General features: G+C 36.6%; 13 protein-coding genes across 20 annotated transcripts in view; 7 read left to right on the top strand and 6 right to left on the bottom strand.

The window, feature by feature from the left end:
* Positions 1–6,902: 6,902 nt before the first annotated feature.
* LOC306850823 (forkhead box protein O3-like) lies at positions 6,903–16,406 on the bottom strand. Its single transcript, XM_079386732.1, has 2 exons — positions 15,153–16,406; positions 6,903–9,059 (listed from the first exon to the last, which is right to left on the bottom strand). Exons 1-2 carry the CDS (start codon positions 15,723–15,725, stop codon positions 7,692–7,694), a joined length of 1,941 nt encoding a protein of 646 aa, XP_079242858.1. The 5' UTR covers positions 15,726–16,406; the 3' UTR covers positions 6,903–7,691.
* Positions 16,407–17,230: 824 nt separating this feature from the next.
* On the bottom strand, positions 17,231–25,176 carry LOC306850824 (AFG1-like ATPase). Its single transcript, XM_079386733.1, has 13 exons — positions 25,053–25,176; positions 24,327–24,544; positions 24,193–24,244; positions 24,000–24,101; positions 23,486–23,616; positions 23,223–23,322; positions 22,647–22,705; positions 21,874–21,956; positions 21,390–21,460; positions 21,063–21,163; positions 20,841–20,981; positions 20,643–20,759; positions 17,231–18,055 (listed from the first exon to the last, which is right to left on the bottom strand). The coding sequence occupies exons 1-13, from the start codon at positions 25,159–25,161 to the stop codon at positions 17,927–17,929; spliced, it is 1,413 nt and encodes a 470-aa protein (XP_079242859.1). The 5' UTR covers positions 25,162–25,176; the 3' UTR covers positions 17,231–17,926.
* An 8,803-nt stretch (positions 25,177–33,979) lies between these two features.
* Positions 33,980–42,698, top strand: LOC306850285 (visinin-like protein 1). 2 transcript variants are annotated; one of them, XM_079385838.1, is made up of 4 exons: positions 33,980–34,225; positions 37,814–37,980; positions 39,280–39,495; positions 41,058–42,698. In XM_079385838.1, the coding sequence occupies exons 2-4, from the start codon at positions 37,819–37,821 to the stop codon at positions 41,253–41,255; spliced, it is 576 nt and encodes a 191-aa protein (XP_079241964.1). In that variant the 5' UTR covers positions 33,980–34,225; positions 37,814–37,818; the 3' UTR covers positions 41,256–42,698. The 2 variants fall into 2 exon arrangements, with proteins under 2 accessions (XP_079241964.1, XP_079241963.1); XM_079385837.1 differs by lacking the exon at positions 33,980–34,225 and having other exon boundaries at positions 37,667–37,980.
* Positions 42,699–42,748: 50 nt separating this feature from the next.
* Positions 42,749–59,583, bottom strand: LOC306850284 (structural maintenance of chromosomes protein 6-like). 2 transcript variants are annotated; one of them, XM_079385836.1, is made up of 27 exons: positions 59,495–59,583; positions 58,997–59,143; positions 58,793–58,910; positions 53,883–53,988; positions 53,656–53,792; positions 53,512–53,573; positions 53,253–53,333; positions 53,071–53,172; positions 52,830–52,949; positions 52,643–52,738; positions 52,035–52,181; positions 51,297–51,385; positions 50,943–51,107; positions 50,160–50,338; positions 49,879–50,080; positions 49,681–49,795; positions 48,511–48,674; positions 48,210–48,345; positions 48,030–48,110; positions 47,773–47,943; positions 46,841–46,978; positions 46,549–46,694; positions 46,158–46,283; positions 45,947–46,052; positions 45,362–45,514; positions 45,170–45,267; positions 42,749–43,899 (listed from the first exon to the last, which is right to left on the bottom strand). In XM_079385836.1, exons 2-27 carry the CDS (start codon positions 59,123–59,125, stop codon positions 43,827–43,829), a joined length of 3,240 nt encoding a protein of 1,079 aa, XP_079241962.1. In that variant the 5' UTR covers positions 59,126–59,143; positions 59,495–59,583; the 3' UTR covers positions 42,749–43,826. The 2 variants fall into 2 exon arrangements, with proteins under 2 accessions (XP_079241962.1, XP_079241961.1); XM_079385835.1 differs by having other exon boundaries at positions 50,943–51,110.
* Positions 59,584–62,044: 2,461 nt separating this feature from the next.
* Positions 62,045–63,226, top strand: LOC306850463 (ankyrin repeat domain-containing protein 66-like; the record flags this gene model as incomplete). The annotated part of the gene is made up of 3 exons (XM_079386115.1): positions 62,045–62,183; positions 62,728–62,956; positions 63,100–63,226. 3 exons carry the CDS (start codon positions 62,045–62,047, stop codon positions 63,224–63,226), a joined length of 495 nt encoding a protein of 164 aa, XP_079242241.1.
* LOC306850319 (adhesion G protein-coupled receptor F5-like) lies at positions 63,214–67,658 on the bottom strand. Its single transcript, XM_079385890.1, has 8 exons — positions 67,535–67,658; positions 66,824–67,008; positions 66,534–66,719; positions 64,590–65,900; positions 64,469–64,510; positions 64,282–64,317; positions 64,093–64,173; positions 63,214–63,995 (listed from the first exon to the last, which is right to left on the bottom strand). The coding sequence occupies exons 1-7, from the start codon at positions 67,653–67,655 to the stop codon at positions 64,111–64,113; spliced, it is 1,944 nt and encodes a 647-aa protein (XP_079242016.1). The 5' UTR covers positions 67,656–67,658; the 3' UTR covers positions 63,214–63,995; positions 64,093–64,110.
* A 9,094-nt stretch (positions 67,659–76,752) lies between these two features.
* On the bottom strand, positions 76,753–90,510 carry slc5a6b (solute carrier family 5 member 6). 3 transcript variants are annotated; one of them, XM_079386679.1, is made up of 17 exons: positions 90,341–90,510; positions 89,405–89,528; positions 87,495–87,935; positions 86,140–86,205; positions 85,993–86,044; positions 85,831–85,898; positions 85,267–85,421; positions 84,345–84,485; positions 84,130–84,259; positions 83,932–84,020; positions 81,433–81,542; positions 81,191–81,261; positions 79,621–79,707; positions 79,373–79,545; positions 79,186–79,292; positions 77,224–77,345; positions 76,753–77,151 (listed from the first exon to the last, which is right to left on the bottom strand). In XM_079386679.1, exons 3-17 carry the CDS (start codon positions 87,840–87,842, stop codon positions 77,032–77,034), a joined length of 1,839 nt encoding a protein of 612 aa, XP_079242805.1. In that variant the 5' UTR covers positions 87,843–87,935; positions 89,405–89,528; positions 90,341–90,510; the 3' UTR covers positions 76,753–77,031. The 3 variants fall into 3 exon arrangements, with proteins under 3 accessions (XP_079242805.1, XP_079242804.1, XP_079242806.1); XM_079386678.1 differs by lacking the exon at positions 90,341–90,510 and having other exon boundaries at positions 89,405–89,793; XM_079386680.1 differs by lacking the exon at positions 90,341–90,510 and having other exon boundaries at positions 76,756–77,151; positions 79,186–79,289; positions 89,405–89,784.
* LOC306850803 (centromere protein O-like) lies at positions 89,813–95,671 on the top strand. Its single transcript, XM_079386681.1, has 6 exons — positions 89,813–89,971; positions 91,512–91,660; positions 91,830–91,968; positions 92,064–92,332; positions 92,760–92,922; positions 93,916–95,671. The coding sequence occupies exons 1-6, from the start codon at positions 89,941–89,943 to the stop codon at positions 94,023–94,025; spliced, it is 861 nt and encodes a 286-aa protein (XP_079242807.1). The 5' UTR covers positions 89,813–89,940; the 3' UTR covers positions 94,026–95,671.
* Positions 95,672–95,762: 91 nt separating this feature from the next.
* LOC306850016 (quinone oxidoreductase PIG3-like) lies at positions 95,763–98,855 on the top strand. 2 transcript variants are annotated; one of them, XM_079385425.1, is made up of 7 exons: positions 95,763–95,859; positions 96,205–96,248; positions 96,448–96,579; positions 96,649–96,916; positions 97,799–98,011; positions 98,104–98,300; positions 98,421–98,855. In XM_079385425.1, exons 2-7 carry the CDS (start codon positions 96,216–96,218, stop codon positions 98,601–98,603), a joined length of 1,026 nt encoding a protein of 341 aa, XP_079241551.1. In that variant the 5' UTR covers positions 95,763–95,859; positions 96,205–96,215; the 3' UTR covers positions 98,604–98,855. The 2 variants fall into 2 exon arrangements, with proteins under 2 accessions (XP_079241551.1, XP_079241552.1); XM_079385426.1 differs by having other exon boundaries at positions 95,783–95,859; positions 96,649–96,760; positions 98,421–98,726.
* Positions 98,856–99,476: 621 nt separating this feature from the next.
* On the top strand, positions 99,477–103,497 carry LOC306850255 (dnaJ homolog subfamily C member 5-like). The gene is made up of 7 exons (XM_079385775.1): positions 99,477–99,605; positions 100,078–100,202; positions 100,485–100,698; positions 101,525–101,681; positions 101,817–101,873; positions 102,262–102,303; positions 102,773–103,497. The coding sequence occupies exons 2-7, from the start codon at positions 100,090–100,092 to the stop codon at positions 102,847–102,849; spliced, it is 660 nt and encodes a 219-aa protein (XP_079241901.1). The 5' UTR covers positions 99,477–99,605; positions 100,078–100,089; the 3' UTR covers positions 102,850–103,497.
* A 5,286-nt stretch (positions 103,498–108,783) lies between these two features.
* LOC306850765 (putative deoxyribonuclease TATDN3) lies at positions 108,784–111,195 on the bottom strand. Of its 3 annotated transcripts, none has more exons than XM_079386619.1 (10): positions 111,034–111,195; positions 110,911–110,943; positions 110,760–110,833; positions 110,604–110,682; positions 110,466–110,528; positions 110,055–110,164; positions 109,918–109,973; positions 109,721–109,833; positions 109,295–109,372; positions 108,784–109,218 (listed from the first exon to the last, which is right to left on the bottom strand). In XM_079386619.1, exons 1-10 carry the CDS (start codon positions 111,085–111,087, stop codon positions 109,075–109,077), a joined length of 804 nt encoding a protein of 267 aa, XP_079242745.1. In that variant the 5' UTR covers positions 111,088–111,195; the 3' UTR covers positions 108,784–109,074. The 3 variants fall into 3 exon arrangements, with proteins under 3 accessions (XP_079242745.1, XP_079242746.1, XP_079242744.1); XM_079386620.1 differs by having other exon boundaries at positions 108,788–109,218; positions 109,295–109,369; XM_079386618.1 differs by having other exon boundaries at positions 108,788–109,218; positions 109,295–109,375.
* A 2,150-nt stretch (positions 111,196–113,345) lies between these two features.
* LOC306850363 (plasma alpha-L-fucosidase-like) lies at positions 113,346–119,635 on the top strand. The gene is made up of 7 exons (XM_079385947.1): positions 113,346–113,826; positions 114,525–114,712; positions 115,387–115,726; positions 116,650–116,860; positions 117,587–117,777; positions 117,925–118,030; positions 118,816–119,635. Exons 1-7 carry the CDS (start codon positions 113,642–113,644, stop codon positions 118,951–118,953), a joined length of 1,359 nt encoding a protein of 452 aa, XP_079242073.1. The 5' UTR covers positions 113,346–113,641; the 3' UTR covers positions 118,954–119,635.
* A 10,833-nt stretch (positions 119,636–130,468) lies between these two features.
* LOC306849929 (transcription factor HIVEP2-like) overlaps positions 130,469–141,435 on the top strand; it is an 11,833-nt gene continuing 866 nt past the window's right edge. Inside the window, exons 1-8 of the mRNA XM_079385313.1 lie at positions 130,469–130,670; positions 132,686–132,777; positions 132,924–137,159; positions 137,267–137,409; positions 137,498–137,673; positions 137,749–137,844; positions 137,998–138,671; positions 139,705–141,435. The exon at positions 139,705–141,435 is cut by the window's right edge and continues 866 nt beyond it. Coding sequence (XP_079241439.1) covers positions 133,203–137,159; positions 137,267–137,409; positions 137,498–137,673; positions 137,749–137,844; positions 137,998–138,671; positions 139,705–140,139 — 5,481 coding nt within the window. The 5' untranslated portion in view covers positions 130,469–130,670; positions 132,686–132,777; positions 132,924–133,202 and the 3' untranslated portion in view covers positions 140,140–141,435. The remainder of the gene's footprint in view (positions 130,671–132,685; positions 132,778–132,923; positions 137,160–137,266; positions 137,410–137,497; positions 137,674–137,748; positions 137,845–137,997; positions 138,672–139,704) is intronic.

The raw sequence follows: 141,435 nt of genomic DNA on the forward strand, positions 1-141,435 counted from the left end.
TAAGACACATCTTTTGGAATATGGACGGAGCTGAAAAGGTTGGCAAAAGGTAGATCATTATAAAAAAAAAAAAATTGTTCACCCAAAAAATTGCTGAAAATTCTCTCATACTCAGGCCATTCAAGACTCAGGCCATTCAGGATGATGACTCTGTTTCTTCATCAGAACAGATTTGTAGAAATTTAGCATCTCGTCACTTGCTCACCAATGGGTCCTCCACAGTGAATGGGTGCCGTCAGAATGAGAGTCCAAACAGCTGATAACAACATCACAACAATCCACACCACTACAGTCCATCAATTAATGTCTTGTGAAGTGAAAGGTTGCGTGTTTGTAAAAAACAAATCCATCACAAAGACATTTTTACTTTAAACCATTATTTCTGGCCAAAAAACAAGTCCATAACTCATAATATATCGCTCTCCAGGGGTCCAGGTTTAAAGTTAAAATGCAGCTTTATGCAATTAAATTGATGGACTGGAGTGGTGTGGATTACTTGTGATGTTTGGACTCATTATGACGGCACCCATTCACTGGAGAGCAAATGATGTAATGCTACATTTCTCCAAATCAGTGAAGTTATGAAGTAAAAAAAAATTTTAATGGCTTAAATGGCCTAAGTGTGAGTGAATTTCCAGCTAATTTAAATTTTTCCTTTAATAATATTCTGGTCTATTGGATACATCAGGAAGGAAAGCACTTAATATATTATAAAAACATCTAAACATTAAAGTCACTAACAAATATACTTGCACATAAAATTCTATTGTGATATACAAATACAAATTAATCAAATTCCATGACGTTTTTAAATATGTAAATGTACATGAACTAATGTTAAGCATTGCATAGGCTAATGCGGTTAACAATGCTGGTTAATGACATTAATGAAAGTTATAATTATCAGATGTCTCACCTATATGGTTTTGAGGATATTTGGTGTAAAATCTCATTGTTCTCAATCTCAATCTTCAGAGCCTGAATCCGAGCAGACAGTTCTTCCTCCAGCTGCTCCACTTCCACTGACGAGCCGAATCTGTATTTCTGTGACATCTTCAATTCATAACCCCAGATTCAGCTCAGAAACAGCTGTGAAACTGGCTTTATTAGTTGTGTGTAGAGCAGTCTACTCGCAGCGCGTTCAAAAGATAGAACTAAATATACGAAAACACAAAAGAACTTTAAAAGTGTCTCTGCTGTATAATCTTTTGCTACAATGTAGCAGTGTTTGCTCAGTTGCTATAGAGACGAAAGACGCGCTTTAAAAATATGGTGGTAAATCACAGCTTCAGATCCAAACACGACGTAAAGTTAATATAAAATTAAGGGCTCAAGATTAGAATTGTCAAAAGAATCAAATGAGAAGTGTGGTGCTATTTAACAGTTGTATTTATGTTTGGATTAGTTTTTAATGATCAGTGGCATTCCTTTAGACACTTATTTTTAGCGCAAAAAATATTATTGTAGTAAAATTTAGTAGTGTAAATATCGCACTGTTATAAAGCAAACTAAATTGAAGGCAAATGAAGGGATTTTAACCTGCAGAGGGCGATGAAAACTCAGTCAAGTGACTCGATTGTATTGTGCTGACACAAAGAGAACAGACCTGTCTCAGAGGTAAACCTTTTTCTTTTTTATATTTCAGATGAAAGAGCTATTATACTAATCTTATAAAATGCAAGACCTCAAACAGCTTAGGTAGTCAAGCCTTTGTGTGAGATGGAAATCAAATAGATTTTTGTAAAGAATGCTTAGATGGTTGTCATTTTAAACATATACAACTTTTCAATCGGGCGATTTTCAATGTAAGAGTCAATAAATCAGATCCATCTTCTCTGGATTTAAATAGCTCAACATTCCAAGTTGACTTGGATACAGAAGCACCGATTGGTTCGTGGCAAAAGCAGCCGATAGCCAATCAGAGATCCTCACCAATGAGTGCACAAGGACACGGGGCACATTTTACAGCTATTGTCACTAGGGGTCTGTTCTCCCTGCAGAGAGCAGTAAAACATTATGATTTTCTTAACACTGATTGTACAGCGCTTATGAATGAGCGCGTGATTGCTACGTGTGCATGAATACACACTAATTTTGGAAAACAATATCAGCAATCAAACACCACAACAGGGGCTCCGTCTGAGTGAACATTTCATACATTTTCATAAGACACGGCTCCTTGGTAACCACAGACAATCTGGACGCCCTTCATAGGGGAGAATTAAGGCCTGGCAAAGGTTTGAACTTTCTTGGAAGCGCTAGGCCGAGACTGTCCAGACAATTACAATCTCTTTGGGTCAGTGGTTAGAAGCCATGTGACAAAACCTAAATCTTTTGTAGAAAATGATGAGATTGAAGTCATTTGATGTAACCCAAACACACCTCAGTCTTATTTTCACTGTCAGTAATGGCAACATCATGCTCTGAGGTTATTTTTAAAAAGTGTCAAAACTGAAGCATAACAGGAAGAAAATAAGGTGAGAAATTTGACATATTTGAAATAGGAGTCTGAAAACCAAAGATAACTTATGGCCTGTTAAACGTGTTTAAAATGGTACCCTTAAGCCACATAAACTGGAGTATTTATAGTTTGAACGCTGTTCTGTTTTTAAAAGTGCATTTTAGATGAAAGCTGTATGGCCTGGAGAGTAAACAGGGTTTTCATTAAATTAAGTCTATGTGCATTCATGAACCACATTTAACTGTGCCACTCAAATCAAATAAATGAGGATGTTTGCCAACTGACTCTTATACCTCATTGCATATTGTTTGCAATTATGCAAATAATGGTTTAAAAGCATTACATTCTCCAATCATGTAAACCGTTTGAATGGACAGGCATTAAAGGAATGGTTCACCAAAAAAATAAAAACTTGCTCACAACGTGTAGTATACTCACTCTCAGGTCATCTAAAATGAGTTTGTTTCTTCATCAGAAAAAGCTTTGTAGAAATCTAGCATTCCATCACTTGCTCACCAATGGATCCTCTGCAGTGAATGGGTGCCGTCAGAATGAGTCCAAACAGCTGATAAAAACATCACAATAATCCACAAGTGATTTACGTTATTCCAGTCCATCAGTTAACATCTTGTGAAGCCAAAAGCTGTGCGCTTGTAAAAACCCATCATTAAGCCATTTTTAACTTCAAACATTTGCTTCCAGCTAAAATAGAAGTCCATAATCCATAACATTGCTCCCTCCAGTGCAAAACTTGTTTCATGTGAGAAACATGCAGAAATCAAGCAACAATTACAAAACCAATACGGTTTTAAACTATTGCTTCACAAGATGTTAATTGCTGAATGGTGTCGATTATTGTAATGTTTTTATCAGCTGTTCAGACACTCGTTCTGACGGCACCCATTCACTGCAGAGGATCCACTGGTGAGAAAGTGATGTAATGCTACATTTCCCCAAATCTGTTCCAATGAAAAACAACCTCAAGTAAATTTGGTAAACTATTCCTTTAACTTGCTTATTTTACAACCAATTAAAATAAAGACTACAGAAACACTTTGTGTTGAACAAGCTTTATTTACATGCACCTTGCACTACCTTGTTTACATTATCAAAAATTTAAATACACCAGTAAAGTCAAGCAAACATTGAGTGGATGCTAACTAACGGCCAGTTGTGGTGTAAGGTGGTACACACGCAGATTACGTTCTCACAATTCATGTTAATTCCCTTAAGATTAGACTTCAAAATAAATAAAGATTGTAGCAGTTCTTTTGAGAAGAACAATGATCCTACCCAAACGAAATTAAAATATCAAAATTAAGAGCAATTAAAAAGCAAATTATGATTACACAATATAAAAAAAAAAAAAAAAAAAAAAAAAAAGGTAAACATCACAATCAACTTTTTAGTCATCTTAAATTCTGTGACTCCAGCTGATTATAAAAAACAGATTATTAAAATCAGTGTTTAAGAAGCTTATGAAAATTCTGGGCGTGAAGCTGACCTACAAATGGGTCCATTCGACTGTAGTTAAAACATTAGGTGTAACTACTGAAACATCTGCAAGTTGTCCCTGAATGGCACTAATATATCAAATGGAATAGCTGCATCATTTCTCATCAGCCTTGAATTTGGTTGTCTGGCATGTTCAAGATCAACAGTGAAATACAGTACAACATAGGTGCTCTCTTACATAGCTTATCCGTACAGGCTGTAATACTACAATGTGGCTGCCTTTCATTTTTAAACTGTTAGGATGCTTAAAACACTGCCATCACAACTGATACACGCTTTGTACTAGCACCAGCCATTGTGCAGATATATACACATAAACGCTAAGAACGTGACATGCCTGCCATATGAACTGACCCAACACAATTTCAGTTAGCACCAAATGCTCTTAGCTTCATTTTATCCCTGCTACAAATACACACACATCTAGTGGTCCTTAATCAGCGTTCCAAAATGTATAACTGTTAATCTACCTTATCTCTAGAACGAATCCAATATTTGTGTGTATAGACACACGCATACATATTCAGTGTACAGCACATATGCACACACACAAGCACTACGGGCCTCATTCCTGAAATACAAGCACAACAGAAGTGTATGGTTTACAGAAAATTGTAAACCCGTTCTTGGGTAAATGGTTGCATGCATGTCAATGTACAGTAAGTGCACACAAACACTAAATGGCATTGAATGCATCAATTTAGGAACGGTTTACAAATGTCTAAACTGCTCATAAAATTTATACAGCAATGACTTCATTAATGAGGTCCTGTGTGTGTGTGTGTGTGTATACACAGTACAAATATATAGCTCAATCTATTCTAAAATGGGTGACTTCGGAAGTGGACCGTTTATTGGCGAGTTCAAGAATTCTGAGCAAGATAAATGCACAGGTTGTGTTAGGAAATCCATGGGAAACACTGACAAACTAGTATCATACAGCAGAACACTAAATATAGCTTATATCAGTTCATTGTTCTGTAAAAGGAGTCAAGGATACATGTTCACTGGTTTCACACAAACACAACCTCTTCCCTTTTTCAGATTCACGAAAAAAAAAAAAAAAGGAGAAAGATGGATTTTCAATGGCCATTTTTTTTGACAACAGAAACATTCTCAAGAGTTTGTGTTGTAAACAGGCCATTTCTGCAGTTGTCCTGAGGACATGTTTGGCAAAAGGCAAGCGTTTGTTTCGAGGACTAGAAATCTATTCATCTCAATCACAGTTACAAGAAACTACAACAACCTAAGGGCACCTACAGACTAGAGTTGACTTGATTTAAATGGGGATAAAGTATCACAACGACGTAGAATAAAATGCAAAGGGTTTGCCAAAGTGACAACCATACATTGACAATATTTTAACTGTCTCTGCAGTGCAATCTGTTGTTAATACCAGCTAACTAATGGAAATTCAAATTCTTGCTTTTTTTTTTTTTTTAAACCGACCCAACTCTTCCCACCCTCCAAAATGCTTTCATAAGATGTTTTCTAGACTGACCAAGGGAGGTTCAGTTGTGACCTTCTCTCTATGATCCGCCATATAGGTACCAGCTGACCAATAAGAACTCAACATTCTCAGATGGTTTTCTGACTGACCGACTCTTTCCAAATACTTTCATGAGAGCTTTCCCTAGTGTGTAGGCACCCTTGTACGCATTGGTGGGTTTTGGAAATGTTTCTATTCTAGACGAACCAAGGAAAGTTCAGTTGTCCATGCCTTCATATATAGACAGCCTTCACTCTACAATCATCCACTTGTCGTAGGTACCAGTTGACCAATGAGAACAAGATTCTTAAAGGGATAGTTCACCCAAAAATGAAAATTAGTCCAAGATTTACTCACCCTCAGGGCATGCTAGGCATGTCTGACATTCCTCCTTCAGATGAACACATTCGGAGTTATAGTCGACATTGTCCTCGGTTACAATCTGTATAATTGCAGTGAATTGTGCCCCCAAAAAGCATGGTGCCCCCAAAAAAAAAAAAGAAAAGAAATATCCATCATAAAACTACTCCACACGGCTTCGGGGTGTTAATAAAGGCCTTCTGAAGAGAAATGATGTGTTAGTTTTAGAAAAATATAGATTCTTAAAACTTTATAAACTGTAATGTGCAGCTTCCAGTCTCTCAAGCAGGCACGTTTACGATAAGGCGGCCAAGCGTATGACGTAGACGTAATGAAATGCCCAACGTAAGATCCGGGAAGAGAGTGATGAACGTGGATGTACAGAGGAGAAAGCAAAACAAAGCACCAGTCACAAACTTTATAAACTAATGTGCAGCTTCCGGTCTCTCAAGCAGGCACGTTTACGATAAGGCAGCCAAGCGCATGACGTAGACGTAATGAAATGCCCAACGTAAGAGCCGGGAAGAGAGTGATGAACGTGGATGTACAGAGGAGAAAGCAAAACAAAACACCAGTCACAAACTTTATAAACTAATGTGCAGCTTCCGGTCTCTCAAGCAGGCACGTTTACGATAAGGCAGCCAAGCGCATGACGTAGACGTAATGAAATGCCCAACTTAAGATCCGGGAAGAGAGTGATTAACGTGGATGCACAGAGGAGAAAGCAAAACAAAACACCAGTCACAAACTTATTTAAACATCCCGGGTATTAACACGAACCCACCATTTTAATCAAAACAGATACAATTTACTTGCCCTTTCATTGTGCTGTACACAAAACTTGGTTCTCGTGAGATTACGGTCTTCTCCCCGGATCTTACATTGCGCCTTTCGTTACGCCTGTGTCACACGCTCGACCACCTTATCGTAAACACACCTGCTTGAGCAACCGGAAGCTGCACATTACGGTTTATAAAGTTTTAAGAATCAACATTTTTCTTAAACTAACAGAAGGCCTTTATTAACACTCCGGAGCCGTGTGGAGTAGTTTTATGATGGGTGGATTTTTTTTTTTTTACAGATTGGAACAGACAGGACAATGCTGAATATAACTCAGAATGTGTTCATCTGAAAGAGCAATGTCAGACATGCCTAGGATGCCCTGAGGGTGAGTAAATCTTGGACTAATTTTCATTTTTGGGTGAACTATCCCTTTAATTGGTTTTCAAACCGACTTCCACACTCACAAATGATTTGAAAAAGCTTTCTCTAGTGTGTAGGTACCCTTGTACGCAATGGTGGGTTTTTGTATTTTAAGTGGACTAAAGGAAGAACAGCTACCCAAACCTTTATATACAGACAACCTTCTCTCCACGGTGCTCCACCCGTCATAGGGACCACTTTACCAATGAGTATTCAAGATTTCTGCTTGGCTTTCAAACGGACTTGTCTCTTTCCACACTCCCAGATGCTTTCGGATTTTGTATTCTAAATGGACTAAGGGAAGTACTGTTGGCCAAGCCTTCATGTAAGTATAAACAACCTACTCTATGGTACTCCACTTAACGTATTCCAGCAGCTGAGTTCAATACCTAGTCATTGGTGTTTAGATTAACCTGCAAGCACTTCAAGGTTAAATGTGTTGAAACTCTTCACAACGTCCGTCAAACCAGCCTCAATCATGACGATACAAAACATACAGCCACAAAACTACAACACCAACTGGGTAAATCATTGACGTTGACAAACTCATTCCAATAGATGTCAAATAGCTTTTCTACAGCATAATGTACAGTTGCTTTACAGTGGACAATTGGCTCAAATGCGGTGTTCTGCCCCTTCCCTACATTCCTGGGCCTGGCTGGATCAACTTGGCACCCAGCTTTGGGAGGAGGTTCGTTTGGTACTAGAGAAGCTCCCTGAAGTCAGGTTAGCATTCTGAGAGGAGATGAGATGCGAATCAAAGCTGAATTCCAGGCCCTCGGCATCCATCAGATCGTTGCGGGTGACGGCGTCCATGTCACAATCGAAACAGCCACTTAACGCCTCGAGATCAAAGTCAGATTGGAATTGGTCCTGAGACACCGACTGAACGGAGGTCACGCTGTCATTGAGACCTGACAACAACGAATCAGAGGGGTTGAGCTGCATAGATGTGCTTCTGAAGGGAGACTGTTGGAGATGTTTCTTCAAGCTTTGGTAGTCTGACTCGCTGCTCGAGAGACAGTTCATCCGCCATCCAGATGGCGACACCTTTTTGAGCCCCACTTGTCCTACAGGCCCAGCCTGGTTGGACATCATAGGGTCATTACGCAGCAACAGGGCACTGTGATGGGCATTCTGGCAGGAAACGGAGGCACTGGCTTGCGACAGAAGTGGATCAGATTGGGTAAGAAGGACATCGCTGCGACTATTGGACTCGGAGCCAAGCAAGTCCTGCAGACTCTGATCGCTAAAGAGGGAACTGCAGGAGAACGTGGCCTGTTTGTTTTCCTGGATCGTTTGCATTGGAGATTGCCTCAGGCCAGTGACGGATGGAGGGCTAAACATGGAGTTGGTGCCATAGCTGCCAGAGGGAATTGCCAGACTGCTCCCAGAGCAGCTGAAGGTAAACACAGGGCTTCCCTGTAGGTTGGCCCCACTCTCGTCTTGGCCTGGAGACTGGGAAGCCGTCAGGCTGATGTTATCTAGAAGGTCGTCCATTAGGTTGTCAGAGAGGCCATCATTGAGGTTCATGGTTCCTGTGAGATCAGCTAGACGGGGTAGCTCGGTCAGTCCAGTGGACGGAGACATACTACTAGGGCTCGAGTACAGCATGGGCGACAGGGGGGAGTCGTCATCGGGAACTTCATCCACCTCAAGGTTGGCCAGAATTGGGGAAAGGCGTCCGCTTAGGGTGCTGGCATTAGAATTAGTACGGGAACGGAAATCCGTCCAAGCGTCTAGCTCGTCGCTACTGCGGGAGGTTGGGCTGCCAGTCCATTTGGACAGGCTGGAGGAACTCTCGGAGCTTCCGTCCTGAGTGGCCTGAAGAGTGGCCTTCTTTTTTGCAGCACGGCCACGGGCGCTCTTGATGAGCTTGTTACTGTTGTCCATTGAAACAGCACGTCTCCGTGGAGCTTTACCCCCTTTTCCGCCATCAGGGTTCACCATCCACCATGAACTCTTTCCTGTTCCTTCATTCTGGACCCGGACAAAGCGACTGTGGAGTGACAGGTTATGTCGTATTGAGTTCTGCAAAAAGAGAAGAGTAGATAATGAGCTGTGCATCATAAGACATGCTTAAAACATTCATATAGGGTACCTATTAAGCTCACGTATCCATTAAGCATAGTTCCATTTTTGAGATCAGATTATAAAAAGAAAAAATAATTATCCTACTTGATGTCTTAACCAATTGATGTGTTTGTTACTATATCTCTCCAATAATTTCAAGTCAATCAGACACTTGCACACTGAGATATAGGTTTCCATGGATTCACACTGTCCATTTTGAAAGCCGTCACCAAAAGAGGAGCCCCGTAAAGGTGTTTTTTAGATGTTTAAGCCTTTTTTGGGGTAAGTTCCACTACTTATTGTAAAATTAAAAGATTAATGTTCAGACTTTTGCATATTATAACCTGGAACTTGGATGGGGGAAATAATTACATTGGATCCAAAAGATAGTTTTAGCAACACAGCGCAGATGCTACAGAACCCATTTAGGTGACTAGCTGTATAAGATTGTGCACTACGCTAGAATATTACTTTACAGGCATTACTGGCTTGTACGTTTACATCCATATTATAAAATTGACAGTTTATTGCTGGTTAAAGCAATAAGCTGGTGAGCTTAAAGGGTGCACTACTATGAAAATCACACAGCTTCAGTGTGACATCAATAAGAAAAAGTATAATTTCATAGATATTTTAATATGAACAACTTATTAACAATATCTATGAACTTAATTAGAGCCCGACCAATATATCGTTTTGCCGATTTTAGTCGGCCGATATGAGCCTGTCGCAGATATTGTATCGGCGAATATGCCACCGATATGAATTTCTCTTTTCTTTTCTTTTTTTTTTTACATAACATCAAGACCTTTTTCCTGAGTAAACGATGAGCACCGCCATTACGCAGATGAAATGCTTCTAAATGGTGTAATTACTATTGTTTGCTACTGGCGACCCAGGTCAGTGTAGTGTAGAGATGCGCGGATGAGCTCAAACTACACGGGAGTCCGCTACTTCAAATTATCCGTCCGTCACCCACCCGCACCTATATTTGATCCTCACATTACAATGATTCTAATTCTTAGTTTTGCATGATTATATGATGAACGGATGGTTCATTTTTAACAGCAGATGTTACAGCCGATCTGCGAATCACTGCACGCGTTTGTGGCCACAGGAGCCGATAATGGCAGTCAGTGCTTGTGTTTGTATCAGCCGCGCCGTTTCCCATTCCAGAACGCATGCTTATCACATTGCGATATCACTCATGCTTACACAACATAGTTTGTCAATAACGTAGCAGATTGAAAAGCATGTATCTTTCTGCAGTCCAATAGACTGCGGTGCGGTGGTGTCGTGTCTGTTGAATGGTGATTTAATGCTACATTGTCACCTAGTTGGTGAGATGCAATGCTATAAAGTAAATAAACATTGTCCCCGTCTTTTACTCTCACAATGAGCTTATACTTGTTTGCTCATTAGTAGGGTCTATGATTTCCTCGACGCAGAAAGCATGGACGGAAGCGCGGATCCAGTCATAAAAGCGGAATTTACTGTAGAACGTGGAATTTCACGTAATCTGTCATATTTGTGATGAATAAATAAAGAACAGGTAAATACACTTAAATCAAATCGCGATAGTGTCTGTGAATATTAAACTGCAAAATACTAGGCTATTTAAATACGAATCATCATGTTCTGAGTGTTCATTTGATTACCAGAAAATACACAACTCAGAATTTGTGAAAAAAAATACATAATTATTAATTTTAGATGTTTACATTTGGAAAAGCTGTGCTTCCTGCACAAACCTGCTCCTGTTGGTTTGGCAGTAGCTTGTTGCCCTACACAGTTACCTTTTTTATATATATATATATATATATATATATATATATATATATATATATTATTTGTGTTTTTAAAGTTATTTATAATAAGTGATGTGGAGTATACTGTTAAGTGCACTGATGTCAGGCTCATTTTGGATGCGACTTGCATTGCATTCAAGTTACAGTTTTTACATTTTTATCAGCTCGTTACATTTGTCACATCATTATAAGTGCTTGATCACCACATTTGAGTTATTGCTAAAAATGTGTTTATGTAGCCTATTATTCTGTTTATGTATATAATGTATTCTATATACAGTACCAGTCAAAAGTTTGGACACGAATGGGAAGTGTCCAAACTTTTGACTGGTACGGTCCTATAATATACACATAAAATAATATTTTTTTACTCCCTAATATCGGTATCGGCCCCAAAAAACCCATATCTGGACCATTTATTCAGCAAATAAACCTAGACCATTTATTCAGCAAAATCGTGTCATTTTAAAAAAATATTACATAAAAATTGTTGCTGCTCCAATTAAGCTCACAGTGCTCTCTTTAAGCTCTTCCACATTGAACGTCTATGTAAATACTTCATAAACAGACTTCACATATTAACTGACGGTTGTCCCTTTAAATTAAGTTCATCAATTTTCTATGGATTCTGTCAACTCAAATCTGCAGACTGACTCTGATCTTTGGCAACTAGCATAACTTCTCCAGACTGTGGAATACATTGTGTAGTATTCCAGCCTTAAGAGACTATTGATAAGTTTACATGCATTTAAAACGAGGTTTCATAATGAGGCTAGTTTGTGTTCATCCCCACGAATTAAATGTTTTATTGGTTTGTTTCATTTGATTTTTGAATGTGTTACTTAGCTGAACGTGGACTAGTATAGATGTTGATATGTGCTTAGATGACACTTCATATGAATATATAACTGATCGACTTGATTCTAGTGTTTTTTTGTGATTGACATTGTACCTTCAAAAATATATGTTTTTACAATTTTTTTTTTTTTTTAATTCCTTAAAATAAACAAGAATTTTTAATAAAATGTGATGCGAGCTTAATGGGAACAGGGGTGTGCTTAAAGGGTACAAAAATGTACCCATTAAGCACAGCCAGACTTTTTGAATTTAATGTATATCTTAATTAAAATGCTTTTAACTTAATAAATATTTAATTTTAACAACTTTTGTACTGAAACCAATATCTTGTGCACTAAAAATGTCTCATTGTAGATTTTGGTGAGCTTAATAGGTACGTTTACCCTACTTCTCATTTTAGATTCCTCAGCTCCATATATTAACAATCTGGCCATTAAGAAGCAGAATAATGGCCTCATGTTCAAGCATCAAATAATCTTGAACTCTACAGACCACAATGCTGAGTGACAAACAATGCCACTCTGACTTTATTGCTTTAAACAGAGATCAAAGGGTCATATGACCCCTCTGACCAATAGAGTCCATTTGTGTTGGTCAAGAATTTAAAGCCTAGGTCTTCAACCCCTGCAGCTGGGGAACCACTGTCCTGTGAAATTTTATTTCCAACCTGCTTGTGTTGCTTCAAGTGATCCTTAATACTTTGATTAGCTGATTAGTTAAGGATAAACAAATAAATAAGCAAGTAAATTAAACTTTAAAAAGTAATATTTAACAACTAGGCATTTGTGATTCCCATTGAGGTTTGCAATCAAAAAGCCTGTGCTGAATTCAACTAAATTTGCATGGCACTTTTAAAGTACACAATATTCCAAAGCAGCTTTATAGGAGGAAAAAAAAAAAAAAAAGTACCACTCTCATTTGAATTTCACACACAGTTCAAATTGGTCTGGGCTCTGTGGTCAAGACCAATCTACAAGTAAATTAACACCCTCCACGCTGTCCATTGGGCTGTGCAGATAATTGGTCTGTACTGTGAAATTCAACTGGGTAACTCAGTGTTCGGCTTTTGGCATTTCATATGCAACAGAAAACAGAACATTTTAGGCACACCAGTGTAGATGTTGGTGACCAGAAATTTCTCAAGGCAGTAATGCACCATAATACTAGTCAACTATCTGAATTTTTTTCCTACTGCAGAGAAAGCTGAAAGATTCATGGAGACTTCCTCAATCGTGTACACAAAGTTTAAGAGTGCAGTGCAGTGAAGCTGCATTAATGTGGACTGCAGCACAGAAGGTTCAGCAATCCATAATGCAGCATAAGGGGATGTGATAATTCACAAGCGAGACATGGTTTTCCTCTTTGACGAATAGTCAAGCAGACGGTCTAAAATGGTGTGAATTTATCAAATGTGGTGCCTGCTACATCTTGTAGCTGGACTCTGCTCAGCACTGTCCATGAACATCAATTTACCAACCTTTGAACCTCTCAAAGAGTGAATGGACTGACCTCTTAACACTTCACTTCAATTAATGCCTTTACTTCATGCCTATTACTGGATTTAATCTAAGACAGAACTTTCTCCTCTCCAAGAAGAACATGTTTCCCCAACTCATTCTTAAAGAAGTTTTCGTTTTGTTACGTTGTTAAACTAGCTAACTGAATTGATTGGATTGAGAATCTAATCTGACACATCCATCAGATTGTTTGTTGATATTCATAGCTACATTACAAAACTAAACTTGAAAGAGCAGCATCTTCAATGACAAATTCAATCAAGTTTCAAACCAGTTTGAATATTTTATCCATGTTTGCTATTCCTGCAACTACAATTGCAGCTGAAGAGCATATTGAAATACATTCTGCATGCTTATGTCCCAATGTTTGAGTCCAAAACCTAGGTTTGTTCTTGACAGTTTTCATGAGATTTATCCGTTCATAAAATTTGCATTAGTAAACCACTGCATTAAGTAGATTATGTGAATGTAGCACTGCAAGTCATTTAAAAGATTCTGTGGTGCTGCTTTCTATTTAATTAAATCTACACAGGACCATGAAAAATAGCTGAAAAGAGGGGCCGAAATCATCTGAAAACCATGATGCAGTCCCTTTAGAGCAAAGCACCACTCAGAACAGCACTGGAGCGCCGCCAGTTTACACACAATGCTGTCTCTCAGAGTCAAACACCAAAGCTCTTCACACGTTGCTACACACTGACCTACATAGTTTCCAGTCAGCTGATTGCTTCTTATGCTGTAGCCGAGAGCCAATCAGAAGTGGAGGTGGGGACGAAACAGCCAATAGCAGCCCTGACACTGACGATATGCCCATGGTTTCTCTTTTTTGCCTCCTTCAGTGGCAGGCAGATGCAAACACTCTGCAGGATGGCTTTTTCTGCACAGAGTACGGCTGACTGTTCCTACAATCTGCTTGGACCTTTTTTACAGAATCAACAATGTGTGTCTATTATAGCGAATAGACAGGATTTAAGCATTCAATTTGGCAACTAACCTACACGTTACTGTGGACTGCTTTCATTATGATGTATAAAATATACATTGACTCTTAAATGTCTCAATGATTATGCAAAAAGGGCAAAAGTTATTCAAATTATGCATAGTGTACATATTATATACAAATTAAATTCCATTTTCCCGTTTAATACTGTAAAGCTGCTTTGACACAATCTGCACTGTGAAAAATGCCTTGTTTGGGAAGATGCCAAATCATCTTTTTAAATTTAATATATTTGCACAACAGCCTTACATCTGCAGGATTGCACAGGGATTTCCGTGGTTTTTCTCTAATTCAAATCCAGCTATACCAAGAGCATTCATTAGACTTGATTCCATGTTGGATAAATTGCTTTTCCAGGCCAAGCTAATCCCTCAAATCAAACAGGGATGAGAGAAGCGAGCGTAGCAAAAGCCCTATAATGTTGGAGTTTATGTTCATGAAAAAAGGTGCAATCCTATTGATCATACACAGAATGATTAGTGAAAGTGTTATAGATATTGCTAGGTCTCGTTCTTGCATGCTTCAATGCTTGGGGAAATTACGAGGAAAGCAGGGGCATTTAAAAGTGCTTTTATCAGTGGCACGTTCCACAATTTCTCTGCTGTAACACCCTTTGGCATGACCACAACAGCACGCACTGTATCAGCAAACCACACATGACTAGTTGTCCACATTTCCAGCATGCGTGTTGCACCCTGTAAGAATAGAAGCACCTATAGGCGTGAATTCTAGTAAATTGGGACACTTTTTTGCCATTGGGATGTCCCAATACACCTGAATTCACTCTATTAGCTGCAGCACACAGATTTCGAGAACATAAACTATTCCAATATGCACGTAAAGCAAGACAAGGTTTGACCTGACATACCTTCCATCCTGCAGAGCTGTTGCTGTCACCTTTGTCCTTGAAGTATGGCACATTCCGGACCATCCAATCATAAATCTGGGCCAATGTCAGTCGTTTCTCGGGCGAGCTCTCGATGCCTTGTGTGATGAGCTCCGCGTAGGAATAGTTTCCCCAGGCGTTCCTGCGGGCAGAGGATTTTCTGGGCTGCTGAGGAATCAGACCGTTGATGCTGGAGTCGTTGCATGCGGGCAGAGCATGTTGGGAAGATAGAGGAGAGCCGTAGGAGTCTTTATCACTGCCAGCAGCACTGGTTTCTATGGCAGGAGCTGCAGCGGCAGCAACAGACTGGTTTCCTTCTGTCACACTGACAGGCTTTGATGCGCCTGTAATGCCACTAGATGCACAAGCATCATCAGTGCCATTTTCATCCGCCTCCTCCTCAGGAATGATTCCCACCTCTGCTGGTTCTGCTTTCCCGGCATTGGACTCCGGTCTGGGCAGAGGCCAGGTGCAGGACCTGGGCCTTTTTTGGGGCTCGAAATCAGGGTCTATGTCGACGTCCACAGCCAAGGGCTTATCTATCTCCTCTTCCATATTTCCTGGACTCCTTCAAATGAATGATGTATGGACGGCTTTTCTGAACACAACAGCAGCAGTGCCCTCGTGCATGCCATTAATGGGTCACTTCTAGAGTCCACATTTCAATGCGGGACACTTAGGGAATCGAATTGATGTCGTGAGATGTTCAGGAATATTTACAAATGCGCTCATGGCCACTTCCAGCACGCACAATGATTCGTTTATGAATCTCGCTCGTTTTTGGTTAGCGTTAAGCGTTAAATAAACGACAAAACGAGCGAAAATGCCTCCATTCGACTCGTTTAATGAAGCTTCCGTGGTTCAAAAGCGTAAAGAATGGAGCGGTCGAATTTGTTACATTGTTGCATGACGTCTGGCTGCGAATGCGTTACATTGCAACATTACATCATAATGCGAATGTTACATTGTTTCAGAACGCAGCTGCCGCCTGTTAAAATCGCTGATTGAAAGAGATCAGAAGGGCTGTACGTGAGCGAAATTATCCTCAAACGATCAAGCCATACCTCCACAGCCGTCCAGCTGCAAATCAGCACTAATGAGTCCTAACACGCACACGATTTTCCCCAATAAACTTCCATGATCCCTCTTCCATGTCCGAGCAGGACGTTGCGTCCCGCAACCCGGGCGATCCAGCACTGTCAAAGCCCTTAATGCGCTGCTGTTCCGCTGCAAACTACAGAGAAGAACAGCAACACAAAGATCATCCGCCCCCTGGAACCAGTCGGAGGAACTGCTTCTTAAAGGGCCGGAGAGCAGCACAGGAGCTCACATCCACAGCGTCATCTTCACAATTACACAGATATGCCATCGCAAGAGCTCTTATTTAACACGCTCTCGAATAATGGCCTCTAGACAAAGTGCCTCGCACGCAATAGAATGTAACTACATTTAGTTATTCTTTGAAATATATATATAATTATTATTTTTTCATAGGTCCTTTTGGTATCTGCTGTAATAGGTTTATTTTTAATAAATTGTATAGATCACTGGTCTCAAACACAATTCCCGGAGGTCCACTTTAGCTCCATCCCTTATCAAACACACCTGATCCAGCTAATCGAGCTCTTCAGGATCACTAGAAACTTCCACGCAGGTGTGAGTCGGAGCTGGCTGGAGCTAAACTCTGCAGAGCTGTGGCCCTCCAGAAATTGAGTTTGAGACCACTGGAATGTATAGACACATATTGATAATTATAATTCAAATAAATTATTTTATTATTAGAATGATTAAAATAACTATTACAGCATCATTACAGTATTCTTATTAAATTAGGCATATTGTTAATTTTAATGTGACCCATTTCATGTAAAACAAAATGGCTTTTATCCAGCTATGACTGGAGACTTTATCTCATTTTTTTTATTACATATTTTTTTAAAATTCTACTTATTTCCTTATTTTTTAGTAGAGGTGTTTCCACTTTTAAATTAAGGAGAATTTTTTTTTAAATATTAATAGGAATGTTAAATAAATAACTTGGTTATTTAACATGCACTGGTCAAAAGTACACTTTTCTTTAATTTGAGGCATCACTCATGCACAATGTGTGCTACAGACAAAATACACACCAAAATGTAACACTTAAAGTTTGGAATTTGTTCAGATCCCTAATCCTTAGTATAAGCTTGATATAGCAAGTACCTCTAATGAAACAAATCTCCTCACAGCAAAGGCCCAGCCAGGTATCCTTCATTAGACCCAAATACACATGACTGATATTCTCCTATTATGTTTTGGACACAAATAATGATGAATAAACAAATAAACCTACCTGCAAACAGAAGTACTAGAGAAAGCTTCAGAACAATCAGACATCAATAAAATATCAAATATTTTTAATGCAAACAATCTTAAATAGGTTGCATATCAGCTATCTGACAACTACAGGTTGTCAAAATATTCCACAAACCATTTATAGAACCAGAAAGGCAGCCTGATTTCAAAACACATCTTTGGCAGATCCACATTCTTCCAAAAAATCTGCCAATCATTCAAGACCAAACCTCAAAAAGATGCTAGTCTCTCGTTCATGTTTGCATGTGCGTTTATAAAGTGCAGCACTATTCAGTACAGTTCTGATTAAAATACAGTCCTCACCAAATCAAAATGGAGTTGATCCCAAGACCTCATGAGAGGCTGAGTCTTAAGATAGTTGAGATGGCCGCTGTGTATATGGAGTTAGTAATGATAAAAAGCTACTTAGAGCTCCGATCTCCTGCAACCCAGTACTCCTCTGTTTGCATCTCAGTAAGGCGAGATACTGTCCTCAGGAAGGCGAACACCTCCTCTTCTCCTGTAAAGATCGCCAGCGAGCTGCCTGCATCCTGATGCATTAAAAGAGAAAATCAAATCACTGCTGTCCATCAGTGTGAAGAGATCATCAACACATCAAGGTTAAAAAAATCAAAAGGTTTTTAAAGGAATGGTTCACCTAAAAACTGACTCGCCCTCAGGTCATCCAAGATGCAGATGAGTTTGTTTTCAATAGAGAAAGCAATATTATGGATTAAAGGACTTGTATTTTAGCCAGAGGCAATGGACTTAAGTTAAAAATGTCTTGATGAATTTTTTTTCCCTTACAAAGGCAGTTTTGGTCTTAAGATGTTAAAGGGGTCATATGATGCTATTTCAAGTTTTCCTTTCTCTTTGGAGTGTTACAAGCTGATTGTGCATAGATAAGATCCCTGAAGTTGCAAAGACTAAAGTCTCAAAACCAAAGAGATATTCTTGATCAAAGTTAAGACTCTGCCACGCCCCCCTAAAACAGCTCGTTCAAACACGCCCCCACATCTTGACGTCAAGATGTGGAAATATATGCCCTTGGCATAGGCTCAGCCCCTGGTATAAAAACATCTAGTTCCGTCAAAACCACTGTAGCGAGTCAGGAGTTGGAATTGCGAGCATTGAAAACGATCAGGATAGCGTATATTAGCATCTAGTTAGCATAGTCATTTATATAGTTATTAAGATTATTTCGTGTAGCCTAGTTAGTTAATTAGCTTCGCTGGCATCGTCGGCATCGGGAGTTAAGACCACAGTTTGAGCCAGCGGCTCTGGCCCTGTGTCCACAGACAATTCACCCTCCTCCACTTCAGGTGAAGGTGGAGGAGAAAACCTTGTCTCTACATCGAATGGCCGCTCTGTTGCAAAGTTACTGTCGTCACTCCAGTCACTCTCCATCTTTGCTAGTCTGACAGCTGTCAATCAATCCGTCACTGCGGGTCTCAGGTGCACGCCCCCCGCCCAGCACCGCCCTCGGTTCGTCCCCTCTGGGCTCTGCCCACTTTTCCAGCATTTTTCAAATATTGCCAGTGGGTGGAGTTAGGCTCTGACCAGGGGTTTAGTTACCCTTTAAGATTACTTACAACAGAACAGCAACGCATTTTATGGACGACCGTTTCGTGAACCTAGGAGAGGAGGTAATTCTGACTTTGCTATGACAATCTGGTGCTTCTGAATCAGCGACTATGTTTTGTTATTCGTTTAAGTATTTACTATTGACTGTTTAAATGTGGAATTTTGCGGGTTGTGTGTGAGAGAGAGAGAGTCACAATGCAGTGTCGTTTGTGTGTGTGAGAGAGGGAGAAATGGTCACACTATCGTGGGTTGAATGCAAAGACTTATGAGCTTCATCACTGTGTCTGTCACGCGACTCTGTTCCCCTCTCCGGCTTTAACTGATGGTAAAACTAAGGACATTATTTACTGTCTTTCTTTACTATAATTTTGAAAGCTGAAGCTGGCGATTATGGAAAGGGGCGTAACATTTCCGATGCGGCTTGCGGTGTTCGGCCAATCACAATGCACTGTGCCAGTTGGCCAATCAGAGCAAACTGCGCTTGTCAGAAGGAGGGACTTTGTAGAAATCGAAACGTTTGAGAGAGGCGGGGCATAGAGGACTTACAATAATGTACAGTATTTAAAAAATAATGTGTTTTTTGAACAATAAAACATGTCAACATATTCTGTTAAACCAAATACACAAAATAATGATCTTTAAAAAAAAAAAAAAGCATGATATGACCCCTTTAATTGATGGAACCCCCTTAATTACTTGTGGATTATTGTGATGTTTTTATGAGCTGTTTGGACTCTCATTCTGACGGCACCCATTCACTGCAGAGGAGCCATTGCTGAGCAAGTGATGTAATGCTATTTTTCTCCAAATCTGTTCTGATGAACAAACAAAATCCTCTACATCTTGCATGGCCTAGAGTAAAATTTCAACAACTAGTTTTTTTTTAAAGTTTTTTTTTAAGACCAGTAAGGGGTTTTATTTGGCAGTATTAGTGGAGCATTTTATTTTCATGACAATTAAGCACATCCCACCCACCATCACGAAACTGAACACTCTCATTTTGGCCAGTCCTATTGAGCAACACACACCCCACTATATCAAAAGTTTGGGGTCAGTAAGACTTTTTAATCAAAGAAATTAATACTTTTATTCAACAAGGATACAATAAATTAATCAAAATTCACAGTGAAGACAGTGTTCTTTCTTTTCAAAGAATCATGAATTGCATCACAGATTCCACAAAAATGTGTAGCAGCAAAACTGTTTTCAACACTGATAATAGTAAATGTTTCATCAAATCAGCATATTAGCATGATTTTTGAAGGATCATGTAACACTGAAGACTGGAGTAACGATGCTGAAAATTCAGCTTTGATCACAGGAATAAATTGCATTTTAAAATATATTCAAATAGAAAACAATTATTTTTAGTTGTAATAATATTGCACAATATTTACTATAGAAATTTCTTTCAAAAATATTTTTACAAATATGTATACAAACATTAAAAAAAACAAATTCTTACCAACCCCAAACTTTCAGCTTGCAACAAAAAAAAAAAGGTTCCTTGTTTAATTCTCAAAGAATCTGAATAGCAAACAGTTTGTATATTACCCTTGAAATGCCCAGATCATCCAATAAAACATGAGTGTCATGATGATCGTGATTGTCATGATGTTCCTGAACAAACAGATCATCTAATGGAGCTTCAGCCTGCAGCACGACTCGAACCTGTGGAGATATTCCACTGAACTGTGAGAGGTGCCTTTAAGACCTTCCAACAGAAATCACAAGAATTTCATCATGACTCACCTTGTGCTCATATAGTGTGTCAATGAGAGTTATAAAGCGTCTGGCTTGCGTCTTCTTGTTCAAAGTGAGCAATGGAATGTTTCGGATGAAAACTGTGTCAAACACAGCAGAGATCTCCAGGTAGTCACTGGCTCCTATCGGCTAACAGTTAAAACACATTACTCACTAATATATTTCATTTCAGTGGATGATGGTGAAACAACATAGGAAACGCAAGCTTACTCGATCACACAGCTCCTCAAAAGTGCAGTCTGCTATGGTCCCACATGCTTTAGCAAGTGTCAATATCCTGCCATGTACCTTTAGAGATCTGGGCCGAGTAACTGTGATAAACAAAATGAACTTGAATCAAACTTGCATAAAATATAAAGTTAAAGCACAATGAAACTCAACTCACAAAATTTTGGATGCATAACACACACATAATGGTAAGTACATTCACATCTGTAGCAATGACAGTCTAAAAGGCTGAAGTTTTTACTGATAAACCATCAGCTAATTAAATGAGAGCGTTTTGTTATTTAGCAAACACATTAGCAGCCAACTTACTGTCATTCTGTTTGAAGGCCATCTCATCGAACAGCTTATCGAGTGTTGCGTCAACATCAGGTTCACTGGAACTAAATTAAAAAATATTTAATAAATAATTCATCACTTCATAATACAATGTTTTTATTTCTACTTGGTCAAAGCACTAACATTGTTCAAGCAAAGCATGTCATTAAATTTTAATGTCCCATCTTAAAATGAAAAGGACAACAGAAGTAAATCATATGATGATATTCAAAACATGGTACATCCTGACTTGCCTAAGCAACAGTGACTCATATAATGGTGTGTGTTTGGATTGTTTGAAAACGATCATTATTTCTGTAACTCTTTTTGGTAATATTAGTTGTGCAGAAATTTGACACTTCAGCTTTAAACTGGTCTTTGATTAAAGAAAGTAGTCAACTTCCATAACTGATTAAGAGTGCATTGCTAAACTAATGCAATAATATCTCATTTTGTACAACATAATGAATTTTCTCACAGATAGAAGAGTTTCCCAGCTGCAGGGCGATTTCTTCTCCGATAATCTATTCCAGAATCCAGACGCAGTGTTTGGCAGTAGTCCTGTTTACAAGACATTAGACTGCTGCTTTATTTGCAGCACTTATAACAGAAAGTAACTTAACATGCATTTATCACTGTTTCGACCTTATTCCCAAAAGTGCAACAAGAGAATTAAAGAAATAGTTCACCCAAAAATGAAAACTTGCCGAAATTTTTGTCACCCTCAGGCCATCAAAGATGTAGATGAGTTAGTTTCTTCATCAGAACAGATTTGGAGAAATTTTGCATTTCATCACTTGCTCACCAATGGATCCTATGCAGTGAATGGGTGCCGTCAGAATGAGTCCAAACGTCACAATTAAAAAAAGACAATAATTGATGGACTGGAGTGGTGTGGATTATTGTGATGTTCTTATCAGCTGTTTGGACTTTCATTCTGACGGCACCCATTCACTGCAGAGGATCCATTGCTGAGCAAGTGATGCAATGCTACATTTCTCCAAATCTGTTCTGTTTTTTTTTTTTTTTTTTTTTTCAAATCTGTTCTGTTTTTTTTTTTTTTTTTTTTTTTTCAAATCTGTTCTGTTGAAGAAACAAACTCATCTACGTCTTAGACGGCCTGAGGGTAAGTAAAGTTTCAGCAAATTTAAATTTTTGGGTGAACTATTCCTTAAAGTACACTACATAACGCCAATAAACACTGCACTAAGTGTATTAGATAATACACCTGTTTGATGCTGAAGTGCTTACCTTCAGCACGGCGATAAAGGGCACAAAGTTCACCCTCTGTAATCCGTTTTTGTACAGATCTGTAAAACAAGATATTGCGCTCCAAACAAACTGGAATTTGGAAGCCAAGAGTTACTGAAAGAAACCGCACACATTATGTGATGCTACACTCAAAAAAATAATGGTGCGTGATTTACTTCAAATCAATTTTCACTCAGATATTGCTAGTAAACATCATTAAAAAAAATTACAAAGTAAAGGCAAGTCGCTTTGGATAAAAGCGTCTGCTAATTAACTAAATATAAATAACATTGAATTAAACATTAAAATTAAATAGAAAGACTGAAGTAATATTTTCTTGTAAAACATGCTCCAATAATTTAATTACAACTATATTACATTTTTTTGTAGTGTTGCACAGTCACTGGTGGTCACTTTGAAGAAACTAATTTACAAATAACAGACTTTTCAAAGAGTCAGTTGATCTGTTGATTAGTACAAGCAACTGATAAGGGTTACCGTATACCCAAAAGAATGTGTATAACAACTACATTCACTACAGTCATCCAGTATTTTGCTGGATTCATAGCGTCTTACCATCTGGAGGTCGGTTAGACGTTGCAACAACTACAACCCCATTCAGAAAGAGGTTCTCAAAGAGCTGCTTAAGAATCATGGCATCTGCGATATCAGTGACCTAATGAACAGAGAAAGCACAAGAAGCCTTAAGAATCAATACCGATTATTCTCAGTACCGGTTTTATTGTCACTGCCTGGATTTAAAAGATAACTGAAGCAGATCTCAGTACGCTGAAGCTTAATTAGAGTGCAACTACACAATTACTGAGTGAAACATTCACCTGGAACTCGTCAAAACACAGAAGACAGGCCTCCTCACTGATTTCTTCAGCAACCGGTGCGATAGGATCATACGCCTTTGCCATTTTACCCACTTTTCTCTTGGGCAAACTTTGCTTGAGCCGATGGATTCCTATATAAACATGAGTCTATCTGAGTAAGAGCAAATAATGGCAACTTTACTCATTTTGGCATCGGTTTATAATTGATATATACAACTATATAGGTCATTTTTGGGCTCTGGGAATATTTCAGTCACTCAGATGCTAAATAATGCCCTTTGAGCTCATTTCTGTCTTTAGCTTAAAAAGCATTGAAGATAAACATTGAAAAATAATATATTTAGCAAATGTTATGAGGTTGTCACAAAATCAATAAAACAAATAGTTAAATACAATTAAAATAAATTAATTAAATTACCAAAACCTAAGAATTATCAGTGCACAAACACCAATAAAGTGTAAATCACAGCATCTTGTTCAAATCTGGAAAAAACTAAATCATACGTTTACTTACGTTTATGCACATCCAACATGAATCCATGAAAATGGACCCTTTTTTTCTTCGCTGTCTCTACGTGATCATAAAACATGTCCATAACCATAGTTTTTCCAGTGCCTGAGAGAAATTAGAAAATAAGCATTGATAACAGATCAATAACAAGACAACAAAGTCTGACTGAGCCACAATATGATGCCACAGAACTTACCAACATCTCCATATATGTAATAACCTTTCGGTGGCTTTCTCTTGGAGAAGAACTGTTGCAGAGATAAAAGAAGTCTGAATTTATTAAAAGCATATTTTTGGCTGCTTTAAGCCACAGAAATGTGTGTTGTTTACCTTTGAGAAAAGCGTTGAGCGTTCATTGCTGTACCCTCGAAGATCCTTCTGCATCTGATCCAGTTTTTCCAAAGCAGCCCTCTGCTGCAGATCTTCTCCTAACTGTCCATCTTGAATGAGACTGTTGTAATGCTCCAGCGGTCCAGGAAAACTGCTGCTTGGAGAAGTCGTGGCACTGGGCTCTTCAACAGTCTGAGATAACATACTTGTGGCAAGACCTGCAAGACAGAAATTAGAGATTGAGATGAATGATGTTAAGAATACTTGTGTTGAACAAGATCAGCATGATAGCACAACATTTCTATTTCTCATGCTAAAGGACCACTATCAACTTTGTTCTTATTTAACACCAGTTCATTGGGAGAGCGGGGCTAGTTGTCACAATGGTTATATAGCTCACAAGCTATACGTTTTTGAATCAAGACTTCAAGAGGCTCGTTCAAGATCAATACAAAATTAAGATAATTTATGTGAATACTGTCCTACAGACTAAAATTACAATATTATCATACTTTCTGTAATAGCTGTTGAACCACTGACATACATTTAAGACAACAGTCAAGAAAAAAAGGAGATAAAATCCTGTTATGTATTAAGATTTCGTGATGTTTATTCGAGACATTTCTCTTATTTATGTAGAGTCGAACATACTGGGTGTCAAAGACGAACATAATGACATTTTCACATAAATATTCCTGTCATTCAAGTGTCATTGAAAGCTCTTACCTCTTTTAATAAAGCTGACAATACCAGGTAAAGCTGACTTCGACAGAAGCTTATTTTTCACACAGAACTGAAGTCCAAGCGCCACCAAGGACGCTTTAGCGGCTGCCATGATGCTTCAAACTGCGGAAGCTTTAATGCAAGCACGCCCTGGACAGTGGAGGTGGGCGTGGTCGTGAATATTAAGCAAACAACGTCAGAACCTAATTAATATTCATGAGTTTCGCAAACTCTGAGAAGCTAGGCGTGGCTTTACAGCACACACGGCTTTCCACTGTCAAGCTACACATGCGTTCAAATACAGACATACAAATCAATCATTTTCTATAGTTCTTTAAATGATAGTTTTGTTTTGAAAGTCACTTAAAGGGTGTTTTATATCCATGGTAGTCACATGTGCATGTATATATGTGTGTATGTATGTATATATATATACATATATATATAATACAAAAATGTCAATACAAAAATTTATTTGCTAAAATATATTTTAAAATATTATTATAATATAAAATAGTGTTATCCATCTCATTTTATAAAGTGTGACTAAAACTTTAAGAACAAATTTCTTAACACTTAGCATAGATTTGAGTCTTTCTTGCTGAGATTTCCAATACTGTAAAATCTCTTAAGAAGTCTAAATAATAATAATAACAAATTTATTAAGGACTATGAAACCATTCTTCCTCATTGAGGTGTCCTTGGTTTATCTGTTTATTTCTTCTTTCCTTTTCATTTTATGTTTTTTCCATTTTAATGCAGTGCAGTTTCTTTGCAACTAATAATACCCATGTTAGTCTAATGTGTGCATCCATGTAAAATCTTCCGATGTGTTGAAGGATTTGATAATGAGTCAGCCAGATGCTCACATTAAATAATACAGTTACCTCATATTAGCTGTATGGAAGAATGTTTTATGAACATGTGATGGAAAGCAGCCCAGGATCTGGATACCTGTTTCCATGACAACAAGGACTGGGCAGCATCATGAACCCTGAAACACACGCTTTGGCTTCATGACATGCTGTGGATGATGAGAGGAGCAACTCTACTGAAGCTTTCCTGCATGCTTTTGACATTATTTTTGCTTTGGCTTTGACTGGAAGGCAAGGTGAGAAGGTTAGCGTTATTTAGCTGTGCTCGTTGTATTTGATTATGTGTAGTGCTTTCATTCTGTGTCTATAGCTGCTTAATGCAGGCTCATGCTGAATGGTGTGAGGGAGATGGATGTTTATGTGTGTGTATCCATGTCAAAAGCACTCGTCTTCTCCTGCACTCAATGCTTTAGTATAATAAGAGGACTGTGTGTGTGAAGTCTCAGCCTTCTATAGATCCAGACATGCATTTTGGGAGAAGGTGAAGAATAAAAATCTAAAGTAAAAGAACAACAGCTATAATTAACCGCCTTGTTAATGGGGGCTAATAAGAGTCTGAAAATGCAACTGTGAAAGAAAATGTTCTTCATAAAAATGATCATATTGCATAATGAATGTTTATCTACATTTGATCACCAAAACCTATTACATTTTTATTTTATTTTATTATAATAATAAAAAAAGCTGGTTTGAGGACCACGTAGAACATTTGCACTGTATAACAATTATTTTTCAAAATTGTACATAAAACAACAAAAATACAATTTCAGTCTTTTATCCCTAGTATTCTTTTATTAATAGTTCAAAGGAATGACATTTTAAAATATAGATCTTTTGTAGCATTAGAAATGCAGTTACTGGCACTTTTAATCAATTTGATGCATCCTTGATGATTAAAAGAATTAAAAGCATATTTTCTGATATACCTGATAAGGCAATTAACAGGTGGAGTCAACTTAAAAAAAACGTTATTTAATTCAATGCATCACATGACATTTCTTTGTAATTATTTGTGAAATTTAGCTATTTCAATTTCTAAATAAATTTTTTCAGTGTAAATTCTGCACCAATTCACCCCCCCCCCCCCCCAAAAAAAAGTAATTACTGTATCTTTTGTAATAAATCTATTATTATTTACTTGTATTTTATGAAATTCATCAAGCATCCTTCCACATAGGTCGAATTACAAACAAGTTGATGTTTATGATTCCCGCTCTCTTCCAACCAAGTAATTACCTTTAATTAGTTGCTTGTGATTACTGTACATGCACTTTTTAATGTAGATTGCACCCACAACGAGCAGTTTCAGCACTCATAAAATATTTTACAGTACACTCTCAGAAAGAAAGTTACAAAGCTGCACTGAGGTAGTAAAAGGTATTTTAGCGCTTTAAAGGTATCATACCTTTTGAAAGGGTATGCACCCCAGTGACAGTTTTGTACATTTTTCTTCTGAGAGCTTAGAGAATATTCACTCTAGAAACTTGCAATACATTTTCCAGTTAGAAATCAAGGATGTCCCCCACTCTAAAATGTAGTTAGTAGCACATTTTGCCAGAGTAAATCCTAATGGCCAGTAACCTGCCATGTCGATATTCTCTGTTTGTTGTCTATAGATCTAACATGTGCTCTTGTGGATGCGGCACAAAGGCCAAACAACAGGAGTGAAATGCAATCAGTTTCATTGAGTGGCTCATTCAGCCCCAGACAGACAGGAATGATACGGGCCCCAAGCGCTTCACGAGGAGACTGACATGGATCTTTTGAATCACTATCCTGAGTCTCCTCCTGCAATGAAGGTTACAAGAAAAAGGTGAGAACAGGATTTAAGGATAGCCCTTCTAAAGCGCATGTACAGTCGTGGCCAAAAATATCGGCACCCTTGGTAAATATGACCAAAGAAGGCTGTAAAAATTAATCTGCATTGTTAATCCTTTTGATCTTTTATTTAAAAAATTCACAAAAATCTAACCTTTCATTGGATAATAAAAAATATCAATATGAAATAAATGTTTTTCTCAAATACACGTTGGACACAATTATTGGCACCCCTAGAAATTCTTATGAGTAAAATATCTCTGAAGTATATTCCCATTCATATTCACAATTTTGAGCACTCCAGGGTGATTATGAACATGAAATTATCCAGCCATGGCTTCCTGTTTCACAGAAATATAAATAAGAGGGAAAATAAAGCCCAAATTCCCTTAATCATCCATCACAATGAGAAAAAACAAAGTATATATTTCTGATGTGCAGCAAAAGATAATTGAGCTTCACAAATTAGTGAAGTGGCTTTAAGAAAAGTGCTAGAGCAGTGAAAATTCCCATTTCCACCATCAGGGCAATAATTAAGAATTTCCAATCACCATAAAATGTTATGAAACTGCCTGGACGTGTGTCTATATCGTCCTAATGCACGGTGAGAAGGAGAGAGAAGGAGAGTTTGAGTGGCTAAAGGCTCTGCAAGGACCACAGCTGGAGAATTGCAAAAAGTAGTTAGTCTCGGGGTCAGAAAACCTTAAAAAAAATGGTAAAACAGCACCTACGTCACCACATGTTGTTTGGGAGGGTTTCAAGAAAAATAATCTTAGCTCATCCAAAAACAAACTCCAGCATATTCAGTTATCAGACACGACTGGAACTTCAAATGGGACTGGCTTCTATGGTCAGATGAAACTAAAAAATGAGCTTTTTAGCAGCAAACACTCAAGTTTGGTGAACACAGGGATAAAAAGTACCCCATGTGTACAATGAAATATTCTGCTGTATTTTTGACGCTGTGGGCCTATATTTCTGCTGGAGGTCATGGACATCTTGTTTAGACACATGGCATCATGGATTCTATCAAATACCAACAGATAAAAAAACCAATAACTGACTGACAATTAGAAATCTTATAATGGACCATGTTTGGATCTTCCGACCGGACAATAATCCAAACACAAACCTCAAAAACAACACAAAAATGGGTCACTGAGCACAAAACCAAGCGTCTGCTGTGGCCATTACAATCCTCTGACCTGAACCCTGTAGAAAATGAGTGAGATGAACTGAAGAGAAGAAGCACCAACATGGATCTGGGAATCTAAAGGGCCTGGAGTGATTCTGGATGAAGGAATGGTCTCTGATCTCTTGTCAGGTGTTCTCTAACCTCATCAGGCGTTATAGGAGAACATTTAGAGCTGTTAAACTGGCAAATGGAGGTTTCAGAAAGTATTGAATTAAAGGGTGCCGTTAATTGTGGCCAATGTGTATTAGAGAAAAACATTTATTTCATAATTATATTTCCCCCCATTTTAAATTCTTATTATCCAGTGAAAGGTTACATTTTTGTGAATTTTTTTAAATGAAAGATCCAAAGGATTAACAATGCAGATTAATTTTCACAGCCTTCTTTGATCATATTTACCAAGGGTGCTGATATTTTTGGCCATGATTGTATGCCATCATCTGTTCTGCTCAAAATGGATTTTCACATGGCTACAGTGAATTCTATTATCTATTTATCACATTCTTTCTATTCTCCGCACTGCTCTTTAAAGCAGCTGCTGCATTCATCCATCACCTCTGTTATTGATGAACAGAGCTGACCCGGCAGAGTATCTTCTTTAGTTATAATTAGACATTATGGCTGTATTCTGAAAGCTTATTCTCCCATTGGTAGCTGAAGCCAGGAATGGTGATGTCACCTCCAGAAGCACGTAGATTTTAATAGAATGTTCTATTAAATGTTCTCAGAATGTTCTATTTCAAAATAATGTTCTGTTTTAATTTGTTCAAAAAACTTGTGGCATTTTATTAATTTATTGAGTTAATGAATTTAAATTACACTCAAGAGTTGGAGATTTATTGGAAGTTGAATTGGAATGGCAGGAAGAGGAAATAACTGAATTACAATTCTAAGAAATTCAACACCCACACAACAGCAGTGTTTCATTGGTTCGAAACAGGGTTTACAACAATATATATATTAATGACTAATTATGCCTATTTATTTGCTGATATTATATGCACTATCGTTCAAAATTTGGGGTCTATAAAATGTTTAGATGCTTTTGAAAGAAGTATCTCATGCTCATCATCACATATATTGATCAAAATTATCTGATAAAAACAGAAATATTGTTAAATAGTTTTACAATTTAAAATAACAGCTTTCTATTTGAAAATATTTTAAAATGTAAATTATTCCTGTGATGCAAAGCTGAATTTTCAGCATCATTACTCCAGTCTTCAGTTTCACATGATCTTCAGAAATCAGAATTTCTGCAGAAATCCTTCAGAATTCTAATATGCTGATTTGCTGCTCAAGACACATTTTTGATTATTATTACTGTTGAAAAAAGTTTTGCTGCTTTACATTTTTGTGGAAACGTTTTTTTTATATCTTTGATGAATATGAAGTTCAAAAGAACTGCATTTATTTGATCTGCATTTATAACTTTTGTAACATTATAAATGTCTTTACGGTCACTTTTGATCATTTTAATGCACCTTTGCTAAATAAAAGTATTAATTATTTCAGAAAAATATTTCTGACCCCAAACTTTTGAACGCTAGTGTAGAGAACATTTTCAAACCTAATTAGACATGTTTATATAAAATAAGTTAAATACTGTCAACACAATTAGTTGTGTAATTAAGAGAAAACATCTGCTAGAGCTTCTTTCTCTCAAGTGTTAAATGAAGCAGACATTTTTCATTAAAATGTTCTAAACCCTTTCTTTCTTCCGTGGAACAAAGGTATTTTGAAAGGCAATGAAATCAAAACAACACTTGAGTCCACTGACAGAATATAGAAAGTTCTGTGAATGACATGATGAATTAGTGAATGTGTTGTAATGCACGAGTGCTGGTACTCCATCTTTGACACACATGATCTTTATGGTGTTTTCATCATTCAAGCACTGTATTCTTAACTAAACTTGATTCCTCTTGACTTCACTAAACCTCAGCTCAGAGTCACCGGATCCTGAGGATTATTCTGCGCCGCCGTCATGTTCAGTGAACCCCCATGATTCACTCGCGTCCCATCAGCCCAAACCGTCCTGTGGGTTTCACCCATTCACTTCAACCCGCATCACTGCTCACAAAACATCACAGCAGGTAAGTGAAGTGAAGTGAAGTGACATACTGCCAAGTATGGTGACCCATACTCGGAATTCGTGCTCTGCATTTAACCCATCCATCGTGCACACACACAGCAGTGAACACACACACACCGTGAACACACACACACCGTGAACACACACCCGGAGCAGTGGGCAGCCATTTATGCCGCGGCGCCCGGGGAGCAGTTGAGGGTTCGGTGCCTTGCTCAAGGGCACCTCAGTCGTGGTATTGAGGGTGGAGAGAGCGCTGGACATCCACTCCCCCCACCTACAATCCCTGCCGGCCCGAGACTCGAACCCGCAACCTTTGGATTACGAGTCCGACTCTCTAACCATTAGGCCACGACTTCCCCAAGGTAAGAAGGGAACCCTGCTTCATCTACAGGAATAGAAGCATAAATGGATGGAAAATGGGCTGTGTTACATCAGAGGGGAAAATGATGTCATTCTTTCCTTTTGTTTTCCTCCCAAATGTTTAAATCCACAGGACGCCAGACCCTGATGTTTGGTTCATCAAGGATGCTCATATGTAAGTGTTTATGAAGCATTAATAGTTTTTAATGCATATGTAATCTTGTTTTTTTATTCTGTTTTTCTCACAGGAGACTGATGGCAATGCTTTGCATTGGAGGACTGATATAAACATCAAATAAATGGAACTGAAACGAGAATTTGAAGTTCTGCTGTCACATTGAGAGAAGACAAATAAACATATTGTGTGTCATATTTTCACATATTTATTGTTTCTGACTTAATTATTAATTGCCGTTTAAAAATGCATGTTTGTATTTATATACAAAGTATGATTATAGAAAGTAGCTCAACAACAGCGTTGGAAAGATACACAATGCTGAAAATACACAGTCTTTCAACTGTGAAACATTTTTGGTTACAGATGTTCTGCTTTGCCAGAGAAAACATTATCATAATGTGACGAATTGCTTGTGCTCCTCAGCTGTAAGTTGCTAAATGTGTGAATGTACATTTTGGAGCCAAAACAGAGATGATTTCTAGTTTATATGAAACTCTCTTAAAGTTCATTTACTGGAAGCACAATATCTACAACATAGAACATAAACATGAGTAATCTTGATAAATGAAAACATTTGGTCCATATATTATTACTTTCAAATGCATTAGTCATATTTAATTACTTACTCTGTAAGTGATAAAAATTTCAGTTATTTATCATTAAAAATACAAATATTACAGTATCAGATATTTCCTTAAAGGGACCATGGATGTGACCACAATTAACCTTCATGGAAAAGAACAGCTTGGACATTCTCTTAGGAAACGTTTTTGTTACACACACACACACACACACACACACACACACGCATGTTGGGTTTCCATGTTTTATGGGGACATCCCATAGGCGTAATGGTTTTTATACTGTACAATCTGTATGTGCTATTGCCCTACACCAACCCTACACCTAAACTTAGCCCTCACAGGAAACATGCTGCATTTTTAGATTTTCAAAAAACTTTATGCTGTATGATTTATAAGCTTGTTTCCTCATGGGGACCAAAAAATGTCCCCAAAAGATTAAGATTTACTGGTATTACTATCCTTGTGGGGACATTTGGTCCCCAGGACGTGATGAATACCAGGTGCACACACACACACACACACACACACACAAAAGTCATAATTCAATATGAGGGTGAGTAAATTACTAACAAAACAGGGGTAGGCCTAGTGTTTCCACTAAAATGACTTGAAAGGCTGAAGCCAATTAAAATTAATGTGAGCAAAATTATATATACACAACAGTTTTCCAACCGCTTAATTGGCTGGTACAGCTGTTGAGACTACATTTGCAAGTGATTAAAAGAAACCTTCTTTAACCATCCTTCAAATTGATGCCATTTAAAACCACGCATACAATATATGTGCTGCATCAGCCTTCTAGAAATCACTAGAAAATCTTTTCATGAGCTAAAAACCTTATTTAGGTTTTCAATAACCCTCATATTCATGTTTCTTTTTTAATGTAAACAGTAAAAATATTTGCACTACAAACCAGTATATTTATAATTAAGAGAATACATTAAAATAATTTGATAATAAATACCAATTTGTTATATCAAGCAGCATAAGCTAAGACACCAGAAGGCATGCACATTCAGGTTTAAATGGCCACATCTGCTAACAAAATAAGGTGGATATATTAAGGTTTCAAACACCCATGAAAATATTTCATATGTTTGGGGTCTCTGAAACATACAGAAATGCATTTAAACATTCTAAGGATGCTGATACACGAGGCAACTTTTTCAGCATGGGCACTTTCCCATTGAGAATGGGTAACAAATTTTTATCTGGATACTTTACATCGGTCGTGGGCTCTGTGTCTCACCTGGTTGCCCATTGATAGCAATAATGCCCAAAGTTGCGCCGTGTATCATCAGCCTAAGATTCGAACGCATTTACCAACTGTTTTCACTCAAACTGACCCAAAATTAAACAATTTAAAACTGACATCTAATATAAGCTATTTAGAAAAATGTCTAAAAGTAAAAATTAGAAAGCAATGCAGTTGGTTAGGAAATACATTTTTCTGTCATTTCTTTCTTGCCCTGACATGTTTGGCTATACTACTTGTAGAAAATGTTTGGTTCTCAATAAAAGGAATTTTAAAAATCCTGTAAATTGCATGCCTATGTGAACTGAAGAATACTGGATTTTAACTAGGTCAGATGAACACATTTACAGAAAATGGAAGTAAATGAGGTTGATTTAAAATAAACTGTCATTATTCCCTCACATATGGCACTGGAGACTTTGGGAACCCCGAAATACAGAACAGAGAGAATTTGCAATAGGTAGTAAAGACCGTTCACCAACAGATTCGCACGTAAAGCATGCATACTGTGGTTAATAGACTGTTTACTGACACGAGCTCCCTAAGAGCAGGGTTGCAAGCATCCAATTTGCGCAAACGCAGGCGAGGAGCAGCATAGCGTGGTGGTGGTGATGCTCTCTGCATGCCGCATGTCTTGCGTCGCATAGCGCACACACACAGACGGAAGCGGGATCGTGTCAGCTGGAATCACCTTTACACGTTATTTGGCGTTCAGTAAACGCGACGAATCCGACGAATTTGGGTTCGACACACGCGAAACCGGACGGCTTGCGAGCACCAGCACATTTCCATCAGTCTCTAACGCGTTACTTGAAGGTAAGAGGCGATGCATGCGTGCATATGCAGCTGTCGCAGTCATGTGTGTTTCTTTTTTTTTTGTCTTTTGCCATTTAATGCAGAGAAACGATCTAACAGGCGTCAATGGTGATGAATGGGTGAACGTGTGAATGAATGAGTGAATGAGAATACATGGCCTGATTTGAGCACTTTGCGCAGGTTAAGGGTGTATTAGGTTTTAATTAAAACATTTGACAATTGCTCACTGGTTGCTTGTTACTGCCTATTTGCTCAGAGACGAACCTTTGGTATTGTGTAATGAATTTGAGAGATGCACTGATGCTTCTCAGCCTCACTTGAGAGATTTCTGATGTGATTTGAGCAAAAGGGACTGCGTCTTTTCTCCGCGGGCTCTGGCGGAACGGTCCAAATTCACACTGGTGCATCAATAAAAACACGTGAAAATGCCCGAGTAGGCTCGGTATAAGTAAACGATGTTCTACCCATATTCTGTCACACCACAAGGCTCGTGATGTATAAACGGCATCTAAAGCAAGCGCACAGATGGTGACACGATGCTCTTCAACGCGTCTCCTCCGTTAAAGATCACGGATCGTTATTCTGCATCGCTTCCCAGTGGTTTCCCTCTCAAGGTCATTCGTTCAGCCATTGGTGCTTGAAAAAGCCTCAGCACTATTACATAAGAGTGACTATCAGGTCGTGGGTAATAATTCCCGACTGTCTTTAATTAAAGCCGCATTCTTATCAAATGTGTTCGAGGCTGCTCTGTTTTTCACGCTCACATTTGATTTGATGCAGGAGAGGCTGCCAGCAGACAGACGCTCCACATGAAAATAAGCTCCTCTCCAACCCCTCCCCGTTTGTAGCCTATTTTACCTGATGCCCATTTACACATAAACTCTTGTGACTTTGATCTATTTCGAGAAGCACAACATCACAGCCAGGACGAGCTGATCACACTGGACATCATTGTGTTCATCGTTTTACAACTAGTAGCCTACTTTGTGTGCATTATATTGTGGAGATAATTGTAAATATACATTTGCGTTCATATTTTAAATCATTTAATACACTCTAAAAACAACCAATTTCAATAACTTCAATTTCATATTTCAAAGTAAGCAAATATCTGCCCGCAGTTGCAAGAAAGCTCTTACGTTGAGAAAATCTTAAATGACAATACACTTTTTGTAATGATAATACATTTTTTTTTTTTTTTTTTTATAAAACTGTTTCTTGCAATTGGGTCCTGGCCTTATTGGCTAATAAAGTAAGGTATCATTTAAAAAAAATATATTGTTAAATGTGTATATATATCTAAAATCTTTGGACATCACACATTTTCTAATAATTTGAGTGATTTAAAATAAATAAATAAATAATACAAATATTACCGGTATATACAGTGCCCTCCAAAAGTATTGGAACAGTAAAGACACAATTGCTCTGTTGGCTGTGGAGTCAAGATATTTACAAATATGATTAAAAGATGAATATGAGACAAAACTACAGAATGTCGCATTTTATTATTGGGTAATTCAACACATGTTTTACCAGCTAAGAAGTTCAGCACTTTTAGAGTTTGATCCCTCTATCTGATGTGAGCATAAGTATTGGAGCAGTTGCCTCACAGGTCTTTCTAAGTGATCAGCTGTGTCCTGTTGCATTAATTCTTCAGATATTAAAAGCAGGGAATGTATCGTATCAGTTATATCCATTACTTCTGCATTCTGAATCCTGCAATCGATGATGACACACACAAACCAGGATGAAGATGAGGGAGCTGACTTTGAGAGAAAAGCAAGCAATTTGCATGCTAAAAGAAAAGAGGAAGTCAGTTAGAGCTCTAGCAAAAACAAAGGGCATGGAGAAATCAAGAGTTTGGAAACCACCAGCAACCAACAACTACCTGATCGGCTGAGAAAACAACAGTAGTTGATGACAGACAAATCATAAAAGCTGTGAAAATGAACCCTAAAAGACGTGTCTGTAAAATCATCAACAACTTCCAGAAAGCTGGGGTGATGCTCTGACAATCTACTGTCCTCAGGAGACTTTGGCACAGAATTACAGATGCTACACAGCAAGATGCAAACCTCTGACCAGCACCAAAAATAGAAAGACAAGATTAGAGTTTGCAAAAAAGCACAAAGGTGAGCCAGAAGAGTTTTGGAACTGTGTTTATGGACCGATGAGACAAAGATGAACCTTTATCTAAGTGATGGGAAAGAAAAAGTGTGTAGAAAAAAGGGAACTGCAATGATCCCAAGCATACAGCCTCATCTGTAAAGCATGGTGGAGGTGGTGTCATGGCATGGGCATGCATGGCTGTCTCTGGAACAGGCCCTCTCAACTTTACTGGTGACTTAATGTATGATGACAGTAGCAGAATGAATTTGGAAGGGTACAAAACCATCTTGCCTACCAATATTCAAGAAAATGCCACCAGATTCATTGGGAAGTGCTTCATATTGCATCAGGACAATGACCCAAAACACCCTGCCAGTTCAGTCAAGGAATTTATAAGAGCAAAGAAATGGAAAGTCTTAGATTGTCCAAGTCAATCTCCAGATTTAAATCCGATTGAACATGAATTTCAGCAGCTGAAGAGGAGAGTAAAGGCAGAAACTCCCCAAAACAAGCAACAATTGGAATCGGCTGCATTAAAGGCTGGGAAAAGTATTTCAAAGGATGAGAGCAAGAGTCTGGTGATGTCTATGGGTCACAGACTCACTGCTGTGATTGTGTGCAAGGGATCTGCAACTAAATAATAGCTTTTAATCTTTTATATCTGCCTTATGTTCAACTGTCCCAATACTTATGCTCACATCAATGAGTGGGATGAACTCTAAAAGTGCTGTTCTTTTTATCTGGTAAAACATGTATGTGTTGAAATGGCTAATAATAAAATGTGGCATTCTGTAGTTTTGTCTCATTTGAATCATATTTGCTAATGTCACAGCCAACAGAGCAATTTTGTCTTTACTTTTCCAATACTTATGGAGGGCACTGTATATAACCATTATTTCAGCAAATTTGTGTACTCTAAAAAAAATGGTGTAGAAACAAATTTCACAAATAATTACAAATAAACACATGTACACACTACAATAAATGTAGAATTCTGAAGTAGAAAAATTTAAATAGTATTTTATTGTAAAATGAACTCCAATAATCTTCATTTGCAACTTTGAAAAATATTTTTATTTGCTATTATTAAATTGTATTATGTATACAGCATATCAGCCAACCTCCTCCTTTGATACCTAGAGGTTTACAAATACACAGTTTTTAATGGCACATTTAATGCTTATATACAAATGATCAGCACTGGCTTTTAAAATGTGACCAACTAATCAAAAAAATATTATTTTGTGACAGTTTATGTTGTTGCTCTATTTTGATATCAGTGTCTATAGATGGATTAAAATTCAACTCGGATTCTCATTTCAGGGGAAGAGCAGCTGTCAGAAAATAACTGTAAACGTGCCATTCATTAACAGTTTTGATCTATACCCGCATCTCTTATTAGATACCTGGGAGAACATTCTATTTTATTTCTTTCTTTCTCCATAACACCATATTATTTCTTTCTTCCTCATGTAGTAATCATGGGAAAACAGAACAGCAAACTGACCCCTGAGGTGATGGAGGACCTTGTGAAGAACACAGAGTTTAATGAACATGAGCTCAAGCAATGGTACAAGGGCTTCCTGAAAGACTGTCCCAGCGGTCGACTAAACCTGGATGAGTTCCAGCAGCTCTATGTTAAGGTGAGAATCTACAGGTTTTAACGCAATTCAAAGATCACTATTACTAGAGCTCCTACTTCAGGCTTTTACTAAATTTTAAAGGGATAGTTCACCCAAAAATGAATTTTCTGTCATAATTTTCCCTCATGTTGTTCCAAACCAGTTTGACTTTCTTCTGTTGAACAAAAAATATATATATTTATAGATATCTCTGCTTTGAGGATTATTGTGAGTAACCATTCAACCTTTGAAAAAATATAGATTTAATAAAAAAAGGTCAGGAAAAAGGAGAAGAGAGCTAAAAAAGAAAAATGAAAGAAAAAAAGAAATTGGGGCCTGTAAAAGCCAGTAACTTTGGAGGATTATTGAAATTAACCATGCAAAAATATAGATTTAATAAAAAAATATGGGCCTGTCAAAAAAAAAAATGCTGAAATAATATGAAATTGTACTTTGTTTTGAAAAATTGAACTGGGTTTATTAAAAATGTCAGGAAAAAGACGACAACGTTGAAAAAAACTAGAGCCAGAAAAAAACAAAAAAACACATGGCAATGATTCAGAACACCAAGCAGTGAATATTAAATTCTACTTCAAAGATTATTGAAAATAACCATGCAAGTTTTGAAAAATGTAGATGGATTTAATAAAAAGGTCAGAAAAGGAGAAGAGTGCTACAAAAAAGAAAGTATGTGTCATAGTATGTTTAACGTAGGACAGTAAGGACACATTTTACTGGAGCGAAGCACAAACTACAGTCAAAGCATCCGTCTGTGAAATTTTATTCATAGAACGACTGTGACGCTGTGAGGACCTCAGTGAAAACACGCTGTTAGATGTACTTGTACCCACTGCGCAGTGCCCACTTATTTTTAATGAATTGCCGAGGAATGAACCTGAAGCAAAGAACAGAACCTGCTGTGGCTGCTGTAGAAAATTCACATGAAAATCAATAAGCGTTCACAAATCCCTCGCTGTCATTATTTACTGACGTTCGTGTCAATCCAGAGCTGTATGTGGGCAGACGTTTAGAAGAACTTTTAAATAGAACAGTGATCACGTCTACTAAGGTCCAAAAAGGACAGAAAAGCACATAGTTGAGCAGCATGTGATATACAGTATTTCAAGTCATCTACAGCCAGATGTGAGCCGATATTCACTAATAATCTTGGACTGCGGCAGAGAGGAAGATTTTTAGTGAACAAAACTAAAGTCAAGACTCTTGTGCACTTCACAAGACTTTCAGCTTTAAACTTTAATATTTAGTTAAAGTTTGAGACCATTGTTATTATTTAAAGCAAAATATCATTTTTTCCTGCAGTTCTTCCCTTACGGTGACGCGTCGAAGTTTGCGCAGCATGCATTCAGGACCTTTGATAAGAATAGCGACGGTACTATCGACTTCAGAGAGTTCATCTGCGCCCTGTCCATCACGTCACGGGGAAGCTTCGAGCAGAAGCTCAACTGGGCCTTCAACATGTACGACCTGGACGGAGATGGCAAGATCACTCGAGTGGAGATGCTGGAGATTATAGAGGTACAGAAAACCGGTTTATTTGCATGAAATGCATGCCAGTGGATAAATCTGTTTAAATGTGCACTTTCCACAAATAGGGTACAAAACGGAGCCTGAATATCCAAAAACAAAAGGCACCAGGAGGTCAAACTAAAAATTATATCAATAAAAAAAAATTATTTAGCAATTTGTTTGTAATATCTGCAACCAAAATTTTGTCTATATGTAAAGATTTTGATATTTGAGCAATAAATGATTAAATAAAATGAAAGAGTAGCATAAGTAAAAAGGTTGAAGATTCATCCTAAATTAGTGCTTTTATTTCCAAAAGGGGAAACACTATATATAAATATAAAGTAATAAACAAATAATATATACAATTAATAAAAATATGTCAGAATGAGTAACAAGGTTGGAGATTAATTATAATTAAATTTTTATTCTAAACTATTATGACTTAATTTCAACTTGAAGTAAACAATTTGTATTAAAGATGAATCCAATTTATTTTCTAATCATTTTATATAACCAAAATTTAGGATGTCTGAACAAATACCATGTGATTTTGATATTTGAGCAATAAATATAAGGTAATAAATAAATACAATAAATGAAAATAAATGTCAGAATGAGCAACAAGGTTGAAGATTTATCCTAAAATAGTGCTTTTATTTTCAATAGATTGAAGAAAACTATTTATATGATCATATCTAATAGTTTTCATAACAAAATAAAATGCCTTTTTCTTTACAATTTTAAGTGAGGTTTGTGGTTTTTGCTGCCAAAAATTAATGCATGCCAGAACAGAGACCCCGAGATTTTAATATTTGAGAAAAAACAGAATGACTAACAAGGTTGGAGATTAATCCATAATTAGTGTGTTTATTTCCAATAAATGTGAGAATTTATTTGAAATCGAATAGTCCTCATAACAGAAAAGGTTACTAATGCTTTTTTTTTTTTTTTTACTTATTTTCTATTCATTTTATTTTAGGCCACTTCTGAACAGAGACACTGAGATTTTGATATTTGAGAAAAAAGAGATTAATCTTTAATCATTGGAGATTCATCCTCAATTAGTGTGTTTATTTCCAATTAATGTGAGCATTTATTTGAAATCTAATAGTTCTCATAACAGAAAAGCTTACTAATGCTATAAAGACTTATTTTCTATTCATTTTATTTTAGGACACTTCTGTACAGGGACACTGCAATTTTGATATTAGAGCATTAAGTATGAAATAATAAATAAATACATGCCAGAATGAGTAGCAAGGTTGCAGATTCATCCTTATTTAGTTTAATATGTACTAATTGTTTAAAGGTGAAGTGTGTGATGTTTGCACCACTAGCTGAATTGCGATCTGTATATTTGAGTGACTCGACGGGCCTGGACGTGATTTGCTCGGTGATGCTAGTGGCACAGAATTCACACACTTCAACTTCATTTAAAATGAGCATGTATCATATTTATGGAAAGTGCTAAAGCTTAAACTGAAAAGAAAAAAAATTAGAAGGACATTTCAGCACAAATACTGGCCATCTCTGCGCCTCTTCATGTCTTTTCTCCTCTTTGTGCGAAGGCTATTTATAAAATGGTGGGCACGGTGATAATGATGAAGATGAACGAGGACGGTCTGACACCAGAGCAGAGAGTGGATCGGATCTTCAGCAAGATGGATAAAAACAACGATGACCAGATCTCACTAGATGAGTTCAAAGAAGCCGCCAAGAGCGACCCGTCCATCGTACTGCTCTTGCAGTGCGACATGCAGAAGTGAGGCTGCGCATGCTAGCATGCTCCGGACTGAACGAGTTATCCGTTTCCACTCTCATTTCCACAAGAGTAACATGTTTGGACTACTTTTAAACAAACTTTCTTCTTGTGATCGAACAACTAGCATGCATGAGAACGTTAACTGCTAAAGAGTTTAGAGTATATCCGTTTAATTTCCAACATGCAACAATGTGAGACGTGTAAATCGATTTGTTTTCACGCATCCATCGTCAGTGAAGTGCTCCGCCGTATTCATTTCTAGCCGCAATACTTCCGATCACACGCCGCACTACCGCCGTACTTCACGCAGTAGTTTGGGAACCGAAGCGCGTCACACTAAATGTTACGATGAAATCAGTCTGTCGAACTTCAATACTCGAAATTAAGGAGGGCGGAGAGGTTTGTGCAGCCCTCCTTCCAAACGTGCTTGTACTTGAGAATATAAATGTGTTATTTGCATGCATGTCCTAAGTGTAAAAATCTACTCTCTCTTCATTTCGGCAACCTTGACAAATAATACAAGGGAGGCCTTATATAAATGATAGTATCAATAACAATGCTAATGTGTGAGATTTACATTCGTTCCTCATCTATCCATTAGATGTCCTCCCTCGGGTGCATGTTTCCTCTTAAAGACGTACCATGTGTGTGGTAAAAGCTTTCTGTAAGGCACACGTCCAGCCCCGCCTCCGTCATGATTTGCATCTGCCATTGGCTTCTGCTGGTTTCATCCTAATTTGCACCGACACGAGGACCTAATAACCTGTATAACCAGTCTAAAACCAATGTTTCTTTTCCTTGACGTTAAAAGATCACTGCTGGCATCGTTCTTATTGCGTTATGCTCTTTTTTTTCCCTTTGCGCACATGCATGATTCGTTTTAGTAATAATACAGAAAGGGCAATATAACATTTTAAGCAAATTTTCCCTAGAGGGCGTTTAGTAATGGATCCGCTTCCCCTGATTTTACGACAAAACCTTATCCTAAATGGGTTTGGTACACGTTTACTGTGCTGCATTTTTATTCAACCGTTTTTTGTAAAACAGTATTTCTACTCCAGCACCCATGGTTTTTAGCTGCATCCCTCAGGAGCAACTTTTCAATTACTTCCAATACCCTCGTTATGTTATTTTGTATCCTCCGTATGTTATGTTCTCCTGAGACTTTAAAAATATGGCATTCCAGATCTCCTACGTTCACATCTTGTGACATTCAGGATGGTGTCAGTCCCTTTGGCGGAGAACAAGACACATCTTTGTAAAATGCAACTGCCCAATAAATAGTGTATATGTTTGCCCTGTAAATATTTGTACCTACTACGGTAAAGCCAAATTGTGTAATATGAGGTTTGTGTTTTATTTGTGGCATGTCTTCAACTCGGTATGTAACAGTTGCACTGATGACATTGTGATTAAAATCAATAAATTATCTATGGGTTGTTTTCAGAACGCAGGTGCTTGGTCGTGTGTGAGCACAAATCAGATGGTTAATGATATCTAGGAAGAGCACTGTGGTTTATTACAGAGGATGCACGTTTAAACTGACAAATGCAGATTCTGAACATACTCAAACCGTCATGAGCAGGTGCTAACGGTTGGAAAACGAAAGGAATTTTTTTACCCCAAAATGGAAAGTTACCCTCACCACATCCAAAATGCTGATGAGTTTGTTTCAGATTTGGAGAAATGTAGCAATGCATCACTTGCTCAGCAATGGATCCTCTGCAGTGAATGGGTGCCGTCAGAATGAGAGTCCAAACAGCTGATAAAAACTCCGCAACACTCCAGTCAATTAATCCATCAGTTAATATCTCTAAGTAAAAAGCTGTGTGTTTGTAAAAAAAATCCAGCAATGGGGTGTTTTAAGTTCAAAAGTCACTTATGTTCAAAATACATAATCCATAAAAACGCTTCCATCGGTGAGAAAGTCCTCTCATGTCAAAATCCACCAACATATTTGTTTAGAACTGTTTTGGACTGTTTTCACATGTAAACTGGGCTTGATCTGTGTATATTACTCTCCTGATTCAGACTTTTTCATTAAAGAAATCAATATTACAGTATGTACAGAGGACTCATATTTTAGCTGAAGCTAAGTTAGACATTAAAAACGCCTTAATGTATTTGTTTCCTACAAACACGCAACTTCTCACTTTGCAATTGTTAGTAGATGTACTGGAGTGGTGTGGATTACTGACGGCACCCATTCACTGCAGAGGATCCATTGGTGAGCAAGTGATGTAATGTAAAATTTCTCCAAATCTGTTCTGATGATGAAACAAAGTCATTTACACATCGGATGGCCTGAGACGGAGTACATTTAAAGCACATTTTAATTTCTGGGTGAACTATTCCTTGAGCCTCCTTTTTTTTCTTTAAAAAAAAAAGAAGAAGAAAAGAAAAGATCAGAACTTGATGAAATGGTGTGGACACTAACACACATGAAACATCCTTTGCAGAGGAACTAGAACAAAACTTCTTTAAAAATAAATAAAAGCAAACGCATAATAGAATGTACAGACATATAAACGTTACACGCTTTCTCTCCAGGCAATGTCCGTACCTAACACCCATCTCACTCCTCCTCCGCTTCTCTCTCTGGATCCTGAAGCTGGTGGATCGTAATATTGGAACTTTTTGGCAGATGGCTGAAAGATAATGCAAAGAAACATCAACGTCTACATACAAAAACAGTGCTGAGTGAGGATACAGTGTCTTAAATGGGCATTTGGGCAAAAACCCTGGGCAAAAATGGACATTTCAAATGTTCTCATTACGGGACAAATACGCTTTTACTTGGTTTACAATTATGCATTTGATTAACTAATGTCTGCAAAAACTAATTAACTAAGCACTAGTTCAGCAAGTCATGAAGAAACCTGCTTAAGGGTTTGTGGTCTACAAACCGTTTGCATTTCCTGCCTGAATAAATGTGATTATGAGGACAGGAGAAGCTGATCAGGAACGAATGCTGTTACTCTGAGTAACTTCTGGCATCTCACAAAAACTTTCAAGAGTTTGGTCATATTTCAGCACAAAATCATAAGTATACATAATTGTATCTTTTGTTTTACTGAATTTATGCAGATTCGCATTTAAAAAAGAAAGGAAATCTACAACATGTGTTCAGATTACAGTAATAAAACTCTTTAATTATCACAATGCAAACGCGGTAATGGTCCTAAAACAGGCATCATACATTAAAGTCTTTTTGTATGATGATATTCCTATTGAAGTTCTCATTTTTAAACACCCATGATTTGTACTTGTCTTAAACTGTCTTTAATGTATCTTAATTCCTTTAAAAAATGTGTCTTTTTTATAAAAATGTCAGAAAACTTTTTATTTATGATGTTTTTCAATTTCAAACAAAAAAAATCTGTTTTGCTTTCGGTGAGAAATATCCCATAGTAAAACGACAACAAAAAAAACTGCCATAATTTCAAATACTTTTCTTTCATACTAAGTATACTTCAAATTCATTTAACATATTTATTGACATATCACGTGAGACTTACTGATTTAAAATGATAAATTCACTTCATTTGAAGTATTTCTTTATTGCACAATGCACATTTCTCAATATTTTGCCTAAAATGTGTTTTAATATCACCATTAATGATTGTATGATCTCTGTATAATATCAATCTTTAAATGCAAGATACTTCAAGTCTACCTGAAGTATACTTGCAATAGTTCCAATCAAATATACTTAAGCGTATCTTTAGTTGGACCTCAGCACTACTTCTGCACAATTAAAGTGGATTAAGTCCAAAATTAGTTGTTCAAATTTAGCATACCTTAAGTATACCGAAAGCAGGGTATATAAATATACATTTTAGTTTTTTTCCCACTAGGGTCAATTAGATGCGTTTCAGTGAGTTTCACCATAAAACATGTAATAACTTATTTTTCTACCTGGTGGACTGAGGGGTGATGAAGATGAACTGTCGCAGATGTTGTCGTTCTGAAAGGGCCACGAGCATGTTCATTGAAATGCTGCGATTATGCATGTCCTTAAAAATACAAAAGAGCTTATTAAACACATGATATACTTTATATGTAAAATACTAATGTTTGACATGTCTCAATAAAGTCAAGAGTACGTACCATGTAGACATCAAACTCGTCCAGGCACCGGAAGGGTGACTCTGTAATCTCCCAGAGAGCCAGAATGAAGCAGACAGTGGAGAAGGAGCGCTCGCCTCCCGAGAGGGAACGCATGTCATTGACGTTGTTTTTTTCCTGACCGGGGGGTTTCACCTGAGCCGAAACAAGTAACATACATCACTAAAGAACCCAGGATGTTGTGTACTCACTTAACACATACATCAGAATCCTGAAAATATATTCACAATTTCCACACACCTGTTTTCAGCATTGATAAAAAAATAAATGTTTCTTCAGCAGCAAATCAGCATATTAGAATGATCATGCGACACTACTAGAGTAATGGTACTGAAACTTCTTAAAATATATTCAACTAAAAAAAAATGCAATTTTAAATTTCACAATAATACTAATTTTAACTGTTTATGATCAAATAAATGCAGCCTTGATTAAATCATTTTCAAAATCTTTAATATATTATATGACCCAAGAGATATTTTCATGGGATTCATCCTATTAGCTGATTCAGTCACACGTTTGAGCAAACGGAAGTCAAAATATAACTTGCTGCCTAACATAACTTACAGAAATGGACAGAGTTTCATTGATGTGATCAAACATCATAGAGCCACAGCAGTTCAGATGCATCATGAAGTTGTTGAAGTACAGCTTGCACCTCACAGAAAGTGACCTGAAAACACAATTCAACAGACACTTAAAGAACAGGAATGGCAATCTTTTAAACAGAAACATAGGCTCCAACTGTGACTTAACCGTGTTATACTAAGTAAGTTACCGTCGCATTGATTTGTATCGGTCCTGACGGTCAATCATGATGTGGTCGAGACGATCAATAAACTTCCTGAGATCCCTCAGCTGGCTGGATTTGCTTTTGTAATTACTGTGAGCTTCTGCATACTCTCTGGAAAAATACATTTTTCAGTGGTTTATTTCAGTACTATGTCAAAAAAATACAGGCTTCACATATATGCTTTTTATTTCTCCAACATGCTACTTTTAATGTATTATATATATTTATATATATATAAAATGAAACTGAGCTAAAACATTTTTCACTGAAAATAATTTAATTAATAAAACATAATATGAAAATATCAAATGCTATGAGCTATCAGTTAAAACTATCTCCTTAAAAATAAAATAAAATATAAAAAAGCTGTACATACCGGATAACTTGTTCCTTGTCGCCATGGCTGCTCTCTTCTGTACTGATGTTTTGTCGCAGGAGTGTGATTTCGGCATCAATACCTCTGGCACTCTGACCTACCTGCTGTCGCACAGGACAGATCTCTTTGGCTTTGGCTTCACATTCCTACAAAGCAGACCATTTACAAACAATGAACAAGTGCAATATTTCGCCATACTGCTCTTTGGATGAAAACAATATGCAGATTTTCTTATGATAAGGAATTTCATATATTACACTATATGATATGAAAAGCATAAAGCAGTGATTACCTGTGCTTCTTCCTCTCTGAGTGACAGATCCTCTTTCATGGCCTGAACAGTATCCTGATGATCCTCCAGTTTCTTCTTCAAGATCTTCAAGGTTTGATCAAGTTTACTGCACACAGCCTCTGCCTTAACTTGCTCCTCCTATTCAAGACAAATCCATCTTTCAATAAACACTATATATGTGTGTGTGTGTGTGTGTGTGTGTGTGTGTGTGTGTGTGTATTTTTTTTTTTTAAAGAAGTCTTTTCTGCTCACCAAGCCTGCGTTTACTGGTTAATTTTTTTTTTTTTTATAAACTATAATTATTATTATCATGTTGAAAACAGCTGAGTTAATTTTTTTTCAGGTTTCTTTGATGAATAGAAAGTTCAGAAGAACAGCATTTATCTGAAACAGAAAACTTTTGTAACATTAAATGTCTTTATCATCACTTTATTTTATTTTTTATTTATACAATTTATACTTATACTTTTATTTATAAATAAACTAATCCTGAAAAAAGACAACTTTTTTAAATATTAATATTAATAATAATAATAATAATAGTTTCTTGAGCAGCAAATCTGCATATTAGAATGATTTCTGAAGGATTATGTGACACTAGGCTTCAGTAATGATGCTGAAAATCCAGCTTTGATCACAGAAATAAATTACATTTGAAAATATATTCTAATAGAAAGCAGTTATTATAAATAGTAAAAATATTTCACAATATTACTGTTTTTGCAGTATTTTGGATCAAATAAATGCAGGCTTTGTGAGCAGAAGAGAATTCTTTAAAAAACATTAAAAATCTTACTGTTCAAATACTTTTGACTGGAAGAGTGTATATATATATATTTCAGAATACAAAAAAATAAATATTTAAATCTCAAATGTAAAATATTTAAACTGAGCGTTGCATTGTATACTGATCGTCCAGCGCTGTCTCTCACCTTCAGTTGATCTGTCTCATCTGAGAGTTGCTCCATTTTATTTTTCACATCTATATATTTCTGATTAATATTCATAAGCACTCTCTCATGTTTCTTTAACTCATCCTGAGCCTCTTTCACATTTTTCCTCTCCGATTCGATCTTCTGCTCATTTTCTTGTGCATCTTCTTCCTGTACATTTCACAAATTGCCTATTATTCCACGTCACAAAACAATAAGCATCAACGTTTGCCTGGTAAAATTCATAGAGATCTCACCAGGGAGCTGATGTCTTCAGCCTGTGCCTCTTCAATGTTCTCAAGCTCGGTTATGGAAGCTTTAACCTTGTTTATACTTTCCTAAAAAAGAACAATTACAGCCAGCATCAACTACTGTATGCAGATATGTTTGGACACGAATATGGACTATATAATGGTGTAGCCCATGCAGTTCAATACCTGATTGTTTTTGCAGGCCACGATGACACTACGCAGCTTCTCCTCCAGTAACTGAATGTCTTCCTTCACAGAGCCCAAGTGAAGCTGGAACCGAGAAAGCTGAGCCTGATTGTTCTCCAGCTCTGACTCCACTAGACTGTAAATCAGTAGAAATAAGCACATATGTTTAAGCATAATTGCCTCTGTTCATGCCATAAAGAATTGGGCTCCACAAGGGTTTGCATGAATTGTCATTATTGTGTCATGAGACAAATTGCTTGATGAAAGAGGTTTATTCAGTATTTGTGAAGATTAGACTTGCCGTATTTCTGCCTCCGGGTCTCCACCAAGATATTGGGCCAGTGCTTCATGTTCAGGTGTGTAATAGCGATTGGTGAAGACCTGATCACCATCTGCAGTGAAGGCCTCACGACAATTCTTTGGGGGTCTCGACCCCTGCATGACCTTCCTTGCACAAGCTTTCTCCTGTTTAAAAACAAAAACAATATAAAATTCATATATTTAAATAATATCTAGCGATTAAATATATAGACTGTGAAATATTATTACAGTATAAATAATAGTTTTCTCTTTTTATATATACTTTAACATAAACTATCATTTATTCCTGTGAATTTTCAGCATCATTACTCCAGTCTTCAAGCATCACATCCTGATCCTTCAGAAATCATTCTCATATGCCGATTTATTATTCATATTGGAAAATGTTGTGCCGTTTAATTTTGTTTGGGAACCTGTGATATTTTTTCAGGATTCTTTGATGAATAAAGAGTTAAAAAAAGAAATCCTTTGTAATAATAGTATAAGTCTTCAATCAATTTAACATATTCTTGCAGAACAAAATAATTAATTACTTAAATTAAAAAAATAAAAACAAATCATGAAATCATGAAAAAGTATCAGAGGTTTAAAAAAAATATTAAGCAGCAAAAACTGCGTCCAACATTGATAATAAATCAGCTTATAAGAATGATTTCTGAAGGATCATGTGACACTGAAGACTGGAGAAATGGCTGAAGAAAATGCAGCTTTGCATCACAGGAATAAATTATAATTTAAAGTATATTAAAATAGAAAAGTCATTTTATTTTTATATGTAATGTGGTAGTGGGAAATTAGCGCTGAAAAGGGGTGGACAGAGTTATTTTTGCGACTCAGTCACATTATTGAATATGCATGTTTACATGAATGATGCAACATGATTTAGTAAGATTTGCGCTCGTCAATTCACTGGTATTCGCTTTTATTGAATTGCACTCTAACGCTAATTTGCCCTGTTTAGTAAATCTGGCCCTAAAAATCTCAAACTTTTGAACATATAAACTATAATTAAAAATAAAATATAAATATTTACACAATTCTTAATGAGTTAAATGCAAATGAGGTCTTTTATTTAGATGTTTGCACCCCACTCGCTGTGTTATACATTATTATAAATGCTTTTACTTGTTACTATTACTTAACAACTTACTTTGATAATCAGAATGCTCTCAATGCCCCTCATGTCAATGAGGCAGTTTGTTATCACCGGGTTCTCGATATTGAGGCAGTCCAGCACAGTTGGAAACTCAGGATGATGGACTCCACTGACAAGAACACATAGAAACATCATGTTTACTGTACCCTCATAAGACCTCTGACTCCATTTCTGGACACAAGTATTTCTTACCGGCCTTGCAGGTTATATACTCTGTCCGTGAATGAACACACGATTATCTGAGGCCTGTTGACTCTGGGGAAGTATGAGGACATCAGTCCTTGCAGGACGTTTTCGTCCCTGTAATTGTCACAGCAAAAGCTTTTAATTAAACCTCGTAAGCAACTCTCCACAGCCACGGCTAAACTGGGATCCTTTAGTCTGATGCATGCACCTGGTGATGATTAAAAAAGATTATGAGTAATTCTTTGTAAGACTGAGTGAATAATCTGAAGATATGGAAGACCTCTGACCTATTGGTCCCACAGGTTTCTTGATGAATTGGCCATGAGTGAAGGCTTTGTTGATGGACTCCAACAATTCTGGCATGTGATCGCCAAAGCGTCTCAGTCTGTTGGATCTGCTGGCCATTAGCTGCTTTTTTCTCTTCAGTTTGGACTCCAGAGAGATCTGGATGTTCTTTTCCTCCATGCTAAAAAATTAATAAAAACTCCAAAACTGTAATTTATCCAAATAAAGATCATGTACAGATGGTTCTATATTTAAAGTGGTCATATCACACATTTTTGCACAAACATCTTTATCACATTTGCAACAGTTTTCATATTGCAAAATATTCTTTACAAAGGAAAAATCATAAAAAATGTGCTGTCAATCGATTAATCGCATCCAAAATAAAAGTTTTTGTTTACATAATATATGAGTGTGTACTGTGTATATTTATTATGCATATATAAATACAAACACATGCATGTATATATTTAGGAAAAATGTTATGTTTATATATTATATATAATATTTTCAAAAATATATACTGTATGTGTGTGTATTTATATATACATAATAAATATATACAGTACACATACATATATTATGTAAATTATGTATTTTTGGATGCGATTAATTGTTTGACAGCACTACAAAAAATAAGTGGATTTTTTCACATTTTAGGTCTATTTCAAGTCGAAGCCATGTTGTGGCAAAGCATGTTTGAATACACCTTGTGTCCCTCCACTTTCCCGTCTTCCTCTTCACTGTCCAGTCAAGTGCCATAAGAAAATAAGTTGCCACTTTACCTCAGTTTATCATATTCCTCTCTTCCTTTAAGCAGAGCTTGTTGTTTGTCCTTAATCTCTTGATTCAGAGTGCTGGACTCTTTCTCAAGCTTTTCCAGCTGCTTTTTGAAGGCAGATATTTTTTTTTGATGCTGTGCTTGCTCAGTCTCATGGCTTCTTCTGTCACTGCTAAAAACGTGACATTGACAGCATCACCAAATTAGTCACTTACTTTCATTACATTTTCAACCAAGTCAAACAAATGGTTTGGAAAAATACTTTTAAAAATGAATTCGAACACACAGCATGATATTAAACAATTTATCGACATGAACAGCCTAAAATTAGAGGTGTTCCCTCAACAAATGGACTCACCCATGACTTATTTTGTGAATTCGCTCCTGAAGAAGGCATTGCTCCTTTTCTAATTGTTTCAATTTATTCTCAGCGCGGAAGTAAACCACCTGAAAAAGTGGCACTCTAAAAATCTATACAAACTCTTTAGAAATCAAGAAGAACCCTCTTTAGAAAATCAGCTAATTTAAAGCAGTAGTTCACCCAGAAATTAAAATCATGTAATAATTTACGGTCTGTTTAAAACCCAGATTGATTTTCTTCCTTCCGTGCAACACAAAATTAGATGGTTCATACCATTCTTTTCCATTCAAAGATAGCAAATGACTGGAGCTGACAAACAATCTGCATAAAATCTGTAAGCTATATTTGAAGTCTTTTGTCATTATTTAGGTTATCAATCCCTGAAAAGTTGCATCGCCCCCTTTTTTATGCAGATTTTTTGTCCTTTGCTGGAGCTTCACAACCTCTGGTCACTTAATGCCTTCACTGCATGGGAAAGAGCAGCACAAACGCTCTTCAAAATGTCCCTTTTTGTATTCCACAGAAGAACGAATTTTGGGTGACATATTCCTTTAATAATAATAAAACACAACACAGGCAAATGTTGCTCACATGTAAATGTTAAATGTTTATCTTAACTGTAAAGAGATGCATGTCTTGATTTAAAATTAATGCAGCAATTATTAGATATTAAAGTACATGTGTGAGCAGGTGTCTTCAAATGGTCTTTATTAAGAGATAACAAACAAATCTCACCTCCTGATTTTTCTGTGCTTTCGTTTTGACTTTAATTTCTTCCTTCATTTTACGGCTCTCCTCTGCCAAATGCTCCTGCTCTTCTCGAAGCATGCAAACCTTCTTCTGAATGTCCTGCAATCTCTTTTCAGCAGCGGTAACTTTGCTCTTAAAAGCAAAGAATATTTAGAGTCAAATGCCAACTAATGTTATATTTGGACAATACACACTTTAATGATGTTTAACTGGTACTGAAAATTATACATGACACTATCGGTGGCGTTGTTCTGTTAAAAACTTCCCTGTTTATACATTATAATAATTATAATTTATAACATTTTTGAAAGATGTCTGCTTGTCCAAATCAGCATATTAGGATGATTTCTGAAGGATCATGTGACACTGAAGACTGGAGTAATGATGCGGAAAATTCAGCTTTGAATAACAGGAATAAATTTAATAAAAACAAAATATTCAAAGAGAAAATAGTTCTTTTAAACTTCCATAATATTACCATTTTTTTCTGTATTTTTGATCAAATAAATGCAGCTTTGCTGAGCAAACAGTTTTAATATACCATAATAAAAACATAGTTCACCCATTAAAAAAGGACAGACAAACAAACAGACCTGACAATGCTGCAGCTTTTCTTCATTTTTGTGATCAGACTCTTCTTTTTCAATTTGTTCTTTCAGTTGTTCAACAAGCCTCTCCTTCTCTCTCACCTACATCCAACCAACAGAGACACTGCTGAACAAAGACTCTCTAACGCAAGCGACTTTTCACACTTCTGCAAGAAGCACTAAAATAACGTACCAAACACCATGCCATTTTCTTTTTCAGGTCCTCTAGAGTCTGTCTCATATTGTCAAGCGATGCCAAGCGTTCATATCTTTCTTTCTTTTGCAAAAACAACTGCCTGAGATCTTTAAGACACTAAAAATACAAAGATATGACCGATGTGTGATGTTAGTGGTGACTGCATGTGTAAAACAGGCATTATGGGTTGTGAAGCATGAGAAACACTAATAAAGATGCTTGACTATTCACAAATCACCTCCTCTTGTCTTTCCACCTGTTCGCGCGTCAAGGCTTTAGTCTGCTTGATGTGAATGTAGTCTCTCTTCATTTGCTCCAGAAGAGTTGCTTTCATGAAAAACTTTATATGAAAAAAAAAAGATATGAAAAGTGTGAAAACTGCTTCAGTTATTGATGGCATATATAAAAAAAATAAATCACCTTGTACTTGTCCGCTTCACTTTTCGAATGCAGGAACTGTTTGCTCATTTCTTGATTGAGTATTGAAACGGGATTGTCAACCTGTAATATGAAATTAATCCAGAATCAGAAATAAATCGATTACAGGTTTGTGTGGTTTACTTTATGCAACATCAATAATAAAACAACTAGATTTTTAACTTAGATTTTAAAATAATTACTTATCAATAACTAAAAGTTAAGTCATATGAGCTGATATCTTTACTTCCACCAAAAGTACCTGGATGCCGAAATGGTCCAATATAGCAGTTAACTCTTCCTTCTTTGTGGAAATGACATGACCTAAAAATAGAGCATCTAAATATATATGAGAAAGTCCCGTTTCTGATATTACCTGTGATCTGAGAAGAAGTCATGATATTACCAGTTTTATTCTTGATTTTACAAGTCCTGCAACCGTCGCTTGTGATCCGCTGCTCAATGCAGATGCTATCTCCATAAATGTCACCTTTATAGGGGTCGTTTCCTCTGTTTTTTAAATGCACTTTAATGTCTGCAAAACTATAAACAAAAGGATCAAGAGAGCTAACAAACAGAAATCTTATCTTATGAAGAGATACTATTGCATTTTGTATTCTAAAATATACTAACCTCTCTCCATATTTCACAAAGCCCTTCAAAGATGTTCCTCTGTTGGTTATGGTTGCTTTTCCACCAAGACCCACTATAAGAGCTGTCAGAATGGCACTTTTCCCAGCTTAGAAAAAAAAATGCATACAGTACACTGAGAAAAGACTGTTTTTGAGTAATGACCCATATTGTTAATACTTTCATGTTTTTATATAGCTGCAGGGCCCACTTCTAAAAAACATCTTACAGTGATTTAAATGTAGTTATATTAACATAATCAAACTTAAAATGCCACAAGATAAAGAAATACACCATTAAACTGACATCATATTTTTTGTTGATTTAATAAATAGTTTTATTTTTATTAAACTGAAGTACCAGAGGTGTGTATTAGCTTAGATAGGAGGGGTTTTGAAGTCAAAAATGTTGAGAAACATTTATTTATACACTGTCAGTCAGAGGTTTGAACACACTGACCCATTATTTACTGTAAGTATTTTGATTTTGAAGTATTTTAGAGTACATAACTTTTTCATCAGTATCCACGCAAACAACAGCCATTTTTGTGTTGGGGTCAATTTGACGCAAACTCAGTTTTCAAACTGCTTGAACTACTGGTTAAACTATTTATTTATTCATGAAATTTTGTGAATATTTTTTATTTGAAGTCATTAATGTGCATGTGAAAGTCCCACACATATATGTGTTTAGGAATGGCTGTATAAATTCCCAAACTGACCCTCACTTTTTCCATGCAATTTGCATGACTAAAGAGTCAGGCAAAAAAAAAAACAATATATCTGCAAGCAGCGATTACTGGGGTTCAAGCACTTAAGGCATTTAAGCACATAAGGAAAAAGATTTTGTGTTAACATGGCTGTAACCACCTAAATCAATGATTAAAAATAGAATTTTGGGCAAATGCAGGTAATTTACCAAAGAAATATGATCGTTTTGAACATTTATGACTGTTGTAGCGCTACCTGTGGTCTGATCTCCATAAAACTTTGAATACTTGTTAAGAATCATAAGTTAAATGTTTTCACCAAGTTTTGAGTTTTCGTTTAGGTTTTATAGGCTTTTGGGTATATTTGGCCACTCCCCTTTAATAAATGACCCTGTTATAGCTAACCAAAGGACAAAATTTTATTTTTTTTTGATAATTATTGATCTAGAAAGTCCAGAGAATCTTACTGCACTGGTTTGATCGAGACTGAGCAAAAAACCTAGGACTAGTTTGCAAAACTAAGTTTTTAACATATTTGTGAATATTTAATGAACGATTTGATGCACAGCATTACTCCCAGAGGCAAAGTTGCTTAGAATGAGAAGATCTATCATATGATATGAAGATCATGTGTTTGTGTGAATATATGAACATGTTCTACAATTTGAGGTCTTTTTATACAGAAATATTGTGTTTTTGAGGCCTTTTTAACTGTTATAGCGCCACCTATGGTCCGATCTCCATGAAACTTTGTATGCTTGTTAAGAGTCGTCTGACACGTGTTTTCACCAAGATTAGTAAAGTTTTGAATTTTCATTTAGGTTTTACAGGCTTTTGGGTATATTTGGCCACTCCCCTTTGCTAAATGACCCTGTTATAGCTAACCAAAGGACAAAACTCAAAATTTTTTGATAATTATTGACCTAGAGTGTCCAGAGAAAAAGAAAAATGTATATTAAAATAATAAAAACTAAGAGGAAGTACAAATAGCAATAAATACTAGCACATTTAAACTAAGTACAACTAATGTTAAATACTATTTACACATTTGCACCTCAGTGTACAAATAGCTGCTACAAGTAGTCGTGACAAAAATGTTTACATAACACAATAGAAATAACACAATAAAAACAGACAAGAATTATGTTTTAGTATCTGTGAGAGATGGGTTGTTTTTTGTGTTACGCTCAACGGATGAACATTCAGAGACTGAAAAGCTAGGGGCATGGTTCCAACTGGTGCAAAACAACATCACAATCTCCTGGGAGAGAGAGGTTACATTGACCTTCAAGATAAGGTTGGAAACTGTTGTCGTTTGATCATCCAGGTGCAGAATTCTGGCACAATACACACTTATTGCGAAACCTCAGAAATTTGGCTGAGTAATGGTTCCTCTTTTTGTAATTGAAACACAGGGCACCCAACTGGGAGAGGGATCGAGTCTGGCCAACTTGCTTTCTCTCTCACTTGGAGGGTTGTTCTTAACCCGCACCTAATTTTGAAGTATAAAACATGGGCTTTCTTTCAGAAACAGTGGAAGCTCAGCCGTGGGATAAGCGCGCATTGCCCGGCATTTCTCGGACAGGTGTTGGTCTTCCACTGTGACTGAAACGACTGTGACTTATAATATTTTGCTTGGGGTTTTAGGTTTAGTGTATGCTCAAGAATATTACTGCAGTGGTTTGGTTCCAATCGGGCGAAAAGCCTAGGAGTAGCTCTCAAAATTAGGTTTTCAACATATTTGTGAATAATTAACAAACAATTTGATTGACAGCAATGGTTCTCGAGGCAAAGTTGTGCATTATGAGGAGATCTATCAAATGATATGCATATTGTGTGGATATGTGAAACACCACGTGATTACAGAGCCAAAAAATATAGTTAGGGCCAACTAGTGGCCGATTTTTTTCAAATTACAGACTTACAGACCATGAGTCGAACATGTCCACCGAGTTTTGTTCCGATAGAACTCAGTTAACCTTGTCAAATAGATGCTTAAACTTCATAGGCCGATGGCGGCCATGTTTTTTGAGATACGCGAATGTCCTTATTGACACTTGTGCCACTTGGACCAAGATGCAGCATACCAATTTTCAAGCTGATCGGATAAACGGTTGCCTAGTTATAGCTGTTGTATACCAAGTGGTAGAGTTGCACAATTTTTTTTATTTGACCAAATATTGAGCTCATATACGTGTACCGAGTGTAGCCATTTTAGTAAAATTGGCCCAGCCTCTTTCGAACATTTTCGTGGCCCTTTGCGAGCGTGAGTTGAAAGTTCAGCTTTTTTGTTGATAATTATTGATCTTCATCCAGAGAATATTTCTGCACTGGTTTGGTTCCGACTAGGGCGAAAAACCTAGGACTAGTTCCCAAAAGTAGGTTTTGTAAAAAATACGAAATACCCGAAAATTTCACCAGGTTCACGATCGAATCTAAGCCATGCGTTTTGTCCGGCATGAGCCAAGGATTCCAAAGACACTTGAGGATGGTGACGAATGGTTTAGGAGTTACAAGCGATTTCGTACTTTCGATCGCTGTAGCACCCCCATCAGGCCGATTGGGGCGAGCCTCGGTCACCTTGTAGGCGGTGTGAGTACTACCATCCCTCCAAGTTTCAAGTCTCTATGACTTACAGTTTGGTCTGCACGATCAGTTTTACGTGGAAGTCGCTCATCCGTGACCTTTCTAACAATTACAATAGGGTTTCAGCGCTACGCGCTTGAACCCCTAACAAGTCAGTCTTTATTGTAACTTGTCAAACACTAAAATATATATACATGAGAAATTAAATAAATTGAGAAACAGGAGTTCAAATTTACTTGAAATTGTGACTCATCTTATGAATCAAGCAAGAAAAAATCACTCTCTCTTTATCTAGGTGAGTTTCACAGTCAACAAATATGTTAAAGGTTGTTTGGTAGTTAGTTTTTGGACCTCAATTGCTAGACTGAAAAGCAGTGTGAAAAACTCATTTTATCATTTATCTTTTAAAAAAAAAGAAAAATATATATTAAAATAATAAAAACTAAGAGGAAGTACAAATAGCAATAAATACTAGCACATTTAAACTAAGTACAACTAATGTTAAATATTATTTACACATTTGCACCTCAGTGCACAAATAGCTGCTACAAGTAGTCGTGACAAAATTTTTTACATAACACAATAGAAATAACACAATAAAAACAGACAAGAATTATGTTTTAGTATCTGTAAGAGATGGGTTGTTTTTTGTGTTACGCTCAACGGATGAACATTCAGAGACTGAAAAGCTAGGGGCATGGTTCCAACTGGTGCAAAACAACATCACAATCTCCTGGGAGAGAGGTTACATTGACCTTCAAGATAAGGTTGGAAACTGTTGTGGTTTGATCATCCAGGTGCAGAATTCTGGCACAATACACACTTATTGCGAAACCTCAGACATTTTCCTGAGTAATAGGGTTTCTGAGTAAAGAAACCCCATGTTTTATACTTCAAAATTAGGTTTCTTTCAGAAACAGTGGAAGCTCAGCCGTGGGATAAGCGCGCATCCCCGTCTTCCACTGTGACTGAAACGACTGTGACTTATAATATTTTGCTTGGGGTTTTAGGTTTAGTGTATGCTCAAGTTAGTGTATTATTCATTCACGAATATTATCTTTTATCCAGTTACTCATGATCATTCATATATTATGCACTGGCTTATGATTATCCTTCTTTAATGTGTTTATTTTTGATTATCACTATTCTTTTATGCATTTACCTATGATCATTATCAGTATTACTGATATCAGCTGTGTGTATCAACAATAAACAGTTGTAATTGCTTGATTAGTATGGTGTACGGACCTTTTTATTGACACCTTCTCTCGCCGAATTAGCACCTCACTGGTCTCACATTAGTTTTGAAAACAGAAACAATACTAAAACAGTATCTGACAAGCTACAACAGAGGTTTTCTATTTTTATATGAATGTTTAGTGTTTTTTATAGTGTTGATTTTTGGCCAATTGCAGTGAAACCAAAGTGGGTCAGTTTTTCTATTTGATCCCAAGACAGTTTTTGAACAGTTGAACACAAATTTTGTAAAAAATCTCATATATAGGCGCAATTTATTTTAAATGCTTTCAAGTGTTTCCAAAATTGTGTTTGACTGGTAGTGCAAATCATGAATGTTTTATTAATTCAGTTCAATTAAAAAAAAATTGCTAGTTCTTACTTCCATTGTTCCCAACAATGAAGTTTACATTTGGTCCAAATTTGAAAGGTCCAAGCAAATGGTGGCTCATAAAGTTCCTCAGAGTGATACTTTCTATCACGCCGATATCTCCCACGCTCTGGAACAGCACAAGATGTTATTTAAACCAGAACTGTCACTTTAACATTTAGTGATGTTATGTATTCAGGAAATCACTAAACTGACCGAAGCAGAGAGTGACTGATCTTGCTGGACTTCATCCTCCTCCTCATCCTGAACATGTGTTTTGCCATCTGTCCTAGGAGTCTTAGATGGTTTTACAACATTATGGACACAAGACTTCCTCTTATTCATGGCAGAAAGATGCCCAGCCTAGAAGAAAGGAGCACAGAAACACATCAGCATGCATCATTTCTAAAGTGCTGTCACATTCTAACTTCTGCACAGTTCAATGAAACATGATATTTTAAGCAAGAAAGTTCATATTTGATGTCAGAAGCTACTTTACAATGTCACTGCATTAATACGCACAGATGCTGCATCACAAAGAGGAACCATAGATGCGCTTGCAAACATCGCACAAGCTACACTGACATAACTCATCTGCCATAGATGAACAGGTGTACAGTACAGCCAATTAAAAAGCACATTAGAATCGCATACGGACACAGTTTAACAGCGAATAAGCTGTATTATTTTCATCATGCATATGATTGTACTTACCCACTCCTCTGCATCTGGAAAGTGAATGTATCTTATTGAGGACTTCCTGGTTAACAGAAGCCGCGCAGCTACAACAAACTCCACCCTCCTCATATGACTGTAAAATTTAAAACCACCAGTGCTTATTTATTATGCTGCATAAATATGTCCATAAACGTACTTTGTAGAATATTCCGATCGCAAATGACCACATTAACCGTTTTATTTGTGCTAAAATGTCATTACTTTACAGTCACAAGTGGATTTCCACAAACAGTGTAAATAGTTTTTCTATGATGATTATTAATTTTTATTTTTTTTAACTGTCCATGACAGTTGTGGCTAATGAGACGGTACCACAGTTTTACAGTAGTAACTTGTTGAGGAAAAGACAGTTACAAAATGATAACTTTTGTATAGGTTTATTTTAATTAGTTAATTAAACAAAACAAAAATTAACGTTTTTAAACTAGATTATACGTATTAAAAGACAACTTGCACCAAAGAGCGAGAAGTAAATTACATTTTTAATTTATGTGTCAACTGTTCTTTTAATAATCAGTTATTCTCTCTTTTTCTCTCTAGATTCTCCCTATTTCTGCTCTTTAACCTTTTTGAGTGGCCAGATTCTCAGCCAAGATGTGTTTAATTCCCGGTTTGCCAAAAGTTGGATCCAGTACGACTGTTCAGATCACAAGAGTCAATTTAAACCAACAAACTGATCTTGGGACAGTGCAGCTACTGGTCATTTCTATGAGCTCTTAGTGGATAAACCTCTGAAAGTGACCGTGCAGTGCATTGACAGTGCAACTGATCCTAACAGCCCTCCATATTATGTTAAAGTTGAGTCACCACAGTGTCTTGTAAATGAGCTCATGACAAAATTTTGGAGCTGTTGTGCACAAAATGATCAGAACTCTTCTGAGGTGATTGAATGCTGTGAAAAATCCATTGCATCAACATCTGATCAAATAGTTTCAGAGGATAAAGCAATTGTGGGCCATGTAGTCTCTATAGAGGATATGCACACAATTGAATCTCATGGTGCAGAACAACATGGAGCTAATCAGATTGAACCATTAGAAGTAAAAGGTGGCTTGCATGGTGTACCTGAAAACAAGGTGGATGATCAGCTTGATGGAGCAGATATGATTGCTGCTGTAACAAATTCTGATGTCACTGCTGATGATCCTATAGGGATTAACTCAGATTTAGAAATCCATGAAGTCTGTCATGAATCTGATGATGGCGTTCCTGTTGTATCAGCTGAGCAAATGCTGTTGGACATAGAGGAAAGTAGAAAAGATGGAGGATCTGAAAAAGGTTTGTATGTGTTTCTGTACCTGATGGGATAGAATTATTTATTTTTAAGACTTGATAATTAGTCACAGGTGTGTTTGGCTGACTTTACAATGCTTATTTATTTGTCAGAGGACAACCCGACAACGGCAAGCAGAAGACTGGGGAGCTGGTTTAGAAAATCCAATCTTACTCATGGTACTATTTGCTTTTTTCTTTGGGATGTGGGTTTTTAATGTAATCTTTTTTTCTTTTTTTTTTATTAATAACTGTTTTCTTTGTTATTTTGTAGGTTTGCACTGAAGATTCATGTGACTCTGTTAAGTGCATCTTCAAATGAACAGAATTTGAAACTTTGTTTTTCATGGGACACATGAATGTAAACTGACAAATATTTGTTTCAACCTTTGAAAGATTGGAGATTTTATTTGCCGTGTTGCTTGTCATGTTTCTTGTCATTTTAAAAGCATTGTTGGTTTTGTTGATACCCCAGTTTAGCTTAAGGTAGTATTTATAATCATTCTTTTCTGATTTTATTTTTTTTATATATAAATACTGTTTATACACAAGTAATTGTAAATTGAAATGATGATTGTTCAGAAAGTACAAGCATTTCAGACCACAGTCCTGCTCTTCCTTCACTCCGAGGTCTGTAGTGGAGTTTTTTCTCTTTATTGTGCAATAGTGTGTAGTAATTTTTCTTTATCTTGATGCACCTGAATATAGGTTTGTGTTTCAGAATTTCTATAATAGACGTCCCTATTGTTCCTGGTAGAGGCTATGCTTACAAGGTTCTTTCTCAAGGGGGCGCACAGCGGCTCAAAATCCTTCGACGAGCAGCATTCAGATCTAATGGCCGTTTAATTTTTTTAATATGAACTAAAACATTTGTGCATTACAATGCATAAAAATATATAAATTCAGTGAAATTGTACGTGATGCAAATGCAAATCCCAAACAATCTAAAGTTTATTAGCAGTCTCAAGAGGCTGTGATTGGTCCAAATTGATCTTCGCTGAGAAAAGTAACAGGTATCACGTGACAACTCTGTCCGTATGCTGCTACAATTATTCTGTACAGTAATGTAGCGCGAAATCAAAATAGACATTGCATTGAAAATATATAGTGAATATTTGTTTATTATAATATTTTTTATTTAAAACTTTTTTTTCTATGGGTAAAGCCTGCTGTCGAGTTGCTGTGGTAACAAGTCAAGCCAGAAAAGCAACACCAAAGGGTTTCAGACAGTTCTAATGTTACTGATTAAAAAAGATGACTGAGTTGCATCAGGCAGCAGCTGCTGGAGATTATGATCTAGTGGAAGAAATTGTGAAGAAAAATTCGTGTGACCCTAATCAGAAAGACTTAGACTGGAACAAGAAGACCCCGCTGCACTGGGCAGCATCAAAAGGCAGGTTATAGCTTATTTTCGGGTGCAAAAAGTGCTGTTTTATTCAAAATGTATAAAAAGCAATCATTATTATAATTTAATAGTCTTTTACAAATGACAATTCAACAGACTAGTAGTATGAAAGTCTTGTAATGTCATGAATATGGTGAAAAAAATGTGACCTTGACATTAACCCAGTTGTCCCAGGTGTAAAAAAGTGCATTTGCATAATGTACTTAAAGTGCTCTATTTTCATGCACTAATTTTGTAATATAGCCTACTAAAATATTCTTTAGTACTTCTTAATCTTAAGAACATCTAAGTGTGCTAAAATGTTAATATGAACTAAAAATGTGCTTTTATCATACTATCTCACATTTTAGTTCATATTAACGGTGTCTCAAAATAGCACGTTTTAGTACACTTAGATGTTCTTAAGATTACCTTAAGCAGTACTAGAGACTAACTTTTAGTAGCCAATATTAAGTACAAAATTAATGCATAAAAATAGAGCACTTTAAGTATGTGTGATGCTAATGCCATTTAACATCTGATCTTTTTTAAGGCCAAACAGAGATGGTTCGAATATTAATTGAAAATGGAGCCAGGGCTTGTTTGAGGACGGATAATGGATGGACACCCGCACATTTTGCAGCGGAGTCTGGAAAACTAGCAGTACTTCGACTCCTTCATTCCCTACATGCACCTGTCGACAAGGAGGATTCCTCTGGCGATAAACCTGCCAGGATTGCTGAAATCTACGGACATGAAGATTGTGTTAATTTTCTTAAAAAGTAAGAAGAATCTGTTGTTTTGTTTTCTGAATCACATTTGTGAAATTATCAGTTCTTACTGATTGTGGCATTTTCTGATGCTGTTTATATGATGGCAATGTGATCCAAGATGTTCAATAAAGGGGTGTTCTCTGTACTTTCAGGGCAGAGGATGAGAGCAGAAGCTACCGGCAAATGGCAAAGTTAAATGGGCTGCCCTTAGACGATACTGATGAAGAATGGGAACAGGAGAGAAAAGAAGCCAAAAAACATCAAGTCATTAAAAAGTAGGTTTTATTAGACCATGAGAGCAAAATACAAACTAATGGATGCTTATAGGCATCATATGCTATTTTTGTTGCACATCTAAATGAAATTAAAATATAGTAAAGATAGTAAAATATAAAAGAAAACTTGCTGGACAGTAAAATTACAAGCCAAAATTAATATTCATGTATTACCGTCACCAGTTACTATTAATACCAAGTAGGCTATATATAGACATACAACCTTAAATATATTTACATTAATATACATAAAACTGAATAAACCATTTTCAAAAATAAAAATTCATACTCATCTACGACTTTCACAAGTTCTGAGTATTACCAGGCAGGCTATATATAGATATACAAGCATACTTACATTAATGTATGTAAAACTGAATAAACCATGTTCAAAAATAATGACTAAATCATATGCCCAAATTCATATTCATCTATAACTAGTTTTGAGTAACACCGAGTAGTCTACACACATACAAGCATAATTATACTTAATAAACCATTCATATTCATGAAAAAAACTGACTAAACCATTTTCAGAAAGAAAAATGAACTCAGTCACTCTGGTAGAAATCTAAAAACATACGTAATATGACTAACATGACTGCATCTAAATATATGTATATCCTCTGAGCTGGAATATCACAAATAACTGTACAGTATTCTAGAAAACAAAGTTTTATAGCTGTTGAATGTGACAGAATTTAATCCATGAAGATGTTCCAGTTTCCCTCGAGTTTCATGTCTTCTCTTTCAGTACTTTTAGAAGGCACCGACTAAATAATTCATATGCAGATTTGGAATAAAAACAACATTAGAACAAAATACGTAGACACTAAATCAAATATTGTCAAGAGCACAAATGTTACCTGCCTTTAATCTGTCCGATCTTTATTTGGTCATAGCTGAAGATGTCTCTTTGGTTGAGCTTTGACTTTTAGAATGCACTGATTTCTAAGGTAAGAACATGTGGGAATGCGAGCTGTGTTATTTCATATATTTCATGTGTTCGTAATGCATTTGGAGGTTGTAAAAGCATGTATTTCTCTCGTACATACTAACCTTGGATTGGAAACGCTTCAGAAGTGCATCACGAACCTTTGAGGAAAATGAAATACAATTAGACTAAAACCTTGCAAATGTGATCAGTGATCATCAACTGATGCAAATAAATGTTATATTTTCAGTCTAAATTCCTTAAACAGTTATGATCAATCATACGGAGGGCACGTGTAGTGGGCATAGTTACCTTTTTCTCTCCTAAGCAGGTTGTCAGCAGTATCAAAAAGCCCTGCAATGACATACAACAAAATATTTTAATGCACAAATGAGTACATAAACAGATAAAGTGTTTGATGCTTGACCCTCACCTGCAGTGAATTGAACAATGTAAATGCGTAGTTCACAATTTGGGCGTAAGGTTTTTGTGTAAGATCAAGGTACAGCACCAAAATCCCGAGGACCCAAGTTATTCCGAGCACAGGGCTTAAGAAAACTATTGTCTTTATCATACCCCTGGCAACGTCCTTTTGGTCCCGCGCCTTTGAATCCGACACAGTAGGAGATAATATCCTCATGATCACCACAACCAGTGTGAAAAGGTTTACTATCACAATAGTTAGGGCAGGAATTACAAAGGAAAAGAGGGAGCCCTTCAACACACCCTGATATATGAGCCAGCAAGTCTCTGTGGAATAGTATTCATCAGGTTTACCGTTCTCGAAAGTAATGTAGGTTGTTGCCACACATATTAAAGGGCATACGTAACCAACAGTGATAGACAATACCAAAAAAACCTTTTTCCTCAGCTGGTCAAAGACAAAAATCATTTGGTGAAGAAGCACGACACTTAAACACAGCATCCAGAAGAAGACGGCGAGGAAAAAGAAGTGTTTGGTTACTGTAAGGATGGAGCACCAGTTTTGGGGGATTTTCTTCGGATCAGACGATGCTAAAAATCCACAGTGTGCAAGCAGCAAGCATAAAGAGATGTTGACTAAGGCCACGTGCCGAAAATTGGAGATGCCTGACTTTACAACTGTATCCCATACCAAAAACTCAATGATTAAACACAGAACAAGTGAGACGATGGATATTCCTAAGCCAGCGTAGGTCAGTTCCTCCATATACGGAAGGGTCTCTGGATTTTTGGACATCATTATGGTGAACGCAGAGTTGTGTTCACATGTGCACAAGTCTGGTCTTTCTGCACCACCCCATTTACACCCCTCTGAAGACCAAGTATTGTTCATTTCATTCAAGAAAACACAATACAGTTCATGATTTCGAAGTCTTTTTTTAGAATAATCGAACGTCATCTGAACGGAGATGTGATTAGTCTTGCTGATATTATTTACAGTCTTGACTGACAAGATGGTGGTCTTTGATTGTATTCCGTCATAGTATGGTAAAATGTTATTAAGTTGCCGGAATCCAGTGACAACAACCCTATCGTCTGAGGTGACGTTGGCATCGAAGGTACTGCACTTTGCATCTCTGGTATTACAGACTGCCAGTTCAACATTTTTAGAAGTTTTAGGAGCATCCAAGGTCAGATTTGAGTTGCTTATAATTCCCTCAATAGTCTTTATATATGTTACAGATAAAAAATCGCTTTCATTTAGAGGATTTTTCCAGGCATTTGTGTCATTCAAAGCATTGCTTATAGAGCTGACAAAGTCCTGTAATGTAAAAACAAGAAGAAAGTGAAAAGCAATTCAACTTTGAGCAAACACAGGAATATGATGTTTCCAGTAAAGATTTTTGTTTTAATATAATTTGCTTAAAACAGAAATATTAAAAATTTTAGTTTCTTTGGCCTTTGCGTTCCTTGTGTATTGTTGTTTTAAGTTTCACTTAATATTGTGAATGTATTTTATTTGTGAATAGCTTTGGCTTAATTCTCAAATAGGAAGTTCAATTCGTTTCTTGTTCACACCAGACCTGAATTTCATTTAAACAAATTACAGGTGCAAATTGCACAATAACTAAATGTACATGGCTTGCTGACCAAAACTATTAAGTTGATTGCCATACTCTATACGACTTCTAAAAAGGCAGTTGTGACAATTGCACTTCCAGTTCAGCGAATGTTCAGAGGACTGTTTCAAAAAATGAGCCAAAGCCATTGAGGAAAAACTATAGAATACTTAAGAAACTCTAAAACATTTCACATGCGTTGTGTTAGTTCATAAAACTATTGCAGTAGATCTCAAAAATAGCCCTTTTCCCAACCAAAAACTACTGAAGATTTAAAGAAGAGTTAAATGTTAGCAAATAATGCCACAAAGAAACTTAAGAGAAAACATACATACAGACATGACAGTATCATTCCATTGATTTGACTGCTGTATAGATACATTGTTCATGGTTCCGAAAATAACTATAGATTCATTTATATTTGCAAATGAGTTGAATGTCTCCATAGTGGTCGATTGCTTTATTCGGTTGAAAAGTCCACCTGCATCATCCTTAATAAGGCCAATGCCTTTATTTAATATCTGTTATTATGAAAGTAAAAAAACAACAACAACAAGGATTTAGTCCTATGAGTAAATCTGTCCAGCAATGACGAATGAAGTAAATGAATACCAAAGAATGATACCTCTATATCCTTTTTAATGCCATGCAGGTCCTCATTCACACAAGTAGAGATTTCCTTTTGCCACTCTTGGTTTTTGCACTCTCTCTTTTTCCAACCAACAGCAGAGTTCCCACAGTATAGAAAAGCCTCATAACCGCTTTTTGTGATGGGCCAGACACCATCTTTTTCACAGATTTTTGAATCGGCTGTATTAAGGAATGAAATACCACAGATTTGTTTTTCCTCATCATTTTTGTTTTTATGATTAAAAGCAGTTACTAGTCTTTAGTAAGTATAATATGCATCTGTTTGGAAGAAACAAAGTAATTCAGCTATTCATCCATATACAATAACTCCAAAATATACTCAAAAATTTAATTTGTCTCCCTGTTTACTCACTCATGCCATTCCAAACCTGTATGACAAAAAGCACCACAAAAGCCAATCCAAATCATCATCATTATTCATTGTTCATCTTCAACTGCAGCTCTCAAAAGTAATTTTTGTAGTCAGTGTTGTTGCATTCCAATTAAGAGCTTCAACGGAGGGGAAGAATGCCAGTGAATAATGACGTTGTGATGTTGTATGGATTCGTAAAGGTGTAGCGTGGTTCATTCGAGCCACATTGTTGTGAGTGTTGGAGCTTGAAAAACCCATTTTATGGAAAAAGATTGCTCAGGATATCCTTTACAATTCTCCAAAGACAAAAAGTTAAACAACACCAAAACTTACGAAGAATGATGGGAATCTCCACAGTTTTGGTTGTAAAATTGTTGAAATTGGCTCTGTTGTTTGTGAATGTACATGCAACATAGATTGTCTCATTATTTTTCTCTGAACAGTATATGGTCATCTCTGCTTTGTAAGATATAATATTCCCTTTGGTTTCTAGAGAATGCAGTAATAAAAAAATGTGTAAAAATAATGAATAGATATTTATCTTTCCAACACATTGTTTACACTGGCTGTGTTTGCACCGAGAGAGCAAAAATGGTTAAGAGGTGCTTACCTGCAACTTTTTCTTTGAAATTACTATTATTCCACTTAACAGTGTAATTTTCTGTGTCGGCTGAAATGTTACACTCAACAACAACCGGTTTTGGTTTTGGATCTTTACAATTTGGAAATTGAGGATAGCTCATAGCCTGTATTTCTGGCAGAAGTGCTATGTCCAACTCTGTACTTGCTGTGTGTTCTATGGACCCACTTGTGTACACGCATTGAATTGTTCCTTCAGACAGATAGATAGATAGATAGATAGATAGATAGATAGATAGATAGATAGATAGATAGATAGATAGATAGATAGATAGATAGATAGATTTTAACATTAAAAAATTACGCACATCATCATTAAGCTGTAAGTCATGCAGTTATCTTGATTACATTTGTGTACAGAAACATACCTTTCCAGCTTCCTGAAATGTTTTTCAGAATGATAGTGTTATCCAAACCGCTGTTTGTGAAGTTAGCCTCTTGTCCAACTGTGATCTCTGTTGTTTTATTCCGCACATTTGTTAAGTCCCACTTAGGTACCGCCACATCCAGCTCTGCTGGTCGAGTACAAGTTATACTTGTCGAGGAACCAATATCAATCGTCTTATTATTATTTTTAGGCCCCTTAATAGTGATGATGCCTTTGGAGAAAATAAGCTGTGACTGTATAAAAACTCTTCTTATTCACATAACATAGTGTCTGAAGTATTGGCAATAATAAAACAAGTGAAAGAAATAAATAAGTTACCTGTTGTTACCAGATTGGTTTTAGGCAGCTCGCTGGCTACATTCTTCAAATCATTAATTGTAACTGAACTCATCAACTGCACCGTATAATCTGCGATCACACTGCCACTCCTTTAAATCAAAAATGTTACTACATTTTCTGACATTTATCTATTTAAAATGTGTTTTATATGTGTTTGTTATCATGATTACCTGTAACTGTTGATAATCAGAGAATCAAAATATTTCAATTTGCTGTATTGTTTTGCAAGCTAAAAGAAATTGAAACATGCCGGTGAGGTATATGTACATGTATACAGTGCACGTATTACTAGAATTGATAGTGAAGTGATAGTGAAGTGACATACGGCCAAGTATGGTGACCCATACTCGGAATTCGTGCTCTGCATTTAACCCATCCATAGTGCACACACACAGCAGTGAACACACACACACCGTGAACACACACACAGCAGTGAACACACACACCGTGAACACACACATAGTGCACACACACAGCAGTGAACACACACAGCAGTGAACACACACACAGTGAACACACACAGCAGTGAACACACACACACACCGTGAAAACACACACAGTGAACACACACAGCAGTGAACACACACACCGTGAACACACACACAGCAGTGAACACACACACACCGTGAACACACACACAGTGAACACACACAGCAGTGAACACACACACCGTGAACACACACACAGTGCACACACACAGCAGTGAACACACACACACCGTGAACACACACAGTGAACACACACAGCAGTGAACATACACACCGTGAACACACACATAGTGCACACACACAGCAGTGAACACACACAGCAGTGCACACACACAGCAGTGAACACACACACACCGTGAACACACACACACCGTGAACACACACCCGGAGCAGTGGGCAGCCATTTATGCTGCGGCGCCCGGGGAGCAGTTGGGGGTTCGGTGCCTTGCTCAAGGGCACCTCAGTCGTGGTATTGAGGGTGGAGGGAGCGCTGGACATTCACTCCCCCCACCTACAATCCCTGCCGGCCCGAGACTCGAACCCACAACCTTTGGATTACGAGTCTGAATCTCTAACCATTAGGCCGCAACTTCCCCCTGATATTTATGAAGTTAATTAAACCAATACAGTTACAGTTTTTAGGCATGGATGCAGGATGACGATATGCTGCCTTTATATTTTACAGCTGATATACTGTACTTCCTTTTTGCCTATAGGAGGCAAAAAGGAAAGATGACTTCAAATTCGAAATTGTCTTTCCATAAACAATGGCTAGCAGAAGGACTAAACACAACAGGTAATTAAACAGACTCCATGATGAAAATAATATATAGTGAAAAAGAATGTAAGAACTAATCTTTAACACAATGTGATGTAGTTATGTAAATATACAGTAGTCATTTTTTCACCATGTATGTTAATCAATTAACGGTTAAAATGATTTTAGGGAGAAAATGCACCATTGTGTTGGTTTTCAGCAGTACATACCTCTCTGGTAATTCTGTTGTTTTCTTCTTGGTATTTAGGATCACCTTTTTTGCTTGAATCACATAAGACTTCACAACTCTCATTTAGTGTAGTAAATCCATTGATGCTTACTGGAAAAAATAATAATCGCAGCATTCAATGACAGTTATTTATTATGTATGTATTGATTGATTGATTTTCATCAAGAAATCCTGTGCCCATATCAGACAGTACTCTACCTCTTGATTCAGGCAGACACACAGCAATGTCATTGAATTTTTGCATGCAGTTTTCATTGCAGCATTTATCATCTTTGCACATGTCCTCGGTGCCTGTGTAGTTCGACTCGCATGAACAGATCTTATGCGTCTCATTCCATCTGCAGTCTGCAAACAAGCACATTAGTTGTTTTTTTATAAATAACATCAATTATAGATTATTTCATATGTTTGGCTCAGTTCCCTTATGCAGTAAATTTTCATGTCCCCATCATATATTGGATAAATTATTATACCTTATAAATAAGTCATATTAGCTTTGTTTTAGTACAATATCAAGGAAACATGGGGTTAATTTAACTAAAAATTAAAATTAAAATTTAGAAACATTTGCTCTTTTTTTCTTTAATTGAAATCCTTCAACCAAAATGTGTATTCTTGGGAACATTCTTAATCATTATTCTTAATATTATTATTAATTATTAATATATTTGAATCTTTTTGGGAATCTTTTTATTATTATTACTATTATTACTCATTAACATATCAATCGATGTATAATTTTTTCAGAACTTTCAAAATAATTCTCTTTATCTCTTCAAAAAATGTCTTTAACTAACAAATCCAGTTCTATAATGAGCACTGACAACCAGTTTCTGTGCCTCTGAATGTTTCTGTGTGTGATTGATGTACATGTGCTTCAGTGAAGGAAGCGCATTAATGAAGAATGGTGATTAAACTGACTGGAACTTACTATGCTATCAATGGCTTGAGCGCACACCTTCCAGCCAAACAAGACAGGATAATTATCATTATTAATGTTGAGCTTTCTGAACATAATCAGAGCATATTGCTGAAATTATGTAATTAATTTTTATATAAATGCATCCATGAAATTACAGCAAGCGCATTCATTCTTAAACACTCTAATGCTCAACAGGGAAGCCCCAATTTAAATGTTATTTTATTTGCATTTTGTATGCACTCTTGCACCCGTGTTCATATGAAGCAATTTTCAGTACAGGTTTTACTCCTGTTTTGAAATACATTTTGCATTTGGTTAGAGGAATATCCATCAACTTTTAATTATATGTTTGTTTACCTGTTGTGATGGTGATGTTTGTTACAGTTGCATCATTTATGTCTATTTGTGGCAGCAGTTGCAGAAGCTCATTGATGTTTTTATACACCGATGACTCGATTTCAAGCTCTACCCAGTACACCTGTGTGGAACTCTCTGGAACGTTTAACATGCAGGTGATTAATGGAAAAATACACTTATTTACAATTATTTATTCAATAGATAATGAGCAGGAAAAAAAAATCTATACCTGCCACAGCAACCTATCAAACAAAAGTGTTCAAGAGTTAAAAAATAATACATTGTGTATATAACTGATGAACTTTGATAATAATTAAATATTATCCCACCTTAAAAAACAATCCCAGGCAAAAGAGAATGACGCTTTTAGAAAATGTCATTTTTGCGCCATCAATTTCTGGTGAATGGAATAGATCGCAGTCATTCATATGAAAAGGTGCACATGATTTTCATCAGTGACATCAATAATGCAATACATTCACATTTATTCATTGATTCATCTAAAGAAGTTATTAAACACGAGAACTTTGTGTTTTTAAAATTACTAATTTGAAATGAGTAATTAAACTTTTTCCAAAATAGTATAAGCTAAGAGGGAGATATATAATAATTATTGAAAGCAAAGTATTTTCTTTTTTTATTTTTCTTTTTTAATAAATTGACCACAACAATAAGCATTTATACACACTACCAGTCAAATGTTAGGCATAATTGCATTTTTTATTTTTATTATAATTTTTTTTTATAGAAGCTCTTATGGTCAACAAGGCTGCAATTATTTGTTTAAATTACACTGTAAAAAAAATTCCGTAAAATTTATGGTAAAAAACGAAAAGAATTCTACCGTAAAAAATACGGTAGCAACATTTTCGGTTTTAAGGTTTTAACTTAAATTTACAGTTAAATACCATAATTTCTTTAACTGATATAATCTTAATATACAAACCTATTAAAGTACTGAAATCTGTTTTGTTCCTTTGAAACACACTGATAACCACCAAATGCAGGTGATGATGAGAAAGTCACATGATGAGCCAAAGCACATCACAAGCAATTTTTAAACAATAGCATATACAGAAGGTGCACAGTGTCATTCACACAAGCACTAAACACCATCATGGTGAGACTCATTAAACTGAAATATGCTATAAACATTAATTTAACAACATTAGATGTAACATACAACCCTAATAAACATAACTGATAAGAAAAAAACTAAGAAGAAACATAGTTATTTCAAAGAAAAAACGTCAAATTCAAACAGAATTTGAAATGGAACGCAGGGAATTCTGGGAACGTCAGTTTACGGTTTTTCCCTGTAAATTTTACAGGAACTTTCCGTTAACCATGTAACAGGTTTTTACCGTAGCATTTTCACAGTTTTTTACCGTTAAAATCACGATAATTTTTTACAGTGTATACAGTAAAACTAATATAATAGTTTTATATTTGATTATATTTTAAAGTGTCATTTATTCCTGTGATGCAAAGCTGAATTTTCAGTATCATTCTAATATGCTGATTTGCTGCTGCTTTATTATTATTATTATTAATATTGAAAACCATTGTGCTGCTTCATGTTTTTGAGGAAATTGTCATACACTACCATTCAAAGGTTTAGGGTATGCAATATAAAAAAAGGAAATTAACACTAAATTTATTAATACAGAATTATTACATTTTTTATTAATCATAGTAGCCTAAAAAGGTTTTCTACAACATTTTCAACACTGATAATAATAAGAACCATTATTAATAATTGGGCACCAATGATAGTTGATAATAATTAAGTAGCAAATCAGCATATCAGATAGATTTCTGATCATGTGACACTGAAGCCTGCAGTAATGAAGCTGGAAATTACAATATTACTGTTTTTTTAATTAAAAAAATGCTTAAGATGAGCGTAAGAGACTTTTGACCGGTAGTGAACAATAGCTCCTGTCATTGCTTACAAACCAGTCACATCCTGATAAATGGAGCTTATATGAAGAACACTGGCTAGAATCCATTAAATGCGTCAACATACCTCTCTGCCTTCTACTGTAATTCCTGTCAGCAGTATTAATCCGTGGATTCAGGGCGCAATTCTATTGCAGTGATCACTTAAAAAGCATTAAAAGCTTCAAGTGGCTGTACAGGCCATGTGAGAGAAGGGAATGATATCCCGTTCAAAGAATATTCCCAATAACCCTCCTGATTTGCATTATTTAGGTCACATGACTCAAAATATAGCCTACTGTAAATGATACCACAGATCCACTTAACAATATATTTTTTCTAGCTAAACAGAGAAACTATTTTTTATGTTTCATAAGAAGAACACCTTAGTTCTTTTTTCATAAATCCAATGCATTGGAAAAAAGGGTGTAGGCTTTCCTTATTTTTCACCAAATTTTGAAATAGCAAAACTGATTTTCTTTTAAAATGTACTCAAATAGAGTATTTACAACTTGAAAACTGTGTGTAACTTGCAATAAAAAACTTTTACAATACATAGGATGTAACAGGAATGTTTAATTGTGTTAGAAATAAAACTGGTGAAGTAACATCAAATTTTAATTTATATATATATATTCCAAAAATTATTCAGACATCTTGACCTGAATGTGCTTTGCTTAAGTGTTTTTTCTCGCTAATGCAAGCTTTTTACAGTACATTGCCTAATTCATTACATACCTTTCTATCAATTTATCTGACATTATCAAGATGAATTTGTTCCGACACAGAGTTTTTGTCATATTTTATTAACAAGACCTCAGCATCCCAGGCGGCAAACACCACCCACATTTTCTTTCTATATAATTAGTTATCAGGGAGCATTATCGTAGACGTTTTTGTCATTTGCATCATCTGATTTGTTAGAATGTAAATATGTATTTAGCAAAAACATTTCTGTATTATAAAACTCACAAATGACTCTGCTTATCTCATGTCTCCAATACAACCTTCTTCATTTGCATTTAGTTTGCTTAAAAGCAACGTATGCTCCTCTTGTTCATGTTATAAATCTTATCTGGTCTAATAACTCCTCAAACTTTATTACAGCTTTTGTTTTCTAACATGTTTGCTTCAGTTCTTTGACTACAGTGCACAGTTGAGGATATAAAAGCTTAGATATATTTAAACATCAAAATATTTCCAGCCTATTGAAATTTTCATACGGCATGTAGGCGCAATTTAATTTGTGCAAAACTTATATCGAGCATTAAAGCAGAAGCTTAAGGTCAAACTTTTGATTGTTGTTGTTGATCGGAAGAAACAGTGTGTCCAAAGTCTAAAATGCATTATGGTCAAAGAAATAAAAAATGCATTGAACACCACAGAATGTTCAAAAATAACCATCCCCCAGATGCTAGTTTGAATATCAGTAAAATCCAATCAAGCCTCAAGGAAACAGACCCTGTCAACAGCAGGCTCATTCATTTACGATGTATAAACAAAAGTACCTAATATTGCTGGTCTCAAAAAATACTCAAAATAGCACAACTGTATTTGCATTTTACTTTGCATGGCCTTCATGATTTTTATGAAATGATACCTACTTTACTGACTTGCTTTTCTGTGATGTTTTATGCTCATATTTTGGAAACTAGTATATTATACCCTTTGAGTCCCCATTTAAAGTTAATATTTCAAAAACTGCACAATCTGTTCATGGTTTTCTGATGTTGAATGATGGTCACCTGACATGCAAATTAATTTTATTCAGTATTTCTATGATTTTGCTTTTCATTAATAAATGAGCCCTCACAATGGAAATCCTGGTTTAAAGCAATAGTTCACCCAAAAATGAACATTTGCTGAAAACATACTTCATGGGAAGAAACTTTTGACAAATGTAGCATCACATCACTTGCTCACCAGTGGATCCTCTGCAGTGAATGGGTGCCGTCAGAATGCAATTCCAAACAGCTGATAAAAACATGACAATAATCCACAAAATATGCATTGTTATGGATTTCGGACTTGTATTTTAGCCAGAAGCAATGGTTTGATGTTAAAAATGTCTTAATGGTGGATTTGTTTTCTACAAACGATCATCTTTTGGCTTCACATGACGTTAATTGATGGACATGCTCATGCAAACATATAGAATCATTACAACATCTATTTTACAATGCAAATCTATCAGAGTCATGAAACGCAATAAAATCTAATCTGAATGACGGGCACACTGTATGCCGTTATATCACAGTATCATCTGCTTTGACTACATTGTAATTAGGTGCAATACATAATTTTATACATGTTTAGAACTGCATATTAATCAAAATCATTGAGGTTGATCTGTAAAGGCTCTCATCTCTGGTTGCTGTTAGAAGTTAATGTTGGGGGGAAGTCGTGGCCTAATGGTTAGGGAGTCGGACTCGTAATCGAAAGGTTGCGGGTTCGAGTCCCCGGCCGGCAGGAATTGTAGGTGGGGGGAGTGAATGTACAGCGCTCTCTCCACCCTCAATACCACGACTGAGGTGCCCTTGAGCAAGGCACCGAACCCCCAACTGCTCCCCGGGCGCCGCAGCATGGCTGCCCACTGCTCCGGGTGTGTGTTCACGGTGTGTGTGTGTGTGTATGTGTGTGTGTGCATTTGTTCACTACTCACTGCTGTGTGTGTGCACTTGGATGGGTTAAACGCAGAGCACCAATTTCGAGTATGGGTCACCATACTTGACAATACGTCACGACTTTACTTTACTTTACTTTAAAAGAGCCCATCCTCAAGTCAGTATCATATTCCGCTCTCTATAGATTGATAAATAGGCTTTATCGGACCAGAAATTCTGCTGAAAGCTTCATTTAGCAAGTAGTTCCCACAGGCTACACTTTAATTCATCAGTCTTTGGATGGTTGACTCACCGTATTTCAGTTAAAGAACTGACATTTATCCAAGACATAACACACTGAAATATCAGCATGACATTAGTCTGTTTATAAAGTTACATTTACGACAACCCAGCTGAGCACCTGACCATGACAACTAAAATCATCTCACCTAGTCTGCTTTAATAAAGCACAGCATTAGCCTGCTGTTTACACTTTGAACCATCTCTCTTGAAAATGGGCCCAGAGGTTCCACTTGTGTAGCAACCACACATTATGTAGGCCTATTTGGTATATTTTCATTTTATCATTGAAATATTGTGGACATTTAATAATAATAATAATATATTATTAATAAAAATGCATGTATGCATGTGGACATGTGTGTGTCAAATTGAATGCATCTTAATTTTACCAAATTTTAAACATTTCAAGAACCTGTCCAGGTCATACATCAACCCAAAATTAAATAAATACATATTTTGCATAAAGAAAATAAAGCCTGAGTTTGTTTGCAAAGTATTAATGATAATTAAGCACACTGTTTTCCCACAATTCATGAGATTGTGAGATTCACCCAGAAAAGCACAAATGATGCACAAATACTTTTATTAGAAAAATTGATTTGCTGAACATTCTCTTTGTCGTTTGGATTTGTACTTTACATCAGATGTTAACATTTTAGTGCGTTTTGTAAAAAGAGTTTTCTTTGGTTTTATGTACAGCAGCTACTCATACAAATATGACAGAAATATACAGTCTATTACAAAAATGGACATCTAGGCAAAATAATTACAGGCACACAGCTCTGTAATTAGCATTAATGACATCACCAATATCCATCGTATTTACAATTCTTGGTGGTTTTGCTATACAGAGGTCTCGTGCTCCACGTGAGACACTGGATTTGATGGGAAAAATGTCTCTGTCTCTTCCTCAGTTCCAGCATCCTCCTTTACGTTTCCATTAATTTCTTTAACACCGTTGATCTGTTAGAAGCAGGTTTACTATTCAGCCAAAGCAACAATGCATTTTACTGTAAAGCCATTGGACTGTCTTACCGTGTGCTCAGGAGGATCCCTACAGCAAGCGCTCAGCTTCACAAGCTTGTGCAGAAGGGATCGTGCCGTTTTCATCACAGGATACACTGTGCCAGAGGCCACATCGTCTCCTTTTGTTGGGCCTTGAAAAAAAATGTGTGGAAAAAAAAAGACAAAAATTATAAAATTGCATTTTTCTGTTTTTTTTTTTAAATGTTGCTACCAGTGTTATTTTTTGGAAGCTTGTTTCCACCACATAATAAAAAACTAAAGAGGTAATTGCACATTTTATTTGTGAGTTTATATCTTGCAATTTTGGCTTAATATCTCACAATTCGGAGAATTTTCTGAGAAGATTTTGTTCTGAGATATGTGACCCTGGAGCACAAAACCAGTCTTAAGTCGCTGGAGTATATTTGTAGCAATAACCAAAAATACACTGTATGCGTCAAAATTATCCATTTTTCTTTTATGCCAAAATATTTTAGGATATTAAGTAAAGATCATGTTCCATGAAGATATTTAGTAAATTTCTTACCGTAAATATATCAAAACTTAATTTTTGATTAGTAATATGCATTGCTAAGAACTTCATTTGGTCAACTTTAAAGGTGATTTTCTCAATATTTTGATTTTTTTGCACCCTTTTTACTTTTTTTAACAGTTTTATTCTGTGGCAGAAACAAGCTTCCGTGTATGTTAGTAATATTTACATACTCATAATTAACTCATTGTTAATTTTAATATTTTTATATAGCTTTGAAAATTATTTTTTAGGAATTTTAGTACTTCAACTCATTTTCAGTTACATGCAGAGGCAATAGTTCTAATGTTTAAGTTTTTCCATCTAATATTTATATTTTATTTCAGCTTCATGGCAACACTTTACAATAGCTTTGGTTGTTACAATTAGTTAACATGACTCGATGTTAATTATAAAACGGATAGTTCCGGTGCTTGATTCTGATTGGCTGAGCCCCGTTTGCAGCTTATGACTCAACAAACCTACACCTTTCTTTACTTTGTGTGTTGCACCACAACCGTTTCTGAGGAACTACATTGTTTGGTGGAAGAATACTGTTTTTATTAATATCATTACACTTTATTTGCTGTGCTTTATTTTGTGAAACCTTACTATGTATATAGAATAACTGTTTTATAAAAACATTAAGCCCTGTGAAGCCATGGTTTACAGTGAATTTATAACTATTATAAATTCACTGTAAACCACGGCTTCTTGGGGCTTATTGCTTTATTTCAACAATTACTAATACATTTTTAAATTAAACGTTAATGCACTAACATGAACAAACACTGAACAACTATATTTGGTAACACTTTAGAATAGGGAACACTTATTCACTATTAACTACGACTTTTTCCCTCAATAAATTCCCAATTTGCTGCTTATCAATAGTAAGTAAGATAGTTGTTAAGTTTAGGTATTGGGTAGGATTAGGGATGCAGAATAAGGCATTAATATATGCTTAATTACTACTAACAAATGGCTAATATTCTAGTAATATGCATGCTAATAAGCAACTAGTTAAGAGACCCTAAAATAAAGTGCTACCCTATATTTTTATTACATTAATCAAGATGAATAAATGCCTGAAATATATATTTCTAACTGTTAGTTAATTCATTCATGTTAACTAATACATCTACTAATGCTACCAAGTGGAAACTTACTGTACAGTGTTACCTGCTTTATTTCAATTAAGGAAAATCAGTTTTTAATGGTTTTAGTCTATGCAAATTACAGTGAACTGAGCAAATGCTAGGCTTTTGCATTCTCTCTGTGATTTTCTGGGTCCTTTGAGATTTTTTCACCTATTTTATAAATCAACAAAACTACCTTTCTAAGCTTAATAATTCTAATGAGTCTAATTCTAATTATTTAGAAACGTAATATCATTCCTCAAATCAACGAGCAGCTCAGTTTAATCTCTATCAGAAGCTCTTCAGGGCAGCGTTTCTTACCAGTCACGAAGCTGATAATGAGTCCGACGAGCACCACAGTGGAGGAGTTGAGTGCGCTGTACCACATGTACGACAGAGAATACAACCCATTCAGCCCTACAGGTCTGCTGGAAGATGAAGAAAAGCATTTAATTCTTTCTCTAAGCATATACATTACAGTGCATGCTGGTACTGATCTACAAGTCACCTGGCAGCATCTATGAGAGCAGGCATGGCTGTGATGTTTTCAGAGGCGGCTGGTATGGTGTTAGTAGAGTTAAGTGGAAGGAATTGTACAGAACTGGGCATCCGGAGCAAAAAGCCACCAATGCCAACCCAGAAAGCCATGACTAGTCCTGCAGCAAGTCCTATTACAGCTCCCTGAATGAAAGAGAGAAAACCTCCTTATTCATGTGGGTGGACTTATGGATGGATTGATGAATGGAAGGAACTTACGATGCTATTTGCACATGGGAAAAAGATGCCGAGACAGAACAGACCGAGCAGTGGCCCACCAATCATCCCGAAGATACTGAGAGCCGCCTTAAAGTGAAATACACAACCACACTCTTAGAAATTAATGCTTTCAAAGAGGGTTCTATAAATGAATAGTTCACCCAAAAATTTGTGATAATATACGATAGTTATAATAATATATGATAGTTATAATAGATCTAAGATGGTTGATAGTTAGATAATTTGTTTGTTCATTGGAACAGATTTGGAAATTTAACATTGCATGACTTGCTCACCAATGGATCCTCAGCAGTGAATGGGTGCCGTCAGAATGAGAGCCCAAACAGCTGATAAAAACATCACAAGTAATCCACACCACTCCAGTCCATCACTCAACATCTTGTGAAGTGAAAAGCTGCTTGCTTCTAAAATGCAAATCTATTATTAAGGCGTTTTAACTTTAAACAGTCGCTTTCGGACAAAATATCAGTCCATAATTCATAATAATGCTTCCTCCAGTGGAAAAAGTCTATCCCCTGTTCTTCTCTCACGTCAAAATCCACCAACATATGTGACCCTGGACCACAAAACCAGTTTTAAGTGTCAATTTTTCGAAATTAAGATTTATACATCATCTGCTTTCCATTGATGTATGGTCTGTTAGGATCAGACTATTTGGCCGAGATACAACTATTTGAAAATTTGAAATCTGAAAATTGTTTTGAAATATTGAGAAAATCACCTTTAAAGTTGTCCAAATTAAGTTCTTAGCAATGCATATCACTAATCAAAAATGAAGTTTTGATATATTTACAGTAAGAAATTTACAAAATATCTTCATGGAACATGATCTTTACTTAATATCCTATTGATTTTTGGCATAAAAGAAAAAATTATAATTTTGACCCATACAATGTATTTTTGGCTATTGCTACAAATATACCCCAGCGACTTAAGACTGCTTTTGTGGTCCAGGGTCACATATTTGTTTAGAACTGTTTTGTAAATGGTGCTTGATTCACACAAGAGGACTTTCAACTGAAGAAAACAATACCATTGAATATAGACTCTTATAGACTACATATTGTAACCAGAAGCAATGATTTGATGTTAATAACTTCTTAATGATGGAGTTTTCTCACAAACACAGCTTTTTGCTCCACAAGACATTAACTGATGGACTGGAGTGGTGTAGATTACTTGTGGATTATTGTGATGTTTTTATCAGCTGTTTGTTTATCAGCTCTCTTTCTGACGGCACCCATTCACTGCAGAGGATCCTCAGGAACTCATTTACATCTTGGATGGCCTGAGGGGGAGTACATTTTTTCCAAATTTACTTGTTTTTTCTTAGTGTGAAGATCATTTTAATAATCTAAAGCACTTTTTTCAACTATAAAGAACATTTTGTTTAATAGAATAATTCTTAATTTCTTCATGGAACCATCAATGGCAATAAAGTTTAAGAGTATAGAGGTTAATCTGATTTAACACAGGATATATTTAGATTTCTTAACATTGGTATAGGCTGATTTCATTCATCACTGCTTATAAAAGCATGCACGCTTACCTGAAGAACTGAACTGTTCATCAAATGCACGACATAAGCCATAGCCAGACATATAATCCCATATGATAGAGCTGGATGAGGAATATACAATAATCATGTATTATAAACATGCTCACTGAAAGCTTCATTTGATCTCTTTGAGCAAAGGGGAAATCTGATTAAATATATTCTATCATTGTGCATCAGTGGAGAGACGGAAATCATTTCAAATGAAGAGATGAGCATTGAAGATAATGTCTCACCCAGCATCTTTGACAGCAGAGTGGCTCTGGCCTCCGTCATTGAGTAATGGGGTTTGATCAGATCCACCATGGTCACTGTGGCTAATGAGTTAAAAGCTGAGGATATTGTACTGTGATTGAGAAGGAAAGCATCTCATTTTTAGATACAAATAAGTATATTTCCATATTTTATTGCATGCTTGTGCACAGACAACTATTTGTTTCTCATTTTGAATATATGTTTATTATAGAGACAAAAATAAAGCAGATTTGCATGAACAAAGTACCATTCAAAATTTGGTCAGTAACGTTTATTTTTATTTCACTTCTATACTGTAAGGGTGCATTAAATAATCAAAAGTAAAAGTAAAGAGTTATAAAGTTACAAAAGATTTCAATTTCACATAAATGTTGCTCTTTTGAGCTTTAATTCAATTACTGAAAAAAGTTTATTACGATTTCTACAAAAATATGAAGCAGCACAACTGTTTTCAACACTGATAATAATCAGAAATGTTTCATGAGAATAATCAGTATATTAGAATGATTTCTGAAGGATCATGTGACACTGAAGACTGGAATAATGATGCTGAAAATTCAACTTTGATCACAGGAATAAATTACATTTTAACATATAATCAAAGAGAAAACAGTTATTTTAAATTATAATATTTTACAATATTATTGATTTAAAAAATGCAGCCTTAGTGAGCAGAAGAGACTTCTTTCAAAAGCATTAAAATTTTTAACCATAACCAAACATTTGAACGGGTGTGTATTTCACACACAAACATATATATATATACACACACACACACACACACACACAGTAGTGAGTGTACAGCTTGTATAACAGTGTACATTTGCTGTCCCCTCAAAATAACTCAACACACAGCCATTAATGTCTAAACCGCTGGCCAAAAAAGTTAGTACACCCCTAAGTGAAAATGTCCAAATTGGACCCAAAGTGTCAATATTTTGTCTGGCCACCATTATTTTCCAGCACTGCCTTAACCCTCTTGGGCATGGAGTTCACCAGAGCTTCACAGGTTGCCACTGGAGTCCTCTTCCACTCCTCCATGAGGACATCACGGAGCTGGTGGATGTGAGACCTTGCGCTCCTCCACCTTCCGTTTGAGGATGCCCCACAGATGCTCAATAGGGTTTAGGTCTGGAGACATGCTTGGCCAGTCCATCACCTTTATCTTCAGTGGTTGGGGTCGTTATCATGTTGGAATAATGCCCTGCGGCCCAGTCTCTGAAGGGAGGGGATCATGCTCTGCTTCAGTATGTCACAGTACATGTTAGCATTCATGGTTCCCTCAATTAACTGTAGCTCCCCAGTGCTGACAGCTATCATGCAGCCCCAGACCATGACACTCCCCCCACCATGCTTGACTGTAGGCAAGACACACTTGTCTTTGTACTCCTCACCTGGTTGACACCATCTGAACCAAATAAGTTTATCTTGGTGTCATCAGACCACAGGACATGGTTCCAGTAATCCATGTCCTTAGTCTGCTTGTCTTCAGCAAACTGTTTGCGGGCTTTCTTGTGCATCATCTTTAGAAGAGTCTTCCTTCTGGGACGACAGCCATGTAGACCAATTTGATGCAGTATAGTCTGAGCACTGACAGGCTGACCCCCCACCCCTTCAACCTCAGCAGCAATGCTGGCAGCACTCATACGTCTATTTCCCAAACACAACCTCTGGATATGACGCTGAGCACGTGCACTCAACTTCTTTGGTCGACCATGGCGAGGCCTGTTCTGAGTGGAACCTGTCCTGTTAAACCGCTGTATGGTCTTGGCCACCGTGCTGCAGCACAGTTTCAGGCTCTTGGCAATCTTCTTATAGCCTACGCCATCTTTATGTAGAGCAACAATTTTTTTTTCAGATCCTCAGAGAGTTCTTTGCCATGAGGTGCTATGTTGAACTTCCAGTGACCAGTATGAGAGAGGGTGAGAGCGATAACACCAAATTTAACACATCTGCTCCCCATTCACACCTGAGACCTTGTAACACTAACGAGTCACATGACACCGGGGAGAGACAATGGCTAATTGGGCCCAATTTGGAAATTTTTCACTTAAGGGTGTACTCACTTTTGTGGCCAGCGTTTTAGACATTAATGGCTGTTTGTTATTTTGAGGGGACAGCAAATTTACACTGTTATACAAGCTGTACACTCACTACTTTACACTGTAGCAAAGTGTCATTTCTTCAGTGTTTTCACATGAAAAGATATAATAAAATATTTACAAAAATGTGAGGGGTGTACTCACTTGTGTGAGATACTGTGTGTATATATATATATATATAGACAGACAAATTATAATATATGCAAATTGCTGTTACACATATATTTAAAATATATATCTATATACCTAAAAGATAAAGGAAGAACAAACAGAGTAAAGGATAGAAATAGAAGAATAGAAAGAATGTATGCAAAAAAATATATTTTACTGAAATATGATCTGTGAAATACGATCGCTTTTTAATCATCATGCTGTTACCTGAGAGATGCGCTGAACAAACACGCCACAAACAATCCAGGAAGTCCAGGGAAGTTTTGTAACATGTCCATGACAAAGTACACCACCATCTGTAAAGTCAAAACACATCATATAAATTTACTATTTATATCAGGAATCCCCAAATTATAGAATTATATGCAGCATGCAGTCACATGACTGTTGTTTGTTGCTACTAACCTGGTCTTTGGACGTTATATACTGCTGTTCTAGAGGGCTGTTATTACCGTAGCAGGCGTACATGACCAGCCCCATCAGACAACTGAGCATTAAAGCTACCTGAAGACAGGGAAACACCATATAGCAGGACCTGCACGAAAACACATGATGTTTTGTGACACATACATTCATCTGAGAGCCTTAGGGGTTTGTATGAGAGTAAAATTAGTACTTACATGATGGCTTCTTTCTCTGTACGAGAACTGAGGTACCTCTGAACCTGAGCCTGGTTCACTCCATACAGAGACAGCATCAGAAACACTCCTCCAACACCTAACGTCCAGAACGTGTGTCTCACCGTTGGGTCTGGATTCAGGCTGGACAGACACAGTCAGTCGATATGAGAAGAAATTACTTTGAGAATCAACACAATAGCATTCTGTAGCAGAATGGGACGAGATACATTTATCATTTATTTCTATAGCACAAAATAATATTTGATACATATACATATAAGATACATGCCTACGTCTACTGCTTAGGATTAGGAATTTGTTGAGTTTCAATGATACCTATGAAAGCTACCATGCAATAAAACAAAAAAAATACTTGTGACTTTTTTTCTCATAATTCTGAGGGGGAAAAGTCAGATATAAATTCAGAATTGCGAGACAGAATTCTGAGAAGAAAAGCCTGAATTGTCAGAGATAAACTCAGAATTGTGAGATGAAAGTCACAAATACTTTATATATTTATTTTTATTCAGTGGCAGAAACATTTTTTTGCAATTGAAAGTTTATATCTCACAATTCTGATTTTATATCTTGCAATTCTGACTTTGTATTTCGCAATTCTGAGTTTTGATTCAACTTTCAGCTTTATTAAGATGGAAATCATGAAATTAACATCACATTTGTTTTATTCTATTGACAGTCCTAGTTTTAACAGTAGAAAAATCTGTACATGGTTTCTAAAAAAAGTGTTTATCTTATTTTGAAAAACCAACTAACAACAACTATTTAATTGTGGACATTTTGCCTATATATTTTCTCATTTTGAAAACCCTTGATTTGATAGATGCGTTTATGGAGTCACCTGGTGGTTAAATATGCTGCCTACCAGCTTCTATGTCATTTAAACCATTTAAAGCATACGTACTCAATCCCAGAGAAGCGTCCACCATCTCTGACTTTCACCCAGGCATCAGAGAGACCACCAGCCTGATGAACGCCCACAATGATGACGGCCAGCTGACCAGTAAACATCACTACTGTCTGGAAAACATCGGTCCAGACCACTGCCTTCAGCCCACCCTACCAGGAGGAACAAAATGCAAAAAGAAAAGAATTACTTCGAGACAATGAAAACAAAGCAACCAATCAATATGAAATGACCTGTCTGACTTAGGAAATAACAGGCTGAAAATTAGATTTTTTTGTAATAGGCATGTTGTGGATTGTGTGCAACAGGTTTCTCAGTAAAGAAATGATCATGTTGATCATTTAGAGGCCTTACAAATTTGCATATAAAATATGATACAGTATGCTTCATAGGGTTAATGGTTAACATAAAATGTTGTCATCCAAAAATAAATGTTTAAGATGCAAAGCAAGCAAATGAAGACAAACATTTGGTATCATGCACCGATGAACTGTGCACAATAAGACCAGATGCATGTAACCTGTAAAGTAAGTAACCTTAAACAACTCAAAATCATCTTACCAGTGCCGTATAAAGAGTGCACACTAACCCAGTCGCCAATACTGCTCCCCATAAATGAAAACCAGTAACTAGAGACAGATATTTGTTATTACTTACAACAGACAGCCATATTTATGTTCATGCATTAATATGTTAATTATGACTATACATTTGTAACATTACCTGCATTCAATGCAAGAGCAGGTGTATAGATGCCAACACCCATATAAATAACCTGCAAAAAGGAACCACACAATAACTCTCTCCATGCAATGCATTAAATATGCAAAAATGCAAACTTTATTTCACAACAGAGAGGCAGGAACTTACCATCTGAAAAATAAACGTAACGGTGCCACATATACGGACGGCTTTACAGAAGCGCAGCTCCAAATACTATGATGTGAATGAGACATGATTAATAAAGGCATCAATGACAAAAGAAAACATTAGTAGTGCTAAACTCGCTTACAGTGTTGTGTTCAGTTCCAAGGATGTGGCTACACTATTACAAAAACTAAAAGTTCTAAAAAGGTTGCAGCGATGCCATAGAAGGACCATTTTTGTTCCCCAAAGAACCTTACAGTGAACAATTCTTAAAGGAATAGTGCAAATGATTCGAAAAAAATATTTTGGAAAAAATAAATAAAATATGCTCAAAATGTACTTATCTTCAGACCATCCAAGATGTAGATGAATTAGTTTTTTTCATCAGATTTAGAGAAAAGCCTTGCATTTTTAGGGGTGGTGATGGCGCAGTGGATAAGACACATGCCTTTGGTGTGAGAGACCCGGGTTCGAATCCACTGAGAGACACCAATGTGTCCCTGAGCAAGACACTTAACCCCTAGTTGCTCCAGAGGCGTGCGACCTCTGACATATTGTAAGTCGCTTTGGATAAAAGCGTCAGCTAAATGAATAAATGTAAATGTAAATGACTTGCTCACTAATGGATGCTCTGCAGTGAATGGGTGCCGTCAGAATGAGAGTCCAAACATCTGATAAAAACATCACAATAATCCACACCACTCCAGTCCATCAGATAATGTCTTGTCTTGTGAAGTGAAAAGCTATGTGTTTGTATGAAACAAATCCATTATTATTTAAGGCATTTTAAATGTAAACCATCGCTGTTGGGCAAAATACAAGTTTATTATCTATAGTAACCCTTCCACCAGTGAAAACGTCTAACCCTGTTACCGTCTCATCAAAATCCACCCAAATATTTGTTTAGAACTGCTTTAGACTGCTTTCACCAGAATGCTCTCCTGATTCAGACAAGACAACTTTTTCAATGGAGAAAGTAATATTGTGGTTAGAAAACTCGCATTTTAGCCAAAATCAGCAGTTAGAAGTTAAAAATGTCTTAATGATGGATTTGTTTGTTACAAACACACAACTTTTTGCTTCACAAGATGTTAACTGATGGACTGGAGTTACTTGTGGATTATTGTGATGTTTTTATCAGCTGTTTGGACTTTCATTCTGACGGCACCCATTCACTGCAGAGCATCCGTTGGTGAGCAAGTGATGTAATGCTACATTTCTCCACACTCATCTTCAACTAGGATGGCCTGAGGGTGAGTACATTTTCTGCATATTTTTGGGTGAGTGTCTGAATATAAATAAAGTGTCTTTATTTTTAAGAGTGTCTGTGTTAGTTCATAATTTAAAAGGATGTGTACCTGGTAAACACTGGTGAGATGTAGTCTGTAGAACAGAGGAATGAAAATGTGTGCTGGTATCAGGAGACCCAGAATATAAGCGCAGCCGATAAACCAGTACTGGGTGCCATTGCTGTAAACCTCAGCCGGTGTGCCAATGAGGGCCACGGCCGACTGGAAGGTGGCCATGAGAGACAGAGAGAGCGGCAGGCACTTCATACTCCTGTCTGCGTACATGAACTCTCGCGTGGTGCTCTGGCGTCCTCCAGTGAAGGCGTGATACAGCCCGATGGCCATAGAGGCCACCAACAGCAATGCAAATATCACATAATCAATGACAGTGAAGTACTTGTGCCCTGCGAGATCCATACCGAGACTGCAGGCATGAAGCGTGATATTAGAGTCTCCGCTGCGTGATCAGGACAAAGGTCAAAGCCATTGATCTGCAAATCTGATGATGACCTGAAACATGTCACAAGTTGATATAAGATAGAGCACTTAGTTATGATTCCATGTTAGACAGGTATGTTCACATTGAAATTATCTATCTTCTGAACGCACGTTATAGATCTTACTGTGAATGACTGATACTTTAATTTGACATTTTTAATCAAAATAACTTGATCTTCCATCTTGATCTTGACTTTAACCGTTTATTCCACTTAAAGTTGGTATGAAATGAAAATTCACCCTATTTTGCACATGCATCTTTATCCATGTATACGTGTCATTTATCTAATCATTTAGTTTGCTTAAAACTCGCAAGATTACATTCAGATTTTTGACTGCCACGCCCACTTCTCAACATCCAATCAACAACTGTTTCACAGGACAATGTCTCCATCCTACATTTTTTCTTTTTCAATAATCTATTTTACTCAGATGTGCATCACGATACAGAAAACGTCCCCAAAACAGTTCCTAAATGCACAATGACTATAGAGTAACCACCCACTTTTTTTGAAAAGAAGCCTTGAATCAAATATCTATATAATCATACATTTCTAAATATATATAATTTTGTAATACATCTAATTTCTAAATTACTTTTTTAAATTCCATGTTATAATTTATATTTTATACATTTTAAATTCCATGTTTGCAGTACCTTCGTCAGTCTCACTTAAAATCTGTGCTGTACTGCAACAATCAAGATTTTTGTAGTTTTTTGGCAAATATTAACAGCTTTTATGGAGGTATATACCACTTTAGATTTTAAATTACAGAGAGAGAGAGAGAAAAAAAAAGAATTTAATTTTTTACTTTCAGGACTTGCTCTAAAGAGATGTATCATTCAGCAGTATCATGGTACAGTATATATATCACAGTACCATGATATCAGCATCTATTTTTCTGTAGGGCTACAATGGGTTAATCAGGGATGGTGAAGGCTAAACCACGAGGCACTAGAAGGTTAACAGTTCCTGGCAGTTGCTGTGTCAACTTTAGCCCAAATGCATGGCCCAGAACCATAATTCATGTAAAGCATTAAATACATTCGCATTTGCTAACTCATCTACCTAGTTAACCCTACACCAGTTGTCTGTGCAATTTCACTTCCTTAATGTTGTGGGTTAGTTGGTGAACGCATGCTGTGTTTCTCAGTGTTCATACAGTGTAGAGTGTTTATTTATTATTTTTATTTAACCCTTATTTAACCAGGGAAATCCTTTGAGAGCAAGTCTCTTTTGCGATGGAGCCCTGGCCAAGAAAGCCGCAATAAAAGTTCCACATAGAATAAAACATATATAAAAAAAATACATTGAACATACAAGACATAATACGTTTACAGTACAATGAAAAAATTCATCATGACATCCCCCATTGTCACCATAGACTTATCCTAATTTGGATCAAACAAGATTTTGATTCTCATGATCAAAAGCGCATGCAGTGCATTACATGTTTGCTCGACACGCAGGTGTTCTTACCTAAAGCAGTCAATCACATCAGCTGGAGATCCACACACTTCATGCTTGTCATCCGGGGGCCAGACAGTGAATGTCAGTGTCGCACTTCTCCCAGTGTTACAGTTTCCATCACGCCTGAAGGTTACTGAGCCACTTTATTAGTCAAAAACACAGTGTGCACCTTACAGTTTACTATCTAAAGCTGATCACTGATAGTTATCAGTGTTTACCAGCACACACATATGCAGCTTTTTTCTCTGCACGTGCTTTTTTAAAATAATTGGCTGAATATTACATTTAATATTAAACAATAATAATAATATGCGCATTCCAGTAAAAAAACGCAACCACGTGGGGAGAAAATCGAGAAGTCTTGAACACTGATTATATTAGGTGGCTGCGCAAACAGCGCGCAGTGGTGATGCTCTAGAGCGCTGTTTGTGTTTTAGCTTCCGAGGTCGAGCCTGACACAAAACCGCGCGCCAGATTTCGAAACGTTCTATTTACAAAGAAATAAATTAGCAAAAGTAAGAAATTCGCGCGTCAAGAACAAAGTAATGGACAGCCTAATGGAAACAATGGAGCAAGGTAAACTTATGAGTCTGTTATCATTAAACGTGTCAACGTTTTGAAACACACTTGGCTAAATTTATTCTTCTGTTCTACTGTTTTCTAGGTGTCTTAAAAAACATTTTGCGTTTAAGTGTATGCTTGCATGGAATTAATTTTGTAAATATAACGTTGTACAACTCAACACAATTTATTGTCACTACATTTTTTTTTTTACACAATGTTTTTTTTTAGTAATAATGCATAGTGCCCTAAAGATCTTAAAAGGAATAGTTGACCCCAAAAAATGAGCATTTTCTTGAAAATTTACTTGGCCTTAGGCCATCCAAGATGTAGATGAGTTTATTTCTTCATGGGAACAGATTTGGAGAAATGTAATTTGCTCACCAATGGATCTTCTGCAGTGAATGGGTGCCGTCTGTTAGATCATGCCTCCACGCCAGATAATTAAGATTCAGCCCCAGACGCCAGATCCCGTCAGAAAATATCACTTTTGTCTGGTAACAAACAACCCAAGTAGTCTAATACCCAAAACCTGTTAACAGGAAGTCTTGTCTGGTACCCAAAATACCCCAAACTCTATTAACAGTCTTCTATCAGCCAAGAAGTTGAGTGGGGAAAAAGCCAGTGAAGAGCAGAAGCAGGAGACGAAGTGATGACAAAAAGGAGCAGAGTTTACTGAATAGTCTTAGTCTAGTTGCGTATGTTTCAATGCTCAGACTTCATCTGACCAGCACAAATTCAGCAAGTATTGTTATAGCAAACATCCCATAATCCTTGAGTTTCCATAAACATTCCCACTTATCTCTTATTCATGAAGACAAACAGCCCTTGAACCATACAGTCGTAAGACTAAACAACAGTGGAAAATAATATAAGACAATAATATAATAGAAGCGACTAATCAATTAATAAGTCATTGAAATGAACATATAAATGACTAATGATTATTATAAATAATTATATGATTAAATAAGTGATTATAAATGAACAAATTAATGAAGAATAAATGGATATACAAGAAAGAAAGTAAAACACAACACAACACAAATGTATGATTGTTCTCTTGAAGCAAAAACACACACAGTTTGCATTTGAGGAGTGAATGGGTGCCGTCAGAATGAGAGTTCAAACAGCTGATTAAAAACCATCACAATAGTCCACAAGTAATCTACACCACTGCAGTTAATCATCAGGATGTTTTAACTTTAAATTATTATGTCTGGCCAAAATCCCATCCATAATCCAGAATAATGCATTCTGATGGCACTGCATTTTTGGTGAATTGTTCCTTTATGCTCTAAAATGTCATTTTCTTTTATTAAAATATGATATCCAAGGTGAGGCACAATATCAAGCTAAAGAAAAGATGAACATCTTTACAAAATGGTTTATTATTATTATTAAGATTTTCACAAATTTGCAATTATTCCACAATGTATAAAATAATCCTAATAAAGAAAGAGTAGCTGTGTCCAAAAGTTTATCTTGTAGTGTAAGTGTATTTCCCATACGCTGTATTTTTAATGCATACTGTGGTTGTTATATGATATGTCAGGTGTTCTGGGTCACCTGATGGCTTTAGAGAGGGGGAGTATGGGACAGCAGGACCAGCTTGACTCTCAGAGGCTAGAGATGCTCAAAGTCAGAGCCGTGACCCTCCGTGCCAAAAGAGATCAACTCAAACATCAGACAGACGCGGTCAAGGTGAGACAGGTTTGAAATGGTAAAAAGACATTTATCTAATATCTATCTTTGTCATTGACATGATAATGTAAAAATTCTGTGTCTTTTATATTGGTTCAGAGTAGCACTAATATTTATAACTCTTACTCTAATTATCCTTCATTATCCACTTTTTCTCATTGCACGGCAGATCCTGAAAGATAAAATCAGCAAAGATCTTCCACTGGATGATGCTGCTGCTCCAGGCGGCTTCATTGAACTACAGAAGTCTTTGTTAACAGCTTGGAGAATGCAGCTGAAAGACCTTCAGCATGCTCATCACTTAATTGGTAATTTTCTACTAATAAATCATATTGAGTTCACGCCCAGATCATCTGTGTATTGCCTGTGTTTCAGGCCTTATCGATTGTGCTGTCTTTGTCAGGTGGCTATGATTTGGTGGAGTGTAAGGAAGGGAAAAGCGTGTGTGTGTCATTTCACACTGCCTTTGAGGGTGTGTATTTGGAGACGTATAACATGGAGCTGGACCTGACGCGCACCGTGCAGATCTCTCGCCACAACATCCCCCCGTCATTTCCACTCGAGAGTTATGCCAAACAGAACCTGCAGAAAGACCTTAAAGCCTTCCTGCAGACCCTCAGCCAGAACCTCAACGCTTTAGCTGCTCGCAGACAGCAGGTCTGCCTCCTCAAGGTATTCAGGTGCCCTGCATTTATTGTATATACCAGGGTTTGGAGTCGGCAAGATGTTTTTAATATATTTTTTAAAATAAATATCTAATGCTTGCTAAGGGTGCATTTATTTGATTAAAAAATATAAAAAACATTAATATTGTTAAATATTATTACAATTTAAAATCACTGTTGTCTATTTGAATAGATTTTAACATGTATTCCGTTTCTGTGCAAAACTGAATTTTTAGTATTGTTACTTCAGTGCCACATGATCCTTCAGAAATCATTCTAATATGCCGATTTTCTTCTTATTATTAATGTTGAAAACAGTTCTGCTGCTTAATATTTTTGTTGAATAGATCTCTGATTATAAATGTCTTTACTTTCACTTTGATCAATTTAATGAATCCTTACTGAATATAAATCTTTTTTTGTCTTTGCCACAGGAGCTCGTTGGTTCAGTGGAGGTGATGGAGAGCAATCAGTTGTGCAATGTTCTTGTGCTCATGTGTACAGCACAAAGCGAGACTCCCAAAGCTGTTCTATGCACACTGGAGTACAGAGATCTGACACAATGTCTGCCGACACGGGTTAGCATTGAGTGTGAAGGTATGGTACGGTACATCACAATTAAACTGATCCTGGATAAGCTCCAACCCTTTGTTTATATTCTCCTTTAGTACCGAACATTCATGTGGCTCAAAAAGTACAGCATGGCATTCGCAATACCAGTCTTTTGAGTTTTGTTTGTATAGCTTGAAAAATAGACGGCTTGAATGCAATGCAATGCGAGTCTATTTGGATAAACAGATGCAAATGCAAATTAATATGAGCGAATTAATGAAATAGTTCACCCAAAAATGAAAACTGTCATCATTTACTCATCCTCATGTCATTCCAGACCTGTATGACTTTGATTGTCTTTGAAACACACATTAAGATATTGTTAATGAAAGTCCAGGTTACTAAAACTTAGAAGGTTCAAAAAGTTCATAAATATGTCATGAAAGGAATCCATATTCATTTTAATCCAAGTTTCGTGAAGATACCATTACTTTATGATGAACAGATTCCTATGGTTTCATTTTATGATGCTTTTTTAACTTTTTGGATCTTCTAAATTTTGGTTACCTATACTTTCAGCCTCTCAGGTTCCATTAAAAATATCTTTATTTCTGTTTCGAAGATTTAACCAAAGTCTTTTGGTGAGTAAATGATGTCAATTTCCATTTTTGAGTGAACTATCCCGTTAATAATTGTCGGTAAATTTGACATGAAGGGGTAAATATGGAATGGATATTATTCTTACATGGGTGAGATTGCATTGTGTTTTTATCAGTTGATTTTGTGTTAAATTATGCAGTAAATATTAAAAAATGTAAAGACTAAATAAAGATCAAATTAAAAAAAAAGAGAGAAAATCCTTGTTGTTGTCATTTAATTTATTTCCGAATAAATGTATGTATGTTGTTTTACTGGCGTTCATTTGGAAATGAGGGCAACAGTGTAATCAAAGCATGCTTTATTTATCTTTAAAGATTTGAGAAGGGAAAAGGAACTGGGTTACATTAATTTTGAATTTATTTGCTTTTATTCTTGTAGATAAAACACTTTCAGAATCTCCACAGTGGAAGAAAAACCAGTCTCTGCTCCTGGAGTCTCCAGCTCATACGGCAGTCCTGACCATGAGGAGGATGGGAAGCATCGCTTAACGAATGTGACAAAATCAACACCTTAGTGTAAATAATGTTCTGTTACAGTGCAGTTTAAACCTGACCGCTCTACCATTGGGCCCATATAACCTGAGAGATGCACAGATCTTTACATTCAGAGGTAGATTAACGCGTAAGAACTGACGAAACAAACAACTATTTAGCCTGATTCATTAGTTCAAAAAATGTTCATGCATACATTGTCAAATGCTCTATAGAGCTGAGAAAGCTCCTTATTTTCTGTTGTAGTTTTTCTCTCTGCAGTTGTTTCAATCTTTCTTTATACAATCGGTAATACTCTTCCTGATACATCAGCTCTTTCTGAGAGATGCTGTCGATCAACGCCAGGTCTTTGAGCTTTAGAATGGAAAGCTGACCGTTTTCCGAAGCTTTGAATTTCTCTGTGACTATCATAGATGGAGATGAATCATCTTGCTTGACAGAGAATGATGCTGATTTAGCAAACCTCTGTTCTTTATCATCCTCGTACGTTTCCACCGAGGATAGAGGTCTGAAAGCTGGAGCGGATTTTGAAAATCGTGTCTCGTTCACATCGTTTGTCATCCTGACCTCTGATATGGCTCTCATTGTTTTGTTTATGGTTGCGTGCGGTTCGCAAACCCTTAAATTCAGCAGCCGTTTGTGCTCTTTTAGCACTAGCTCTCGTTCCTGCTCCAGCAGCCTGAGGTTGAGTCTGTATTTGGCGCTGATGTTGTGTAGTTTCCACTGAAGATGGACGTCCTCTTTGTGGTTCAGCAGTCTTACATCCATGGGACGGCAAGACTTGGGTCTCTTAATGCTTAGCTGTGTTGACATTTTGAGATGTTTCTTTGAAACAAATAAAGAGAATGAAGCAACCAGGTTTTGGTTTAGTACACAAATGCAGATTGTTTCAAGGGAAATTTATTTTAAGAACACATGGCTGCTCAAATGCATACATACAGTGGGTTCAATCTTCTCAGAAGCTTCAGACTTTTGGAACACAATTGATGTTTCAAAGCGAATTTATATTGCACAAATATGTATATTGTGTATGAATAATAAATGTAAATTTACTGTACCTGAAGCTGCTGCATATGGTTTCTCGTCTCGTGTGAGCATGTAGACTTAGAATCTGCTGCTATGACACTTAAACATATAAACAATGTCTTTCCTTCTGTCAGGTTTCAGGGTTTTGAATTTCAAAGTCATTCGGTCGCATGATCACTATTGTGTCAGTAATGCCAAAGTAAAGATGAAAGGTTGATTTTGTTCTTTAGATCTCCATTTAATAGCTTCCTTTGTGACATTTACTATTTTTCTGAAAATTTGTTATAAATGATTTTATATTTCAGTAGTCTGGTAAGGTTATCTAGTGTTTACTGCAGCATTTGTTTGGAATTGTTTTATTGTATTCTGATTTATTTCTTTCTGCCAATGTATTTGTCTTCTTTTGCAATAAAGCAGGGATGAAATGATTATTGTTACAGATCAGTATTATATAATATCCTCTAACCAAGCAATTGGGTGATAGTTTAATAGAATATTATATATTGTTAAATAATATTAATGATTATTTATACAGTTTGAGTAAATTTGGCATATGTATGCTATTTGTAATGTAAAAACCTACAAGATCATAAATTAATAAATGATCTTCAAACTGTTTAAGAGAAGTCAGAATGTGGTTCATTTAGAATGAAGTTCTATGGTAACAATGGTACTTTTCTATAATTACCATGGTATTTTGGGGGAGGTACTACTGTTTTCTTTCCAGCATTTGACTGTAGTTAATGATCAGTTCAGACATGTGAAAGACCAACAACATTCCCAGCATCAACACCGGTTTACTGAGGTAAGGTACATTTAAAAATGACTTTAATTTGATTTCGTTAATGTTTTTTTCTCGCAGTAAGTGTTTGACACAACTTCAAAGTTTGAGTGTTGTCAGACAACAGATTTAAGGTCGATGTTGTGTCATAATTTGTGTAATTCCTGCATAAACAAGCTCTTTTGCACTGATCTATTCTCAGTTATGTGTTTTATGTTTTTATAATCGCGTCAGATTTTTGAAGTCATATGTGCGTTGAAATTGCGCAGAAAAGCAATTCACTTATTTTAGTGCATGTGTATGTCAACAGTGTAGTGTTTTTTGTGATATGAAGCTCATTTAAAGTAAATCTTGTCTTGTTTGTTTTAGATCGCATTTAAATGTCAAAGCAACAAATGCAAGAAGAGAAAACGGTAAGTAAAAAAAAAAGGCATGTCTTTATTAATAATTGAATACTAATTTTCAAAGTTTTATAAGCAAATGACTTTAAAGTCCCTTTTTATATTTATAATCACATTGCCAGTGCATTGCAGGGGAAAACAAACAACATAACATGATTAAAGGCCAACTAAGGAGCATGGCAAACAGATTGTATTTCTTCTTCATTTCTAGTCAATGCAGGCAGTGTGTGTTGATGAATCAGGGAAGCTGGATGTGAAACATATTCCAAGGCCTGAACCCAAAGATGGGCAGCTCCTCATCAGAGTCGCCGCAACTGCTTTAAACCGAGCTGACCTGCTACAGGTAAACCATAAAATCCTGCTAGTGCATTGGATAAACTGAATCTCATTGATGGCTTATTTTAATTGACAGAAAAGGGGTCTTTACCCTCCTCCTCCCGGAGAGAGTGAGATCTTGGGTCTGGAGGCCAGCGGTGTGATCGCTGACATCGGTCCTGGGGTCAAAGGGAAATGGAAACTTGGAAGTAAAGTGATGGCTTTACTAGGAGGAGGAGGCTATGCAGAATATGTTGCTGTTCCAGAAGAACACGTCATGCTTGTCCCATCACCCCTCACTCTTTATCAAGCTGCAGCTCTTCCTGAGGCCTGGCTGACTGCCTACCAACTTTTGCACTTCATAGGTAGCATGTGTTTTATTTTCTTTAAATATGACTTTTTAACCCAAAGTGAAAATTAGCTGAACATTTACTCACTATTAAGCCATCCAAGATGTAGATGAGTTTGTTTCTTCATCAGATTTGGAGAAATGTAGCATTGCATCACTTGCTCACCAATAGATCCTCTGCAGTGAATGGGTGCCGTCAGAATGAGAGTCCAAACAGCTGATAAAAACATCACAATAATCCACACCAGTCCATCAGTTAATGTCTTGTGAAGAGAAAAGCTGCATGTTTGTAATTAAGAGATTTTTCACTTCGACTTTTGCTAAAATACGAGTCCTCTGTCCATAATATTGTTTTCTTGAGTGAAATACTTGTCTCTATACGAATCAGGAAAGAAATATGCACAGCACCATTTACAAGCAAAAGCAGTCCAAAACTGTTCTAAACAAATATGTGCATGGATTTTTATGTCAGAGGACAACAGGGGATGGACTTTTTCACTGAGAGAAGTGTTATTACAGATTATAAACCTGTATTTTGCCCATAAGCAACTTAAAGTTAAAACTCCTTGATGATGGATTTGTTTCTTACAAACACACAGCTTTTGGGTTCACAGCATGTTAACTGATGGACTGGAGTTGTGTGGATTATTGTGATGTTTTTATCAGACTCTCATTCTGACGGCACCCATTCACTGCAGAGGATCCATTGGTGAGACAGTGATGCAATGCTACATTTCTCCAAATCTGTTCTGTTCAAGAAACAATCTCATCTACATATTGTATGGTCTGAGGGTGAGTATATTTTCAGCAAACTTTAATTTTTCCATGAACTATTTCTCTTAAGCATCCAAATGCATTTTAAGGCCATTATATTTCCATATGCTGCTGTTTTTTATAGCCAAAGTGAAGCCGAATGAGACGGTGTTGATTCATGCTGGAGCGAGTGGAATCGGCACCGCTGCCATTCAGCTGGTTCGCTTGAGCCGTGCGATTCCTGTAGTAACAGCAGGGAGTCCTGAGAAGCTAAAATTTGCAGAGCAGATGGGAGCAGCTGCGGGAATCAATTACAAAGAGGAGGATTTTTCTGAAAAAGTACTGCAGTTCACTGAAGGTCAGCATTTTTAGTGTTCTGAATGCGTTTATAATATTAAATACCAATATTAAAATGAACACATTTAATTTAAATTCTGTGTTTTTTTGCAGGCAAGGGAGCTGATGTAATTCTGGACTGTGTTGGTGGATCTTTTTGGGAGAAGAACATTTGTAGCCTTGCAATAGATGGACGATGGGTGCTTTATGGCATGTTGGGAGGTAAAACGGCTGATGGAGATTTGCTTGGCAAGCTTTTGAGGAAGAGAGGCAATCTTCTTTGCAGTCTCCTCAGATCAAGAAGTTTACAGGTTAGACTCAGGAATACTAGATACTTCAGATTTACTTCATAAACTGTTGACTAAAAGGAATATGTTTCTGTAGCATTAAAAGTTATGCACTTTGCATTTATGATTGTGTTTTATTTCTAGTATAAAGCAGAGCTGGTCCGGAGTTTCACAGAGCAGGTTTTGCCGCACTTCCAGTCAACAGATCCTCCCTTGTGGCCTGTGATAGACAGCATGTTCAACATGGAGGATGTTGAAATGGCTCATCAACGTATGGAGGCCAACAAAAATATTGGAAAAATAATAATCAAAATTGGAAACTCTTGAGCATATACAATAATCAGTGTGTAGATCGTCGGCGACATATAATTCTGTTGCGTTATGAAGTTCGAATCACTTCGCTTTTTCTGCTCTCCACTGTTGTATCATAATAAAGGCAAAACAAAAAAATGAGCATAGATGTTTAATTTGTAATTATGACATAAGACTGATACTGTATTAATTCTGAGTGGCGTAAATCATTGTTAAGACCACTTACAAAATCTATTCATGTTAAAAGATTTCACACATAAATACCTTAAAGACGTTTATGAGAGGTAAACATACATCTTTAGGGTGAATAAAGGTGTTTTCTGCCTGTGAAGAAGACTGGATTAAGAGATCAAATTTGGTATCATCTGTTCTCCTAATTATGTGTATTACTTTAAACTGCTGTCTTTTAATTCAGTATCTGTTGTGACAATCTCTAGTCTTACAATATGGCTACAAATGAGGTCTATTATTGTCAAACATTTAAACATTTGTATTTTAAAATATCTTGGGTTGCTTTTTTATGTATAGGACTTCACTGTGGAAATACTTCTACAGCATTTACTAATCTTAGTTAATTTCAGCATTATTAAATTCACAAGTTGTGTTTGTTAACATTAGTTAATGTAGTGTGAACTAACATGAGTAAACAATGAACAACTCTATTTTCATTAACATTAACAAAGTTTAATAAATGCATTGTTCATTGTTTGTTCATGTTAGTTAATACATTAACTAATGTTAATAAATGGAACCTTATTTTAAAGTGTTACCTTTGTTTGTTTTTTATATATTTCCGGAAGAGAGTTTATTGATAACTTTGAGAGAACGTGCCCTCTTCACCTCTGCACTGTCTCAATGAGCTCTCGCGCTTGACGCAGGAACTTGATTTCCTACTTCCTGGTCTAAACTCTGCTCAAGATCAATGGCTCCACTTCACTTTTCGTCGTTTAAACACTGTGCATATTAGTAGAAATGAATGCACAAGTAACTTTATGAAAAATCGACTTCTAATAAGCGGTAAGTGATCGATTTAATTGATTATTAGTTGTCAGTCAGGTGATGATCTCTAACAGGCCTGATATAAATAAACATTTCAAAATGCTTTCGTAATAAAAGTGGAAATATTAGTCATGTGGGTGTCGATAGTCGTTTTGTGGATAAAGTACTAACTCTGGATATTTCTTTACACTTAATATCTTTTTAAATGGATAAGTTATTTCTTGTTTTGTTTGGGTGTATTCCATGTATGCCCTATTTGGACTCTTAAGGACACACTTTACATTTGTTGTTTTTTCTTTATTATAATTGCTCAATGTCTTTTAATCAGGTGATTATTAGTGGATGTATAATGTTAGTTCACATTTGTCCATTTTGCTTTAATATGGTATCTAATGCAATGGCATCCATTTTTAATTAGACATAAGTGTCCAAATGCTTTTATATAATAATAGGACATATTTTGAAAAGATTGCATATCTCCATCTTTTAGCAGAATTTGACAATGGCAGATACAAGCCGCCCTCAGCGCAAGCTGTCCCGGGCTGGAGACAGTTTATACCTGACATTAGGCTTGGCGAAAGGAGCTACACCTGAAGATATTAAGAAAGCATACAGGTATGCTGGTTTATAGCTTATATTAATCAAGAAATCACAAATGCAACATCCCTCTAAAGCAGGGTTCCTCAAATCTTATCCTGGAGGTCCAATCTGCTGCAGAGTTTAGCTCCAACCCTGATCAAACTCATCTACCTGTGATTTTCTAATGATCTTGAAGACTCTGATTAGCAGCAGCTCAGGTATGTTTGATTAGGGTTAGAGCTAAACTCTGCAGGAATGGTCCAGATTTGAGGATCCCTGCTCTAAAGGCTTTGTTTTCTAAATCCAAATCACCATAAGAAAACTGGCACTGAAGTATCACCCAGACAAGAACCCCAACAACCCCGAAGCAGCGGAGAAGTTCAAAGAGATCAACAATGCTAACACCATCCTCAACGACGACACCAAACGACAGATCTATGATGAGTACGGCTCCATGGGCCTCTACATCGCAGACCAGTTCGGAGAAGAGAGCGTTAAATACTACTTCCTCATGTCCAAATGCTGGTTTAAGGTGAGTAGTTTGTGTGCATGTTCCTTTGTTTTTATGTTTACTTTTATATGCAATGTAAATAATAAAGCTCCTGACAACACGGTGAAATTATCACTATAATTAAAGCCCTGCATTTTGGGGAAAAAAAAGTACTGATTTGCAAAACAGGCCTAATATAGTATTTCATGATTTGATGATGCTGAGTTGCAAAACATCAATAAAAATGTTACATCACTTTTTTTTCTTTGACAAAATAAGAATAAAGATTTTTCAAATTATATATACAGTATGTATCTGCTTTAATGCACTTATTAAAATATCAAAAGTAGTCAAATATGAAACATTTTGACAAAATGTATCAATTAACTTTCAGTCTGGAAAGCAGTGGGAAAATATGTTCAAATACTCCATTTAATGTCAAAGAACTTTGCAGAAAAAGCAATTTTTTTTCACAAAATTTGTCATTTTCTGTTGCTGTTTGAATGCAGTAATTATCCGCAGATGTCTGGCCATTAATTTGAATCTTGAAAACAAGATTAGGCAAAAAATGTCTTCATAATCATTGAAAATTGCTGAAAATTGAACAAGTAGTTGTAAACCGGTTCAGAGGATAATACAAGACTCGGGGCGATTCGGGGATAATACAAGACTTCTTCACCTTACTAATGGTTGTCAAAAGCAAAAATGCTATTAAATGCATCTTATTTTGTAAGAAAGTGTGACATGCTCAAAACAGGCACTATTTTTGGAATCAGCAGCCATTAGTAATAAACACGTATTGGATTTCATGCAGCAAATGTTATGACGAGTGGTGTAAGCATTTAATTGTTTTATTTTTTTGGTTCAGACGCTCATGGCATTGGGAATGATCTTCACATGCTGTTGCTGCTTTTGCTGCTGCTGTTGTTGTTGCGGTAAATGTGGCGGTTCGGAGCCTGAAGACAATTTTCAGTATGTGGATCCAGATGAGCTGGAGGTGGAGATGACAGAGGAGCAGAACAGAGGTGAGGAGTGGGACTCTTTTCAGCTCTGGAGACTGCAAACATAAGCTTACCAGTTTCTGCCTGTGCCTGCAATTGTTAATAAAGAAGAGAGCATTGTAAACCATGCAAATCACTGTATTTTTTTGTGATTTACAGGCAATGACACAGTAATAACAGGACAGCCTATTCCCAGTCCAGCACCTGGAAATTCAGGTGAACAACAGATGCATTATTGTGTGATAGATAGATTTGATAAAATTGATCAAAAGTGAGGGTAAAGACAATTGAAAATTCAACTTTGATTGACAGGAATTAATTCCATTTAAAATTACATTCAAATAGAAAACAGTTCTTTTAAATTGTAATATTTATCCATAATATTGCTGTTTTTATCAGTACATTTAATGTATTTTTAATCAAATAAATGCAGCCTTGGTGAGCATAACCTCCAAATGGTAGTGTATAAAAATTGTGGAATTATCATATAAATGGTAAAATTCATCAATTATGAAACACTCATTGGTCATTGAAGTCACAGTCTTGCTAATATTGCTAACTGTTCTTATTTTGTTTCTATTACTTTCTTTGTTTTGTTTACCAGGAAGCACTGTGATTGTAGGAATGCCCATACCTGCACCATCAGGTGAATATCAGCATCAATTATTAGCCTTAGCAAGTTATATGGGGAATTTGTGGCCTAATGGTTAGAGAGTCAGACTCGTAATCCAAAGGTTGCGAGTTCGAGTCTCAGGTCCGGCAGGAATTATAGGTGGGGGGAGTGAATGTACAGCACTCTCAATATCATGACTGAGGTGCCCTTGAGCAAGGCACCGAACCCCCAACTGCTCCCTGGGTGCTGCTGCAGCATAAATAGCTGCCCACTGCTCCGGGTGTGTGTTCACAGTGTGTGTGTGTTCACTGCTGTGTGTGTGCGCACTTTGGATGGTTTGGATGGGTTAAATGCAGAGCACAAATTCTGAGTATGGGTCACCATACTTGGCCATATATCATGTCACGTTCACTTTATATTCCGTGTGATGCAATGTATTTTTTGGCAACAAAATGCATTAAAATTCAGATTCTGAGGGTTATTTTGCTGTGTTCTCTTGCAGATGGAGACACTTTTGTACTGATCGCTCCAGATGTACATGTGGCACAGGAGTGGAGCAAACAACAACCACCAGATTGAGAAGACTAGAGAAGAAAAAGACTGAGTTATCCCTGTTTCTGGCTGTAGAAATGCGTCTGAGCATCAATGGTTTGCATTACACAGTGCCTGTGCGGTTAGTGTGGCTCATTTGATCTCCACACATAATGCTATTTCTGTTTACATAATTTTATAATTGCCTTTTGGTTGATTGCATGTCTCATGATTTTATTGGAGAAACCGTTTAGTTTGTAATGCTTCATTGATGCACCATTTAAAGCAGCTGTATGACGTTTTTGAGACTTTGATGCCAGAGATTGTTGCTATAGGGAGATGAGAGGGTCTGTATTACTTACTATTGGAGAAAGCGTAACGGCCAACTTGGATCATATATACCTTAATAGCCAATCACATTACAGCCTTGAAGTCATTGAATTTCAGTCAGAGTTGTGCGACACTCAATCTCCATTTACGGATATCATAGGAATGAATGAAAAGTGTTGTAAGATGAATCCCACCTGTCACAAAAATTCAGTGACTTCTCTTCATGGTAAACTCTAAAAATTGTTCAATCCAAAAGTATCGTTAAGTGTATAACATGTTTAAGATTAGCCGATAGGCTGTCGATTCATTAAATGATGAGCTGTTTTCTTTAAAAAGCTGTTTATTCACCATAGTGAAGCCTGTCTTCCATTGACATCCATTTAAAAAAAAAAAAGGCCTCTGGTCTCCTTTCTCACGTACTGCCTAACCGGAAGCGTTAGCTTTAGCGTTACGCATTTTTGGCTTATGGTTGCAGGCTTGGCTTCTAGTGGCTTTGGAATTTCATAGCCACTCAACAAACTTACTACCAGAACAGACGTTTAGGAAGAAACAGAAGCCATTCACCTCATTAGAAGTCAGAATGATTTTTAAACTGATATTTGAAGGTAAAAAACATACATACAGTTGCTTTAAATGAAAGTACAATCCAAAATATCTTGCACAACAAAGTCAACCTGAAGTAATACCATAAAAATGTTATGTTGATAACAGCACGAGTAATTAATTTTTTTTCTATTTATCATCTTTAATATTGTGTAAATAGTACACCATGCTTTTCCAGCGAAACCTATTATGTGCACTTTGTGTCTCAGTAATTCTTAAGAACATAAAGTTTTTATTATTAATACAGCATTTGTACAATGTGAAGTCGTTAAGGCTCCAATACATGATAATGAATAAGTCCAACAGTCTTTTCTTATCTGTATATGCACATAAACATTGATATATGTGGTTTATTTTGCCACCGTTGTAAGCAAACCTTGAAATAACCTTGAAATATTAATTTATAGAAGATTCAAATGAATGTATATAAATAATGAACATTATGCAATATTATAATTAAGGCAGGGGTTCAGAGTTTAAAGGCACGCTGAAATCGAGTCTCACTGGTGATTTGCAGGTGAATGTTTTGTTTGTGATAATATTGCACAGCCTCAGGGATGGTTCTGGCTGAGATAAAAATGTTTTGTTTATAATTGAAATTAAATGATTTCTGCATGATTTATGTGTGGAATTATAAAAGATAAATAAATATAGTTGATTACTTTATCTACTTTATGTCAGTTTATATGAATCTGTACAGCAGTAAAAATTTATATGCAAGCAAAACAAAATATGCTTTAAGTGCTTTGCTAATGTTCTGAAAATGTTATTTCTGAATGTTCGAAAGGTTTTTTTCTTGGTTATGTGAATGTTAAAAGGAACATTTAAAGGGGATTTTCAATTTTATTTTGCAAACATTACAGAATTGTTACTTTTGAATGTTGTCTGAACCATCTGTAACAATTTAAAAAACATAGACAGGGTTTAGACTAAGCCAGGAATAGGCCATAGTTCATTTTGGACATGCAAGTAATTTTTATAAACACGCCTTAGAAAAAAGCATAACTGGTGTGCATCTTAAGACAAAACAAAGGTACTGACATGTTTTAAGATCAGTCAGTGAATGTTTCTTTCAGTCGAAACACCTCAGATTTACCTTTTAGTCTAGGACTATAGGCTTAAGCCTGGTCTGTGAAACCGGGGGAGAATGTCCAACTGAAATGTTTCAGAAAAACGTTCCATGGATAATCTCCAAATAGTGTTTTTGTGTTAACATTTTGATAACATTATTAGGGACCAGATAACTTTGAAGGAACATTCTGTGAACATAACTTGAAGAATGTTTGTTCATAACTAACCTTGCCTGTTCTGCGAAGGTTCCCTGTTATCTGGGATGTGCAAATGTGAGCATATATTTTTCCAAACCCTCCAGTTTTTTTCTTTCTTTATCTCTAGTTTTACAATGTGACCTTGCTGAAATCTAAACATGGTTTCACCACACCAACACACTTTTCTGCCATGTTATAGCAGCAGCGTGTGAAACAGCATATGGCTTTAGATGTTTCATATTAGTTTATCTACAAAACATCATTTTGTACAAAACTTGCATTTCTCAAAACATCTTGAGAATATAATCTGTCCTTTAATTTACGAACACTATTTATTGAAAGGATTTTTTTTGTAAATTGTCTCCCTGATTAATTTGGAGAACAAGCAGGACAAGAGTTCTGGGGTAAGTCTCTCAAATTCAGTAAATCAATCTGACTTGTTTGAAGTGTTTGATCTAGATTTCTTCATTTTCTTTCTTTTAGTCTTCTGGATAATTCAGAGGTTGAACGCCCCAGCACTCCGTTTGAGTTTAAACATGACACTCAAGCGTTTCATTGTCACAGCCTGAAAGGACAGGCTTTTTTGGTTCTTGTTCTCTTTGCTGTTCAGAGGATCATCAGTGATGATTATGAGGTACACAGTGACGTCATGATGATCACAGCTACATGTGCTGTAGCACTTAACATCTTGTGAGTGATGCTATTTGATTTCATTAGTAGTGTTTGTTGGGAAATGGCATCTTGTCGTTCATGTTTCATGTGTGTTTGCATTAGTTTGGCTTTCATTCTCCATCAGTCTCCGGTCCGTCACTCTCACGGTCACAGGCTCACAGAAGAGCACAGGAGCACCAGCGTGAGAGCCACGTTCATTCACGTGCTGGGAGATTTACTGCAGAGTTTAGGTGTGCTGCTGGCTGCCTCCATCATCTACTTCAAAGTTTGTATATTACCGTTATATTTCATTATTTAATAGAGGGATTCCCAAACTTTTTGTCAGCCAGACCTCTTTAATGTAAAACATTTACTGGAAGCAACCCTTAAGATTTTATGTTAATATTTTAATAATTTAACAACACATTCACATGTTCATGGTTCTCTGATGTCAATTAGCCTACATGACATGCAGCTAAACAAATCAAATATTTCATCTTTTTGTGTTTTAATTAGTTTTTGTTTTTTTAATATATATATATATATATATATATATATATATATAAATGCTGTCAAATGATTAATCGCGATTAATCGCATCCAAAATGTTGTTGTTTACATAATATACCTGTATATGTGTGTATTGTGTATATTTATTATGTATATATAAATACACACACATGCATGTATATATTTATGAAAAATGTTAAGTTTATACATTTAAAATATTTTTATATAGTATCAATTATATGAATATAAATATACATGGAAATACATGTATTTATATCTACATAATAAATATACACAGTATACATATATTATGTAAAGAAATACTTTCATTTTGGATGCGATTAATAGTTTGACAGCACTAATAAATATATATAGTTATTTTTTTTATAAGATAACATCAGTTTGGGAAGCAATGGGAACTAGTTTTCACCACATAATAAAAAAAAACAAAAAAACCCAGAACTAGAGCTTTTTTATTATTATTTCACAATTCTGACTTTCTTGCAATTCTGAGGAAAAATTCTGTGGCGGAAAAAAATATATAATTGCAAAATTCAAACTCAGAATTCAGAGAAAAAAGTTAGAACTGAGTAATGCAAACTCAGAATTCTCATAATGCAAAGTTCTGTTATTTGTTTTCTTTTCTCAGAATTGCAAGAAGTAAAACTTCTAAGACAAACTCAGTATTGCGAGAAAAAAATTGAATGGTGATGAAAAGTCACAATTAGCCTACGTTTATTTTTTATTATGTAGCAGAAACTGGCTTCCATAACCCTGATCTAATGCAATGACATTTTTAATGTGATTTATGTGTTTGTTTCTCTCTCCAAACCAACAGGCTGAATGGAAAATAGCAGATCCTATTTGTACTTTTCTGTTTTCATTATTTGTGCTAGGAACAACATTCACCATCCTGAAAGACATCTTCAAAATACTCATGGAAGGCAAGTGATTGATTGATCTGTAGATGTAACTGCCCAGATGTTTTAAACACAAGCTGAATGTTGATGTTTTATGTTTTTATCTTTGACTCCGTGAAAGACGTTCTGCTATCAGAGAGCGGAGTCAAATCTACACGCAGTCTGTGCATGTGGTCTCTCACCACCAGCAAAACCCACGCGGTCATAGGAGGGTTAAAGTGCCATTTAAATACTCACACAAATGGCACTGGGTGACCAGTCACAGTTTTTGCTGTCCTGACACAGGAAATGTCCTCGTTTTTACAGCACGTTCAAAACACCCCACAAATACACTGCAAAAAAATCAGACCAACATAGCTTTTCACCAGAGTAATCATGTAGTGAATATTTTCAATTATCCCAGCTACACATTACTTGGTCGTGCACCACTAGATTAATTAATTATTAGCTAGATTAATTAAGTTTGTTTACATAATGTGTGTGTATTGTGTATATTTATTATGTATATATAAATACACACATTCAGTATATATTTTGAAAATATTTACATGTATATATTTATATAATTGATATCATATATAAATATTTAATATATAAACGTAAGGTTTTTCGTAAATGCACTGAACAAAATTATAAACTCAACACCGGTGTGACCATTTTCCTCACGCAGTGCAACACATCTCCTTCGCATAGAGTTGATCAGGTTGTCCACTCCTCTTCAATGGCTGTGCGAAGTTGCTGGATATTGGCAGGAACTGGAACATGCTGTCGTTTACGCCGATCCAGAGCATCACAAACATGACATGTCCGGTGAGTCCTTGCAACATGTGGCCATGCATTATCATGCTGCAACATGAGGTGATGGTCGTGGATGCGTGGCACAACAATGGGCCTCAGGATCTCGTCACGGTATCTCTGTGCATTCAAAATGCCATCAATAAAATGCACCTGTGTTCGTCGTCCATAACATATGCCTGCCCATACCATAACCCCACCGCCACCATGGGCCACTCGATCCACAACGCTCACATCAGCAAACTGCTCACCCACACGACGCCATACACGCTGTCTGCCATCAGCCCTGTACAGTGAAAACCGGGATTCATCCATGAAAAGAACACCTCTCCAAAGTGCCAGACGCCATCGAATGTGAGCATTTGCCCACTCAAGCCGGTTGGATGTACTGCCAAATTCTCTGAAACACCTTTGGAGACGGCTTATGGTAGAGAAATGAACATTCAACTCACGGGCAATAGCTCTGGTGGACATTCCTGCAGTCAGCATGCCAATTGCACGCTCCCTCAAAACTTGCGACATCTGTGGCATTGTGCTGTGATAAAACTGCACATATTAAAGTGGCCTTTTATTGTGGCCAGCCTAAGGCACACCTGTGCAATAATCATGCAGTCTAATCAGAATCTTGATATGCCACATCTGTGAGGTGGATGGATTATCTCGGCAAAGGAGAAGTGCTCACTAACACAGATTTAGACAGATTTGTGAACAATATTTGAGAGAAATAGGCCTTTTGTGTACATAGAAAAAGTCTTAGAGCTTTGAGTTCAGCTCATGAAAAATGGGGGCAAAAACAAAAGTGTTACGTTTATAATTTTGTTCAGTGTATATACATGCATGTGTGCATCTTTATATATATATATATATATATATACACACACATACACAGTACACACACATATGTAATGTATAAACAAGAACTTTTATTTTGGATGCGATTAATCGTTTGACAGCACTACTAAAAACAGATGCTGTTTTAAACAAGAGGTGACAAAAAATAAATAAAAGACAAGCAGTGACATTTGTCAGTATATTATTTCTGAAACACTGTGCTCAAAATTTAAAGGAGCACTGACGAAAATAATTTTCAAACCCAGCATACATGATGCTCTATTAAAACAATTCCTGATCACAATTTGTTGCACAACAAAACACGTTTATTAAAAACAGCAGCTTTGCAGAAGACCCTTTTAATGTCAAGCTTTGATAAATGTTTTTAATTTGGGGAAGAGGCGCAGGGCATTCTGGGTAGTGACCTCCATGACCTTCTCCAAGGGAACACCTTTGATTTTGGCAATATATTCTGCACTGATGCTGATATTCTTTGGTACATTCCTCACCTTAAGTAAAAACACAGATGTAAATACATTTCATAAACATTTCATGTTTATGACAAAAAACAAAAATCCACTGCACCTGCTTTTCAGGCCCGAGCGCAGGAGCATCCGTCTCTAAACACATGCTCTCCAGAGGAACCTGCTTCACCAGCTTCTGCTTCTTATAAAAGGTGGACAAACGTGATGTGTGACTAATACATTTGATTTAATTGTATAGATTTTATTCAAACAGATATACACTCCCAGTTTGGACACACATTATCAGGAGATTTTCTTGTAAAAGCTCCTTTTTAAATCAGTTTGTAGACACATTTTGTAATTTATATATACATATGTGCACTAATTAACCAAACTAAAATCAAAAACCTCATGAATTTGGTTGAGAGAATGAAGTAGAAGAAGTTTAATTTGATATTATAGTTTATTTCTGATTGGTAGAATGTCTGTTATTAGAGCACATACTGGCATGAGAAGTCAAATGTTATTAAACATAGGTTAGATTTACCTGATCACTTCTGACAATGGATGGAGGTATTGAGAAAAAATAACCAGCTTTTACACCCTCCATCGCAACGGAAGGTTTTCCATCAAATGCATGAAGAAGTGCATTCTCTACACCTGATTGAAATGGGATAATCATGAAAAGCAAACAATTTATGAATAAACACTTTGTCAATGCATGCTTTGTTACTGTATGCATACCCAACTCCTTCAGAAGATGGATGGTTGGTCTTCCAGCAGATCTTGAGTGTACATTCCTAATAAACAAAATGCAGTGCTATATGAAAGATCATAATATTATAACCACAAAAATACAAATCCGGAAGAGCGACACATACAGAGGCAGATTCAACTGTTTTGCAATCTCAGCCTGTCGAATGAGCACCTGTCTCTGACCGTCTTTCCCAGCATCATTGTTGACTACACGTGGTGTGAAATCCAGACCGACCTGTATGTGATGATACACATTCATGAAGACTTCATAATACTAATAACTAGATCCATTGGTGAGAAAGTGATGTATCTGAGTGCTAAATTTCTCCATATCTGTTCTGAATGAAGAAAAACTCATCTTCTACTGTACGTCTTGGATGGCCTGAGAGTGAACTGTCAGCAAAATTTCATTTTTTGGTGAACTATTCCTTTAAGGGATTAAGTCCACATAGCTGTATAGCCCCTATCTACAGTCCATTATCCACCTGGCTATAACCCACAAGAACAACTAGTTAGAGATGCAATACATGTCTAACCTCACCAATAGCCACAATATGCTCTTTGTATTTGTCGATCAGTGGTAATGCCGCGTCTAGATCCTGTGGGGCAGAAAAGAAGGAAACAGTGTCAGCTCTAAGACCATAAACATATCTTTATATGCACATATTTCAGACCTCAGGTAAGGCACCCCTGGGTTGGGCTGGATTTTGAACAGGATGAACTCCAAGACATGGCATAACAAATCCTGGGAACCTACAGAACATTAAAGCTATTAAATATTTAGTTTGCTAAAAAAATATATGGTGTAGTAAGATATCACATATACCAACCTCTGTGAGAGCTGTATAATTTTCTCAAATTCACCAGCATGCTCTGCTACAGCAAGAAGGGCAACAAGCCCGGCCTAAAAATGAAACAATCAATATTACTGAACTCTTAATATGACAGCATCCTGAAAGGGAAATGCAAATTAACAGCTACCTTTTTAGACTCCTGAATAACATCATCAATGTCCTAAAATATAAAACACAATCATTAAAGAACTCCTCAGATGGTTTCAGTTTCATAGTATTACTGAATGAACCTTGCACCTATATCTCTTACGCTGTCAAAATCCTCGGCAGATATATGACAGTGACAGTCGATATATCCTTGCATGGGTTTATATTTTTCAGATCGTTTTAAACAACAGTCCACGTGGATCAGCAGATATAAAAACAGTAGAACCGGATATGACGGTAAATTTGACCCTGTTGCGAATCCCAGTACGGCGAAGGTGTGTATCATGAATATTAATTAGGTCATCTAGCGTTGCTGCCGTTCAGCCAATCATCATTTAGAACTACTCGGCGAACGTCGTTGTACGTAATTAATATTCATAAACCAAGCCTTCGCCGTAGTGGTGTTCACGCAGGCTTGCTTATTTTCCGGTTTGAAAATGAGGAAGCTTTTGAAACGTTTTTAGTCAATAGGTGGGTTGTAGATGAACTACATTAGCCTGCCACCGGCTGGTGAGATCTTCCAGTTGCAGGCGGAGGAGGAGTAAAGAGACGCTTCGTGCTTTCCGTAGTGTGCTGAACCAACGTCATCATGGCAGACCACGCGATTTTTTTTTTCAGGAACTATTTATTTTTATTTATTATTTTATTGCAAATCAAAAAGACCACGCGATTTTTGCCTTGATTGTAGCTGAAGAAGTGGATGCGATTGAAATCCACATGTTTTTGCATGGAAATCTTTATGGACAGCAAAGGTGTTATTTAAATCTTATTAAGTTTGCCACACATTTTTTAAACAATTTAAACAATTACACTTTATTTTTAGGTTTTTAATGCATTCTCTGTGTATAATTCCTTAAGTTGTACAAGCTGTGTCATTATAGTTTTGTTACAGCATTTAATTTGGTCATTTTTGTTACAGTTTTTGATAAGTGACTTTGTACATTCATTTTTGACCTACCACTATTGTGCCCTAATTACAATAAAAACTGTTTGTAATAATACTGTGAAATTAAGTTGTATAGTGTGAATGAAGTTATATACTGTAGTACACATAGTGAGTACAATTTATTATTATTTTTTATTATTATTTAGAGATGTTCCCAAAATACAAAATTATGTGGAGGATGTTGTCCCAGTCTACAGTCCCTCAGAAAGTCAAAGTCACTTTAGGCTTCAAAAAGGACAAGTAGAGGCGTGTAACATGTAAGCCACATACATATAGGCCTACTGTATTCCAAACATGCAAAAAGAAACGAAACTACATAGGAATCTTACAACAAATCAATAAAAGAAAAGGTTGCCTGTCAGGTATTCTATACAATCGTTTGGCTTTTGTATTCCTGTGTTGTGTGTGTGTGTGTAGTGTAGTGTGTGTGTGTAGTGTAGTGTAGTGTGTTGTGTGTGTGCATGTTTATGTGGTTTATGAGGACACAAATTTGTATAATGACATGGGTATGACAGAGGTATTACAATATGAAGGTGGTTTATGAGGACACTGCCTATATCCCCGTAATTCAAAAGGCTTAAAAAACATACTAAATGGTGTTTTTGTGAAAATCTAAAAATGCACAAAGTCTCCTGTGAGGGCTAAGTTTAGGTGTAGGGTTGGTGTAGGGCAATAGCACACACAGTTTGTTCAGTATAAAAACCATTACGCCTATGGAGAGTCCCCATTAACCACAAAAACCAACATGTGTGTGTGTGTGTGTGTGTGTGTGTGTGTGTGTGTGTGTATTGTAAAGCTGTGAAAAGTGCTATAGAGGTATAATTTTAATTGTTTTTCACCTTTATTTATATAGTGCTTTATACAATGCTGATTGTGTCAAAGCAGCTTTACAGTGTCAGCAGGAAAATAGAGGACAACAACAGTCATTTTCCAGCTAAAGTCAGTTCATTGATGATTTAGTGATGTCATCCACTTCAGCTCTCTTCCAACAGTGTGTCCAACTAAGCAAGGCAAAAATGTATTTTTATGTATTAACCAGTGGAATGAACCACGTCTGTGTACACTGTCTTTTGTTGCAGGATTTGCTTAGAGCATTAACGTCCATTTATTTATTTATATAATTTCATTTCTTTGTTGTATTTTTGTCCAGTACACAAAGACATATTCCTATGTAAACCCATTGCATCTGGCAATAAAAGGGACTGTGAAAGTACTTGTGGAGCATTGATTGAAAGAGTTTGGAAATTTGTCCTTTCCCTATTTAAACATTGTGGCTAAGAGATATTTGTCCATATCGAAATCCTGATTATTACTAGTAGTGTTTTACTAGTACTAATAGTTAGACTTTAAAGGTTGTCTTGGATAGTTAGCAGATGTTATAGGGTGTTTTTTTAACATTGTAAAACAAGAAGTGTATGTGGGCAGCCTGCCAGTGTAAGAATGTGTTTAATGATCCACTGGATCAACATAGAACTAGACTTAAACTTCGGGGTGTTGTTATGCAAAATGAGCAAGTGTTATTAAACAGCTTAATATCAGGTCAGTTTGTGCTGCGGTCGTCCATCACATCTGGAGCGAAGGACCTGAACCAGGAAGCTGGTCATCAGATAACACGGAAACCAAAATGAGGAAGCTTCTGCAGTTTCTGTTTTTGAAACGTTTTTTGGTCATTTGGTAGACGTGTAACCAATCACGTGTTTATGTAGATAACAACATCATGTGATTTGAAACAACTGCCATATGATTACAGTGAATAAGGGACACAATGTATCAGTGGAGTGTTTTCCCTCTTTGTTTACTCTTGATTGGCAGCTGTGTTGGTCAATACGTGCCCACGTGGGAATCCATCGACTCAAGACCTCTACCGGAATGGTTCGATCAAGCCAAATTCGGTATATTCATTCACTGGGGAGTGTTTTCAGTTCCCAGCTATGGCAGTGAATGGTTCTGGTAAGTCTGCAAAAAAAGCATCAGCACGAATACAATGTGATTGACTCTAACAAAAAGCTCCAGAAACAACACAACACCAGGGTACTGTTTGAAAAACCCTGGATTACTATGTAAATTATAAATATGCTTATCAGTTACAATATGGTATATTAGGTTTGAGTGAAAATCGTCAAATCACCACTAATTCAAAAACAATTGCAAATGCAAAACATCCAATGATCCTACAAAGGAAGCTTAATTTTAGAATTTTCCTATTTAATTCAAGTTAAATAGCCTTGACAGGTACACCATTATGAAAAATTGTTATGTGCAGAGCAGTGAAGTATTTTTAAAAAGTATCTGTACTTTATCAGAGTGTGTTTTTATGGAAAACATTTACTTACCAAAAGCATAATGTCTTACTTTTTACTGCACTACATTTCATAAATAAAAGTTGTTGTTTTTTATACTTAAGAACATTTCAAATGCAGTACTTTCTTATACTCAAGTAAAGTACAAGAAAGTAATTACGTATTAAATTATATTTAACATGAAACTTAATAAGCACAATATTATGCTTAACATTTTCTAAAGAAAAACACTGAAAAAGTACAGACACTTGAAAACAGCAGAGTAAAAATACTTCACTACTGTCCACCTCTGGTTATGTGTTTATATATTTAAGTTTAATTGTAGTTGATGGTTTTGTTTTCTAACAGGTGGTACTGGCAGGGCAAGAAATTCCCATCTTATGTGAAGTTTATGGAGCAGAATTACCCGCCTGGCTTCACCTACGCAGACTTTGCTCCTCAGTTCCGGGCTGAATTTTTTGATCCTAAAGAGTGGGTCGATATTTTTGCCTCGTCTGGAGCCAAATATATTGTCCTTACAACCAAACATCATGAAGGTTTGTGATGTGATGCAATTTATTTCTGCTCATCTGTCAACTGTAATTAGTTTACATAGTTACACTGTAATAATGTTTTTTAAGAAAAATACAGAAATAAACAGAAATTACCATATACAAAGAAAATGGTTTTACAAGTTATGGTTTAACATGACATTCTATGTCATTTTACTCTAAAATACTGCCACATTTTTTTTTTTTTTTTTTTGGAAGTAAGCACTATGAATTATGAATTATACATATTCCAATGAGTCATCTCAGGACAATCAATTAGTAATAATACGAAAATATGCAGTATAGAGAGAAGATGCATAATTTTGGTCATGAATGCACAATAATATAACAATGCTAAAATCTTCTTAAATTGAAAAATATTTAATTGTTTTTAAATGCTAAACGTTAAATGGTGATGGGTGGTGATGGCGCAGTGGATAAGACACATGCCTTTGGTGTGAGAGACCCGGGTTCGAATCCACTGTGAGACACCAATGTGTCCCTGAGCAAGACACTTAACCCCTAGTTGCTCCAGAGGTGTGCGACCTCTGACATATATAGCCATTGTAAGTCGCTTTGGATAAAAGTGTCAGCTAAATGTAAATGTAAATGCTTTTTGACAGATATAACCCAAACGTGGTTTTGTGAGATTCACTCACAAATATGTTTCAATTCCTCAGGTTTTACACTATGGGGCTCGAAGTACTCGTGGATGTGGAACGCAGTGGAGGTCGGGCCGAAGCGGGATCTGGTGGATGAGATTGCCACGGCTCTGCGGGCACACAGTGATTTGCGTCTGGGTCTCTACCACTCTTTATTTGAGTGGTTTAACCCTCTCTACAGAGCAGATGCTGATAACTACTTCAAAACCAATGTGTTTCCTACGACAAAGACCCTGCCTGAGCTGTATGAGATCGTCAACAAGTACAAGCCTGAGGTGCTGTGGTCTGATGGTGATGGAGATGCACCTGCCTCTTACTGGAACAGCACAGGGTTCCTCGCCTGGCTTTATAACCAGAGGTAAGGCCACATGATAGAGAAAAATATCCAATTCAAAGTCTATTTCATTCCTTTAATCTACTGGTATTCTGGTGTAATTGTGACCCTTGTGGTCAAAACAGACCATAGACAATAAGCGGAACATTTATTTCTGAGAGGATTTCATGGTACAAGATGATATTCACCTCTAAATTATGCACCATTTATTTCTATATAAAATAATATAAATATTGGGAAACAAAATAGGCAGAAATGGTATTTAAAATTGCATTGAAAGCAGATTAATGGGAATAAAATCATACTCTGATGAAAATCATATGTAATACTGTGGTATAACCTCGATGCCTGTATGGCCCTATGAAATATATATATTTTAAAATGACTTTTATTAGGTTCTGCATTGTATTTGGTTATATTTTTTCAAAGACTACTTCATCCTTTCTGATTAGTAGATTGAACCTCAAAAATTGCTCTGTATCTTTGTATTTTGCATTAATTTCCCATTTTATTTCAAGACCATTTAGCCTCTTACATTTTTTTTTGTATTCACAAAACAAGTGCCACAAAAGTCAACAATTTTAATACCATTTATGATGTAATAAAAAAAGTAAAATTTATAAAACATCCTGTTTTAAAATGATCACTAGAGCATGGCCTCAGAAAAAACAATCACTGATAAAACATCTACTAGAAAATCATTATGTTTTGTGATTTATATGCTGCTTGTGATTACAGCAAGCTAGTCAACAAGTACACAAGCATGTAGATAAGCTGGAAATGAAACTAAGATCCTCAATTGTGATTTTATCCTGGATCTTGCTTTGTAAATTTGCTAAATAATAATATGATCTCAGAGAATGGAAACTGGTTACATACTAGAGCTTTCTGAGTGAGAGTGACTTTGCTGTCATGCAGCCTAAGTGATGGCTAGTGTGTGTTTTCAGCCCTGTGCGTGACACTGTTGTGACCAATGACCGCTGGGGATATGGCACTATATGTAACCATGGTGGATATTACACCTGCTCAGATCGCTACAACCCTGGACACCTGCTGAAACACAAGTGGGAGAACTGCATGACCATTGACCAGAAGTCATGGGGCTACAGGAGAGACGCCAAACTCAGTGATTACCTCACTATTGAACAGCTGATAGCAGTGAGTTGACGTTTACATTAATTTAGACGCTTGTGAGCAAGTGACTTACACATGAAGAATGCAGCAGCAAGCAGTGTCTTTCTTGATCTACAGTACATTTTAATTTTTAATGCCTGGATCCATTTGTAATTGTGATGCATTGAGGAAATTAATTAGTACAGTTGAGGTAATTGTAATGTAGCATGCTGTAAGAGACACAAAGACAATAAGTAAAATTTGTGTGATTGATTATTAGAAACCATAAGCAACATTATTATTATTGCTTATACTTCAAACGGCTTGTGAGTATATTGTGGGTATTGAAATATCATTAAGACTTGGGTGACATGGTTTTATCTATTATGACAATATAAAAATCTAGTTTCTATATGAATTTATAATGAAAAAAGTTTAGAAAGTGAATTCACATAGTTTCCAAAATACGCTAATGTTCAAAGCTTTGGGTCTTTTTTGTTCACCGAGGCTGCATTTATTTAATCAAAAATACTGAAAAACAGTAATATTGTGAAATAATTTTAGAATTTTAAATAATTGTTTTCTATTTGAATATATTTTAAAATGTAATTTATTCCTGTGATCAAAGCTGAATTTTCAGCATCATTACTCCAGTCTTCAGTGTCACATGATCCTTCAGATATCATTCTAATCTCACTGATCCCAAACCTTTAAACTGTACTGTATTTATGCACAATCTGAGCATTGAGACGTCCTCTGTTTGTCTTCCAGTCTCTTGTTGAGACCGTGTCCTGCGGGGGGAATTTTCTGTTGAACGTGGGTCCCACACACGACGGCCGCATCATGCCCATCTTTGAGGAGCGCCTGCGACAGATGGGCCAGTGGCTCAAGGTGAACGGAGAGGCCATTTACAACAGCAGCGCATGGAGAGTTCAGAACGACACTGTCACTCCTGGAGTCTGGTCAGTTACATTATCAGTTCTCTTTCATGTACTGTTACATACTGAGCAAAGGTCTGTTTGCCAAAGCCTTGTGTTGCATTTCATGCTTTATCTTTCTCACCTTTATTTGCTTTCAAATAAAAGTATGGATTTGTTTTGTCCTAACAGGTATACATGGAATCAGAAGAACGCAATCTATGCTATTTTCCTTTCTTGGCCCGCTGATGGCTATATTGTTCTGAGTGACCCAGTTGTATCATCATCCAAGACGCAGGTATGGATATTAAAATAATTAAAAAGAAATTCTCATTGAATAATTGATTGTTGACTAAGCCCTGCCGTAAAACAATAGCAACCCCACCTTCGCAACAGTTTTTTTAAAAAGAAATTATTACTTTTATTCAGCAAGACACATGAAATTGAACAAAAGTGACAGTAAAGACATTTATAATATAACAAGATTTCTATTTCAAATAACTGCATTTTTAATTTTTTTATTTCTATGCATGAAAAAAAGCATCAAACATTGAAAAATCTTCTCAATCCCACATTTTTAAATGGTAGTACAGTTTGAGAAGTGTTTGTCCTGATTCTGATTCAGTCTCAGTTTGTATGTATTTTTTTTAAAGGAATAGGCAAAGCACATTTTACTGCTGTTCTCAATTTCATTTCTATTACAAATATTTTTTTCAGGGCAAACTTTGAAGAACTTATTTTGTGAGATAAAAAGTTTTTATTAAATGTACATTTAAGATATCTTTTATAGAGTTGTATATATAACTTTTTTTCTAAGCTGAATTCTTAAAAATATTTGCATTTATTGTAATTGTATTTATTATATGATATTGTTGAATTTGTATCTGTAATGGCGTGTGAAGCTTATATGGCAATACATTTAAATACAGCCAACCTACGGGACATTCTAGTGATATCTGCATTAACAGCAGTAACCAGAGGGGCAGAGCTTAGTGAAGGGTTCAGGTTGAACAATTATTCAGAACTGGTTTATACAGAAGTTTCAGGACATTTTTCTTGTTTCAAACCTAATTTCCGTATCAGGTGGTGCTGCTTGGATATCAGTCCCTCATGTGGGAGTCCATGAGACCCACCGGTCTAAAGGTTGATCTGCCCCAGCTGGCCCCCGGTCAGATGCCCTGCTCCTGGGCTTGGACGCTGCGACTGACTGGTGCGGTGTAGCCAGAGGATGGCGCCACAGTTAGCTGTTGCCTTTAGAAATAATGAAGTACATGATTATGGGGTTTATTATTTGTTCCATGAATGCTAAATGAGGTAAGGGTGCAGACAGAGTTCCATTCAAGCCTTTTTAAGATGTAAAGAAATCATTTTCATTGGAAAAAAAGAGTTTAATTTGTCATTTTGTTTATCAGAGATAAAAAGAATGAAAATAGTGACTGAGGGGAGACTTTAAATAATAAGGTTACAAAAATAATATCAGTTTAAAATGTACATCTTTATGAATGAATTCCAATGTTTAACTGTTGCGTAGTGTCTCCTGGTAGGGACACAAACTGGAGAGGTGTGCTGCTACTTTGATAAATGATCAGAATTGAAAGTTTTTGCCTGGCAGACATTAAAACAACTGTAAAAAAAACCATTTGAACACCTAATCAAGCACATGGCAGCACTCTGTTAACCACCTGCTATCATTTTATTCAGTGTTACATTTGGATTTTTTAAATCAACACTTTTTTTTTGCATTAATGATATTTATAATCAAAATGATATTTATAATCAAAAATATACTTGCAAATAAAACCTTAAACATGCACTGTATTAAAAAAATGAAAGGTCTTCATGTGAAGCCAGATATTTTGTTTGCTTGAACAATTATTTTCTGAAATGAATAAACATTTAAATGAAATTGTTTAGTTTTTTTGTTCCAGAACATCCACATAAACAGGTGAGCAAAATGTTTAAATGTATAATAAAATATTGTTAAAATAATATACGTCAAACAATATTTTCAGCTAGTTTCTTAAAGCAAAGAGATGATTATTTATTACATGATTACTTACATACTATTAAAGTGTTTATTAATATTTTGATTTTTAATTATATTTGATAAATATTGCATTTTATTTTAGATGATCTGTTTTAGTTCAAGTTCTAATAATTGTGTTATTTTGCGGAAATGTAGTACTTCAGTTGTCAAAGCTATCCATCAAAGCTATTCTATCTAATTTTAATATTTTTTTTTGTTTTATTTCAGCTTTATTTAAATGTACGAAATGTTAAAATAGTTTTTGTTAACAGTAGTTAATTTTAACAGTCTTACTTTACTAGCTTATTGACGTTTTAGATGAAAATGACATAAAATGTAAAGAAAATGAAATGTGTTCTGTCTTTTGAATTAGATTTGACACAGAGACGTTTGTTTGAATAGAGCAGTGTGGGGCAGCCTGAGTTACCCATAATGCTCTGCTCATGGCTGTCTTTGGAACCGGAGAGCATCACATGCCGCATTCAGACACACGTGCCACTGCTCCCATATCAGAAACTCCCTATCTGAGTTATTCAGGGCAGCTGTGCCAAGAATAGTCCTGCACTGTTTATGAACATCAGAGCTGCTTTAACTCACTCTGCAGGGGGGAAATTCACAATTAGCAACACAAGGTTCCTCACATATGTGAGATTCCCTTTTTGGTCTGTTTTCCATCTTTCATCATGTTTTCCAAATGTATGTGTGTGTGTTTTGGCAGGTGTCCGGGTGTCTGGTCTGAGCGGGGTGAGCCTGCCGCTGGGAGGTAAAGTAGGAAGGACCTTTGGGCTTCTAGAGCCAATCTTCCATTACGTGTAGTACGACAGAATGAGGGGGTCTGCGAGGGGATTTCGTCCTGCTTTTTGCATGTGCACTACATGTGCATCACTCAGAAAAAAAAGGTACAAAGCTGTCACTAGGCCAGTACTCCCAAGTATCAAAGGCTGAAAGGTACATCTTTGTACTTTATTTACTCCTAAATGATACATATTAGTACTTTTAAAAAGTTCATATTCTTAACTTTTGAAAGGCCCCCACCCCAGTTACAGTTTTTCTGTGTATAACACAATTAGATGCATATATTACATTATTAGATTTACAGAAATGCCATTTTGGTTGCTTAACAAATAATATAATATGTCATAACAGGGGATGCATTATGCATTATTTTTAAAGTTCAGCCTTACATAATTTTTTTTTTTTTTTTTAGTCTTTATTGTTACTCACCATGACTATTCCTTTATTTCTTTAATTATTTGATTACAATTGGAAACTAAGCTAAGTTAGCTAAAACAAAAAAGGTGAAATAAAATACATTTATTTCAGCAAAGGCAACACTTCACATTTTTTAAATTTAGCTTGAATTACTAAAATAATTAAATCTAAATTAAAATAAATAAAAATAAAAACTATATAGAGATGTAAAAAAACAAAAACTAATAAAACTGACAAAAAACATCAAAATATAAAAATTCTAAACATTAACAAAAACTATAATAGTATATCAATAATAATAAAATATAATTGATAAGATGTTCTAAAATTATGGCAAGAAATCTGTTTTTTTTAAACGTCTCTAAAGTCAACACAAAAATATTATAATTTTCCTGTAAAGTACATTTTAATAAAAAATAATTGTTATAATCTTTATAACTGTTACGCGGCGAACAAGACATGAGACGTGCGGATCCATATGCAAACTTTTATTTATAAACCTAGTCAATTCACAGGCAGGGTCAAACGACGGCAGACAGGTATGGCATGGGCAAGACACAGAGCAATCCTAGGGCAAGTGTGGGTCGACGATCGGTGAACAATATCCAATGGGGCGAGGCAGAGAGATAATCCAGGTACACAAGCAAAGATCCAAACGAGGGGCAAACAGAGTCCAAACAGCAAGGCAAAGGGGTTAATCCAGGAGACGTGGGCAGGAATCAAAACACAGGAAAACAGGCTAGGCAAGACTTGGACTGGCTTGGTAGAGTAGCTATCGACAGAGACAAATGCTAAACAATACTCGGCAGTGACAGAGAGGAAGTCCAAGGCTTATAAAGCGTGTGTGATTGGGTGATAGTTCTCAGCTGTGAGTGTGATTAGTGTAATCAGCTGTGTGTGTGTCGTCAGTGCAATGGATGATGGGAAATGGAGTCCAATGTGCTGTGTAGTGTGAAAGTCCATGTAATGAGCGGGTGACCTCTGGTGGTGAACAAATGGAGGTTCATGGCCGGGATTCGTGACAATAACTGGGATTAGTTATCATCATTAGTTATCATCACAACTTAAAATTCAACATTAAAATAGTAAGTTTTTTTCAACTTAAAGTGTAAGTTTAGTTAAGTTAGATATTTATTATCTCAACAGATTTTGAATTGTTATAACTAATTGCAGCAGTATTTTTACAATGAACTTGCTCTGCCTCTGAAATGATAAAAACATTATCTCTTTTTTCCATCTAGTCCTCACTCCATTCTGATGTGTAACAGCAACATCAAGTCTTGATATTTACATAAATATCCTGCCTCACTCAGAAATATGCCATATATAGGGGTGGTGATGGCGCAGTGGATAAGACACATGCCTTTGGTGTGAGAGACCCGGGTTCGAATCCACTGTGAGACACCAATGTGTCCCTGAGCAAGACACTTAACCCCTAGTTGCTCCAGAGGCGTGCGACCTCTGACATATATAGCAATTGTAAGTCGCTTTGGATAAAAGCGTCAGCTAAATGAATAAATGTAAATGTAAATGTATTAAAATGGGTTACCTTCAGATGAACAGAAGCTGCAGCTCTGTATCTATAGGCTTTAAAGGAATGTCACGGCCGTTTAGACGAGCAGACCTTCAACAAATCACAGGATGGCAGACAATGTGCTGAATTATGACCGTGACCATTAAAGCACTGCTGTTGCTCCCTGTGACATGAATAAAGATGATCACTGAAATGCAGGTGTAGATAAACTCAATACACCTTTATATTGATTTTTCAAAGTTATAAGTAAAGCTTATCAAAGTATGTTTTAGAAGAAAATACTATTTCAGTTTTGCTACTTTAAAATTTTATATTTGATTCAGTGGGATACATGCCATTTCTAATTATTTGTAAATCTGTGATTAGCTATCACAACTTAAAATTCAAGATTTAGAATAAGTATTAGTATCTTATTGATGAACGCACAGTTTTTCCCTTGTGGATAATCCAAACTGGCCAGTGTTGCTGATGCTGATATTTTAATGGACAAAAAGTAAGATGAAATTCTGATAGTTTATATTGTAAATCACTGAGATCTATATGACAGTATACTACTTACATAAAATCATATAAATGCCAGTTGTCACTCTATCTATCTCCAATAATGTCTTAGTAACATGATATTTAAATGCTTAGTGTTATGATTAAAACATAATGCAATGCAAATACAATCCATTGATGACTGAAAGATGAACAAATAAACATTCTTCAAAAGCATGATGATCATATTTGATACTCACATTTCAACATGATTTTTCTAAAAAAAAAAAGAAAAAAAAGTATAATCAAGTAAACCTAGTAAGTGTTCATCTTAAAATGTAAGTAGCCTTTAACAGCATTTTTCTTCCCATGCAAGCACTTCAGGAAATGCATAAATCTAGTTTATCATTCATACTTTATATTTAGGTCGTGCACATTGAGCAGTATGGTGCGTTGCAGGTGTGATATTCTAAGCTAATGCCCTTGCTTTCTTATGTCTGTGTTCATCTTCTGTCTCAGATTCCCTCCGGCTTTCCCTCCCTTCCTCTGCGTTGGGATCGTGGCTCTCCGGAGTGAGCAGAAATCTATTTCTGTCGATGTGTATATTCCTCTCCGGCTGCTGCCGTTGCCAGCAGCATGTTGTCACGGTGATGGACATCAGCCCTCAGCCAATCAACATGCATGTGTTTATGCCAAGAAACATGATCATTTTCCACTTACTTCCCACTGCTCCTGTGAGTAAGTAAGGTGCTGTAGCTGTGCCTAATGGAGAGAAGTCGGTGTAAAATGGGAATTTGGCAATCACACAGTGAGGATGGGAACTGCACTGTTTAACCTGACCTGAAGGAGAGCAGTGGCTTTAAATGAGAAGATCTGGCCAGGTGAGAGAGAGTTTGATCTAAACTGTGATCTGAACATGGTAATGTAATGGCAGCGTGAAGGCGTTTCATCCTGGCACGTGGTTAGGATTGGTCTATTGGTTGTATTTGGTGGTCACATCCTTGTTAGTGATGCTCTGGAGACCTTGTAGAAGAGATGTTAAGCTTTTCATTGAGTATTGGATCTTTTTTTGTAAATAACTCTCTCATAGTTGTCTTTAAGCCAACATTTTGCCCAAAAGTGTGATTAATTGAGCACCATGTAGCAATTTTGAGCTGGTTACATTCTTAAAATGAAGAGTTCTTCATTGGAATTGTTGAACCTTTAAAGGGATATTCACCCAAAAATGAAAATTCTGTCATCATTTACTCACCCTTGTTCCAAACCTATATGAATTTCTTTCTTTTGTTAAACAAAAAAAGAAGATATTTTGAAGAATGTTGATAAAATAAAAGTTGCTGGTAGCCATCGACGTCCATAAGTAATTTTTTTCATACTATGCACTCTCAGAAAAAAACAATGTGGGGCGGTATTTTTTCAAAAGGTACAATTTATGTTTTAGGTATTATTATGTACATTAATGTGTTCCTTTAAGGTACCAATATGGACAATTTAGGTACAAAGGTGCATCTTTTGAAAAGGTACCGGCCCAGTGATGGTATTTGTACCTTTTTGTTCTGAGAGTTTGGTTTCCAGCATTCTTCAAAAATATCTTCTTTTTTGTTCAACAGAAGAAAGAAATCCATTATTGCTTTGGAACAACATTAGGGTGAGTAAATGATGACAGAATGTTCATTTTTGGGAGAACTATCCCTTTAAAATCCATGGAACCTTCCCATTCCACAAAAAGTTCTTTAGAATATTATAAATTTGTTCTTCATACTAGAAAAAAATGGTTCTTTTAAGAACTATTTACTGAAAGGTTAAAACTCAGTTAAAACTGATGTTAAAACTCTATATTTTTAAGAGTGTAGTATAAGCCCAAACTGTCCGAAATCTACCGGCCGCTTTTAGATTTTGTGTTTATCTATATTCATTGTGAATTTTGAGTATATATTATATATACTGGTCACTGGAGTTGGCATTGGTCGGCAGAGCTTGTATGGGCATGTTTGGACAAGCGTTAACTCTAGCCAGACATGTTATAATGCTTCTGATTATGATGATTGTAGTCCTAGTGATTCTAGTCTTTCTCGCACACTTGAATTGAAGCTTATTCATTGTTAGTTTTCACTGTGAAATAGCACTTAGAATGTGTTGCCATGGTGATCAGAGAACACTGTTCATCTAACACTGAGAAACTCAAGGCATTTATTTTAAATCTGAAGCTCGTGACCTTCTCTAGTCGGAGAAAGAGTGGGAAGATGCACACAGTGAGAATTGAAACACACAGTTGTTACATTTTAGAAACAGAGCGCCCAAATATCCTGACATTTGCTCCAAACCTGTAAAACACACCAAAATCACCATTATAGAATCATAACTGTAGTCTATATGCCTTGTGCACTTTACACTGAGAAACATTTGGTGTAGAAAGAATTTTCATGCAGAAATTAATGGCATTTCACAAATTATTACAAAGAATCTGTAAGTAATACATACAATTAAAAATTTAATTTTGTACAGAAATAGTATTTTCTTTTAAAACGTTCAACAAAAATCTTTACACATACTAAAAATCATTTTACAGTGTACACTGAAAACAAAACATTGGTGTATAAACAAATTTCACTCAGAAATTGCTAGTAAATTTCAGAAATAATTAATAATAGTACACTGAAATAAACATGAAATTTTGACATTCTGAAACAGTATTTTCTTTTAAAGCATACCACAATCTTTGTTTTATTTACAGCTTTTAAAAATAATTTTTACACTGTACACTATAGAAAACTATTTTCATTCACAAATTGCTAGTTCATTTCACAGTTATTGCATCGAAGTGAGACTTTGATATGGAAATATTTAGATATTTTATTGTAAAACATTGTCCAGTTATCTTTTTTTTATATACAACCTTGAAAAATCATTTGTACAGTGTAGTTTTCTGAAGTTACACAGCACCAGAGTCAAATGTTTTATTTGACTCAATTGACAATTTTTTTTATAGTTAATGTATTATCCATTCCACAAACCTAAACTAGTGAATCATATATGTGTTGTTTTGAGATTTGAGAGATTCAGATGGACTACAGATATGATACAGATATGCACTACTTTAAAGGTGTTTTGCTCCTTGGTTTCTATGGAAAATATTGAACATTCTTGAAAATGTTTTACTTAGGAGTTCCATAGAAAATATAGCAGCATACAGGTTTAGAACTACGTGGAAATAAATATAGATACAATTTTTATTTTTAGGTGAACAATCCCTTTAAAGATCATTTTCAACAATATACAATCATTAAAAATGTGCTTTATATCAAACTCAGCACATTTGTAGGTCACCTGTCATAGATGCATGTGATTTTCCTGACTCCCATCTGTTGTGTGCAGTGATTGCATGTAAGGGGCTCTAGAGGAGCATGTGATGTCACATGTGCAGGAAGGTTACTTGAGGATGCCTGTTGGCCTATTCAATATCTACTTATGTGAGATAAAGAACGTGAACGCAGCAGGAATAGTCGTTTGGTTGCCATGGGAACATTCCTCATTTCTGCTCAGCACATGCGTGGTGAGTGGCATTTACAGTATAATTTCCAGATCAAGGCCATTTGCATATGGCACACTTTTAGTGCCATTATCAAACAGGAATCTGCACATAGTAGAAAATCATGATGATTAGTCAGTTAATCACAGGATATTAGATTTTTGTATATCATGGTGTACAAATAAATCATATATATTGTGACGAGTTGGCTGCCTCCCCCCTTATTATCATCACCACCCCGTCCCGTATACGCCGCCCTTCACCAGTCTCCCGACGGGAGTGGGTGTGTGAGAGAGGAGGGGCGCTGAAACAGCCAGGGCTGGCGGCGTATGATGAGGTGTACCTGATCAGAATAGAGCCTCATCACGCCGCTGTTTAAATGCCAAGCGCGCCTCTCCTTGGGAGACCGGTCTCTTCCCCGTGCATGCACGCTGGTGTCCTCATGGGTCCAGGAAGGGAGCGTCGAGGGCCAAAGAAGGACGAAGCAGCCGCGCCCCGGTCCTGAGACCCTTCCTGGACCCTTCCTTTCAGAACACTGCCCTCCTTCACAAACCCCGCAGCACGACGAGGACACCAGACCCCCTGTTTATTTTTGGACACTTTAACCCATATATATATATATACTTATGATTTTTATTCAACAAGGATGCATTAAATTGTACAAAGGGGCCGTAAAGATACTGGTCATGTTATTACAAAAGATTTCAAATAAATGCAGTTCTTCAAGGAATCCTGAAAAACATGAATTATGGTTTCCAAAAAGATATTAAGCAGCAAATCTGTTTTCATCATTGATAATAAATATAAATCAGCATATCAGCATATTAGAATGATTTCTGAAGGGTCATGTGAAGACTAGAGTAATGATGCTGAAAATTCAGCTTTGATTAAAGGAATAAATTGAAGTTTTAAACACATTCAAATGGAAAACAATTATTTTATATTGTAATAATATTTCTCCGTATTACTGTTTGTTTTTTTTAAACCAGTAAATGCAGCCTTGGTGAATCTTTGAATCTGAAAAAACATGAAAAATGTTTGTTACCAATCCCAACAACGTATTTCATGGCATTGTCTATTGTCTATCTTGTCTATTGTCTACCTTTGACCTTTAAGCTAAAAGGCCAGTTCGACCAAAACACCAGTTAACAAGCACAACAATGCAAACTAATGGTAAAGTAAACACAGGGGTCAATCCTCTGGTTTATGATTCCCATAACAGACTCTGACATGCACAGACAGGCCCTATATATATAGAGCACAAGGCACTGCAGCTTTCAGTATTCTGCATTAAGTATACTGTGGAACGGCCCTGAAATGGCTGATCCTCCACAAGCATTGAAGGTCAAGTCTCTCATCTCTCTATAAATATGATGGTCTGTCCCAGCGGGTGCTCCATACCGCTGCTCGGCTTTTCCACTGTCTAAGGCACACGTGTTTGCTGACCAGCGGAAATCTGCACATTTGCATGTGATTTGATAGCGTGCAAGCGTTCCTCCGCCGCTGGCTGCTCTTGTCACTATGATACATTACTTCATTCGGTGAAAGTAAATAAACTGAACTCCAGGACTGCTTCTGTACTTGAACATATCTGATAAACTAAACGTCCACACAGCTTTTCTGACTCAGCAAAATATCATTATTCAAGCGCAGAGTGGTAGTTGACATTACCGTTTGAGTGTCTCTGACGGATTCTGCGGGACTTTTTAGCAAGTTTCTATAGCTTGGTTCCTTTCTTCAATCCGAGTCTATGGGATTTCTTTGCATTGTTTTATTGTTCGCAGATGACAACTGTACAGTGCAAAATATGACTTTCTTGACAAGTATTTTGTCTTTGTTTCCATACAAATATCTAAACATTCTGAAATCAAGATGCATTTACTTAAGAAGCAAAATGACAAACTTTTCTTGAAAATTTAAGTAAATGTTTCTTAATTTAAGAATGTTATGTATAGATATTTGTATGGAAACAAAGACAAACTACTTGTCAGGAAAGTCAAAAATACTAAGCAAGAAAATATTTTTTTGATGTGTAAGTCAAGACTCAAGATTTGAGTTAACATTCATGTCTTTAGCTTAAATCCACTTAATATCTATCTTAATCTTGTCATTTTGCTTCAAAATAAAAAAAAAGGATCAAAAGTGCATTTAAGCTTATAAAAAGAGAAAAATATCTGCCAATAGGGTCAAACCTAATTCAAAGGTAAAACAAATATTTTTCTTACCCAATTGGCAAGTATTTTTTCCTTGATTTAAGCCCTACACATTTTTTAAGCCTAAAAACTATTTTTTTATAAGTCATTGCTTAATATCTGTCATATGTGCTTCTTAAGTAAATGCATCTTGATTTAAGAATGTGATATTTGTACTGGAAAACAAGGCAAAATAAAACAGATTCATATTTTTTTTTATTGCAATTTAAGTCAGTTATTAAGATTTCAAGATTTGAGGAATCAAACTGAGTAGCTTGCCAAAATGTAATGCTTAGGGTTTGATCAGATCGCAAACCTCGAGCAATACGAGCAGTAGTAATAGGGACGCTTGCTTGCTTTTGTAATACCGGAGGCCTCTAATGTTACTTAACAGACTATGACTACAACACACAGACAGTATCTGTACTGTATCATGTTATCCTGACCCCTCCGCTCCTCTAATGCAGCACCCAGTTGTCTTCCCCAACTGTAACTTAAGATGATGGTCACAGCAGGTCAAATATTTTTAGCCGTGTAAATTGTATTGTGTTGAAAGGTCAAGGTTACAGGCCAATTGAGAAGTAGTGAGGATTTACCACCCTGAACGGGGCTTGATTTCAGTTACTTGTTTACTTAAAAAATGGTATAGTAAAATGTCAGCATCCACGTTTTTACGTGTGTACGAGCTATATCCTTCACAAAAATCTTGAATGTATTATTTAAGGGGATTATTTATTATTTAAGGATATTTAAGGGGGAAAAAGTTGCACATGACTTGATGGTATTCAATATACCAACTAATTTTTTTACAATAATCATTAAACATCTTAATTCCTGTGAAAAACTACAATACCCACGATTCTGCAAAGAAATCTCCACCAATCAGAGAATCACGGCAAGCAAAAGAACCGCCCACTTCTATGAAGAATTGCGAATGACATAAGCTCTCAAATCACTTTAATAACAAAACAAAGCAAAACTATAATACATTGTTTCAATATAAAATCAACATCTGTAAATCAATTATTTTATACTTCATTGTTTTTATTCGATTCTGTCATTTGCAATGCTTTATGGGATTGTAGTTAATCTCCTCATTAAAGCTGTTAAGCTCAGAATCTTGTACCTTTGTCTGAATTTTCATCTATTTTTTGCTTCAAAGCAAAGTTTATGTTGTGATTTCTCCTCGAGGCGGTTTGGTTTGATTCGTGGCTTATAATTCCTAAACTAAGACTTTAAAAAACCCTATGGGAAAAACGAATGGGAAAAATAGTTCCGGAACCAGCGCTGCTGAAAAAGTGGCGCCTGATTATTTTTTGATGAAAGCACAAACTTTGTTCTGGAATAATGTGCATCACTAAATCGTGCAAAATAAAGCCCGTAACATGTATTTTAAATTTCATGTTGCTTTTAAGATGCTGCTGATAATTTATCACACCCATGAGCTACATGACTAATATGTGAACTTTCAGGATTTTCAGTCCCAGTCTAAGGCTGTGTTCAGAATAGCATAATATTAGCACACTATTTGCTGTTTCTGCTGTATATCGCAATCCCATACACAGCTTGAATCTTTTATTTCAGCGCAGTTTAGGTTTTATGCTTATTCTATGCTAAACCTTCCTGATTCCAACTCCTTTTCACAAGCAGCATGGCCATTCACTTCTCCCTGAGCTGATGCAAAAGCGGCCTCGAATGTGGGTTGTTGCATAACCCTTCGCAGGGCCCCTTTTCTATTTTTGTTCCTGGATAAGCATCTCAGTGAGGTATTTTCTGTGGTGACTCGCTTACATCTGTAGCTCTTCTAATGTACTCTCATTGAGCAAGACATGGATGACTGTTGAGACTTATTCCTGGCACATATGTCTTTTTTTGAAGGTGATGTAAAGCAATACGGGAAGCAGGAATTATGAGAACATCTGCATTTGACTGGAGATATTGGACAAGGCTGAATTTGGACACCAGGTTTGTAGATTGATGGCAATCACTGTGTTGTACGTCTTACTGGGACTCAAAAGCAGGTGACTCGTCAAAATCAGTCCTTGACTGCTCTGCTTTTTTGAAGCATGATAAGCTCTTCTGTGGACATTTTGTTCCCTCTGTAGTTTTAAGATGCAACACAGCTGTATTTCACGAGATGCCAGGCATCCCGCTGGGTAGTGATGCCAAGGGGGGCTGATATATGACGTAATGACATTCTCTAGAGTCTGGTTATATTTTCCCGCCTCTGGCTTTGACATGTTGCACCGGTTGTTGTTGTAGATGCATTAACGCAGATGCTTGTCTGGTCATCCAACGGATGATTCGAAGGTCAAACTTGGACACTTGCAGACTTTCGATGTTGTTCTTAAACGATAAAATCGCATCATGTTACTTGGACAGATCTGATGCCATTATTACCTTGTGTCTGAATACCGAACACCGCTGACACATTTAACTCGTCAGCCCAGTTTTTAAAGGTGCATTTAGCCTCTGGCAGGTTTATCCACCATATTTCTCCTCCAATGTGTTGAGTACAGCGCAGGATTGAGATTGACCTTGAAAAAAGCACATCTGATCGCTGTGATTTGTCATTCCTACATCAACTCTCTCCTCTGCTCACTATCTCCAGACAGACAGGCTGTTTAGATACTAACTCGACCCGTGGGAAACATTTGACTTCATTGTAGACCATGTCAAGATTCGGTTTTAGATTTTATAGCCTGGCGGAGCTTGATTTTTCTTCTCTGATTGCTTGCAGAGTTTGAATGTCCTAGTTAAGAGGTTTGAACCAGATAACCTTATGTAACCTCATTATACAAACTCTGATGTATGCAGATGGTAATTATATTTGCATGTCTTTTAAAAAAAATGTAAGCAGAGGTGGTGTAAGTTGCAATTTTATTGTTTAATATTGTTGCACTACCTGTTGACTTATTTGACCAATAAAATTTAAACTTTAATGTAATTGGTCACACATTTGTGTTGCATAACGGATGTAGATTCATTGGTTCATTCACTAGTCTTTAGACTCTCTTTACAGGGTATTTTACTTTACAAGGTACCTGACATGTATTTGTTTTGTTGATGAGGATTTTCAGTGGCAGATACCCAGTATGAAATAATTTAGAAAAATTAGCCCTTGTATTTTCCTGTTTTTTTTTTTTTTTTTGGTGCAGATTCAACACGTTTTTCTTCATTTTGTAACTTTTGTGTGAATGTGATTTATTGTTCTTCTGAAGATGAAACAAGATTCAATAACTTGGGGTCGATAAGTTATTTTAATGTTTTTGAAAGAAGTCTTAAAAGCTTGCCAAAGATGATTTTATTTAATCAAATATACAGTAATATACAGTAAAAATAATGTTGTAAAACATTATTACCATTTAAAATAACTGTTCTATTTTAATATATTTTATAATATAGTTTATTCTGGTCATGGCAAAGCTGAATTTTCAACATCGTTACTCCAGTCTTTAGTGTGACATGATCCTTCAGAAATCATTGTAATATGCTGATTTGGTGCTCAAGAAACAGTTTTTATTATTTTCAATGTTAAAAACAGTTGTGCTCCTTTTTTTTATTTTTTTTTTTAGAAACAAAAATAATTCTTGAATGAATAGAAAGTTAAAAAAAGCAGCATTTATTTCAAATAGAATTCATTTGTAACATTTTAATTTAATGCATCCTTGCTAAATAAGTTGTTTTTTTAAATGTGATGACTCCAAACTTTTGAATGATAGTCTATATTATTGAGTTGATCTTCATTCATATTTCAGGATTAGCACATTGGTGTGTGTATATATATTGTTTTAAATGCAAGAGATTTCCTTTGTATAGCAAAAACATTCCAAATAGAGATTAGAGTGCAGAATGATTGATGGTGTTACAGAGCTAAATTGCATTGCCCCCCCCCCCCCCACATTATGCTTGCACAGCCGTGTACTTGTTGTACTTGTAGTTTGGTTAATTTTCTAATGGAGGAATTCCTGACCTTACAGTTCGAGACAACCTTCACATCAATCACAAACCTCAGAAAGACAAAGAGATGGTGCTGGCAGACTGCCTTCAGAAACACTCTGCTCAGGGCATGGTGAGTTTATGGGCCATTTTGGCTTGAAGATGGCTTTTGTACTTAAATAATTGTCTCAGCATTTTATTATACTCTTCAAGTTATTCTTCACTTAGCCTAAAAGATTTTGAATTTGTTTACTGACAACATGTTTTTTCTGTTTGCAGACAATTTGGATTTGGTGCCCAGGCTTAAATGTATATAGGGATGGAGACCATTTATAAAGAACTTGACTGAACATGAATTGACTGAACATATGGAAATTATTACTTCATCATTTTGAAAATGATGCCGTTGGACTGACTGCTGTACAATTACAGGGAACTGTTTAAAGCACTGAAGGATTAACCCTCCACGATAAAAGAGAAACTTTTATTGAAGCAAGACGATGTTCGTTGTGACAAAACCAAGGGCAATGTAGCAACTGTAGATAGCAAATCCTTATTATGGAGGCTGCTAAAACCTCAGGTGATGCGGAGCGTTCCAAACAGATTATCGGTTTCAAAGATGACGAAAAACACCTGCCATCCGAGATGACCCAAAGAGGCCAATCCTCTGGCACAGAGGACAAAATAAGACTTGCGGAGCAACCCCAGACCCCAGCTGTAAGTCCATCTCCTGGTATGGAGTCACAGGTCCTTGCTTCAGGAAATATCCTTACCTCAAAATCTAGAGAACAGTGTCACATCCAGCTCAGGAGGAAGAATGTTCCTCTCCCAAACAAACAATATCTTCAATCGGAATATGAGCTGCTGTCAGAGGGCCTTCTCAAAAAGGAGCAGAAGTTGGTTAAGACTGGGAAGTATGTATGCCAGTATTGTGGCAGAGCTTGTGCCAAACCCAGTGTACTGAAGAAGCACATCCGTTCTCATACTGGCGAACGACCATATCCGTGTATTCCTTGTGGTTTCTCATTTAAAACTAAGAGTAACCTGTACAAACACAGAAAATCTCACACCCATGCAGTGAAAGCCAGATTGGTTTCATTTTCAGAACAAGACAGCAAGCATATGGATGAGGAGTTGGCGGTGGCAGAAGGCGAGATGCATTCTGATGCTGAGCAGAGCAGTGACACTGATGAAGAAGTGGTGGAAGACTTGTCCTTGGATACAACAAGCCATATCAAAGAAACAGAGGGTTTTGTGAAAGAAAAAGGGAGTGTATTGGCAAAAAAGGACACCACTTTATCTGCTCAAACTTCACTCAAAAAGGAAACGGGGTCATCAGGAAAAGTATCTTTATGGCAATTCCGGGAAATGATGGCACCTGCAGCTATTGCTCAAGTGGACCAAATGGTTGAGTTCTCCACCATCAAGCAAAGACTGGCACTTCGGCTTTCGGAGAAGAAAAGTCAAGACTCTGATCAGTCTCTTTCTCTGCCCAGTTCATATAGTAAAGGCAGCACTGATTCAGGATACTTCTCGCGTTCTGAAAGTGCCGAGCAACAGTTCAACCAGTCGAGCTCAAGTGCCAAATCGTATCAAGAAATTATGTTCGGGAAATGTTATAGGCCAACAACCAGGCCAAAGCAATCAATCACTGTACAAACCTGCATGACAGACATAAATGAAGCCACATCTAGCTTCATGATTACATTGAACAAAGGCATAATGCCAGGTTACACTGACTCCTCCATTCACAGAAGCAAAAAAGATCTAGTGAGGTCAATAAAAATTGATTCGGAGTTCTTCCAAGAGGAAGATTACCAAGAATGTCAAATCTCTAGCTCTGACCTTCTGGAAGCGGCTTCAGAGAGTAGTGTATTTTTGCGCAGTAATTCTCTTCCAACCTCATCTAATTCAAATCTGAATGCACCACAAGGGCTAAGAAGTAGTAACTCATTTGATGAGAGAATGACAGGTGCTGATGTCACCTACCGGGGAGCAATGGGTATGAGAAGACTCATGCGGCAAGCTGCGTTTGAGCACTCCGCTACCGAAGGACACGCGGAATCAGACTGCTACGCTCATCTGGCTTGTAGCTTAAAATCAGACTTAAAAATTCATAGTGTAGATGATTCCAAAATGGGTGCTGAAAACTATCAAGAAACCGAGTCGTGTTCCATTTTCCCAAGCCATTTATCAGAAACTTCCACAAGGAAACGAAGAAAGGACAAAAATGTCATGGAGGAAGATGACTTTCATGTGCAAGACAAGCCTTCTGGACACTCAGAGGACACTGAGACAAAGCCAACTACTTTAGATACTGCCTTTTCTGACACTGAGAGAAGGGCTGGAAGCAATGTTATCTCTGTCATTCAGCACACAAATTCATTAAACCGACTAAACTCTTCAGAAAAGTCAAGTGATGCTAGATTATATCCCTCAGACAAAATTGGCATTTACAGATTCATGGAAAAGGAGCATAGCATGGAGGGTCACAGAACAGAAGGAGCAGACTGGCAATGGGGATGCAGTGGTTTTCTGCACCAGAAACTTCATATGAGTAAGCAGCCAACATCTCAACCTACTATCCAAGTTCCAGAGATTAGAGTAACCGTGGAGCCAGACAGGCCGGAAAAAGTTCCGGAAGTAGGGGTCAAGCAAAGGGAAAAGCATGCTGAAGAGTTCCAGTGGCCACAGAGGAGTGAGACCCTATCACAGTTTCCAATGGAAAAGCTACCACCCAAAAAGAAACGCTTGAGATTAGCAGAGATGGAATGTTCTTCTGGGGAATCTAGTTTTGAATCTGCTTGCACAAGTCTCTCCAGAAGCCCAAGTCAAGATAGCAATTTGTCTCACAGCTCAAGTTTTTGCCAGTCCCTCGACAGAGAGGAGACCATTAACCTCGTGTCTCAAACCAACCCAGATGAGTTTAATAAGCCCTTGGAGTTCTTATCTGTACCAGGAAGTTCACAGAGTCATCACCGAGAGATGAGACGTTCTGCTTCAGAGCAAGCACCTTATAATTTACTCTCAGAGATTCCAGGATATCGAAGCAAGTCTTTCGATTATGGTAGTCTTTCTCCTTTATCTACATCTAGGCTAGACGAGGTTAAAGAGCGTAGAAGGGCCTTCTTGGTTAGGCAGGCATCATTAAGTGGTGAACCCGAGATGCAAGGCGGCACAGTCTCAGATGAAATGAGCAAGAGAACAACCTCACCAAGCAAACCGTTTACACTTGAAGGATCCATTGAGAAAATGAGGTATTCTTTGATTTCTGGTGGTCCTTCTCCCCAACACAAACAATATAATGCAGTGCAAGCCTCATCTCAGTATGCTAAACCCAATGTTTGCAATGTTTATGACATGGATAGCGTAATGCGTTTTATAAAGAAGGAACCTGAAGAATCCAAGGTAGCTGAATCTTATATTAGCTTAAGACAACCCCAAGAAGATTGTTCCCAGAGTTTAGGCAATGTTTTGTCAACGATAGCAGTGCTTTCGCAAGCTCAGCAAGCATTAGCCAGTCAAAATATGTCTGGTTTGCTAGTTCCTGTTAGAATTCAGATGCAAGTACCATCTTACGGGAACGTAACATACACTAGTATATCTCATATTCTGGATTCTCAAACACAGAGTCCTATGTCCTACATAGAACACAAAACATCCTCCTGTCAAACTCTTGCCATAGTCATGCCGCAAAATAATGCAGGTTGTGAACTATCTCCAGTATCAGGGCATCCTAGGCGACTACTGAGCAGCCCACAGGCATCACCAGCAAAGCTAAATACAGGCATACCTCTATCCTTGACCTCCAAAACCATCTCAACTACAGAGGCCCCCAGTGGTGGAGCAAACAAGCGCATGCTCTCACCTGCAAGTAGCATTGAACTTTTCATCGAAGCGAAGCAGCAAAAACGAGTGAAAGATGAGAACATTTTTGGACAGATTGTTGAAGAGCTTAGTGCTGTCGAGTTAGGAAATCTTGAAGGTGAAAAAGAAAGTCCCAAGAAAGCTTTCAAATCAGGAAGCTCCCCAGAGACCTGTGAGCCCACGGAGGAGGTAGATATGGACGAGCCCAGCCGAGACTTTTACAGCAATCCAGAGTTACAATCTCCTGCCAGAATTCCTCAAGATGCAGCTATGATGGAACAAAAACCAACACCTGAACTCACGATGGCTAGTAATCGTCCTGGTTCTGGTCTAGGTGCAGTGCCCTTGGCAATCACTGGTGCTTTACTGTTCTCCAAGTTTCCAGGTCTTCACACTACTACTTGTGTGAGCTGGTGCTATCTCAACTCCACTAAGCCAAATAGTACCCAAACAGCTGCAAATTTTTCAGAGTATGCCTTGTGGTTTGTGAGATGCCGTAACCCTAACCCACCTGATCTTTGCACTGGGATGGTTCTTGCTCTTCTCCGATCCAAACAGAGGAGGCAGGATGCTATTTATTCAATCGCTAGCATGTATCAACCTGGACTACTAGTGACTTCCACCCCCTGGAGACCGAAGCAAGAACAAGTATGTTATCTGTTGTTGGTTTTTGCTGATTTGCTACTTGCTGCTGTGCTATATTTACCTGTACGTTATTTAGCCATCTGTCCATAAGGTCTGTTGCACTATTGCAGGTAACACTGGACTACAAAGAGGAAGATACAAAACAAGATGTGAGGCTAAGAGACATTAGCCAGAGGTGCAAATCTTTAAGAGAAGATGTGACATCCACCATACGGCAAGCAGAACCAGTCCGTGTGAAGATTTTTGAAGGAGGGTAATTTGTAATTTGATCATGCTGATGTTCATATATGACTGTAGTAACGCATCAAAATGAAAAAGTTCTAGTTGTTTTTCTCTATCAGGTACAAGTCCAATGAGGAATATGTGTATGTGAGAGGCCGTGGTCGGGGAAAGTATATATGTGAAGAGTGTGGTATTCGTTGTAAGAAGCCAAGCATGCTCAAGAAACACATACGAACACACACGGATGTGAGACCCTATATCTGCAAGTGCTGCAACTTCGCTTTCAAAACTAAAGGTTGGATTTACTACATTCACATTCACGCATGATTGTAAAAGATTGGGATAGAAAAATAACCCCTGTTTTATTTAGGGAATCTCACCAAGCATATGAAGTCAAAAGCTCACATGAAAAAATGCCTTGAACTTGGAGTTTCACCCACTGTCATGGACAATACAGAGGATGCTGGTAAGACATTTTTTGCAGTGCTTTTTCATGCAGATGTAAAAGATTAGTTCATTTTTAGAGCCTTAATGCCTGAAACTATTTCCAACATTGTTCTAAATGTTAGGAGAATGTAAGAAGCACTCATTTAATTTTCTTCTCTTACTGCCTGTGTAGATGACACACAGAAGTCCTTAGGCATCATGCAATTGGAAACAACCGTTAAACATCAGTTCTCAGATGCAGAAGATTCCGATGGCGTCGATGAGGATGAACCAGATGATGAAGAAGATGATGAATGTGATGGTGATTCTACACCAAAAACATTGTCCAGAAGCACAAGTCCTCAGTCCTATGCAGTTAACAAGCCATGTCTGTCTGGCTGTTTCCCTCAACACCGCAATCCACCGAAAGAACAGCTCGGAGTTTCTTCGAGTATTGATGATGATCTGACCTTTGAGCAGTCAAGCAGTTCCTCTGAGCCTTGCCCACCTCAGCTGCTGTCGCCTTGCCAGAGGTACATGTCCCCGAAAGGAGATCTCTCACCACAACGTCACCTGTTGTCAAGCCGTGATTCATCTCCTTTAAGGGCCGTTTCTCCAAAGAGAGATCTGAGCATCAGAGGAGATTTTTCACCTATCCGGCAGCTGTCACCTGTAAGGCCTAAAGGTTCGGACCCATCGGGGCAACGAGCACAGTCTCCGCTGGGTCGACAAAAAGGGGTGCTCAGGGCCATGTCTCCACGAAGGGGGTCTTACCAGCACAGGACCCTCATGGATCCAGGAAGGAGTGTGAGATTTCAAGCTTCTCCCCTTCGATCAGTCATCGGAGTGCGAACAGACACCAGAATGGTATGCTTTAAGATTTACATTTATGCATGTTTTTATCCAATGCGACATATTGCATTCAAGGTACACAATCAATTCTTACTTTCCTTGGGAATTGAACCTATTACCTTGGCATTAGCACCATGCTCTACTGATTTACATACAGGAAAGCATGTTGCATTTTACACATTGCTATTGGAGACAAAGTGTACCTTATAAGTTGTAAACTATTAACTGTTGATATATCATTTTATTCATATGTGACCCTGGACCACAAAACCGGTCTTAAGTGTCAATTTTTCGAAATTGAGATGTATACATAATCTGAAAGCTGAATAAATAAGCTTTCCATTGATGTATGGTTTGTTAGGATAGGACAGTATTTGGTTGAGATAAAACTATTTGAATATCTGGACTCTGAGGGTGCAAAAAAATCTAAATATTGAGAAAATCGCCAATAAAATTGTGAAAATTAAATTCTTAGCAATGCATATTACTAATCAAAAAAGTTTTGAAATATTTATGGTAAGAAATTTACTGAATATCTTCATGGAACATGATTTTTACTTAATATCCCAATGATTTTTGGCATGAAAGAAAAATCTATAATTTTGACCCATACAATGTATTTTTGGCTATTGCTACAGATATACCCCAGCGACTTAAGACTGGTTTTGTGCTCCAGGGTCACATATTGAAACCTTTTGGCATCAATGATATCAAAGCTGACACCAATTTTTATCATTTCTAATAGTGTTTTTAGTTCTTTCTGACAGCCATGGTCATTATAAATTTTCTTTGTAGAATAAAAATCTTTATGATAGAATCAAATCTGCATAAAGAATGTAATGCCAGAATAACACCAGCATTTTTGGGTAAAATATTGCTATACAGTCAATTCTGGTGCCAAGCCTTAATGGCATAACAGAATAAATGTATTTAAAAAAAATTCAAACCAAATCTACACCAAGTCCGATGACTTTATTTAATTCTCTAAAAATAGTTTACTCATCAGAATGAATTGGTCAGCATTATGATCAACATCACTTTATTTCAGGATCAAGGGGATACTCCTCAGAATGTGTATGTTCCTGTCGGCCTATGCAGCAGTCAAGATCTGTCCACAGCCCTACAGCCAGACATCTTCAGCCATTTGCCTTTGCATTCTCAAGGACAGGTGCCAACGCCTGTTCCGATGATCCCTATTGGGGGGTTAAGAATGCCCACCATGTCGACATCTGGTGCTGCTGGGGAGAGAAATTTTCTCCCGTCAAATCCACAGGGGAACATATTAGAAACGGCTAGTTCTGGCCGGACCTCAGCCCCTGTTCTAGATCCTGGAGTGGCCTACAGTGGAGAAATAGCAACCTCTTCCACTGGCCTTCCTAGCAAAGACAATAAGAAGGAGGAGAGCGTCTACATCTGTGCAAAAGCTATTGCGTCCCTCAGAATCACATCTGAAGATGCCGCTGATAAACCACCTAAAAGCTGACTTTGTAAGCACTATATAATCGCATTCAGAAGTAAAACTAAAATTCAAGCTCTGACCAGAAACATATTTTATGCAAGTATTCAGTGGGTTCTTTTGTTGCACTGGTGGTAGCAAACTTCTGTACTCAAGGGGGGCGATAGAGTTACCTTTAAGTCTCTGTGCCATTAACCCAGAAGTTTTATTCTTCAGGTAGCCTAGCTGCTGTAAACATGCCAAGTTTAACAAACTTAAACTAACTTGCTCAGTAGTTGACCTTTAGCACCCCCTTGCAGTCTGACACATTTCGGAAGACAAAGATGCACAAAATCAAACTGGCTTAGAGTGTGTTTTTGGCATTAAGAGTCTGACCAAGGAATTTTGGTAATGTAGGCAGAAACATAATACACAGAATATGCACAACATCTTGCATTTATGTTCAATGCACATGCCATAATCTCCTGCCATATCAATTACAACTATAAACATGTACAAGCTGCATATTTGCAACAATACATGCAAAAAACATACAAACTGTATCAATATTTCATGAAAACTACAGTTCTGAGTTTCACAGGACTGGAAGTGCATCATTTTGCGTCCCAAGTATACAAAACGCCAGTCGCCGTTCTTACTGAAATTGTCTTTGACTTTTGCTTGTGCCTTTTAAGATGTTTGCATATCCCTCGATGAGAGAAAGTCATTCGATGTACCCTGTTTATGCACTTAACTATAGTGGTGGTCTTTAAGTTGAACTAATATGAGGTACCGTGGTTGCTTTTTGAGATTGCATTTATTACGTATGTTAAAGTTTGCATTAAGCTGTGCTATGACATTGCCTTGTATGCTGTTGTATATTTTTGCTGGCACCTTTATAACTTAACCGCATTATGTGTATTCAAGATTATGAACCCAAAAGTGTTGATAAATTCTTTAAGCAGTTTAAACCTTCTCCACCGTATAGTATTTTTCTAAATGTATCATACCTCGTTTCCTTATTTAATCTTTAGATTTTTCTGCACTTAAGCAAAGAAATGTCATTACAAGGCATCATTTTTAATGTAGACCTGCATATGGCATCATGTTATTATATAAAAAGCAGTAAGTATCGTGCATTAAGATGACTATTCGAAGCACTTTCTAGCGAGCTGATAGACTGAATGCTGTGTCATCAACATTGAAGCTCTTTTAAATGATTTTTCATTGAATTAATCATATGGCACAACATTCCAGTCACTGTTAAGTCAATTATAAAGGGAAGTGGTGTGTGGCCAAGTATGGTGACCCATACTCGGAATTTGTTCTCTGTATTTAACCCAT

This window comes from Barbus barbus (genome assembly GCF_936440315.1).
Source record: "Barbus barbus genome assembly, chromosome: 30".
Classification (NCBI taxonomy): Eukaryota; Metazoa; Chordata; class Actinopteri; order Cypriniformes; family Cyprinidae; genus Barbus; species Barbus barbus.

Excerpts from the sequence above, each read along its gene's own strand:
- LOC306850823 (XM_079386732.1), bottom strand. The coding sequence starts at position 15,725 with ATGGAAGAGGAGATAGATAAGCCCTTGGCTGTGGACGTCGACATAGAC. Across the intron at positions 9,060-15,152 it reads ACAGCTCTGCAGGATGGAAG|AACTCAATACGACATAACCT; the intron begins GTATGTCAGGTC and ends CTCTTTTTGCAG.
- LOC306850285 (XM_079385838.1), top strand. The coding sequence starts at position 37,819 with ATGGGAAAACAGAACAGCAAACTGACCCCTGAGGTGATGGAGGACCTT. Across the intron at positions 37,981-39,279 it reads TCCAGCAGCTCTATGTTAAG|TTCTTCCCTTACGGTGACGC; the intron begins GTGAGAATCTAC and ends TTTTTCCTGCAG. Across the intron at positions 39,496-41,057 it reads AGATGCTGGAGATTATAGAG|GCTATTTATAAAATGGTGGG; the intron begins GTACAGAAAACC and ends CTTTGTGCGAAG.
- LOC306850803 (XM_079386681.1), top strand. The coding sequence starts at position 89,941 with ATGGACAGCCTAATGGAAACAATGGAGCAAG. Across the intron at positions 91,661-91,829 it reads ATCAGACAGACGCGGTCAAG|ATCCTGAAAGATAAAATCAG; the intron begins GTGAGACAGGTT and ends ATTGCACGGCAG. Across the intron at positions 92,333-92,759 it reads AGCAGGTCTGCCTCCTCAAG|GAGCTCGTTGGTTCAGTGGA; the intron begins GTATTCAGGTGC and ends TCTTTGCCACAG.
- LOC306850016 (XM_079385425.1), top strand. The coding sequence starts at position 96,216 with ATGTCAAAGCAACAAATGCAAGAAGAGAAAACG. Across the intron at positions 96,249-96,447 it reads AAATGCAAGAAGAGAAAACG|TCAATGCAGGCAGTGTGTGT; the intron begins GTAAGTAAAAAA and ends CTTCATTTCTAG. Across the intron at positions 96,580-96,648 it reads ACCGAGCTGACCTGCTACAG|AAAAGGGGTCTTTACCCTCC; the intron begins GTAAACCATAAA and ends TTTAATTGACAG.
- LOC306850363 (XM_079385947.1), top strand. The coding sequence starts at position 113,642 with ATGTATCAGTGGAGTGTTTTCCCTCTTTGTTTACTCTTGATTGGCAGC. Across the intron at positions 114,713-115,386 it reads TACAACCAAACATCATGAAG|GTTTTACACTATGGGGCTCG; the intron begins GTTTGTGATGTG and ends TCAATTCCTCAG. Across the intron at positions 118,031-118,815 it reads TATCATCATCCAAGACGCAG|GTGGTGCTGCTTGGATATCA; the intron begins GTATGGATATTA and ends TTTCCGTATCAG.
- LOC306850824 (XM_079386733.1), bottom strand. The coding sequence starts at position 25,161 with ATGGCAGCCGCTAAAGCGTCCTTGGTGGCGCTTGGACTTCAGTTCTGT. Across the intron at positions 21,461-21,873 it reads GCTGGGAAACTCTTCTATCT|TTCCAGTGAACCTGATGTTG; the intron begins GTGAGAAAATTC and ends TTTTTAATTTAG. Across the intron at positions 20,760-20,840 it reads ACACACTATATGAGCACAAG|GTTCGAGTCGTGCTGCAGGC; the intron begins GTGAGTCATGAT and ends ATATCTCCACAG.
- LOC306850255 (XM_079385775.1), top strand. The coding sequence starts at position 100,090 with ATGGCAGATACAAGCCGCCCTCAGCGCAAGCTGTCCCGGGCTGGAGAC. Across the intron at positions 100,699-101,524 it reads TGTCCAAATGCTGGTTTAAG|ACGCTCATGGCATTGGGAAT; the intron begins GTGAGTAGTTTG and ends TTTTTGGTTCAG. Across the intron at positions 101,682-101,816 it reads GACAGAGGAGCAGAACAGAG|GCAATGACACAGTAATAACA; the intron begins GTGAGGAGTGGG and ends TGTGATTTACAG.
- LOC306850319 (XM_079385890.1), bottom strand. The coding sequence starts at position 67,655 with ATGACCATATACTGTTCAGAGAAAAATAATGAGACAATCTATGTTGCA. Across the intron at positions 67,009-67,534 it reads GGAGATTCCCATCATTCTTC|CCGATTCAAAAATCTGTGAA; the intron begins GTAAGTTTTGGT and ends TCCTTAATACAG. Across the intron at positions 64,511-64,589 it reads CATTGTTCAATTCACTGCAG|GGCTTTTTGATACTGCTGAC; the intron begins GTGAGGGTCAAG and ends ATGTCATTGCAG.
- LOC306850284 (XM_079385835.1), bottom strand. The coding sequence starts at position 59,125 with ATGAATAAGAGGAAGTCTTGTGTCCATAATGTTGTAAAACCATCTAAG. Across the intron at positions 49,796-49,878 it reads GTATATAACCTGCAAGGCCG|TGGAGTCCATCATCCTGAGT; the intron begins GTAAGAAATACT and ends TGTTCTTGTCAG. Across the intron at positions 48,675-49,680 it reads AGAGCATTCTGATTATCAAA|GAGAAAGCTTGTGCAAGGAA; the intron begins GTAAGTTGTTAA and ends GTTTTTAAACAG.
- slc5a6b (XM_079386679.1), bottom strand. The coding sequence starts at position 87,842 with ATGGATCTCGCAGGGCACAAGTACTTCACTGTCATTGATTATGTGATA. Across the intron at positions 79,708-81,190 it reads TGAACAGTTCAGTTCTTCAG|GCGGCTCTCAGTATCTTCGG; the intron begins GTAAGCGTGCAT and ends TTTCACTTTAAG. Across the intron at positions 79,293-79,372 it reads GCTCTCATAGATGCTGCCAG|CAGACCTGTAGGGCTGAATG; the intron begins GTGACTTGTAGA and ends TTCATCTTCCAG.
- LOC306850765 (XM_079386618.1), bottom strand. The coding sequence starts at position 111,087 with ATGCAAGGATATATCGACTGTCACTGTCATATATCTGCCGAGGATTTT. Across the intron at positions 110,944-111,033 it reads CTGCCGAGGATTTTGACAGC|GACATTGATGATGTTATTCA; the intron begins GTAAGAGATATA and ends TTTATATTTTAG. Across the intron at positions 109,376-109,720 it reads CCATTGTCAGAAGTGATCAG|AAGCAGAAGCTGGTGAAGCA; the intron begins GTAAATCTAACC and ends ACCTTTTATAAG.